This window comes from Oncorhynchus mykiss, chromosome 16 (genome assembly GCF_057628025.1).
Source record: "Oncorhynchus mykiss isolate SJ-2025 chromosome 16, ASM5762802v1, whole genome shotgun sequence".
NCBI lineage: Eukaryota > Metazoa > Chordata > Actinopteri > Salmoniformes > Salmonidae > Oncorhynchus > Oncorhynchus mykiss.
The window spans coordinates 74,516,626-74,650,000 of NC_143037.1; the positions used below are offsets into that span (position 1 = coordinate 74,516,626).

Consider the following 133,375-nt stretch of genomic DNA (forward strand, 5'->3'; position numbering starts at 1 on the left):
CACTCTGACCTTTCCACCAATGTGTTCAATGACATGTTTGAAAAGGCTCTGCTGAGATTCAAACTCAGGATCTCCTGTTTACTAGACAGGCGCTTTAACCAACTAAGCCACAGCGCCTGTTGAGGCCAAGTATGTTCCAGGTAAGAACACCGCCACACGTATTTATATCAAACATGTCTCATTCATTTAACCCATATCTCTGTCTTGCAAAATCACGTCACAAAACAGATGTTATTTACTAATATTGGAATCGATATGGACTCCTTCAATTGTCTAGCAACAGGGTTTCTTAAGTTATGTTTTGGGACCCAAAGTGGGCCTGAGTATGTGAGAGGTGGGCAGCGCGATATCAGTAAACATTTTGAGTCACAAGCTATTTCTTCTTAATTTCGGTCATCCGAGGACAGTACATTTTTCATTTGGGTCTCGAACTGAATAAACTCAAGATACTCTGACCTGGATTCTTAAACTATGGTTTGGGACCCAAAGTGGGAATATCGCGAGATATGAGTAAACATTCAGAATCATACACGATTTCTTCATCATTTTGGTCGTTTCGGGGAAACAACATTTCTCAGTTGGATCTCGAGATTAAAAATGGTAAAAACCTAAGAAAAAGCAGATGAATCAGTTAATGTAAGTAATTAACCTACCATGAGATAGAGACTTTGTCAAATGGAAGAGTTATTGAGTTTCTTAGCTCACACAGGAGGTTTCAACTCATTCAAAATACAACCCTTTTGAAATGGCAATTCTTTGCCGTGACCCGGATTCAGACCGGGGTTCCTGCGGCCACAACGCAGAGTACTAAACACTATACGATCACAGCGAGCTACCAAAGATTGCTTCTAAAGCCTACTCATGCTCTGACAGAGACCTGTACAAGCTGGCTGAACTCTTCATTTAGCGCTCGAAATGAATCAACTGAAGAACCAGCTGAAGTTGAGACAGTTGGTACGTGGTAATTCTTTGAAAAAGTTCCCTTTTTCCGTGAAATTGGAATATCTCAATTGCATCCTCCTCACATCTTTTCTCCTCTCATCACTCCAAATTATCAAGACTCATTGGTTGAGAAAAGCAGAACACTCTCCACTCTGACCTTTCCACCAATGTGTTCAATGACATGTTTGAAAAGGCTCTGCTGAGATTCAAACTCAGGATCTCCTGTTTACTAGACAGGCGCTTTAACCAACTAAGCCACAGCGCCTGTTGAGGCCAAGTATGTTCCAGGTAAGAACACCGCCACACGTATTTATATCAAACATGTCTCATTCATTTAACCCATATCTCTGTCTTGCAAAATCACGTCACAAAACAGATGTTATTTACTAATATTGGAATCGATATGGACTCCTTCAATTGTCTAGCAACAGGGTTTCTTAAGCTATGTTTTGGGACCCAAAGTGGGCCTGAGTATGTGAGAGGTGGGCAGCGCGATATCAGTAAACATTTTGAGTCACAAGCTATTTCTTCTTAATTTCGGTCATCCGAGGACAGTAAATTTTTCATTTGGGTCTCGAACTGAATAAACTCAAGATACTCTGACCTGGATTCTTAAACTATGGTTTGGGACCCAAAGTGGGAATATCGCGAGATATGAGTAAACATTCAGAATCATACACGATTTCTTCATCATTTTGGTCGTTTCGGGGAAACAACATTTCTCAGTTGGATCTCGAGATTAAAAATGGTAAAAACCTAAGAAAAAGCAGATGAATCAGTTAATGTAAGTAATTAACCTACCATGAGATAGAGACTTTGTCAAATGGAAGAGTTATTGAGTTTCTTAGCTCACACAGGAGGTTTCAACTCATTCAAAATACAACCCTTTTGAAATGGCAATTCTTTGCCGTGACCCGGATTCAGACCGGGGTTCCTGCGGCCACAACGCAGAGTACTAAACACTATACGATCACAGCGAGCTACCAAAGATTGCTTGTAAAGCCTACTCATGCTCTGACAGAGACCTGTACAAGCTGGCTGAACTCTTCATTTAGCGCTCGAAATGAATCAACTGAAGAACCAGCTGAAGTTGAGACAGTTGGTACGTTGTAATTCTTTGAAAAAGTTCCCTTTTTCTGTGAAATTGGAATATCTCAATTGCATCCTCCTCACATCTTTTCTCCTCTCATCACTCCAAATTCTCAAGACTCATTGGTTGAGAAAAGCAGAACACTCTCCACTCTGACCTTTCCACCAATGTGTTCAATGACATGTTTGAGAAGGCTCTGCTGAGATTCGAACTCAGGATCTCCTGTTTACTAGACAGGCGCTTTAACCAACTAAGCCACAGCGCCTGTAGATGCCAATTATGTTCCAGGTAAGAACACCGCCACACGTATTTATATCAAACATGTCTCATTCATTTAACCCATATCTCTGTCTTGCAAAATCACGTCACCAAACAGATGTTATTTACTAATATTGGAATCGATATGGACTCCTTCAATTGTCTAGCAACAGGGCTTCTTAAGCTATGTTTTGGGACCCAAAGTGGGCCTGAGTATGTGAGAGGTGGGCAGCGCGATATCAGTAAACATTTTGAGTCACAAGCTATTTCTTCTTAATTTCGGTCATCCGAGGACAGTACATTTTTCATTTGGGTCTCGAACTGAATAAACTCAAGATACTCTGACCTGGATTCTTAAACTATGGTTTGGGACCCAAAGTGGGAATATCGCGAGATATGAGTAAACATTCAGAATCATACACGATTTCTTCATCATTTTGGTCGTTTCGGGGAAACAACATTTCTCAGTTGGATCTCGAGATTAAAAATGGTAAAAACCTAAGAAAAAGCAGATGAATCAGTTATTGTAAGTAATTAACCTACCATGAGATAGAGACTTTGTCAAATGGAAGAGTTATTGAGTTTCTTAGCTCACACAGGAGGTTTCAACTCATTCAAAATACAACCCTTTTGAAATGGCAATTCTTTGCAGTGACCCGGATTCAGACCGGGGTTCCTGCGGCCACAACGCAGAGTACTAAACACTATACGATCACAGCGAGCTACCAAAGATTGCTTGTAAAGCCTACTCATGCTCTGACAGTGACCTGTACAAGCTGGCTGAACTCTTCATTTAGCGCTCGAAATGAATCAACTGAAGAACCAGCTGAAGTTGAGACAGTTGGTACGTTGTAATTCTTTGAAAAAGTTCCCTTTTTCCGTGAAATTGGAATATCTCAATTGCATCCTCCTCACATCTTTTCTCCTCACTCCAAATTCTCAAGACTCATTGGTTGAGAAAAGCAGAACACTCTCCACTCTGACCTTTCCACCAATGTGTTCAATGACATGTTTGAAAAGGCTCTGCTGAGATTCAAACTCAGGATCTCCTGTTTACTAGACAGGCGCTTTAACCAACTAAGCCACAGCGCCTGTTGAGGCCAAGTATGTTCCAGGTAAGAACACCGCCACACGTATTTATATCAAACATGTCTCATTCATTTAACCCATATCTCTGTCTTGCAAAATCACGTCACAAAACAGATGTTATTTACTAATATTGGAATCGATATGGACTCCTTCAATTGTCTAGCAACAGGGTTTCTTAAGTTATGTTTTGGGACCCAAAGTGGGCCTGAGTATGTGAGAGGTGGGCAGCGCGATATCAGTAAACATTTTGAGTCACAAGCTATTTCTTCTTAATTTCGGTCATCCGAGGACAGTACATTTTTCATTTGGGTCTCGAACTGAATAAACTCAAGATACTCTGACCTGGATTCTTAAACTATGGTTTGGGACCCAAAGTGGGAATATCGCGAGATATGAGTAAACATTCAGAATCATACACGATTTCTTCATCATTTTGGTCGTTTCGGGGAAACAACATTTCTCAGTTGGATCTCGAGATTAAAAATGGTAAAAACCTAAGAAAAAGCAGATGAATCAGTTAATGTAAGTAATTAACCTACCATGAGATAGAGACTTTGTCAAATGGAAGAGTTATTGAGTTTCTTAGCTCACACAGGAGGTTTCAACTCATTCAAAATACAACCCTTTTGAAATGGCAATTCTTTGCCGTGACCCGGATTCAGACCGGGGTTCCTGCGGCCACAACGCAGAGTACTAAACACTATACGATCACAGCGAGCTACCAAAGATTGCTTCTAAAGCCTACTCATGCTCTGACAGAGACCTGTACAAGCTGGCTGAACTCTTCATTTAGCGCTCGAAATGAATCAACTGAAGAACCAGCTGAAGTTGAGACAGTTGGTACGTGGTAATTCTTTGAAAAAGTTCCCTTTTTCCGTGAAATTGGAATATCTCAATTGCATCCTCCTCACATCTTTTCTCCTCTCATCACTCCAAATTATCAAGACTCATTGGTTGAGAAAAGCAGAACACTCTCCACTCTGACCTTTCCACCAATGTGTTCAATGACATGTTTGAAAAGGCTCTGCTGAGATTCAAACTCAGGATCTCCTGTTTACTAGACAGGCGCTTTAACCAACTAAGCCACAGCGCCTGTTGAGGCCAAGTATGTTCCAGGTAAGAACACCGCCACACGTATTTATATCAAACATGTCTCATTCATTTAACCCATATCTCTGTCTTGCAAAATCACGTCACAAAACAGATGTTATTTACTAATATTGGAATCGATATGGACTCCTTCAATTGTCTAGCAACAGGGTTTCTTAAGCTATGTTTTGGGACCCAAAGTGGGCCTGAGTATGTGAGAGGTGGGCAGCGCGATATCAGTAAACATTTTGAGTCACAAGCTATTTCTTCTTAATTTCGGTCATCCGAGGACAGTAAATTTTTCATTTGGGTCTCGAACTGAATAAACTCAAGATACTCTGACCTGGATTCTTAAACTATGGTTTGGGACCCAAAGTGGGAATATCGCGAGATATGAGTAAACATTCAGAATCATACACGATTTCTTCATCATTTTGGTCGTTTCGGGGAAACAACATTTCTCAGTTGGATCTCGAGATTAAAAATGGTAAAAACCTAAGAAAAAGCAGATGAATCAGTTAATGTAAGTAATTAACCTACCATGAGATAGAGACTTTGTCAAATGGAAGAGTTATTGAGTTTCTTAGCTCACACAGGAGGTTTCAACTCATTCAAAATACAACCCTTTTGAAATGGCAATTCTTTGCCGTGACCCGGATTCAGACCGGGGTTCCTGCGGCCACAACGCAGAGTACTAAACACTATACGATCACAGCGAGCTACCAAAGATTGCTTGTAAAGCCTACTCATGCTCTGACAGAGACCTGTACAAGCTGGCTGAACTCTTCATTTAGCGCTCGAAATGAATCAACTGAAGAACCAGCTGAAGTTGAGACAGTTGGTACGTTGTAATTCTTTGAAAAAGTTCCCTTTTTCCGTGAAATTGGAATATCTCAATTGCATCCTCCTCACATCTTTTCTCCTCTCATCACTCCAAATTCTCAAGACTCATTGGTTGAGAAAAGCAGAACACTCTCCACTCTGACCTTTCCACCAATGTGTTCAATGACATGTTTGAGAAGGCTCTGCTGAGATTCGAACTCAGGATCTCCTGTTTACTAGACAGGCGCTTTAACCAACTAAGCCACAGCGCCTGTAGATGCCAATTATGTTCCAGGTAAGAACACCGCCACACGTATTTATATCAAACATGTCTCATTCATTTAACCCATATCTCTGTCTTGCAAAATCACGTCACCAAACAGATGTTATTTACTAATATTGGAATCGATATGGACTCCTTCAATTGTCTAGCAACAGGGCTTCTTAAGCTATGTTTTGGGACCCAAAGTGGGCCTGAGTATGTGAGAGGTGGGCAGCGCGATATCAGTAAACATTTTGAGTCACAAGCTATTTCTTCTTAATTTCGGTCATCCGAGGACAGTACATTTTTCATTTGGGTCTCGAACTGAATAAACTCAAGATACTCTGACCTGGATTCTTAAACTATGGTTTGGGACCCAAAGTGGGAATATCGCGAGATATGAGTAAACATTCAGAATCATACACGATTTCTTCATCATTTTGGTCGTTTCGGGGAAACAACATTTCTCAGTTGGATCTCGAGATTAAAAATGGTAAAAACCTAAGAAAAAGCAGATGAATCAGTTAATGTAAGTAATTAACCTACCATGAGATAGAGACTTTGTCAAATGGAAGAGTTATTGAGTTTCTTAGCTCACACAGGAGGTTTCAACTCATTCAAAATACAACCCTTTTGAAATGGCAATTCTTTGCAGTGACCCGGATTCAGACCGGGGTTCCTGCGGCCACAACGCAGAGTACTAAACACTATACGATCACAGCGAGCTACCAAAGATTGCTTGTAAAGCCTACTCATGCTCTGACAGTGACCTGTACAAGCTGGCTGAACTCTTCATTTAGCGCTCGAAATGAATCAACTGAAGAACCAGCTGAAGTTGAGACAGTTGGTACGTTGTAATTCTTTGAAAAAGTTCCCTTTTTCCGTGAAATTGGAATATCTCAATTGCATCCTCCTCACATCTTTTCTCCTCACTCCAAATTCTCAAGACTCATTGGTTGAGAAAAGCAGAACACTCTCCACTCTGACCTTTCCACCAATGTGTTCAATGACATGTTTGAGAAGGCTCTGCTGAGATTCGAACTCAGGATCTCCTGTTTACTAGACAGGCGCTTTAACCAACTAAGCCACAGCGCCTGTAGATGCCAAGTATGTTCCAGGTAAGAACACCGCCACACGTATTTATATCAAACATGTCTCATTCATTTAACCCATATCTCTGTCTTGCAAAATCACGTCACAAAACAGATGTTATTTACTAATATTGGAATCGATATGGACTCCTTCAATTGTCTAGCAACAGGGCTTCTTAAGCTATGTTTTGGGACCCAAAGTGGGCCTGAGTATGTGAGAGGTGGGCAGCGCGATATCAGTAAACATTTTGAGTCACAAGCTATTTCTTCTTAATTTCGGTCATCCGAGGACAGTACATTTTTCATTTGGGTCTCGAACTGAATAAACTCAAGATACTCTGACCTGGATTCTTAAACTATGGTTTGGGACCCAAAGTGGGAATATCGCGAGATATGAGTAAACATTCAGAATCATACACGATTTCTTCATCATTTTGGTCGTTTCGGGGAAACAACATTTCTCAGTTGGATCTCGAGATTAAAAATGGTAAAAACCTAAGAAAAAGCAGATGAATCAGTTAATGTAAGTAATTAACCTACCATGAGATAGAGACTTTGTCAAATGGAAGAGTTATTGAGTTTCTTAGCTCACACAGGAGGTTTCAACTCATTCAAAATACAACCCTTTTGAAATGGCAATTCTTTGCAGTGACCCGGATTCAGACCGGGGTTCCTGCGGCCACAACGCAGAGTACTAAACACTATACGATCACAGCGAGCTACCAAAGATTGCTTCTAAAGCCTACTCATGCTCTGACAGAGACCTGTACAAGCTGGCTGAACTCTTCATTTAGCGCTCGAAATGAATCAACTGAAGAACCAGCTGAAGTTGAGACAGTTGGTACGTTGTAATTCTTTGAAAAAGTTCCCTTTTTCCGTGAAATTGGAATATCTCAATTGCATCCTCCTCACATCTTTTCTCCTCACTCCAAATTCTCAAGACTCATTGGTTGAGAAAAGCAGAACACTCTCCACTCTGACCTTTCCACCAATGTGTTCAATGACATGTTTGAGAAGGCTCTGCTGAGATTCGAACTCAGGATCTCCTGTTTACTAGACAGGCGCTTTAACCAACTAAGCCACAGCGCCTGTAGATGCCAAGTATGTTCCAGGTAAGAACACCGCCACACGTATTTATATCAAACATGTCTCATTCATTTAACCCATATCTCTGTCTTGCAAAATCACGTCACAAAACAGATGTTATTTACTAATATTGGAATCGATATGGACTCCTTCAATTGTCTAGCAACAGGGCTTCTTAAGCTATGTTTTGGGACCCAAAGTGGGCCTGAGTATGTGAGAGGTGGGCAGCGCGATATCAGTAAACATTTTGAGTCACAAGCTATTTCTTCTTAATTTCGGTCATCCGAGGACAGTACATTTTTCATTTGGGTCTCGAACTGAATAAACTCAAGATACTCTGACCTGGATTCTTAAACTATGGTTTGGGACCCAAAGTGGGAATATCGCGAGATATGAGTAAACATTCAGAATCATACACGATTTCTTCATCATTTTGGTCGTTTCGGGGAAACAACATTTCTCAGTTGGATCTCGAGATTAAAAATGGTAAAAACCTAAGAAAAAGCAGATGAATCAGTTAATGTAAGTAATTAACCTACCATGAGATAGAGACTTTGTCAAATGGAAGAGTTATTGAGTTTCTTAGCTCACACAGGAGGTTTCAACTCATTCAAAATACAACCCTTTTGAAATGGCAATTCTTTGCAGTGACCCGGATTCAGACCGGGGTTCCTGCGGCCACAACGCAGAGTACTAAACACTATACGATCACAGCGAGCTACCAAAGATTGCTTCTAAGATTGCTTCATGCTCTGACAGAGACCTGTACAAGCTGGCTGAACTCTTCATTTAGCGCTCAAAATGAATCAACTGAAGAACCAGCTGAAGTTGAGACAGTTGGTACGTGGTAATTCTTTGAAAAAGTTCCCTTTTTCCGTGAAATTGGAATATCTCAATTGCATCCTCCTCACATATTTTCTCCTCTCATCACTCCAAATTATCAAGACTCATTGGTTGAGAAAAGCAGAACACTCTCCACTCTGACCTTTCCACCAATGTGTTCAATGACATGTTTGAAAAGGCTCTGCTGAGATTCAAACTCAGGATATCCTGTTTACTAGACAGGCGCTTTAACCAACTAAGCCACAGCGCCTGTAGAGGCCAAGTATGTTCCAGGTAAGAACACCGCCACACGTATTTATATCAAACATGTCTCATTCATTTAACCCATATCTCTGTCTTGCAAAATCACGTCACAAAACAGATGTTATTTACTAATATTGGAATCGATATGGACTCCTTCAATTGTCTAGCAACAGGGTTTCTTAAGCTATGTTTTGGGACCCAAAGTGGGCCTGAGTATGTGAGAGGTGGGCAGCGCGATATCAGTAAACATTTTGAGTCACAAGCTATTTCTTCTTAATTTCGGTCATCCGAGGACAGTAAATTTTTCATTTGGGTCTCGAACTGAATAAACTCAAGATACTCTGACCTGGATTCTTAAACTATGGTTTGGGACCCAAAGTGGGAATATCGCGAGATATGAGTAAACATTCAGAATCATACACGATTTCTTCATCATTTTGGTCGTTTCGGGGAAACAACATTTCTCAGTTGGATCTCGAGATTAAAAATGGTAAAAACCTAAGAAAAAGCAGATGAATCAGTTAATGTAAGTAATTAACCTACCATGAGATAGAGACTTTGTCAAATGGAAGAGTTATTGAGTTTCTTAGCTCACACAGGAGGTTTCAACTCATTCAAAATACAACCCTTTTGAAATGGCAATTCTTTGCCGTGACCCGGATTCAGACCGGGGTTCCTGCGGCCACAACGCAGAGTACTAAACACTATACGATCACAGCGAGCTACCAAAGATTGCTTGTAAAGCCTACTCATGCTCTGACAGAGACCTGTACAAGCTGGCTGAACTCTTCATTTAGCGCTCAAAATGAATCAACTGAAGAACCAGCTGAAGTTGAGACAGTTGGTACGTGGTAATTCTTTGAAAAAGTTCCCTTTTTCCGTGAAATTGGAATATCTCAATTGCATCCTCCTCACATATTTTCTCCTCTCATCACTCCAAATTCTCAAGACTCATTGGTTGAGAAAAGCAGAACACTCTCCACTCTGACCTTTCCACCAATGTGTTCAATGACATGTTTGAAAAGGCTCTGCTGAGATTCGAACTCAGGATCTCCTGTTTACTAGACAGGCGCTTTAACCAACTAAGCCACAGCGCCTGTATATGCCAAGTATGTTCCAGGTAAGAACACCGCCACACGTATTTATATCAAACATGTCTCATTCATTTAACCCATATCTCTGTCTTGCAAAATCACGTCACAAAACAGATGTTATTTACTAATATTGGAATCGATATGGACTCCTTCAATTGTCTAGCAACAGGGCTTCTTAAGCTATGTTTTGGGACCCAAAGTGGGCCTGAGTCTGTGAGAGGTGGGCAGCGCGATATCAGTAAACATTTTGAGTCACAAGCTATTTCTTCTTAATTTCGGTCATCCGAGGACAGTAAATTTTTCATTTGGGTCTCGAACTGAATAAACTCAAGATACTCTGACCTGGATTCTTAAACTATGGTTTGGGACCCAAACTGGGAATATCGCGAGATATGAGTAAACATTCAGAATCATACACGATTTCTTCATCATTTTGGTCGTTTCGGGGAAACAACATTTCTCAGTTGGATCTCGAGATTAAAAATGGTAAAAACCTAAGAAAAAGCAGATGAATCAGTTAATGTAAGTAATTAACCTACCATGAGATAGAGACTTTGTCAAATGGAAGAGTTATTGAGTTTCTTAGCTCACACAGGAGGTTTCAACTCATTCAAAATACAACCCTTTTGAAATGGCAATTCTTTGCCGTGACCCGGATTCAGACCGGGGTTCCTGCGGCCACAACGCAAAGTACTAAACACTATACGATCACAGCGAGCTACCAAAGATTGCTTGTAAAGCCTACTCATGCTCTGACAGACACCTGTACAAGCTGGCTGAACTCTTCATTTAGCGCTCGAAATGAATCAACTGAAGAACCAGCTGAAGTTGAGACAGTTGGTACGTGGTAATTCTTTGAAAAAGTTCCCTTTTTCCGTGAAATTGGAATATCTCAATTGCATCCTCCTCACATCTTTTCTCCTCTCATCACTCCAAATTCTCAAGACTCATTGGTTGAGAAAAGCAGAACACTCTCCACTCTGACCTTTCCACCAATGTGTTCAATGACATGTTTGAAAAGGCTCTGCTGAGATTCGAACTCAGGATCTCCTGTTTACTAGACAGGCGCTTTAACCAACTAAGCCACAGCGCCTGTAGATGCCAAGTATGTTCCAGGTAAGAACTCCGCCACACGTATTTATATCAAACATGTCTCATTCATTTAACCCATATCTCTGTCTTGCAAAATCACGTCACAAAACAGATGTTATTTACTAATATTGGAATCGATATGGACTCCTTCAATTGTCTAGCAACAGGGCTTCTTAAGCTATGTTTTGGGACCCAAAGTGGGCCTGAGTATGTGAGAGGTGGGCAGCGCGATATCAGTAAACATTTTGAGTCACAAGCTATTTCTTCTTAATTTCGGTCATCCGAGGACAGTAAATTTTTCATTTGGGTCTCGAACTGAATAAACTCAAGATACTCTGACCTGGATTCTTAAACTATGGTTTGGGACCCAAAGTGGGAATATCGCGAGATATGAGTAAACATTCAGAATCATACACGATTTCTTCATCATTTTGGTCGTTTCGGGGAAACAACATTTCTCAGTTGGATCTCGAGATTAAAAATGGTAAAAACCTAAGAAAAAGCAGATGAATCAGTTAATGTAAGTAATTAACCTACCATGAGATAGAGACTTTGTCAAATGGAAGAGTTATTGAGTTTCTTAGCTCACACAGGAGGTTTCAACTCATTCAAAATACAACCCTTTTGAAATGGCAATTCTTTGCCGTGACCCGGATTCAGACCGGGTTCCTGCGGCCACAACGCAGAGTACTAAACACTATACGATCACAGCGAGCTACCAAAGATTGCTTGTAAAGCCTACTCATGCTCTGACAGAGACCTGTACAAGCTGGCTGAACTCTTCATTTAGCGCTCGAAATGAATCAACTGAAGAACCAGCTGAAGTTGAGACAGTTGGTACGTTGTAATTCTTTGAAAAAGTTCCCTTTTTCCGTGAAATTGGAATATCTCAATTGCATCCTCCTCACATCTTTTCTCCTCTCATCAATCCAAATTCTCATGACTCATTGGTTGAAAAAAGCAGAACACTCTCCACTCTGACCTTTCCACCAATGTGTTCAATGACATGTTTGAAAAGGCTCTGCTGAGATTCGAACTCAGGATCTCCTGTTTACTAGACAGGCGCTTTAACCAACTAAGCCACAGCGCCTGTAGAGGCCAAGTATGTTCCAGGTAAGAACACCGCCACACGTATTTATATCAAACATGTCTCATTCATTTAACCCATATCTCTGTCTTGCAAAATCACGTCACAAAACAGATGTTATTTACTAATTTTGGAATCGATATGGACTCCTTCAATTGTCCAGCAACAGGGTTTCTTAAGCTATGTTTTGGGACCCAAAGTGGGCCTGAGTATGTAAGAGGTGGGCAGCGCGATATCAGTAAACATTTTGAGTCACAAGCTATTTCTTCTTAATTTCGGTCATCCGAGGACAGTAAATTTTTCATTTGGGTCTCGAACTGAATAAACTCAAGATACTCTGACCTGGATTCTTAAACTATGGTTTGGGACCCAAAGTGGGAATATCGCGAGATATGAGTAAACATTCAGAATCATACACGATTTCTTCATCATTTTGGTCGTTTCGGGGAAACAACATTTCTCAGTTGGATCTCGAGATTAAAAATTGTAAAAACCTAAGAAAAAGCAGATGAATCAGTTAATGTAAGTAATTAACCTACCATGAGATAGAGACTTTGTCAAATGGAAGAGTTATTGAGTTTCTTAGCTCACACAGGAGGTTTCAACTCATTCAAAATACAACCCTTTTGAAATGGCAATTCTTTGCCGTGACCCGGATTCAGACCGGGGTTCCTGCGGCCACAACGCAGAGTACTAAACACTATACGATCACAGCGAGCTACCAAAGATTGCTTGTAAAGCCTACTCATGCTCTGACAGAGACCTGTACAAGCTGGCTGAACTCTTCATTTAGCGCTCGAAATGAATCAACTGAAGAACCAGCTGAAGTTGAGACAGTTGGTACGTTGTAATTCTTTGAAAAAGTTTCCTTTTTCCGTGAAATTGGAATATCTCAATTTCATCCTCCTCACATCTTTTCTCCTCTCATCACTCCAAATTCTCAAGACTCATTGGTTGAGAAAAGCAGAACACTCTCCACTCTGACCTTTCCACCAATGTGTTCAATGACATGTTTGAAAAGGCTCTGCTGAGATTCGAACTCAGGATCTCCTGTTTACTAGACAGGCGCTTTAACCAACTAAGCCACAGCGCCTGTAGAGGCCAAGTATGTTCCAGGTAAGAACACCGCCACACGTATTTATATCAAACATGTCTCATTCATTTAACCCATATCTCTGTCTTGCAAAATCACGTCACAAAACAGATGTTATTTACTAATATTGGAATCGATATGGACTCCTTCAATTGTCTAGCAACAGGGTTTCTTAAGTTATGTTTTGGGACCCAAAGTGGGCCTGAGTATGTGAGAGGTGGGCAGCGCGATATCAGTAAACATTTTGAGTCACAAGCTATTTCTTCTTAATTTCGGTCATCCGAGGACAGTACATTTTTCATTTGGGTCTCGAACTGAATAAACTCAAGATACTCTGACCTGGATTCTTAAACTATGGTTTGGGACCCAAAGTGGGAATATCGCGAGATATGAGTAAACATTCAGAATCATACACGATTTCTTCATCATTTTGGTCGTTTCGGGGAAACAACATTTCTCAGTTGGATCTCGAGATTAAAAATGGTAAAAACCTAAGAAAAAGCAGATGAATCAGTTAATGTAAGTAATTAACCTACCATGAGATAGAGACTTTGTCAAATGGAAGAGTTATTGAGTTTCTTAGCTCACACAGGAGGTTTCAACTCATTCAAAATACAACCCTTTTGAAATGGCAATTCTTTGCCGTGACCCGGATTCAGACCGGGGTTCCTGCGGCCACAACGCAGAGTACTAAACACTATACGATCACAGCGAGCTACCAAAGATTGCTTCTAAAGCCTACTCATGCTCTGACAGAGACCTGTACAAGCTGGCTGAACTCTTCATTTAGCGCTCGAAATGAATTAACTGAAGAACCAGCTGAAGTTGAGACAGTTGGTACGTGGTAATTCTTTGAAAAAGTTCCCTTTTTCCGTGAAATTGGAATATCTCAATTGCATCCTCCTCACATCTTTTCTCCTCTCATCACTCCAAATTCTCAAGACTCATTGGTTGAGAAAAGCAGAACACTCTCCACTCTGACCTTTCCACCAATGTGTTCAATGACATGTTTGAAAAGGCTCTGCTGAGATTCAAACTCAGGATCTCCTGTTTACTAGACAGGCGCTTTAACCAACTAAGCCACAGCGCCTGTAGAGGCCAAGTATGTTCCAGGTAAGAACACCGCCACACGTATTTATATCAAACATGTCTCATTCATTTAACCCATATCTCTGTCTTGCAAAATCACGTCACAAAACAGATGTTATTTACTAATATTGGAATCGATATGGACTCCTTCAATTGTCTAGCAACAGGGTTTCTTAAGCTATGTTTTGGGACCCAAAGTGGGCCTGAGTATGTGAGAGGTGGGCAGCGCGATATCAGTAAACATTTTGAGTCACAAGCTATTTCTTCTTAATTTCGGTCATCCGAGGACAGTACATTTTTCATTTGGGTCTCGAACTGAATAAACTCAAGATACTCTGACCTGGATTCTTAAACTATGGTTTGGGACCCAAAGTGGGAATATCGCGAGATATGAGTAAACATTCAAAATCATACACGATTTCTTCATCATTTTGGTCGTTTCGGGGAAACAACATTTCTCAGTTGGATCTCGAGATTAAAAATGGTAAAAACCTAAGAAAAAGCAGATGAATCAGTTAATGTAAGTAATTAACCTACCATGAGATAGAGACTTTGTCAAATGGAAGAGTTATTGAGTTTCTTAGCTCACACAGGAGGTTTCAACTCATTCAAAATACAACCCTTTTGAAATGGCAATTCTTTGCCGTGACCCGGATTCAGACCGGGGTTCCTGCGGCCAGAACGCAGAGTACTAAACACTATACGATCACAGCGAGCTACCAAAGATTGCTTGTAAAGCCTACTCATGCTCTGACAGAGACCTGTACAAGCTGGCTGAACTCTTCATTTAGCGCTCGAAATGAATCAACTGAAGAACCAGCTGAAGTTGAGACAGTTGGTACGTTGTAATTCTTTGAAAAAGTTCCCTTTTTCCGTGAAATTGGAATATCTCAATTGCATCCTCCTCACATCTTTTCTCCTCACTCCAAATTCTCAAGACTCATTGGTTGAGAAAAGCAGAACACTCTCCACTCTGACCTTTCCACCAATGTGTTCAATGACATGTTTGAGAAGGCTCTGCTGAGATTCGAACTCAGGATCTCCTGTTTACTAGACAGGCGCTTTAACCAACTAAGCCACAGCGCCTGTAGATGCCAAGTATGTTCCAGGTAAGAACACCGCCACACGTATTTATATCAAACATGTCTCATTCATTTAACCCATATCTCTGTCTTGCAAAATCACGTCACAAAACAGATGTTATTTACTAATATTGGAATCGATATGGACTCCTTCAATTGTCTAGCAACAGGGCTTCTTAAGCTATGTTTTGGGACCCAAAGTGGGCCTGAGTATGTGAGAGGTGGGCAGCGCGATATCAGTAAACATTTTGAGTCACAAGCTATTTCTTCTTAATTTCGGTCATCCGAGGACAGTACATTTTTCATTTGGGTCTCGAACTGAATAAACTCAAGATACTCTGACCTGGATTCTTAAACTATGGTTTGGGACCCAAAGTGGGAATATCGCGAGATATGAGTAAACATTCAGAATCATACACGATTTCTTCATCATTTTGGTCGTTTCGGGGAAACAACATTTCTCAGTTGGATCTCGAGATTAAAAATGGTAAAAACCTAAGAAAAAGCAGATGAATCAGTTAATGTAAGTAATTAACCTACCATGAGATAGAGACTTTGTCAAATGGAAGAGTTATTGAGTTTCTTAGCTCACACAGGAGGTTTCAACTCATTCAAAATACAACCCTTTTGAAATGGCAATTCTTTGCAGTGACCCGGATTCAGACCGGGGTTCCTGCGGCCACAACGCAGAGTACTAAACACTATACGATCACAGCGAGCTACCAAAGATTGCTTCTAAGATTGCTTCATGCTCTGACAGAGACCTGTACAAGCTGGCTGAACTCTTCATTTAGCGCTCAAAATGAATCAACTGAAGAACCAGCTGAAGTTGAGACAGTTGGTACGTGGTAATTCTTTGAAAAAGTTCCCTTTTTCCGTGAAATTGGAATATCTCAATTGCATCCTCCTCACATATTTTCTCCTCTCATCACTCCAAATTATCAAGACTCATTGGTTGAGAAAAGCAGAACACTCTCCACTCTGACCTTTCCACCAATGTGTTCAATGACATGTTTGAAAAGGCTCTGCTGAGATTCAAACTCAGGATATCCTGTTTACTAGACAGGCGCTTTAACCAACTAAGCCACAGCGCCTGTAGAGGCCAAGTATGTTCCAGGTAAGAACACCGCCACACGTATTTATATCAAACATGTCTCATTCATTTAACCCATATCTCTGTCTTGCAAAATCACGTCACAAAACAGATGTTATTTACTAATATTGGAATCGATATGGACTCCTTCAATTGTCTAGCAACAGGGTTTCTTAAGCTATGTTTTGGGACCCAAAGTGGGCCTGAGTATGTGAGAGGTGGGCAGCGCGATATCAGTAAACATTTTGAGTCACAAGCTATTTCTTCTTAATTTCGGTCATCCGAGGACAGTAAATTTTTCATTTGGGTCTCGAACTGAATAAACTCAAGATACTCTGACCTGGATTCTTAAACTATGGTTTGGGACCCAAAGTGGGAATATCGCGAGATATGAGTAAACATTCAGAATCATACACGATTTCTTCATCATTTTGGTCGTTTCGGGGAAACAACATTTCTCAGTTGGATCTCGAGATTAAAAATGGTAAAAACCTAAGAAAAAGCAGATGAATCAGTTAATGTAAGTAATTAACCTACCATGAGATAGAGACTTTGTCAAATGGAAGAGTTATTGAGTTTCTTAGCTCACACAGGAGGTTTCAACTCATTCAAAATACAACCCTTTTGAAATGGCAATTCTTTGCCGTGACCCGGATTCAGACCGGGGTTCCTGCGGCCACAACGCAGAGTACTAAACACTATACGATCACAGCGAGCTACCAAAGATTGCTTGTAAAGCCTACTCATGCTCTGACAGAGACCTGTACAAGCTGGCTGAACTCTTCATTTAGCGCTCAAAATGAATCAACTGAAGAACCAGCTGAAGTTGAGACAGTTGGTACGTGGTAATTCTTTGAAAAAGTTCCCTTTTTCCGTGAAATTGGAATATCTCAATTGCATCCTCCTCACATATTTTCTCCTCTCATCACTCCAAATTCTCAAGACTCATTGGTTGAGAAAAGCAGAACACTCTCCACTCTGACCTTTCCACCAATGTGTTCAATGACATGTTTGAAAAGGCTCTGCTGAGATTCGAACTCAGGATCTCCTGTTTACTAGACAGGCGCTTTAACCAACTAAGCCACAGCGCCTGTATATGCCAAGTATGTTCCAGGTAAGAACACCGCCACACGTATTTATATCAAACATGTCTCATTCATTTAACCCATATCTCTGTCTTGCAAAATCACGTCACAAAACAGATGTTATTTACTAATATTGGAATCGATATGGACTCCTTCAATTGTCTAGCAACAGGGCTTCTTAAGCTATGTTTTGGGACCCAAAGTGGGCCTGAGTCTGTGAGAGGTGGGCAGCGCGATATCAGTAAACATTTTGAGTCACAAGCTATTTCTTCTTAATTTCGGTCATCCGAGGACAGTAAATTTTTCATTTGGGTCTCGAACTGAATAAACTCAAGATACTCTGACCTGGATTCTTAAACTATGGTTTGGGACCCAAACTGGGAATATCGCGAGATATGAGTAAACATTCAGAATCATACACGATTTCTTCATCATTTTGGTCGTTTCGGGGAAACAACATTTCTCAGTTGGATCTCGAGATTAAAAATGGTAAAAACCTAAGAAAAAGCAGATGAATCAGTTAATGTAAGTAATTAACCTACCATGAGATAGAGACTTTGTCAAATGGAAGAGTTATTGAGTTTCTTAGCTCACACAGGAGGTTTCAACTCATTCAAAATACAACCCTTTTGAAATGGCAATTCTTTGCCGTGACCCGGATTCAGACCGGGGTTCCTGCGGCCACAACGCAGAGTACTAAACACTATACGATCACAGCGAGCTACCAAAGATTGCTTGTAAAGCCTACTCATGCTCTGACAGACACCTGTACAAGCTGGCTGAACTCTTCATTTAGCGCTCGAAATGAATCAACTGAAGAACCAGCTGAAGTTGAGACAGTTGGTACGTGGTAATTCTTTGAAAAAGTTCCCTTTTTCCGTGAAATTGGAATATCTCAATTGCATCCTCCTCACATCTTTTCTCCTCTCATCACTCCAAATTCTCAAGACTCATTGGTTGAGAAAAGCAGAACACTCTCCACTCTGACCTTTCCACCAATGTGTTCAATGACATGTTTGAAAAGGCTCTGCTGAGATTCGAACTCAGGATCTCCTGTTTACTAGACAGGCGCTTTAACCAACTAAGCCACAGCGCCTGTAGATGCCAAGTATGTTCCAGGTAAGAACACCGCCACACGTATTTATATCAAACATGTCTCATTCATTTAACCCATATCTCTGTCTTGCAAAATCACGTCACAAAACAGATGTTATTTACTAATATTGGAATCGATATGGACTCCTTCAATTGTCTAGCAACAGGGCTTCTTAAGCTATGTTTTGGGACCCAAAGTGGGCCTGAGTATGTGAGAGGTGGGCAGCGCGATATCAGTAAACATTTTGAGTCACAAGCTATTTCTTCTTAATTTCGGTCATCCGAGGACAGTAAATTTTTCATTTGGGTCTCGAACTGAATAAACTCAAGATACTCTGACCTGGATTCTTAAACTATGGTTTGGGACCCAAAGTGGGAATATCGCGAGATATGAGTAAACATTCAGAATCATACACGATTTCTTCATCATTTTGGTCGTTTCGGGGAAACAACATTTCTCAGTTGGATCTCGAGATTAAAAATGGTAAAAACCTAAGAAAAAGCAGATGAATCAGTTAATGTAAGTAATTAACCTACCATGAGATAGAGACTTTGTCAAATGGAAGAGTTATTGAGTTTCTTAGCTCACACAGGAGGTTTCAACTCATTCAAAATACAACCCTTTTGAAATGGCAATTCTTTGCCGTGACCCGGATTCAGACCGGGTTCCTGCGGCCACAACGCAGAGTACTAAACACTATACGATCACAGCGAGCTACCAAAGATTGCTTGTAAAGCCTACTCATGCTCTGACAGAGACCTGTACAAGCTGGCTGAACTCTTCATTTAGCGCTCGAAATGAATCAACTGAAGAACCAGCTGAAGTTGAGACAGTTGGTACGTTGTAATTCTTTGAAAAAGTTCCCTTTTTCCGTGAAATTGGAATATCTCAATTGCATCCTCCTCACATCTTTTCTCCTCTCATCAATCCAAATTCTCAAGACTCATTGGTTGAAAAAAGCAGAACACTCTCCACTCTGACCTTTCCACCAATGTGTTCAATGACATGTTTGAAAAGGCTCTGCTGAGATTCGAACTCAGGATCTCCTGTTTACTAGACAGGCGCTTTAACCAACTAAGCCACAGCGCCTGTAGAGGCCAAGTATGTTCCAGGTAAGAACACCGCCACACGTATTTATATCAAACATGTCTCATTCATTTAACCCATATCTCTGTCTTGCAAAATCACGTCACAAAACAGATGTTATTTACTAATTTTGGAATCGATATGGACTCCTTCAATTGTCCAGCAACAGGGTTTCTTAAGCTATGTTTTGGGACCCAAAGTGGGCCTGAGTATGTAAGAGGTGGGCAGCGCGATATCAGTAAACATTTTGAGTCACAAGCTATTTCTTCTTAATTTCGGTCATCCGAGGACAGTAAATTTTTCATTTGGGTCTCGAACTGAATAAACTCAAGATACTCTGACCTGGATTCTTAAACTATGGTTTGGGACCCAAAGTGGGAATATCGCGAGATATGAGTAAACATTCAGAATCATACACGATTTCTTCATCATTTTGGTCGTTTCGGGGAAACAACATTTCTCAGTTGGATCTCGAGATTAAAAATTGTAAAAACCTAAGAAAAAGCAGATGAATCAGTTAATGTAAGTAATTAACCTACCATGAGATAGAGACTTTGTCAAATGGAAGAGTTATTGAGTTTCTTAGCTCACACAGGAGGTTTCAACTCATTCAAAATACAACCCTTTTGAAATGGCAATTCTTTGCCGTGACCCGGATTCAGACCGGGGTTCCTGCGGCCACAACGCAGAGTACTAAACACTATACGATCACAGCGAGCTACCAAAGATTGCTTGTAAAGCCTACTCATGCTCTGACAGAGACCTGTACAAGCTGGCTGAACTCTTCATTTAGCGCTCGAAATGAATCAACTGAAGAACCAGCTGAAGTTGAGACAGTTGGTACGTTGTAATTCTTTGAAAAAGTTCCCTTTTTCCGTGAAATTGGAATATCTCAATTTCATCCTCCTCACATCTTTTCTCCTCTCATCACTCCAAATTCTCAAGACTCATTGGTTGAGAAAAGCAGAACACTCTCCACTCTGACCTTTCCACCAATGTGTTCAATGACATGTTTGAAAAGGCTCTGCTGAGATTCGAACTCAGGATCTCCTGTTTACTAGACAGGCGCTTTAACCAACTAAGCCACAGCGCCTGTAGAGGCCAAGTATGTTCCAGGTAAGAACACCGCCACACGTATTTATATCAAACATGTCTCATTCATTTAACCCATATCTCTGTCTTGCAAAATCACGTCACAAAACAGATGTTATTTACTAATATTGGAATCGATATGGACTCCTTCAATTGTCTAGCAACAGGGTTTCTTAAGTTATGTTTTGGGACCCAAAGTGGGCCTGAGTATGTGAGAGGTGGGCAGCGCGATATCAGTAAACATTTTGAGTCACAAGCTATTTCTTCTTAATTTCGGTCATCCGAGGACAGTACATTTTTCATTTGGGTCTCGAACTGAATAAACTCAAGATACTCTGACCTGGATTCTTAAACTATGGTTTGGGACCCAAAGTGGGAATATCGCGAGATATGAGTAAACATTCAGAATCATACACGATTTCTTCATCATTTTGGTCGTTTCGGGGAAACAACATTTCTCAGTTGGATCTCGAGATTAAAAATGGTAAAAACCTAAGAAAAAGCAGATGAATCAGTTAATGTAAGTAATTAACCTACCATGAGATAGAGACTTTGTCAAATGGAAGAGTTATTGAGTTTCTTAGCTCACACAGGAGGTTTCAACTCATTCAAAATACAACCCTTTTGAAATGGCAATTCTTTGCCGTGACCCGGATTCAGACCGGGGTTCCTGCGGCCACAACGCAGAGTACTAAACACTATACGATCACAGCGAGCTACCAAAGATTGCTTCTAAAGCCTACTCATGCTCTGACAGAGACCTGTACAAGCTGGCTGAACTCTTCATTTAGCGCTCGAAATGAATTAACTGAAGAACCAGCTGAAGTTGAGACAGTTGGTACGTGGTAATTCTTTGAAAAAGTTCCCTTTTTCCGTGAAATTGGAATATCTCAATTGCATCCTCCTCACATCTTTTCTCCTCTCATCACTCCAAATTCTCAAGACTCATTGGTTGAGAAAAGCGGAACACTCTCCACTCTGACCTTTCCACCAATGTGTTCAATGACATGTTTGAAAAGGCTCTGCTGAGATTCAAACTCAGGATCTCCTGTTTACTAGACAGGCGCTTTAACCAACTAAGCCACAGCGCCTGTAGAGGCCAAGTATGTTCCAGGTAAGAACACCGCCACACGTATTTATATCAAACATGTCTCATTCATTTAACCCATATCTCTGTCTTGCAAAATCACGTCACAAAACAGATGTTATTTACTAATATTGGAATCGATATGGACTCCTTCAATTGTCTAGCAACAGGGTTTCTTAAGCTATGTTTTGGGACCCAAAGTGGGCCTGAGTATGTGAGAGGTGGGCAGCGCGATATCAGTAAACATTTTGAGTCACAAGCTATTTCTTCTTAATTTCGGTCATCCGAGGACAGTACATTTTTCATTTGGGTCTCGAACTGAATAAACTCAAGATACTCTGACCTGGATTCTTAAACTATGGTTTGGGACCCAAAGTGGGAATATCGCGAGATATGAGTAAACATTCAAAATCATACACGATTTCTTCATCATTTTGGTCGTTTCGGGGAAACAACATTTCTCAGTTGGATCTCGAGATTAAAAATGGTAAAAACCTAAGAAAAAGCAGATGAATCAGTTAATGTAAGTAATTAACCTACCATGAGATAGAGACTTTGTCAAATGGAAGAGTTATTGAGTTTCTTAGCTCACACAGGAGGTTTCAACTCATTCAAAATACAACCCTTTTGAAATGGCAATTCTTTGCCGTGACCCGGATTCAGACCGGGGTTCCTGCGGCCAGAACGCAGAGTACTAAACACTATACGATCACAGCGAGCTACCAAAGATTGCTTGTAAAGCCTACTCATGCTCTGACAGAGACCTGTACAAGCTGGCTGAACTCTTCATTTAGCGCTCGAAATGAATCAACTGAAGAACCAGCTGAAGTTGAGACAGTTGGTACGTTGTAATTCTTTGAAAAAGTTCCCTTTTTCCGTGAAATTGGAATATCTCAATTGCATCCTCCTCACATCTTTTCTCCTCTCATCAATCCAAATTCTCAAGACTCATTGGTTGAGAAAAGCAGAACACTCTCCACCAATGTGTTCAATGACATGTTTGAAAAGGCTCTGCTGAGATTCGAACTCAGGATCTCCTGTTTACTAGACAGGCGCTTTAACCAACTAAGCCACAGCGCCTGTAGAGGCCAAGTATGTTCCAGGTAAGAACACCGCCACACGTATTTATATCAAACATGTCTCATTCATTTAACCCATATCTCTGTCTTGCAAAATCACGTCACAAAACAGATGTTATTTACTAATATTGGAATCGATATGGACTCCTTCAATTGTCTAGTAACAGGGTTTCTTAAGCTATGTTTTGGGACCCAAAGTGGGCCTGAGTATGTGAGAGGTGGGCAGCGCGATATCAGTAAACATTTTGAGTCACAAGCTATTTCTTCTTAATTTCGGTCATCCGAGGACAGTACATTTTTCATTTGGGTCTCGAACTGAATATACTCAAGATACTCTGACCTGGATTCTTAAACTATGGTTTGGGACCCAAAGTGGGAATATCGCGAGATATGAGTAAACATTCAGAATCATACACGATTTCTTCATCATTTTGGTCGTTTCGGGGAAACAACATTTCTCAGTTGGATCTCGAGATTAAAAATGGTAAAAACCTAAGAAAAAGCAGATGAATCAGTTAATGTAAGTAATTAACCTACCATGAGATAGAGACTTTGTCAAATGGAAGAGTTATTGAGTTTCTTAGCTCACACAGGAGGTTTCAACTCATTCAAAATACAACCCTTTTGAAATGGCAATTCTTTGCCGTGACCCGGATTCAGACCGGGGTTCCTGCGGCCACAACGCAGAGTACTAAACACTATACGATCACAGCGAGCTACCAAAGATTGCTTGTAAAGCCTACTCATGCTCTGACAGAGACCTGTACAAGCTGGCTGAACTCTTCATTTAGCGCTCGAAATGAATCAACTGAAGAACCAGCTGAAGTTGAGACAGTTGGTACGTTGTAATTCTTTGAAAAAGTTCCCCTTTTCCGTGAAATTGGAATATCTCAATTGCATCCTCCTCACATCTTTTCTCCTCTCATCAATCCAAATTCTCAAGACTCATTGGTTGAGAAAAGCAGAACACTCTCCACTCTGACCTTTCCACCAATGTGTTCAATGACATGTTTGAAAAGGCTCTTCTGAGATTCGAACTCAGGATCTCCTGTTTACTAGACAGGCGCTTTAACCAACTAAGCCACAGCGCCTGTAGAGGCCAAGTATGTTCCAGGTAAGAACACCGCCACACGTATTTATATCAAACATGTCTCATTCATTTAACCCATATCTCTGTCTTGCAAAATCACGTCACAAAACAGATGTTATTTACTAATATTGGAATCGATATGGACTCCTTCAATTGTCTAGCAACAGGGTTTCTTAAGCTATGTTTTGGGACCCAAAGTGGGCCTGAGTATGTGAGAGGTGGGCAGCGCGATATCAGTAAACATTTTGAGTCACAAGCTATTTCTTCTTAATTTCGGTCATCCGAGGACAGTACATTTTTCATTTGGGTCTCGAACTGAATAAACTCAAGATACTCTGACCTGGATTCTTAAACTATGGTTTGGGACCCAAAGTGGGAATATCGCGAGATATGAGTAAACATTCAGAATCATACACGATTTCTTCATCATCGTGGTCGTTTCGGGGAAACAACATTTCTCAGTTGGATCTCGAGATTAAAAATGGTAAAAACCTAAGAAAAAGCAGATGAATCAGTTAATGTAAGTAATTAACCTACCATGAGATAGAGACTTTGTCAAATGGAAGAGTTATTGAGTTTCTTAGCTCACACAGGAGGTTTCAACTCATTCAAAATACAACCCTTTTGAAATGGCAATTCTTTGCCGTGACCCGGATTCACACCGGGGTTCCTGCGGCCACAACGCAGAGTACTAAACACTATACGATCACAGCGAGCTACCAAAGATTGCTTGTAAAGCCTACTCATGCTCTGACAGAGACCTGTACAAGCTGGCTGAACTCTTCATTTAGCGCTCGAAATGAATCAACTGAAGAACCAGCTGAAGTTGAGACAGTTGGTACGTTGTAATTCTTTGAAAAAGTTCCCTTTTTCCATGAAATTGGAATATCTCAATTGCATCCTCCTCACATCTTTTCTCCTCTCATCAATCCAAATTCTCAAGACTCATTGGTTGAGAAAAGCAGAACACTCTCCACTCTGACCTTTCCACCAATATGTTCAATGACATGTTTGAAGAGGCTCTGCTGAGATTCGAACTCAGGATCTCCTGTTTACTAGACAGGCTCTTTAACCAACTAAGCCACAGCGCCTGTAGAGGCCAAGTATGTTCCAGGTAAGAACACCGCCACACGTATTTATATCAAACATGTCTCATTCATTTAACCCATATCTCTGTCTTGCAAAATCACGTCACAAAACAGATGTTATTTACTAATTTTGGAATCGATATGGACTCCTTCAATTGTCCAGCAACAGGGTTTCTTAAGCTATGTTTTGGGACCCAAAGTGGGCCTGAGTATGTAAGAGGTGGGCAGCGCGATATCAGTAAACATTTTGAGTCACAAGCTATTTCTTCTTAATTTCGGTCATCCGAGGACAGTAAATTTTTCATTTGGGTCTCGAACTGAATAAACTCAAGATACTCTGACCTGGATTCTTAAACTATGGTTTGGGACCCAAAGTGGGAATATCGCGAGATATGAGTAAACATTCAGAATCATACACGATTTCTTCATCATTTTGGTCGTTTCGGGGAAACAACATTTCTCAGTTGGATCTCGAGATTAAAAATTGTAAAAACCTAAGAAAAAGCAGATGAATCAGTTAATGTAAGTAATTAACCTACCATGAGATAGAGACTTTGTCAAATGGAAGAGTTATTGAGTTTCTTAGCTCACACAGGAGGTTTCAACTCATTCAAAATACAACCCTTTTGAAATGGCAATTCTTTGCCGTGACCCGGATTCAGACCGGGGTTCCTGCGGCCACAACGCAGAGTACTAAACACTATACGATCACAGCGAGCTACCAAAGATTGCTTGTAAAGCCTACTCATGCTCTGACAGAGACCTGTACAAGCTGGCTGAACTCTTCATTTAGCGCTCGAAATGAATCAACTGAAGAACCAGCTGAAGTTGAGACAGTTGGTACGTTGTAATTCTTTGAAAAAGTTCCCTTTTTCCGTGAAATTGGAATATCTCAATTTCATCCTCCTCACATCTTTTCTCCTCTCATCACTCCAAATTCTCAAGACTCATTGGTTGAGAAAAGCAGAACACTCTCCACTCTGACCTTTCCACCAATGTGTTCAATGACATGTTTGAAAAGGCTCTGCTGAGATTCGAACTCAGGATCTCCTGTTTACTAGACAGGCGCTTTAACCAACTAAGCCACAGCGCCTGTAGAGGCCAAGTATGTTCCAGGTAAGAACACCGCCACACGTATTTATATCAAACATGTCTCATTCATTTAACCCATATCTCTGTCTTGCAAAATCACGTCACAAAACAGATGTTATTTACTAATATTGGAATCGATATGGACTCCTTCAATTGTCTAGCAACAGGGTTTCTTAAGTTATGTTTTGGGACCCAAAGTGGGCCTGAGTATGTGAGAGGTGGGCAGCGCGATATCAGTAAACATTTTGAGTCACAAGCTATTTCTTCTTAATTTCGGTCATCCGAGGACAGTACATTTTTCATTTGGGTCTCGAACTGAATAAACTCAAGATACTCTGACCTGGATTCTTAAACTATGGTTTGGGACCCAAAGTGGGAATATCGCGAGATATGAGTAAACATTCAGAATCATACACGATTTCTTCATCATTTTGGTCGTTTCGGGGAAACAACATTTCTCAGTTGGATCTCGAGATTAAAAATGGTAAAAACCTAAGAAAAAGCAGATGAATCAGTTAATGTAAGTAATTAACCTACCATGAGATAGAGACTTTGTCAAATGGAAGAGTTATTGAGTTTCTTAGCTCACACAGGAGGTTTCAACTCATTCAAAATACAACCCTTTTGAAATGGCAATTCTTTGCCGTGACCCGGATTCAGACCGGGGTTCCTGCGGCCACAACGCAGAGTACTAAACACTATACGATCACAGCGAGCTACCAAAGATTGCTTGTAAAGCCTACTCATGCTCTGACAGAGACCTGTACAAGCTGGCTGAACTCTTCATTTAGCGCTCGAAATGAATCAACTGAAGAACCAGCTGAAGTTGAGACAGTTGGTACGTGGTAATTCTTTGAAAAAGTTCCCTTTTTCCGTGAAATTGGAATATCTCAATTGCATCCTCCTCACATCTTTTCTCCTCTCATCACTCCAAATTCTCAAGACTCATTGGTTGAGAAAAGCAGAACACTCGCCACTCTGACCTTTCCACCAATGTGTTCAATGACATGTTTGAAAAGGCTCTGCTGAGATTCAAACTCAGGATCTCCTGTTTACTAGACAGGCGCTTTAACCAACTAAGCCACAGCGCCTGTAGAGGCCAAGTATGTTCCAGGTAAGAACACCGCCACACGTATTTATATCAAACATGTCTCATTCATTTAACCCATATCTCTGTCTTGCAAAATCACGTCACAAAACAGATGTTATTTACTAATATTGGAATCGATATGGACTCCTTCAATTGTCTAGCAACAGGGTTTCTTAAGCTATGTTTTGGGACCCAAAGTGGGCCTGAGTATGTGAGAGGTGGGCAGCGCGATATCAGTAAACATTTTGAGTCACAAGCTATTTCTTCTTAATTTCGGTCATCCGAGGACAGTACATTTTTCATTTGGGTCTCGAACTGAATAAACTCAAGATACTCTGACCTGGATTCTTAAACTATGGTTTGGGACCCAAAGTGGGAATATCGCGAGATATGAGTAAACATTCAAAATCATACACGATTTCTTCATCATTTTGGTCGTTTCGGGGAAACAACATTTCTCAGTTGGATCTCGAGATTAAAAATGGTAAAAACCTAAGAAAAAGCAGATGAATCAGTTAATGTAAGTAATTAACCTACCATGAGATAGAGACTTTGTCAAATGGAAGAGTTATTGAGTTTCTTAGCTCACACAGGAGGTTTCAACTCATTCAAAATACAACCCTTTTGAAATGGCAATTCTTTGCCGTGACCCGGATTCAGACCGGGGTTCCTGCGGCCAGAACGCAGAGTACTAAACACTATACGATCACAGCGAGCTACCAAAGATTGCTTGTAAAGCCTACTCATGCTCTGACAGAGACCTGTACAAGCTGGCTGAACTCTTCATTTAGCGCTCGAAATGAATCAACTGAAGAACCAGCTGAAGTTGAGACAGTTGGTACGTTGTAATTCTTTGAAAAAGTTCCCTTTTTCCGTGAAATTGGAATATCTCAATTGCATCCTCCTCACATCTTTTCTCCTCTCATCAATCCAAATTCTCAAGACTCATTGGTTGAGAAAAGCAGAACACTCTCCACTCTGACCTTTCCACCAATATGTTCAATGACATGTTTGAAAAGGCTCTGCTGAGATTCGAACTCAGGATCTCCTGTTTACTAGACAGGCGCTTTAACCAACTAAGCCACAGCGCCTGTAGATGCCAAGTATGTTCCAGGTAAGAACACCGCCACACGTATTTATATCAAACATGTCTCATTCATTTAACCCATATCTCTGTCTTGCAAAATCACGTCACAAAACAGATGTTATTTACTAATATTGGAATCGATATGGACTCCTTCAATTGTCTAGCAACAGGGTTTTTTAAGCTATGTTTTGGGACCCAAAGTGGGCCTGAGTATGTGAGAGGTGGGCAGCGCGATATCAGTAAACATTTTGAGTCACAAGCTATTTCTTCTTAATTTCGGTCATCCGAGGACAGTACATTTTTCATTTGGGTCTTGAACTGAATAAACTCAAGATACTCTGACCTGGATTCTTAAACTATGGTTTGGGCCCCAAAGTGGGAATATCGCGAGATATGAGTAAACATTCAGAATCATACACGATTTCTTCATCATTTTGGTCGTTTCGGGGAAACAACATTTCTCAGTTGGATCTCGAGATTAAAAATGGTAAAAACCTAAGAAAAAGCAGATGAATCAGTTAATGTAAGTAATTAACCTACCATGAGATAGAGACTTTGTCAAATGGAAGAGTTATTGAGTTTCTTAGCTCACACAGGAGGTTTCAACTCATTCAAAATACAACCCTTTTGAAATGGCAATTCTTTGCCGTGACCCGGATTCAGACCGGGGTTCCTGCGGCCACAACGCAGAGTACTAAACACTATACGATCACAGCGAGCTACCAAAGATTGCTTGTAAAGCCTACTCATGCTCTGACAGAGACCTGTACAAGCTGGCTGAACTCTTCATTTAGCACTCGAAATGAATCAACTGAAGAACCAGCTGAAGTTGAGACAGTTGGTACGTTGTAATTCTTTGAAAAAGTTCCCTTTTTCCGTGAAATTGGAATATCTCAATTGCATCCTCCTCACATCTTTTCTCCTCTCATCACTCCAAATTCTCAAGACTCATTGGTTGAGAAAAGTGGAACGCTGTCCACTCTGACCTTTCCACCAATGTGTTCAATGACATGTTTGAAAAGGCTCTGCTGAGATTCGAACTCAGGATCTCCTGTTTACTAGACAGGCGCTTTAACCAACGCCTGTAGATGCCAAGTATGTTCCAGGTAAGAACACCGCCACACGTATTTATGTCAAACATGTCTCATTCATTTAACCCATATCTCTGTCTTGCAAAATCACGTCACAAAACAGATGTTATTTACTAATATTGGAATCGATATGGACTCCTTCAATTGTCTAGCAACAGGGTTTCTTAAGTTAGGTTTTGGGACCCAAAGTGGGCCTGAGTATGTGAGAGGTGGGCAGCGCGATATCAGTAAACATTTTGAGTCACAAGCTATTTCTTCTTAATTTCGGTCATCCGAGGACAGTACATTTTTCATTTGGGTCTCGAACTGAATAAACTCAAGATACTCTGACCTGGATTCTTAAACTATGGTTTGGGCCCCAAAGTGGGAATATCGCGAGATATGAGTAAACATTCAGAATCATACACGATTTCTTCATCATTTTGGTCGTTTCGGGGAAACAACATTTCTCAGTTGGATCTCGAGATTAAAAATGGTAAAAACCTAAGAAAAAGCAGATGAATCAGTTAATGTAAGTAATTAACCTACCATGAGATAGAGACTTTGTCAAATGGAAGAGTTATTGAGTTTCTTAGCTCACACAGGAGGTTTCAACTCATTCAAAATACAACCCTTTTGAAATGGCAATTCTTTGCCGTGACCCGGATTCAGACCGGGGTTCCTGCGGCCACAACGCAGAGTACTAAACACTATACGATCACAGCGAGCTACCAAAGATTGCTTGTAAAGCCTACTCATGCTCTGACAGAGACCTGTACAAGCTGGCTGAACTCTTCATTTAGCACTCGAAATGAATCAACTGAAGAACCAGCTGAAGTTGAGACAGTTGGTACGTTGTAATTCTTTGAAAAATTTCCTTTTTCCGTGAAATTGGAATATCTCAATTGCATCCTCCTTTCATCTTTTCTCCTCTCATCACTCCAAATTCTCAAGACTCATTGGTTTAGAAAAGCGGAACGCTGTCCACTCTGACCTTTCCACCAATTTGTTCAATGACATGTTTGAAAAGGCTCTGCTGAGATTCGAACTCAGGATCTCCTGTTTACTAGACAGGCGCTTTAACCAACTAAGCCACAGCGCCTGTAGATGCCAAGTATGTTCCAGGTAAGAACACCGCCACACGTATTTATGTCAAACATGTCTCATTCATTTAACCCATATCTCTGTCTTGCAAAATCACGTCACAAAACAGATGTTATTTACTAATATTGGAATCGATATGGACTCCTTCAATTGTCTAGCAACAGGGTTTCTTAAGCTATGTTTTGGGACCCAAAGTGGGCCTGAGTATGTGAGAGGTGGGCAGCGCGATATCAGTAAACGTTTTGAGTCACAAGCTATTTCTTCTTAATTTCGGTCATCCGAGGACAGTACATTTTTCATTTGGGTCTTGAACTGAATAAACTCAAGATACTCTGACCTGGATTCTTAAACTATGGTTTGGGACCCAAAGTGGGAATATCGCGAGATATGAGTAAACATTCAGAATCATACACGATTTCTTCATCATTTTGGTCGTTTCGGGGAAACAACATTTCTCAGTTGGATCTCGAGATTAAAAATGGTAAAAACCTAAGAAAAAGCAGATGAATCAGTTAATGTAAGTAATTAACCTACCATGAGATAGAGACTTTGTCAAATGGAAGAGTTATTGAGTTTCTTAGCTCACACAGGAGGTTTCAACTCATTCAAAATACAACCCTTTTGAAATGGCAATTCTTTGCCGTGACCCGGATTCAGACCGGGGTTCCTGCGGCCACAACGCAGAGTACTAAACACTATACGATCACAGCGAGCTACCAAAGATTGCTTGTAAAGCCTACTCATGCTCTGACAGAGACCTGTACAAGCTGGCTGAACTCTTCATTTAGCACTCGAAATGAATCAACTGAAGAACCAGCTGAAGTTGAGACAGTTGGTACGTTGTAATTCTTTGAAAAAGTTCCCTTTTTCCGTGAAATTGGAATATCTCAATTGCATCCTCCTCACATCTTTTCTCCTCTCATCACTCCAAATTCTCAAGACTCATTGGTTGAGAAAAGTGGAACGCTGTCCACTCTGACCTTTCCACAAATGTGTTCAATGACATGTTTGAAAAGGCTCTGCTGAGATTCGAACTCAGGATCTCCTGTTTACTAGACAGGCGCTTTAACCAACGCCTGTAGATGCCAAGTATGTTCCAGGTAAGAACACCGCCACACGTATTTATGTCAAACATGTCTCATTCATTTAACCCATATCTCTGTCTTGCAAAATCACGTCACAAAACAGATGTTATTTACTAATATTGGAATCGATATGGACTCCTTCAATTGTCTAGCAACAGGGTTTCTTAAGTTAGGTTTTGGGACCCAAAGTGGGCCTGAGTATGTGAGAGGTGGGCAGCGCGATATCAGTAAACATTTTGAGTCACAAGCTATTTCTTCTTAATTTCGGTCATCCGAGGACAGTACATTTTTCATTTGGGTCTTGAACTGAATAAACTCAAGATACTCTGACCTGGATTCTTAAACTATGGTTTGGGACCCAAAGTGGGAATATCGCGAGATATGAGTAAACATTCAGAATCATACACGATTTCTTCATAATTTTGGTCGTTTCGGGGAAACAACATTTCTCAGTTGGATCTCGAGATTAAAAATGGTAAAAACCTAAGAAAAAGCAGATGAATCAGTTAATGTAAGTAATTAACCTACCATGAGATAGAGACTTTGTCAAATGGAAGAGTTATTGAGTTTCTTAGCTCACACAGGAGGTTTCAACTCATTCAAAATACAACCCTTTTGAAATGGCAATTCTTTGCCGTGACCCGGATTCAGACCGGGGTTCCTGCGGCCACAACGCAGAGTACTAAACACTATACGATCACAGCGAGCTACCAAAGATTGCTTGTAAAGCCTACTCATGCTCTGACAGAGACCTGTACAAGCTGGCTGAACTCTTCATTTAGCACTCGAAATGAATCAACTGAAGAACCAGCTGAAGTTGAGACAGTTGGTACGTTGTAATTCTTTGAAAAAGTTCCCTTTTTCCGTGAAATTGGAATATCTCAATTGCATCCTCCTCACATCTTTTCTCCTCTCATCACTCCAAATTCTCAAGACTCATTGGTTGAGAAAAGTGGAACGCTGTCCACTCTGACCTTTCCACCAATGTGTTCAATGAAATGTTTGAAAAGGCTCTGCTGAGATTCGAACTCAGGATCTCCTGTTTACTAGACAGGCGCTTTAACCAACGCCTGTAGATGCCAAGTATGTTCCAGGTAAGAACACCGCCACACGTATTTATGTCAAACATGTCTCATTCATTTAACCCATATCTCTGTCTTGCAAAATCACGTCACAAAACAGATGTTATTTACTAATATTGGAATCGATATGGACTCCTTCAATTGTCTAGCAACAGGGTTTCTTAAGCTATGTTTTGGGACCCAAAGTGGGCCTGAGTATGTGAGAGGTGGGCAGCGCGATATCAGTAAACGTTTTGAGTCACAAGCTATTTCTTCTTAATTTCGGTCATCCGAGGACAGTACATTTTTCATTTGGGTCTTGAACTGAATAAACTCAAGATACTCTGACCTGGATTCTTAAACTATGGTTTGGGACCCAAAGTGGGAATATCGCGAGATATGAGTAAACATTCAGAATCATACACGATTTCTTCATAATTTTGGTCGTTTCGGGGAAACAACATTTCTCAGTTGGATCTCGAGATTAAAAATGGTAAAAACCTAAGAAAAAGCAGATGAATCAGTTAATGTAAGTAATTAACCTACCATGAGATAGAGACTTTGTCAAATGGAAGAGTTATTGAGTTTCTTAGCTCACACAGGAGGTTTCAACTCATTCAAAATACAACCCTTTTGAAATGGCAATTCTTTGCCGTGACCCGGATTCAGACCGGGGTTCCTGCGGCCACAACGCAGAGTACTAAACACTATACGATCACAGCGAGCTACCAAAGATTGCTTGTAAAGCCTACTCATGCTCTGACAGAGACCTGTACAAGCTGGCTGAACTCTTCATTTAGCACTCGAAATGAATCAACTGAAGAACCAGCTGAAGTTGAGACAGTTGGTACGTTGTAATTCTTTGAAAAAGTTCCCTTTTTCCGTGAAATTGGAATATCTCAATTGCATCCTCCTCACATCTTTTCTCCTCTCATCACTCCAAATTCTCAAGACTCATTGGTTGAGAAAAGTGGAACGCTGTCCACTCTGACCTTTCCACCAATGTGTTCAATGAAATGTTTGAAAAGGCTCTGCTGAGATTCGAACTCAGGATCTCCTGTTTACTAGACAGGCGCTTTAACCAACGCCTGTAGATGCCAAGTATGTTCCAGGTAAGAACACCGCCACACGTATTTATGTCAAACATGTCTCATTCATTTAACCCATATCTCTGTCTTGCAAAATCACGTCACAAAACAGATGTTATTTACTAATATTGGAATCGATATGGACTCCTTCAATTGTCTAGCAACAGGGTTTCTTAAGCTATGTTTTGGGACCCAAAGTGGGCCTGAGTATGTGAGAGGTGGGCAGCGCGATATCAGTAAACGTTTTGAGTCACAAGCTATTTCTTCTTAATTTCGGTCATCCGAGGACAGTACATTTTTCATTTGGGTCTTGAACTGAATAAACTCAAGATACTCTGACCTGGATTCTTAAACTATGGTTTGGGACCCAAAGTGGGAATATCGCGAGATATGAGTAAACATTCAGAATCATACACGATTTCTTCATAATTTTGGTCGTTTCGGGGAAACAACATTTCTCAGTTGGATCTCGAGATTAAAAATGGTAAAAACCTAAGAAAAAGCAGATGAATCAGTTAATGTAAGTAATTAACCTACCATGAGATAGAGACTTTGTCAAATGGAAGAGTTATTGAGTTTCTTAGCTCACACAGGAGGTTTCAACTCATTCAAAATACAACCCTTTTGAAATGGCAATTCTTTGCCGTGACCCGGATTCAGACCGGGGTTCCTGCGGCCACAACGCAGAGTACTAAACACTATACGATCACAGCGAGCTACCAAAGATTGCTTGTAAAGCCTACTCATGCTCTGACAGAGACCTGTACAAGCTGGCTGAACTCTTCATTTAGCACTCGAAATGAATCAACTGAAGAACCAGCTGAAGTTGAGACAGTTGGTACGTTGTAATTCTTTGAAAAAGTTCCCTTTTTCCGTGAAATTGGAATATCTCAATTGCATCCTCCTTTCATCTTTTCTCCTCTCATCACTCCAAATTCTCAAGACTCATTGGTTTAGAAAAGCGGAACGCTGTCCACTCTGACCTTTCCACCAATTTGTTCAATGACATGTTTGAAAAGGCTCTGCTGAGATTCGAACTCAGGATCTCCTGTTTACTAGACAGGCGCTTTAACCAACTAAGCCACAGCGCCTGTAGATGCCAAGTATGTTCCAGGTAAGAACACCGCCACACGTATTTATGTCAAACATGTCTCATTCATTTAACCCATATCTCTGTCTTGCAAAATCACGTCACAAAACAGATGTTATTTACTAATATTGGAATCGATATGGACTCCTTCAATTGTCTAGCAACAGGGTTTCTTAAGCTATGTTTTGGGACCCAAAGTGGGCCTGAGTATGTGAGAGGTGGGCAGCGCGATATCAGTAAACGTTTTGAGTCACAAGCTATTTCTTCTTAATTTCGGTCATCCGAGGACAGTACATTTTTCATTTGGGTCTTGAACTGAATAAACTCAAGATACTCTGACCTGGATTCTTAAACTATGGTTTGGGACCCAAAGTGGGAATATCGCGAGATATGAGTAAACATTCAGAATCATACACGATTTCTTCATAATTTTGGTCGTTTCGGGGAAACAACATTTCTCAGTTGGATCTCGAGATTAAAAATGGTAAAAACCTAAGAAAAAGCAGATGAATCAGTTAATGTAAGTAATTAACCTACCATGAGATAGAGACTTTGTCAAATGGAAGAGTTATTGAGTTTCTTAGCTCACACAGGAGGTTTCAACTCATTCAAAATACAACCCTTTTGAAATGGCAATTCTTTGCCGTGACCCGGATTCAGACCGGGGTTCCTGCGGCCACAACGCAGAGTACTAAACACTATACGATCACAGCGAGCTACCAAAGATTGCTTGTAAAGCCTACTCATGCTCTGACAGAGACCTGTACAAGCTGGCTGAACTCTTCATTTAGCACTCGAAATGAATCAACTGAAGAACCAGCTGAAGTTGAGACAGTTGGTACGTTGTAATTCTTTGAAAAAGTTCCCTTTTTCCGTGAAATTGGAATATCTCAATTGCATCCTCCTCACATCTTTTCTCCTCTCATCACTCCAAATTCTCAAGACTCATTGGTTGAGAAAAGTTGAACGCTGTCCACTCTGACCTTTCCACCAATGTGTTCAATGACATGTTTGAAAAGGCTCTGCTGAGATTCGAACTCAGGATCTCCTGTTTACTAGACAGGCGCTTTAACCAACGCCTGTAGATGCCAAGTATGTTCCAGGTAAGAACACCGCCACACGTATTTATGTCAAACATGTCTCATTCATTTAACCCATATCTCTGTCTTGCAAAATCACGTCACAAAACAGATGTTATTTACTAATATTGGAATCGATATGGACTCCTTCAATTGTCTAGCAACAGGGTTTCTTAAGTTAGGTTTTGGGACCCAAAGTGGGCCTGAGTATGTGAGAGGTGGGCAGCGCGATATCAGTAAACATTTTGAGTCACAAGCTATTTCTTCTTAATTTCGGTCATCCGAGGACAGTACATTTTTCATTTGGGTCTTGAACTGAATAAACTCAAGATACTCTGACCTGGATTCTTAAACTATGGTTTGGGACCCAAAGTGGGAATATCGCGAGATATGAGTAAACATTCAGAATCATACACGATTTCTTCATAATTTTGGTCGTTTCGGGGAAACAACATTTCTCAGTTGGATCTCGAGATTAAAAATGGTAAAAACCTAAGAAAAAGCAGATGAATCAGTTAATGTAAGTAATTAACCTACCATGAGATAGAGACTTTGTCAAATGGAAGAGTTATTGAGTTTCTTAGCTCACACAGGAGGTTTCAACTCATTCAAAATACAACCCTTTTGAAATGGCAATTCTTTGCCGTGACCCGGATTCAGACCGGGGTTCCTGCGGCCACAACGCAGAGTACTAAACACTATACGATCACAGTGAGCTACCAAAGATTGCTTGTAAAGCCTACTCATGCTCTGACAGAGACCTGTACAAGCTGGCTGAACTCTTCATTTAGCACTCGAAATGAATCAACTGAAGAACCAGCTGAAGTTGAGACAGTTGGTACGTTGTAATTCTTTGAAAAAGTTCCCTTTTTCCGTGAAATTGGAATATCTCAATTGCATCCTCCTCACATCTTTTCTCCTCTCATCACTCCAAATTCTCAAGACTCATTGGTTGAGAAAAGTGGAACGCTGTCCACTCTGACCTTTCCACCAATGTGTTCAATGACATGTTTGAAAAGGCTCTGCTGAGATTCGAACTCAGGATCTCCTGTTTACTAGACAGGCGCTTTAACCAACGCCTGTAGATGCCAAGTATGTTCCAGGTAAGAACACCGCCACACGTATTTATGTCAAACATGTCTCATTCATTTAACCCATATCTCTGTCTTGCAAAATCACGTCACAAAACAGATGTTATTTACTAATATTGGAATCGATATGGACTCCTTCAATTGTCTAGCAACAGGGTTTCTTAAGTTAGGTTTTGGGACCCAAAGTGGGCCTGAGTATGTGAGAGGTGGGCAGCGCGATATCAGTAAACATTTTGAGTCACAAGCTATTTCTTCTTAATTTCGGTCATCCGAGGACAGTACATTTTTCATTTGGGTCTCGAACTGAATAAACTCAAGATACTCTGACCTGGATTCTTAAACTATGGTTTGGGCCCCAAAGTGGGAATATCGCGAGATATGAGTAAACATTCAGAATCATACACGATTTCTTCATCATTTTGGTCGTTTCGGGGAAACAACATTTCTCAGTTGGATCTTGAGATTAAAAATGGTAAAAACCTAAGAAAAAGCAGATGAATCAGTTAATGTAAGTAATTAACCTACCATGAGATAGAGACTTTGTCAAATGGAAGAGTTATTGAGTTTCTTAGCTCACACAGGAGGTTTCAACTCATTCAAAATACAACCCTTTTGAAATGGCAATTCTTTGCCGTGACCCGGATTCAGACCGGGGTTCCTGCGGCCACAACGCAGAGTACTAAACACTATACGATCACAGCGAGCTACCAAAGATTGCTTGTAAAGCCTACTCATGCTCTGACAGAGACCTGTACAAGCTGGCTGAACTCTTCATTTAGCACTCGAAATGAATCAACTAAAGAACCAGCTGAAGTTGAGACAGTTGGTACGTTGTAATTCTTTGAAAAAGTTCCCTTTTTCCGTGAAATTGGAATATCTCAATTGCATCCTCCTTTCATCTTTTCTCCTCTCATCACTCCAAATTCTCAAGACTCATTGGTTTAGAAAAGCGGAACGCTGTCCACTCTGACCTTTCCACCAATTTGCTCAATGACATGTTTGAAAAGGCTCTGCTGAGATTCGAACTCAGGATCTCCTGTTTACTAGACAGGCGCTTTAACCAACTAAGCCACAGCGCCTGTAGATGCCAAGTATGTTCCAGGTAAGAACACCGCCACACGTATTTATGTCAAACATGTCTCATTCATTTAACCCATATCTCTGTCTTGCAAAATCACGTCACAAAACAGATGTTATTTACTAATATTGGAATCGATATGGACTCCTTCAATTGTCTAGCAACAGGGTTTCTTAAGCTATGTTTTGGGACCCAAAGTGGGCCTGAGTATGTGAGAGGTGGGCAGCGCGATATCAGTAAACGTTTTGAGTCACAAGCTATTTCTTCTTAATTTCGGTCATCCGAGGACAGTACATTTTTCATTTGGGTCTTGAACTGAATAAACTCAAGATACTCTGACCTGGATTCTTAAACTATGGTTTGGGACCCAAAGTGGGAATATCGCGAGATATGAGTAAACATTCAGAATCATACACGATTTCTTCATAATTTTGGTCGTTTCGGGGAAACAACATTTCTCAGTTGGATCTCGAGATTAAAAATGGTAAAAACCTAAGAAAAAGCAGATGAATCAGTTAATGTAAGTAATTAACCTACCATGAGATAGAGACTTTGTCAAATGGAAGAGTTATTGAGTTTCTTAGCTCACACAGGAGGTTTCAACTCATTCAAAATACAACCCTTTTGAAATGGCAATTCTTTGCCGTGACCCGGATTCAGACCGGGGTTCCTGCGGCCACAACGCAGAGTACTAAACACTATACGATCACAGCGAGCTACCAAAGATTGCTTGTAAAGCCTACTCATGCTCTGACAGAGACCTGTACAAGCTGGCTGAACTCTTCATTTAGCACTCGAAATGAATCAACTGAAGAACCAGCTGAAGTTGAGACAGTTGGTACGTTGTAATTCTTTGAAAAAGTTCCCTTTTTCCGTGAAATTGGAATATCTCAATTGCATCCTCCTCACATCTTTTCTCCTCTCATCACTCCAAATTCTCAAGACTCATTGGTTGAGAAAAGCAGAACACTCTCCACTCTCACCTTTCCACCAATGTGTTCAATGACATGTTTGAAAAGGCTCTGCTGAGATTCGAACTCAGGATCTCCTGTTTACTAGACAGGCGCTTTAACCAACTAAGCCACAGCGCCTGTAGATGCCAAGTATGTTCCAGGTAAGAACACCGCCACACGTATTTATATCAAACATGTCTCATTCATTTAACCCATATCTCTGTCTTGCAAAATCACGTCACAAAACAGATGTTATTTACTAATATTGGAATCGATATGGACTCCTTCAATTGTCTAGCAACAGGGTTTCTTAAGCTATGTTTTGGGACCCAAAGTGGGCCTGAGTATGTGAGAGGTGGGCAGAGCGATATCAGTAAACATTTTGAGTCACAAGCTATTTCTTCTTTATTTCGGTCATCCGAGGACAGTACATTTTTCATTTGGGTCTCGAACTGAATAAACTCAAGATACTCTGACCTGGATTCTTAAACTATGGTTTGGGACCCAAAGTGGGAATATCGCGAGATATGAGTAAACATTCAGAATCATACACGATTTCTTCATAATTTTGGTCGTTTCGGGGAAACAACATTTCTCAGTTGGATCTCGAGATTAAAAATGGTAAAAACCTAAGAAAAAGCAGATGAATCAGTTAATGTAAGTAATTAACCTACCATGAGATAGAGACTTTGTCAAATGGAAGAGTTATTGAGTTTCTTAGCTCACACAGGAGGTTTCAACTCATTCAAAATACAACCCTTTTGAAATGGCAATTCTTTGCCGTGACCCGGATTCAGACCGGGGTTCCTGCGGCCACAACGCAGAGTACTAAACACTATACGATCACAGCGAGCTACCAAAGATTGCTTGTAAAGCCTACTCATGCTCTGACAGAGACCTGTACAAGCTGGCTGAACTCTTCATTTAGCACTCGAAATGAATCAACTGAAGAACCAGCTGAAGTTGAGACAGTTGGTACGTTGTAATTCTTTGAAAAAGTTCCCTTTTTCCGTGAAATTGGAATATCTCAATTGCATCCTCCTCACATCTTTTCTCCTCTCATCACTCCAAATTCTCAAGACTCATTGGTTGAGAAAAGCAGAACACTCTCCACTCTGACCTTTCCACCAATGTGTTCAATGACATGTTTGAAAAGGCTCTGCTGAGATTCGAACTCAGGATCTCCTGTTTACTAGACAGGCGCTTTAACCAACTAAGCCACAGCGCCTGTAGATGCCAAGTATGTTCCAGGTAAGAACACCGCCACACGTATTTATATCAAACATGTCTCATTCATTTAACCCATATCTCTGTCTTGCAAAATCACGTCACAAAACAGATGTTATTTACTAATATTGGAATCGATATGGACTCCTTCAATTGTCTAGCAACAGGGTTTCTTAAGCTATGTTTTGGGACCCAAAGTGGGCCTGAGTATGTGAGAGGTGGGCAGAGCGATATCAGTAAACATTTTGAGTCACAAGCTATTTCTTCTTTATTTCGGTCATCCGAGGACAGTACATTTTTCATTTGGGTCTCGAACTGAATAAACTCAAGATACTCTGACCTGGATTCTTAAACTATGGTTTGGGACCCAAAGTGGGAATATCGCGAGATATGAGTAAACATTCAGAATCATACACGATTTCTTCATAATTTTGGTCGTTTCGGGGAAACAACATTTCTCAGTTGGATCTCGAGATTAAAAATGGTAAAAACCTAAGAAAAAGCAGATGAATCAGTTAATGTAAGTAATTAACCTACCATGAGATAGAGACTTTGTCAAATGGAAGAGTTATTGAGTTTCTTAGCTCACACAGGAGGTTTCAACTCATTCAAAATACAACCCTTTTGAAATGGCAATTCTTTGCCGTGACCCGGATTCAGACCGGGGTTCCTGCGGCCACAACGCAGAGTACTAAACACTATACGATCACAGCGAGCTACCAAAGATTGCTTGTAAAGCCTACTCATGCTCTGACAGAGACCTGTACAAGCTGGCTGAACTCTTCATTTAGCACTCGAAATGAATCAACTGAAGAACCAGCTGAAGTTGAGACAGTTGGTACGTTGTAATTCTTTGAAAAAGTTCCCTTTTTCCGTGAAATTGGAATATCTCAATTGCATCCTCCTCACATCTTTTCTCCTCTCATCACTCCAAATTCTCAAGACTCATTGGTTGAGAAAAGCAGAACACTCTCCACTCTGACCTTTCCACCAATGTGTTCAATGACATGTTTGAAAAGGCTCTGCTGAGATTCGAACTCAGGATCTCCTGTTTACTAGACAGGCGCTTTAACCAACTAAGCCACAGCGCCTGTAGATGCCAAGTATATTCCAGGTAAGAACACCGCCACACGTATTTATATCAAACATGTCTCATTCATTTAACCCATATCTCTGTCTTGCAAAATCACGTCACAAAACAGATGTTATTTACTAATATTGGAATCGATATGGACTCCTTCAATTGTCTAGCAACAGGGTTTCTTAAGCTATGTTTTGGGACCCAAAGTGGGCCTGAGTATGTGAGAGGTGGGCAGAGCGATAACAGTAAACATTTTGAGTCACAAGCTATTTCTTCTTAATTTCGGTCATCCGAGGACAGTACATTTTTCATTTGGGTCTCGAACTGAATAAACTCAAGATACTCTGACCTGGACTCTTAAACTATGGTTTGGGACCCAAAGTGGGAATATCGCGAGATATGAGTAAACATTCAGAATCATACACGATTTCTTCATAATTTTGGTCGTTTCGGGGAAACAACATTTCTCAGTTGGATCTCGAGATTAAAAATGGTAAAAACCTAAGAAAAAGCAGATGAATCAGTTAATGTAAGTAATTAACCTACCATGAGATAGAGACTTTGTCAAATGGAAGAGTTATTGAGTTTCTTAGCTCACACAGGAGGTTTCAACTCATTCAAAATACAACCCTTTTGAAATGGCAATTCTTTGCCGTGACCCGGATTCAGACCGGGGTTCCTGCGGCCACAACGCAGAGTACTAAACACTATACGATCACAGCGAGCTACCAAAGATTGCTTGTGAAGCCTACTCATGCTCTGACAGAGACCTGTACAAGCTGGCTGAACTCTTCATTTAGCACTCGAAATGAATCAACTGAAGAACCAGCTGAAGTTGAGACAGTTGGTACGTTGTAATTCTTTGAAAAAGTTCCCTTTTTCCGTGAAATTGGAATATCTCAATTGCATCCTCCTCACATCTTTTCTCCTCTCATCACTCCAAATTCTCAAGACTCATTGGTTGAGAAAAGCAGAACACTCTCCACTCTCACCTTTCCACCAATGTGTTCAATGACATGTTTGAAAAGGCTCTGCTGAGATTCGAACTCAGGATCTCCTGTTTACTAGACAGGCGCTTTAACCAACTAAGCCACAGCGCCTGTAGATGCCAAGTATGTTCCAGGTAAGAACACCGCCACACGTATTTATATCAAACATGTCTCATTCATTTAACCCATATCTCTGTCTTGCAAAATCACGTCACAAAACAGATGTTATTTACTAATATTGGAATCGATATGGACTCCTTCAATTGTCTAGCAACAGGGTTTCTTAAGCTATGTTTTGGGACCCAAAGTGGGCCTGAGTATGTGAGAGGTGGGCAGAGCGATATCAGTAAACATTTTGAGTCACAAGCTATTTCTTCTTTATTTCGGTCATCCGAGGACAGTACATTTTTCATTTGGGTCTCGAACTGAATAAACTCAAGATACTCTGACCTGGATTCTTAAACTATGGTTTGGGACCCAAAGTGGGAATATCGCGAGATATGAGTAAACATTCAGAATCATACACGATTTCTTCATAATTTTGGTCGTTTCGGGGAAACAACATTTCTCAGTTGGATCTCGAGATTAAAAATGGTAAAAACCTAAGAAAAAGCAGATGAATCAGTTAATGTAAGTAATTAACCTACCATGAGATAGAGACTTTGTCAAATGGAAGAGTTATTGAGTTTCTTAGCTCACACAGGAGGTTTCAACTCATTCAAAATACAACCCTTTTGAAATGGCAATTCTTTGCCGTGACCCGGATTCAGACCGGGGTTCCTGCGGCCACAACGCAGAGTACTAAACACTATACGATCACAGCGAGCTACCAAAGATTGCTTGTAAAGCCTACTCATGCTCTGACAGAGACCTGTACAAGCTGGCTGAACTCTTCATTTAGCACTCGAAATGAATCAACTGAAGAACCAGCTGAAGTTGAGACAGTTGGTACGTTGTAATTCTTTGAAAAAGTTCCCTTTTTCCGTGAAATTGGAATATCTCAATTGCATCCTCCTCACATCTTTTCTCCTCTCATCACTCCAAATTCTCAAGACTCATTGGTTGAGAAAAGCAGAACACTCTCCACTCTGACCTTTCCACCAATGTGTTCAATGACATGTTTGAAAAGGCTCTGCTGAGATTCGAACTCAGGATCTCCTGTTTACTAGACAGGCGCTTTAACCAACTAAGCCACAGCGCCTGTAGATGCCAAGTATGTTCCAGGTAAGAACACCGCCACACGTATTTATATCAAACATGTCTCATTCATTTAACCCATATCTCTGTCTTGCAAAATCACGTCACAAAACAGATGTTATTTACTAATATTGGAATCGATATGGACTCCTTCAATTGTCTAGCAACAGGGTTTCTTAAGCTATGTTTTGGGACCCAAAGTGGGCCTGAGTATGTGAGAGGTGGGCAGAGCGATATCAGTAAACATTTTGAGTCACAAGCTATTTCTACTTTATTTCGGTCATCCGAGGACAGTACATTTTTCATTTGGGTCTCGAACTGAATAAACTCAAGATACTCTGACCTGGATTCTTAAACTATGGTTTGGGACCCAAAGTGGGAATATCGCGAGATATGAGTAAACATTCAGAATCATACACGATTTCTTCATAATTTTGGTCGTTTCGGGGAAACAACATTTCTCAGTTGGATCTCGAGATTAAAAATGGTAAAAACCTAAGAAAAAGCAGATGAATCAGTTAATGTAAGTAATTAACCTACCATGAGATAGAGACTTTGTCAAATGGAAGAGTTATTGAGTTTCTTAGCTCACACAGGAGGTTTCAACTCATTCAAAATACAACCCTTTTGAAATGGCAATTCTTTGCCGTGACCCGGATTCAGACCGGGGTTCCTGCGGCCACAACGCAGAGTACTAAACACTATACGATCACAGCGAGCTACCAAAGATTGCTTGTAAAGCCTACTCATGCTCTGACAGAGACCTGTACAAGCTGGCTGAACTCTTCATTTAGCACTCGAAATGAATCAACTGAAGAACCAGCTGAAGTTGAGACAGTTGGTACGTTGTAATTCTTTGAAAAAGTTCCCTTTTTCCGTGAAATTGGAATATCTCAATTGCATCCTCCTCACATCTTTTCTCCTCTCATCACTCCAAATTCTCAAGACTCATTGGTTGAGAAAAGCAGAACACTCTCCACTCTGACCTTTCCACCAATGTGTTCAATGACATGTTTGAAAAGGCTCTGCTGAGATTCGAACTCAGGATCTCCTGTTTACTAGACAGGCGCTTTAACCAACTAAGCCACAGCGCCTGTAGATGCCAAGTATATTCCAGGTAAGAACACCGCCACACGTATTTATATCAAACATGTCTCATTCATTTAACCCATATCTCTGTCTTGCAAAATCACGTCACAAAACAGATGTTATTTACTAATATTGGAATCGATATGGACTCCTTCAATTGTCTAGCAACAGGGTTTCTTAAGCTATGTTTTGGGACCCAAAGTGGGCCTGAGTATGTGAGAGGTGGGCAGAGCGATATCAGTAAACATTTTGAGTCACAAGCTATTTCTTCTTAATTTCGGTCATCCGAGGACAGTACATTTTTCATTTGGGTCTCGAACTGAATAAACTCAAGATACTCTGACCTGGACTCTTAAACTATGGTTTGGGACCCAAAGTGGGAATATCGCGAGATATGAGTAAACATTCAGAATCATACACGATTTCTTCATAATTTTGGTCGTTTCGGGGAAACAACATTTCTCAGTTGGATCTCGAGATTAAAAATGGTAAAAACCTAAGAAAAAGCAGATGAATCAGTTAATGTAAGTAATTAACCTACCATGAGATAGAGACTTTGTCAAATGGAAGAGTTATTGAGTTTCTTAGCTCACACAGGAGGTTTCAACTCATTCAAAATACAACCCTTTTGAAATGGCAATTCTTTGCCGTGACCCGGATTCAGACCGGGGTTCCTGCGGCCACAACGCAGAGTACTAAACACTATACGATCACAGCGAGCTACCAAAGATTGCTTGTAAAGCCTACTCATGCTCTGACAGAGACCTGTACAAGCTGGCTGAACTCTTCATTTAGTGCTCGAAATGAATCAACTGAAGAACCAGCTGAAGTTGAGACAGTTGGTACGTTGTAATTCTTTGAAAAAGTTCCCTTTTTCCGTGAAATTGGAATATCTCAATTGCATCCTCCTCACATCTTTTCTCCTCTCATCACTCCAAATTCTCAAGACTCATTGGTTGAGAAAAGCAGAACACTCTCCACTCTGACCTTTCCACCAATGTGTTCAATGACATGTTTGAAAAGGCTCTGCTGAGATTCGAACTCAGGATCTCCTGTTTACTAGACAGGCGCTTTAACCAACTAAGCCACAGCGCCTGTAGATGCCAAGTATGTTCCAGGTAAGAACACCGCCACACGTATTTATATCAAACATGTCTCATTCATTTAACCCATATCTCTGTCTTGCAAAATCACGTCACAAAACAGATGTTATTTACTAATATTGGAATCGATATGGACTCCTTCAATTGTCTAGCAACAGGGTTTCTTAAGCTATGTTTTGGGACCCAAAGTGGGCCTGAGTATGTGAGAGGTGGGCAGAGCGATATCAGTAAACATTTTGAGTCACAAGCTATTTCTTCTTAATTTCGGTCATCCGAGGACAGTACATTTTTCATTTGGGTCTCGAACTGAATAAACTCAAGATACTCTGACCTGGATTCTTAAACTATGGTTTGGGACCCAAAGTGGGAATATCGCGAGATATGAGTAAACATTCAGAATCATACACTATTTCTTCATAATGTTGGTCGTTTGAGGACTCTGCATTTCTCATTTGGCTCTCGAGCTTAAAAATGGTAAAAACCTCTGAAACAGCAGATGAATCAGTTCATGTAAGTAATTAACCTACGATATGCTGGGGAACTTTGTCAAAAGGCAGAGTTGCTGAGTTTCTTAGCTTTCAGAGTAAGTCTTAACCTGTTCAAAAAACATCCCTTCTGAAATACATTGCTGTGCCGTGACCCGGTTTCGAACCGGGGATGCTGCGGCCACAACGCAGAGTACTAACCACTATATGACCACAGCTGGCTACAAGAAGTGGCTTTGTAAAGCCTACATAGGCTGTGAAAGTGATGTGCACAAGCTGGCTAAACACTTTTCATATTGGTCTCGATAATGAATAAAGTGAAGAAACAGTCGAGCTTTACACATTCAAAAAGTGCCCTTTTTCGGTGACATTGGAATATCTCAATTGCATCCTCCTCACATTATCTCTAATTCTCTAAACCGATTGGTGAGAAAACCTGAGTGCCTTCCCTTCTGAACTTCTCCACCAATGTGTACAATAAAATGCTTGAAAAGGTACTGCTGAGATTTGAACTCAGGATCTCCTGTTTAGGGGACAGGCTCTTTAACCAACTAAGCCACAGCACCAATGAAAGAGATATATTTTGCAGATGTGAACACCCACACCTATTTGAATCAAACCAGTATCATTAATTTAACCTACATCTCTGTCTAGCAAAATCACATCACAAAAGAGATGTCTTTTACTAATATTGGCCATTCGAGGACAGTACATTTTTCATTTGGGTCTCGAGATGAATAAACTCAAGAACCTGTGACATGGATTCTTAAACTATGATTTGGGACACAAAGCAGTTATTAACATGTCATAGGTGGGTCGCGAGATGTGAGTAAACATTCAGAATCATACACTATTTCTTCATAATGTTGGTCGTTCGAGGACACTGCATTTCTCATTTGGGTCTCGAGATGAATAAACTCAAGAACCTCTGCCATGGATACTTAAACTATGATTTGGGACCCAAAGCAGTTATTAACATGGGTGGGTCGCGAGATATGAGTAAACATTCAGAATCATACACCATTTCTTCATAATGTTGGTCGTTCGAGGACACTGCATTTCTCATTTGGCTCTCGAGCTTAAAAATGGTAAAAACCTCGGAAACAGCAGATGAATCAGTTCGTGTAAGTAATTAACCTACGATATGCTGGGGAACTTTGTCAAAAGGGAGAGTTGCTGAGTTTCTTAGCTTTCAGAGTAAGTCTTAACCTGTTCAAAAAACAACCCTTCTGAAAGTACATTGCAGTGCCGTGACCCGGATTCGAACCGGGGTTGCTGCGGCCACAACGCAGAGTACTAACCACTATACGATCACGGCTGGCTACAAGAGGTGGCTTTGTAAAGCCTACATAGGCTGTGAAAGTGATGTGCACAAACTGGCTAAACACTTTTCATATTGGTCTCGATAATGAATAAAGTGAAGAAACAGTTGAGCTTTACACATTCAAAAAGTGCCCTTTTTCCGTGACATTGGAATATCTCAATTGCATCCTCCTCACATCATCTCTAATTCTCTAAACCGATTGGTGAGAAAACCTGAGTGCCCTCCCCTCTGACCTTCTCCACCAATGTGTACAATAAAATGCTTGAAAAGGTACTGCTGAGATTTGAACTCAGGATCTCCTGTTTACGAGACAGGCACTTTAACCAACTAAGCCACAGCACAGAGATATTTTTCCAGATGTGAACACCCACACCTATTTGAATCAAACCATTCTCATTAATTTAACCCACATCTCTGTCTAGCAAAATCACATCACAAAAGAGATGTCTTTTACTAATATTGGTCATTCGAGGACAGTACATTTTTCATTTGGGTCTCGAGATGAATAAACTCAAGAACCTCTGCCATGGATACTTAAACTATGATTTGGGACCCAAAGCAGTTATTAACATGGGTGGGTCGCGAGATATGAGTAAACATTCAGAATCATACACCATTTCTTCATAATGTTGGTCGTTCGAGGACACTGCATTTCTCATTTCCAATGAGATCCAAGATGGCGTAGCAGTAGGACGTGTTGTCGTGTCGTGTCCCTTGTATATATCGTTTGTTTTCGTTTTTTTTTTCTTCACATATCTTTAAAACCTTTTGCTGAACCTCAACCTCTTCTAAATACTCTCCTGCAACCCGCCTCACCCAACGTAGCTATTTTTCCTAAAGTATTTATATTTACTTCGGATCTGGAACCCCTCAACTGAAGCTAGCCAACTAGCCAACTAACTACCAGCTTCAGCAAAACATTGCTAGCGGTCTTCAGCTAACCGGTCATCAGCTAACCTTTAGCTCGGAAAGCTCTCGCCAGTTCGAACAACGCGACTCTAACCAGAGCATAACGGACCTATTTATTATTTTATTTTTATTTTTCATCCCCGGATTCCCATCACAAATGGAACATTTTGAGCTCCTGGGCTACAATATCCAGACCCACGACCGGTCCATCGATGTCACCGCATGAAGAGGAATAAACAGACTCCCCCCATCGCGACGTCCCCAAAGGCTAACTCTCTAGCCCTTGCTATCTCCTTGCTTGCAAATTCGGCCTGCTAACTGCTAGCTTGTTTAGCCCGGTCCGCTAACTGCTACCGTGTTTAGCACCGTCTACTAACTGTTAGCTTGTTAGCACAGGCCTGCTAACCGTCTGAATCGCCGCGTCCCAAACACTCACTGAACCCATATTTACTTTCTATCCCTTTTCAATGTTTTATTTGTTTATACCTTCCGGTAACCTGCCTCACCCAATGTGATACGGAACCGCTATTATCTTTACATTTTTAGAACACACTCAAGAACCTCCAGAAGCTAACCAGCTAACTGGCTACAAGCTATTTAGTCATTGTTAGTTTTCTAACCTGGATAACACTCGCCAGTCCAGCTTCCCTGCCCACTCCACCGCTGCCCCTTGGACACTGATCACTTGGCTACATAGCTGATGCATGCTGGACTGTCCATTAATCACGGTAATCCATTCTGCTTGTTTATGTTTTATCTGTCGGCCCCAGCCGCACTTAGGCTCTGTGTGTAGTTAATCCGACCCTCTCTGCCTAATCAATCGCCATTCTACCTGCTGTTGTTGTGCTAGCTGATTAGCTGTTGTTGTCTCACCTACTGTTTTAGCTAGCTCTCCCAATTCAACACCTGTGATTACTGTATGCCTCGCTGTATGTCTCTCTCAAATGTCAATATGCCTTGTATACTGTTGTGCAGGTTAGTTATCATTGTTTTAGTTTACAATGGAGCCCCTAGTTCCACTCTTTATACCCCTGATACCTCCTTTGTCCCACCCCCCACACATGCGGTGACCTCACCCATTACAACCAGCATGTCCAGAGATACAACCTCTCTCATCATCACCCAGTGCCTGGGCTTACCTCCGCTGTACCCGCACCCCACCATACCCCTGTTTGCGCATTATGCCCTGAATATATTCTACCATGCCCAGAAACCTGCTCCTCTTATTCTCTGTCCCCAACGCCCTAGGCGACCAGTTTTGATAGCCTTCAGCCGCACCCTCATACTACTCCTTCTCTGTTCCGCGGGTGATGTGGAGGTAAACCCAGGCCCTGCATGTCCCCAGGCACCCTCATTTGTTGACTTCTGTGATCGAAAAAGCCTTGGTTTCATGCATGTCAACATCAGAAGCCTCCTCCCTAAGTGTGTCTTACTCACTGCTCTAGCACACTCTGCTAACCCTGATGTCCTTGCCGTGTCTGAATCCTGGCTCAGGAAGGCCTCCAAAAATTCTGAGATTTCCATACCCAACTATAACATCTTCCGTCAAGATAGAACTGCCAAAGGGGGAGGAGTTGCAGTCTACTGCAGAGATAGCCTGCAAAGTAATGTCATACTTTCCAGGTCCATACCCAAACAGTTCGAACTACTAATTTTGAAAATTACTCGCTCCAGAAATAAGTCTCTCACTGTTGCCGTCTGCTACCGACCCCCCTCAGCTCCCAGCTGTGCCCTGGACACCATTTGTGAATTGATCGCCCCCCATCTAGCTTCAGAGTTTGTTCTGTTAGGTGACCTAAACTGGGATATGCTTAACACCCCGGCAGTCCTACAATCTAAGCTAGATGCCCTCAATCTCACTCAAATCGTCAAGGAACCCACCAGGTACAACCCTAACTCTGTAAACAAGGGCACCCTCATTGACGTCATCCTGACCAACTGGCCCTCCAAATACACTTCCGCTGTCTACAACCAGGATCTCAGCGATCACTGCCTCATTGCCTGTATCCGCTACGGAGCCGCAGTCAAACGACCACCCCTCATCACTGTCAAACGCTCCCTAAAACACTTCTGTGAGCAGGCCTTTCTAATCGACCTGGCCCGGGTATCCTGGAAGGACATTGACCTCATCCCGTCAGTTGAGGATGCCTGGTCTTTCTTTAAAAGTAACTTCCTCACCATTTTAGATAAGCATGCTCCGTTCAAAAAATGCAGAACTAAGAACAGATACAGCCCCTGGTTCACTCCAGACCTGACTGCCCTCGACCAGCACAAAAACATCCTGTGGCGGACTGCACTAACATCGAATAGTCCCCGCGATATGCAACTGTTCAGGGAAGTCAGGAACCAATACACACAGTCAGTCAGGAAAGCTAAAGCCAACTTCTTCTGGCAGAAGTTTGCATCCTGTAGCTCCAACTCCAAAAAGTTCTGGGACACTGTGAAGTCCATGGAGAACAAGAGCACCTCCTCCCAGCTGCCCACTGCACTGAGGCTAGGTAACACGGTCACCACCGATAAATCCATGATTATCGAAAACTTCAACAAGCATTTCTCAACGGCTGGCCATGCCTTCCGCCTGGCTACTCCAACCTCGGCCAACAGCTCCCCCCCCCCCCGCAGCTACTCGCCCAAGCCTCTCCAGGTTCTCCTTTACCCAAATCCAGATAGCAGATGTTCTGAAAGAGCTGCAAAACCTGGACCCGTACAAATCAGCTGGGCTTGACAATCTGGACCCTCTATTCCTGAAACTATCCGCCGCCATTGTCGCAACCCCTATTACCAGCCTGTTCAACCTCTCTTTCATATCGTCTGAGATCCCCAAGGATTGGAAAGCTGCCGCAGTCATCCCCCTCTTCAAAGGGGGCGACACCCTGGACCCAAACTGTTACAGACCTATATCCATCCTGCCCTGCCTATCTAAGGTCTTCGAAAGCCAAGTCAACAAACAGGTCACTGACCATCTTGAATCCCACCGTACCTTCTCCGCTGTGCAATCTGGTTTCCGAGCCGGTCACGGGTGTACCTCAGCCACGCTCAAGGTACTAAACGATATCATAACCGCCATCGATAAAAGACAGTACTGTGCAGCCGTCTTCATAGACCTTGCCAAGGCTTTCGACTCTGTCAATCACCGTATTCTTATCGGCAGACTCAGTAGCCTCGGTTTTTCGGATGACTGCCTTGCCTGGTTCACCAATTACTTTGCAGACAGAGTTCAGTGTGTCAAATCAGAGGGCATGCTGTCCGGTCCTCTGGCAGTCTCTATGGGGGTGCCACAGGGTTCAATTCTCGGGCCGACTCTTTTCTCTGTATATATCAATGATGTTTCTCATGCTGCGGGCGATTCCCTGATCCACCTCTACGCAGACGACACCATTCTATATACTTCTGGCCCGTCCTTGGACACTGTGCTATCTAACCTCCAAACGAGCTTCAATGCCATACAGCACTCCTTCCGTGGCCTCCAACTGCTCTTAAACGCTAGTAAAACCAAATGCATGCTTTTCAACCGTTCGCTGCCTGCACCCGCACGCCTGACCAGCATCACCACCCTGGATGGTTCCGACCTTGAATATGTGGACATCTATAAGTACCTAGGTGTCTGGCTAGACTCTAAACTCTCCTTCCAGACCCATATCAAACATCTGCAATCGAAAATCAAATCAAGAGTCGGCTTTCTATTCCGCAACAAAGCCTCCTTCACTCACGCCGCCAAACTTACCCTAGTAAAACTGACTATCCTACCGATCCTCGACTTCGGCGATGTCATCTACAAAATTGCTTCCAACACTCTACTCAGCAAACTGGATGCAGTTTATCACAGTGCCATCCGTTTTGTCACTAAAGCACCTTATACCACCCACCACTGCGACTTGTATGCTCTAGTCGGCTGGCCCTCGCTACATATTCGTCGCCAGACCCACTGGCTCCAGGTCATCTACAAGTCCATGCTAGGTAAAGCTCCGCCTTATCTCAGTTCACTGGTTACGATGGCAACACCCATCCGTAGCACGCGCTCCAGCAGGTGTATCTCACTGATCATCCCTAAAGCCAACACCTCATTTGGCCGCCTTTCGTTCCAGTTCTCTGCTGCCTGTGACTGGAACGAATTGCAAAAATCGCTGAAGTTGGAGACTTTTATCTCCCTCACCAACTTCAAACATCTGCTATCTGAGCAGCTAACCGATCGCTGCAGCTGTACATAGTCTATTGGTAAATAGCCCACCCATTTTCACCTACCTCATCCCCATACTGTTTTTATTTATTTATTTTTCTGCTCTTTTGCACACCAATATCTCTACCTGTACATAACCATCTGATCATTTATCACTCCAGTGTTAATCTGCATAATTGTAATTATTTGCCTACCTTCTCATGCCTTTTGCACACAATGTATATATAGACTCCCCTTTTTTCTACTGTGTTATTGACTTGTTAATTGTTTACTCCATGTGTAACTCTGTGTTGTCTGTTCACACTGCTATGCCTTATCTTGGCCAGGTCGCAGTTGCAAATGAGAACTTGTTCTCAACTAGCCTACCTGGTTAAATAAAGGTGAAATAAAAAAATAAAAAAATATTTAAAAAATTTGGCTCTCGAGCTTAAAAATGGTAAAAACCTCTGAAACAGCAGATGAATCCGTTTGTGTAAGTAATTAACCTACGATATGCTGGGGAACTTTGTCAAAAGGGAGAGTTGCTGAGTTTCTTAGCTTTCAGAGTAAGTCCTGTTCAAAAAACAACCCTTCTGAAAGTACATTGCAGTGCCGTGACCCGGATTCGAACCGGGGTTGCTGCGGCCACAACGCAGAGTACTAACCACTATACGATCAGGGCTGGCTACAAGAGGTGGCTTTGTAAAGCCTACATAGGCTGTGAAAGTGATGTGCACAAACTCGCTAAACACTTTTCATATTGGTCTCGATAATGAATAAAGTGAAGAAACAGTTGAGCTTTACACATTCCGAAAGTGCCCTTTTTCCGTGACATTGGAATATCTCAATTGCATCCTCCTCACATTATCTCTAATTCTCTAAACCGATTGGTGAGAAAACCTGAGTGCCCTCCCTTCTGAACTTCTCCACCAATGTGTACAATAAAACGCTTGAAAAGGTACTGCTGAGATTTGAACTCAGGATCTCCTGTTTACTAGACAGGTACTTTAACCAACTATGCCACAGCACCCATCAAAGAGATACATTTTGCAGATGTGAACACCCACACCTATTTGAATCAAACCAGTACCATTAATTTAACCTACATCTCTGTCTAGCAAAATCACATCACAAAAGAGATGTCTTTTACTAATATTGGTCATTCGAGGACAGTACATTTTTCATTTGGGTCTCGAGATGAATAAACTCAAGAACCTCTGCCATGGATACTTAAACTATGATTTGGGACCCAAAGCAGTTATTAACATGGGTGGGTCGCGAGATATGAGTAAACATTCAGAATCATACACCATTTCTTCATAATGTTGGTCGTTCGAGGACACTGCATTTCTCATTTGGCGCTCGAGCTTAAAAATGGTAAAAACCTCTGAAACAGCAGATGAATCAGTTCGTGTAAGTAATTAACCTACGATGTGCTGGGGAACTTTGTCAAAAGGGAGAGTTGCTGAGTTTCTTAGCTTTCAGAGTAAGTCTTAACCTGTTCAAAAAACAACCCTTCTGAAAGTACATTGCAGTGCCGTGACCCGGATTCAAACCGGGGTTGCTGCGGCCACAACGCAGAGTACTAACCACTATATGATCACGGCTGGCTACAAGAGGTGGCTTTGTAAAGCCTACATAGGCTGTGAAAGTGATGTGCACAAACTGGCTAAACACTTTTCATATTGGTCTCGATAATGAATAAAGTGAAGAAACAGTTGAGCTTTACACATTCAAAAAGTGCCCTTTTTCCGTGACATTGGAATATCTCAATTGCATCCTCCTCACATTATCTCTAATTCTCTAAACCGATTGGTGAGAAAACCTGAGTGCCCTCCCTTCTGAACTTCTCCACCAATGTGTACAATAAAATGCTTGAAAAGGTACTGCTGAGATTTGAACTCAGGATCTCCTGTTTACGAGACAGGCACTTTAACCAACTAAGCCACAGCACCCATGAAAGAGATATTTTTCCAGATGTGAACACCCACACCTATTTGAATCAAACCATTCTCATTAATTTAACCCACATCTCTGTCTAGCAAAATCACATCACAAAAGAGATGTATTTTACTAATATTGGTCATTCGAGGACAGTACATTTTTCATTTGGGTCTCGAGATGAATAAACTCAAGAACCTCTGCCATGGATACTTAAACTATGATTTGGGACCCAAAGCAGTTATTAACATGGGTGGGTCGCGAGATATGAGTAAACATTCAGAATCATACACCATTTCTTCATAATGTTGGTCGTTTGAGGACTCTGCATTTCTCATTTGGCTCTCGAGCTTAAAAATGGTAAATACCTCTGGAAGAGCAGTTGAATCAGTTCGTGTAAGTAATTAACCTACGATATGCTTGGGAACTTTGTCAAAAGGCAGAGTTGCTGAGTTTCTTAGCTTTCAGAGTAAGTCTTAACCTGTTCAAAAAACAACCCTTCTGAAAGTACATTGCAGTGCCGTGACCCGGATTCGAACCGGGGTTGCTGCGGCCACAACGCAGAGTACTAACCACTATACGATCACGGCTGGCTACAAGAGGTGGATTTGTAAAGCCTACATAGGCTGTGAAAGTGATGTGCACAAACTGGCTAAACACTTTTCATATTGGTCTCGATAATGAATAAAGTGAAGAAACAGTTGAGCTTTACACATTCAAAAAGCGCCCTTTTTCCGTGACATTGGAATATCTCAATTGCATCCTCCTCACATCATCTCTAATTCTCTAAACCGATTGGTGAGAAAACCTGAGTGCCCTCCCCTCTGACCTTCTCCACCAATGTGTACAATGATTGAAAAGGTACTGCTAAGATTTGAACTCAGGATCTCCTGTTTACTAGACAGGCACTTTAACCAACAGCAGCCATGAAAGAGATATATTTTGCAGATGTGAACACCCACACCTATTTGAATCAAACCAGTATCATTAATTTAACCTACATCTCTGTCTAGCAAAATCACATCACAAAAGAGATGTCTTTTACTAATATTGGTCATTCGAGGACAGTACATTTTTCATTTGGGTCTTGAGATGAATAAACTCAAGAACCTCTGCCATGGATACTTAAACTATGATTTGGGACCCAAAGCAGTTATTAACATGGGTGGGTCGCGAGATATGAGTAAACATTCAGAATCATACACCATTTCTTCATAATGTTGGTCGTTCGAGGACACTGCATTTCTCATTTGGCGCTCGAGCTTAAAAATGGTAAAAACCTCTGAAACAGCAGATGAATCAGTTCGTGTAAGTAATTAACCTACGATGTGCTGGGGAACTTTGTCAAAAGGGAGAGTTGCTGAGTTTCTTAGCTTTCAGAGTAAGTCTTAACCTGTTCAAAAAACAACCCTTCTGAAAGTACATTGCAGTGCCGTGACCCGGATTCAAATCGGGGTTGCTGCGGCCACAACGCAGAGTACTAACCACTATATGATCACGGCTGGCTACAAGAGGTGGCTTTGTAAAGCCTACATAGGCTGTGAAAGTGATGTGCACAAACTGGCTAAACACTTTTCATATTGGTCTCGATAATGAATAAAGTGAAGAAACAGTTGAGCTTTACACATTCAAAAAGTGCCCTTTTTCCGTGACATTGGAATATCTCAATTGCATCCTCCTCACATTATCTCTAATTCTCTAAACCGATTGGTGAGAAAACCTGAGTGCCCTCCCCTCTGACCTTCTCCACCAATGTGTACAATAAAATGCTTGAAAAGGTACTGCTGAGATTTGAACTCAGGATCTCCTGTTTACTAGACAGGCACTTTAACCAACTAAGCCACAGCACCCATGAAAGAGTTATATGTTGCAGATGTGAACACCCACACCTATTTGAATCAAACCAGTCTCATTAATTTATTCCACATCTCTGACTAGCAAAATCACATCACAAAAGAGATGTCTTTTACTAATATTGGTCATTCGAGGACAGTACATTTTTCACTTGGGTCTCGAGATGAATAAACTCAAGAACCTATGCCATGGATTCTTAATCTATGATTTGGGACCCAAAGCAGTTATTAACATAGGTGGGTCGCGAGATATGAGTAAACATTCAGAATCATACACTATTTCTTCATCATGTTGGTCGTTTGAGGACACTGCATTTCTCATTTGGCTCTCGAGCTTAAAAATGGTAAAAACCTCTGAAACAGCAGATGAATCAGTTCATGTAAGTAATGAACCTACGATATGCTGGGGAACTTTGTCAAAAGGGAGAGTTGCTGAGTTTCTTAGCTTTCAGAGCAAGTCTTAACCTGTTCAAAAAACAACCCTTCTGAAAGTACATTGCAGTGCCGTGACCCGGATTCAAACCGGGGTTGCTGCAGCCACAACGCAGAGTACTAACCACTATACGATCACGCCTGGCTACAAGAGGTGGCTTTGTAAAGCCTACATAGGCTGTGAAAGTGATGTGCACAAACCGGCTAAACACTTTTCATATTGGTCTCGATAATGAATAAAGTGAAGAAACAGTTGAGCTTTACACATTCAAAAAGTGCCCTTTTTCCGTGACATTGGAATATCTCAATTGCATCCTCCTCACATTATCTCTAATTCTCTAAACCGATTGGTGAGAAAACCTGAGTGCCCTCCCTTCTGACCTTCTCCACCAATGTGTACAATAAAATGCTTGAAAAGGTACAGCTGAGATTTGAACTCAGGATCTCCTGTTTACGAGACAGGCACTTTAACCAACTAAGCCACAGCACCCATGAAAGAGATACATTTTGCAGATGTGAACACCCACACCTATTTGAATCAAACCAGTATCATTCATTTAACCTACATCTCTGTCTAGCAAAATCACATCACAAAAGAGATGTCTTTAACTAATATTGGTCATTCGAGGACAGTACATTTTTCATTTGGGTCTCGAGATGAATAAACTCAAGAACCTCTGCCATGGATACTTAAACTATGATTTGGGACCCAAAGCAGTTATTAACATGGGTGGGTCGCGAGATATGAGTAAACATTCAGAATCATACACCATTTCTTCATAATGTTGGTCGTTCGAGGACACTGCATTTCTCATTTGGCTCTCGAGCTTAAAAATGGTAAAAACCTCTGAAACAGCAGATGAATCAGTTCGTGTAAGTAATTAACCTACGATATGCTGGGGAACTTTGTCAAAAGGGAGAGTTGCTGAGTTTCTTAGCTTTCAGAGTAAGTCTTAACCTGTTCAAAAAACAACCCTTCTGAAAGTACATTGCAGTGCCGTGACCCGGATTCGAACCGGGGTTGCTGCAGCCACAACGCAGAGTACTAACCACTATACGATCACGGCTGGCTACAAGAGGTGGCTTTGTAAAGCCTACATAGGCTGTGAAAGTGATGTGCACAAACCGGCTAAACACTTTTCATATTGGTCTCGATACTGAATAAAGTGAAGAAACAGTAGAGCTTTACACATTCAAAAAGTGCCCTTTTTCCGTGACATTGGAATATCTCAATTGCATCCTCCTCACATTATCTCTAATTCTCTAAACCGATTGGTGAGAAAACCTGAGTGCCCTCCCTTCTGAACTTCTCCACCAATGTGTACAATAAAATGCTTGAAAAGGTACTGCTGAGATTTGAACTCAGGATCTCCTGTTTACGAGACAGGTACTTTAACCAACTAAGCCACAGCACCCATGAAAGAGATATATTTTGCAGATGTGAACACCCACACCTATTTGAATCAAACCAGTATCATTAATTTAACCTACATCTCTGTCTAGCAAAATCACATCATAAAAGAGATGTCTTTTACTAATATTGGTCATTCGAGGACAGTACATTTTTCATTTGGGTCTCGAGATGAATAAACTCAAGAACCTCTGCCATGGATACTTAAACTATGATTTGGGACCCAAAGTAGTTATTAACATGGGTGGGTCGCGAGATATGAGTAAACATTCAGAATCATACACCATTTCTTCATAATGTTGGTCGTTTGAGGACTCTGCATTTCTCATTTGGCTCTCGAGCTTAAAAATGGTAAAAACCTCTGAAACAGCAGATGAATCAGTTCATGTAAGTAATGAACATACGATATGCTGGGTAACTTTGTCAAAAGGGAGAGTTGCTGAGTTTCTTAGCTTTCAGAGTAAGTCTTAACCTGTTCAAAAAACAACCCTTCTGAAAGTACATTGCAGTGCCGTGACCCGGATTCGAACCGGGGTTGCTGCGGCCACAACGCAGAGTACTAACCACTATACGATCACGGCTGGCTACAAGAGGTGGCTTTGTAAAGCCTACATAGGCTGTGAAAGTGATGTGCACAAACTGGCTAAACACTTTTCATATTGGTCTCGATAATGAATGAAGTGAAGAAACAGTTGAGCTTTACACATTCAAAAAGTGCCCTTTTTCCGTGACATTGGAATATCTCAATTGCATCCTCCTCAAATTATCTCTAATTCTCTAAACCGATTGGTGAGAAAACCTGAGTGCCCTCCCTTCTGAACTTCTCCACCAATGTGTACAATAAAATGCTTGAAAAGGTACTGCTGAGATTTGAACTCAGGATCTCCTGTTTACGAGACAGGTACTTTAACCAACTAAGCCACAGCACCCATGACAGAGATATATTTTGCAGATGTGAACACCCACACCTATTTGAATCAAACCAGTATCATTAATTTAACCTACATCTCTGTCTAGCAAAATCACATCACAAAAGAGATGTCTTTTACTAATATTGGTCATTCGAGGACAGTACATTTTTCATTTGGGTCTTGAGATGAATAAACTCAAGAACCTCTGCCATGGATACTTAAACTATGATTTGGGACCCAAAGCAGTTATTAACATGGGTGGGTCGCGAGATATGAGTAAACATTCAGAATCATACACCATTTCTTCATAATGTTGGTCGTTTGAGGACTCTGCATTTCTCATTTGGCTCTCGAGCTTAAAAATGGTAAAAACCTCTGAAACAGCAGATGAATCAGTTCATGTAAGTAATGAACATACGATATGCTGGGTAACTTTGTCAAAAGGGAGAGTTGCTTTCAGAGTAAGTCTTAACCTGTTCAAAAAACAACCCTTATGAAATTACATTGCAGTGCCGTGACCCGGATTCGAACCGGGGTTGCTGCGGCCACAACGCAGAGTACTAACCACTATACGATCACGGCTGGCTACAAGAGGTGGCTTTGTAAAGCCTACATAGGCTGTGAAAGTGATGTGCACAAACTGGCTAAACACTTTTCATATTGGTCTCGATAATGAATGAAGTGAAGAAACAGTTGAGCTTTACACATTCAAAAAGTGCCCTTTTTCCGTGACATTGGAATATCTCAATTGCATCCTCCTCAAATTATCTCTAATTCTCTAAACCGATTGGTGAGAAAACCTGAGTGCCCTCCCTTCTGAACTTCTCCACCAATGTGTACAATAAAATGCTTGAAAAGGTACTGCTGAGATTTGAACTCAGGATCTCCTGTTTACGAGACAGGTACTTTAACCAACTAAGCCACAGCACCCATGACAGAGATATATTTTGCAGATGTGAACACCCACACCTATTTGAATCAAACCAGTATCATTAATTTAACCTACATCTCTGTCTAGCAAAATCACATCACAAAAGAGATGTCTTTTACTAATATTGGTCATTCGAGGACAGTACATTTTTCATTTGGGTCTTGAGATGAATAAACTCAAGAACCTCTGCCATGGATACTTAAACTATGATTTGGGACCCAAAGCAGTTATTAACATGGGTGGGTCGCGAGATATGAGTAAACATTCAGAATCATACACCATTTCTTCATAATGTTGGTCGTTTGAGGACTCTGCATTTCTCATTTGGCTCTCGAGCTTAAAAATGGTAAAAACCTCTGAAACAGCAGATGAATCAGTTCATGTAAGTAATGAACCTACGATATGCTGGGGAACTTTGTCAAAAGGCATAGTTTCTGAGTTTCTTAGCTTTCAGAGTAAGTCTTAACCTGTTCAAAAAACAACCCTTCTGAAAGTACATTGCAGTGCCGTGACCCGGATTCAAACCGGGGTTGCTGCAGCCATAACGCAGAGTACTAACCACTATACGATCACGCCTGGCTACAAGAGGTGGCTTTGTAAAGCCTACATAGGCTGTGAAAGTGATGTGCACAAACCGGCTAAACACTTTTCATATTGGTCTCGATACTGAATAAAGTGAAGAAACAGTAGAGCTTTACACATTCAAAAAGTGCCCTTTTTCCGTGACATTGGAATATCTCAATTGCATCCTCCTCACATTATCTCTAATTCTCTAAACCGATTGGTGAGAAAACCTGAGTGCCCTCCCTTCTGAACTTCTCCACCAATGTGTACAATAAAATGCTTGAAAAGGTACTGCTGAGATTTGAACTCAGGATCTCCTGTTTACGAGACAGGTACTTTAACCAACTAAGCCACAGCACCCATGACAGAGATATATTTTGCAGATGTGAACACCCACACCTATTTGAATCAAACCAGTATCATTAATTTAACCTACATCTCTGTCTAGCAAAATCACATCATAAAAGAGATGTCTTTTACTAATATTGGTCATTCGAGGACAGTACATTTTTCATTTGGGTCTCGAGATGAATAAACTCAAGAACCTCTGCCATGGATACTTAAACTATGATTTGGGACCCAAAGTAGTTATTAACATGGGTGGGTCGCGAGATATGAGTAAACATTCAGAATCATACACCATTTCTTCATAATGTTGGTCGTTTGAGGACTCTGCATTTCTCATTTGGCTCTCGAGCTTAAAAATGGTAAAAACCTCTGAAACAGCAGATGAATCAGTTCATGTAAGTAATGAACATACGATATGCTGGGTAACTTTGTCAAAAGGGAGAGTTGCTGAGTTTCTTAGCTTTCAGAGTAAGTCTTAACCTGTTCAAAAAACAACCCTTATGAAATTACATTGCAGTGCCGTGACCCGGATTCGAACCGGGGTTGCTGCGGCCACAACGCAGAGTACTAACCACTATACGATCACGGCTGGCTACAAGAGGTGGCTTTGTAAAGCCTACATAGGCTGTGAAAGTGATGTGCACAAACTGGCTAAACACTTTTCATATTGGTCTCGATAATGAATGAAGTGAAGAAACAGTTGAGCTTTACACATTCAAAAAGTGCCCTTTTTCCGTGACATTGGAATATCTCAATTGCATCCTCCTCAAATTATCTCTAATTCTCTAAACCGATTGGTGAGAAAACCTGAGTGCCCTCCCTTCTGAACTTCTCCACCAATGTGTACAATAAAATGCTTGAAAAGGTACTGCTGAGATTTGAACTCAGGATCTCCTGTTTACGAGACAGGTACTTTAACCAACTAAGCCACAGCACCCATGACAGAGATATATTTTGCAGATGTGAACACCCACACCTATTTGAATCAAACCAGTATCATTAATTTAACCTACATCTCTGTCTAGCAAAATCACATCACAAAAGAGATGTCTTTTACTAATATTGGTCATTCGAGGACAGTACATTTTTCATTTGGGTCTTGAGATGAATAAACTCAAGAACCTCTGCCATGGATACTTAAACTATGATTTGGGACCCAAAGCAGTTATTAACATGGGTGGGTCGCGAGATATGAGTAAACATTCAGAATCATACACCATTTCTTCATAATGTTGGTCGTTTGAGGACTCTGCATTTCTCATTTGGCTCTCGAGCTTAAAAATGGTAAAAACCTCTGAAACAGCAGATGAATCAGTTCATGTAAGTAATGAACCTACGATATGCTGGGGAACTTTGTCAAAAGGCATAGTTTCTGAGTTTCTTAGCTTTCAGAGTAAGTCTTAACCTGTTCAAAAAACAACCCTTCTGAAAGTACATTGCAGTGCCGTGACCCGGATTCAAACCGGGGTTGCTGCAGCCATAACGCAGAGTACTAACCACTATACGATCACGCCTGGCTACAAGAGGTGGCTTTGTAAAGCCTACATAGGCTGTGAAAGTGATGTGCACAAACCGGCTAAACACTTTTCATATTGGTCTCGATACTGAATAAAGTGAAGAAACAGTAGAGCTTTACACATTCAAAAAGTGCCCTTTTTCCGTGACATTGGAATATCTCAATTGCATCCTCCTCACATTATCTCTAATTCTCTAAACCGATTGGTGAGAAAACCTGAGTGCCCTCCCTTCTGAACTTCTCCACCAATGTGTACAATAAAATGCTTGAAAAGGTACTGCTGAGATTTGAACTCAGGATCTCCTGTTTACGAGACAGGTACTTTAACCAACTAAGCCACAGCACCCATGACAGAGATATATTTTGCAGATGTGAACACCCACACCTATTTGAATCAAACCAGTATCATTAATTTAACCTACATCTCTGTCTAGCAAAATCACATCATAAAAGAGATGTCTTTTACTAATATTGGTCATTCGAGGACAGTACATTTTTCATTTGGGTCTCGAGATGAATAAACTCAAGAACCTCTGCCATGGATACTTAAACTATGATTTGGGACCCAAAGTAGTTATTAACATGGGTGGGTCGCGAGATATGAGTAAACATTCAGAATCATACACCATTTCTTCATAATGTTGGTCGTTTGAGGACTCTGCATTTCTCATTTGGCTCTCGAGCTTAAAAATGGTAAAAACCTCTGAAACAGCAGATGAATCAGTTCATGTAAGTAATGAACATACGATATGCTGGGTAACTTTGTCAAAAGGGAGAGTTGCTGAGTTTCTTAGCTTTCAGAGTAAGTCTTAACCTGTTCAAAAAACAACCCTTATGAAATTACATTGCAGTGCCGTGACCCGGATTCGAACCGGGGTTGCTGCGGCCACAACGCAGAGTACTAACCACTATACGATCACGGCTGGCTACAAGAGGTGGCTTTGTAAAGCCTACATAGGCTGTGAAAGTGATGTGCACAAACTGGCTAAACACTTTTCATATTGGTCTCGATAATGAATGAAGTGAAGAAACAGTTGAGCTTTACACATTCAAAAAGTGCCCTTTTTCCGTGACATTGGAATATCTCAATTGCATCCTCCTCACATCATCTCTAATTCTCTAAACCGATTGGTGAGAAAACCTGAGTGCCCTCCCCTCTGACCTTCTCCACCAATGTGTACAATAAAATGCTTGAAAAGGTACTGCTGAGATTTGAACTCAGGATCTCCTGTTTACGAGACAGGCACTTTAACCAACTAAGCCACAGCACCCATGACAGAGATATATTTTGCAGATGTGAACACCCACACCTATTTGAATCAAACCAGTATCATTAATTTAACCTACATCTCTGTCTAGCAAAATCACATCACAAAAGAGATGTCTTTTACTAATATTGGTCATTCGAGGACAGTACATTTTTCATTTGGGTCTTGAGATGAATAAACTCAAGAACCTCTGCCATGGATACTTAAACTATGATTTGGGACCCAAAGCAGTTATTAACATGGGTGGGTCGCGAGATATGAGTAAACATTCAGAATCATACACCATTTCTTCATAATGTTGGTCGTTTGAGGACTCTGCATTTCTCATTTGGCTCTCGAGCTTAAAAATGGTAAAAACCTCTGAAACAGCAGATGAATCAGTTCATGTAAGTAATGAACATACGATATGCTGGGTAACTTTGTCAAAAGGGAGAGTTGCTGAGTTTCTTAGCTTTCAGAGTAAGTCTTAACCTGTTCAAAAAACAACCCTTATGAAATTACATTGCAGTGCCGTGACCCGGATTCGAACCGGGGTTGCTGCGGCCACAACGCAGAGTACTAACCACTATACGATCACGGCTGGCTACAAGAGGTGGCTTTGTAAAGCCTACATAGGCTGTGAAAGTGATGTGCACAAACTGGCTAAACACTTTTCATATTGGTCTCGATAATGAATGAAGTGAAGAAACAGTTGAGCTTTACACATTCAAAAAGTGCCCTTTTTCCGTGACATTGGAATATCTCAATTGCATCCTCCTCACATCATCTCTAATTCTCTAAACCGATTGGTGAGAAAACCTGAGTGCCCTCCCCTCTGACCTTCTCCACCAATGTGTACAATAAAATGCTTGAAAAGGTACTGCTGAGATTTGAACTCAGGATCTCCTGTTTACGAGACAGGCACTTTAACCAACTAAGCCACAGCACCCATGACAGAGATATATTTTGCAGATGTGAACACCCACACCTATTTGAATCAAACCAGTATCATTAATTTAACCTACATCTCTGTCTAGCAAAATCACATCATAAAAGAGATGTCTTTTACTAATATTGGTCATTCGAGGACAGTACATTTTTCATTTGGGTCTCGAGATGAATAAACTCAAGAACCTCTGCCATGGATACTTAAACTATGATTTGGGACCCAAAGTAGTTATTAACATGGGTGGGTCGCGAGATATGAGTAAACATTCAGAATCATACACCATTTCTTCATAATGTTGGTCGTTTGAGGACTCTGCATTTCTCATTTGGCTCTCGAGCTTAAAAATGGTAAAAACCTCTGAAACAGCAGATGAATCAGTTCATGTAAGTAATGAACATACGATATGCTGGGTAACTTTGTCAAAAGGGAGAGTTGCTGAGTTTCTTAGCTTTCAGAGTAAGTCTTAACCTGTTCAAAAAACAACCCTTATGAAATTACATTGCAGTGCCGTGACCCGGATTCGAACCGGGGTTGCTGCGGCCACAACGCAGAGTACTAACCACTATACGATCACGGCTGGCTACAAGAGGTGGCTTTGTAAAGCCTACATAGGCTGTGAAAGTGATGTGCACAAACTGGCTAAACACTTTTCATATTGGTCTCGATAATGAATGAAGTGAAGAAACAGTTGAGCTTTACACATTCAAAAAGTGCCCTTTTTCCGTGACATTGGAATATCTCAATTGCATCCTCCTCACATCATCTCTAATTCTCTAAACCGATTGGTGAGAAAACCTGAGTGCCCTCCCCTCTGACCTTCTCCACCAATGTGTACAATAAAATGCTTGAAAAGGTACTGCTGAGATTTGAACTCAGGATCTCCTGTTTACTAGACAGGCATTTTAACCAACGAAGCCACAGCACCCATGAAGTCGATATATTTTGCAGATGTGAACACCCACACCTATTTGAATCAAACCAGTCTCATTAATTTAACCCACATCTCTGTCTAGCAAAATTACATCACAAAAGAGATGTCTTTTACTAATATTGGTCATTCAAGGACAGTACATTTTTCATTTGGGTCTCGAGATGAATTAACTCAAGAACCTCTGCCATGGATACTTAAACTATGATTTGGGACCCAAAGCAGTTATTAACATGGGTGGGTCGCGAGATATGAGTAAACATTCAGAATCATACACCATTTCTTCATAATGTTGGTCGTTCGAGGACACTGCATTTCTCATTTGGCTCTCGAGCTTAAAAATGGTAAAAACCTCTGAAACAGCAGATGAATCAGTTCGTGTAAGTAATTAACCTACGATGTGCTGGGGAACTTTGTCAAAAGAGAGAGTTGCTGAGTTTCTTAGCTTTCAGAGTAAGTCTTAACCTGTTCAAAAAACAACCCTTCTGAAAGTACATTGCAGTGCCGTGACCCGGATTCAAACCGGGGTTGCTGCAGCCATAACGCAGAGTACTAACCACTATACGATCACGCCTGGCTACAAGAGGTGGCTTTGTAAAGCCTACATAGGCTGTGAAAGTGATGTGCACAAACCGGCTAAACACTTTTCATATTGGTCTCGATACTGAATAAAGTGAAGAAACAGTAGAGCTTTACACATTCAAAAAGTGCCCTTTTTCCGTGACATTGGAATATCTCAATTGCATCCTCCTCACATGATCTCTAATTCTCTAAACCGATTGGTGAGAAAACCTGAGTGCCCTCCCCTCTGACCTTCTCCACCAATGTGTACAATAAAATGCTTGAAAAGGTACTGCTGAGATTTGAACTCAGGATCTCCTGTTTACGAGACAGGCACTTTAACCAACTAAGCCACAGCACCCATGAAAGAGATATATTTTGCAGATGTGAACACCCACACCTATTTGAATCAAACCAGTATCATTAATTTAACCTACATCTCTGTCTAGCAAAATCACATCACAAAAGAGATGTCTTTTACTAATATTGGTCATTCGAGGACAGTACATTTTTCATTTGGGTCTCGAGATGAATAAACTCAAGAACCTCTGCCATGGATACTTAAACTATGATTTGGGACCCAAAGCAGTTATTAACATGGGTGGGTCGCGAGATATGAGTAAACATTCAGAATCATACACCATTTCTTCATAATGTTGGTCATTTGAGGACTGCATTTCTCATTTGGCTCTCGAGCTTAAAAATGGTAAAAACCTCTGAAACAGCAGATGAATCAGTTCGTGTAAGTAATTAACCTACAATATGCTGGGGAACTTTGTCAAAAGGGAGAGTTGCTGAGTTTCTTAGCTTTCAGAGTAAGTCTTAACCTGTTCAAAAAACAACCCTTCTGAAAGTACATTGCAGTGCCGTGACCCGGATTCGAACCGGGGTTGCTGCTGCCACAACGCAGAGTACTAACCACTATACGATCACGGCTGGCTACAAGAGGTGGCTTTGTAAAGCCTACATAGGCTGTGAAAGTGATGTGCACAAACTGGCTAAACACTTTTCATATTGGTCTCGATAATGAATAAAGTGAAGAAACAGTTGAGCTTTACACATTCAAAAAGTGCCCTTTTTACGTGACATTGGAATATCTCAATTGCATCCTCCTCACATCATCTCTAATTCTCTAAACCGATTGGTGAGAAAACCTGAGTGCCCTCCCTTCTGAACTTCTCCACCAATGTGTACAATAAAATGCTTGAAAAGGTACTGCTGAGATTTGAACTCAGGATCTCCTGTTTACGAGACAGGCACTTTAACCAACTAAGCCACAGCACCCATGAAAGAGATATATTTTGCAGATGTGAACACCCACACCTATTTGAATCAAACCAGTATCATTAATTTAACCTACATCTCTGTCTAGCAAAATCACATCACAAAAGAGATGTCTTTTACTAATATTGGTCATTCGAGGACAGTACATTTTTCATTTGGGTCTCGAGATGAATAAACTCAAGAACCTCTGCCATGGATACTTAAACTATGATTTGGGACCCAAAGCAGTTATTAACATGGGTGGGTCGCGAGATATGAGTAAACATTCAGAATCATACACCATTTCTTCATAATGTTGGTCGTTTGAGGACTCTGCATTTCTCATTTGGCTCTCGAGCTTAAAAATGGTAAAAACCTCTGAAACAGCAGATGAATCAGTTCATGTAAGTAATTAACCTACGATATGCTGGGGAACTTTGTCAAAAGGGAGAGTTGCTGAGTTTCTTAGCTTTCAGAGTAAGTCTTAACCTGTTCAAAAAACAACCCTTCTGAAAGTACATTGCAGTGCCGTGACCCGGATTCGAACCGGGGTTGCTGCGGCCACAACGCAGAGTACTAACCACTATACGATCACGGCTGGCTACAAGAGGTGGTTTTGTAAAGCCTACATAGGCTGTGAAAGTGATGTGCACAAACTGGCTAAACACTTTTCATATTGGTCTCGATAATGAATAAAGTGAAGAAACAGTTGAGCTTTACACATTCAAAAAGTGCCCTTTTTCCGTGACATTGGAATATCTCAATTGCATCCTCCTCACATTATCTCTAATTCTCTAAACCGATTGGTGAGAAAACCTGAGTGCCCTCCCTTCTGAACTTCTCCACCAATGTGTACAATAAAATGCTTGAAAAGGTACTGCTGAGATTTGAACTCAGGATCTCCTGTTTACGAGACAGGCACTTTAACCAACTAAGCCACAGCACCCATGACAGAGATATATTTTGCAGATGTGAACACCCACACCTATTTGAATCAAACCAGTATCATTAATTTAACCTACATCTCTGTCTAGCAAAATCACATCATAAAAGAGATGTCTTTTACTAATATTGGTCATTCGAGGACAGTACATTTTTCATTTGGGTCTCGAGATGAATAAACTCAAGAACCTCTGCCATGGATACTTAAACTATGATTTGGGACCCAAAGTAGTTATTAACATGGGTGGGTCGCGAGATATGAGTAAACATTCAGAATCATACACCATTTCTTCATAATGTTGGTCGTTTGAGGACTCTGCATTTCTCATTTGGCTCTCGAGCTTAAAAATGGTAAAAACCTCTGAAACAGCAGATGAATCAGTTCATGTAAGTAATGAACCTACGATATGCTGGGTAACTTTGTCAAAAGGGAGAGTTGCTGAGTTTCTTAGCTTTCAGAGTAAGTCTTAACCTGTTCAAAAAACAACCCTTATGAAATTACATTGCAGTGCCGTGACCCGGATTCGAACCGGGGTTGCTGCGGCCACAACGCAGAGTACTAACCACTATACGATCACGGCTGGCTACAAGAGGTGGCTTTGTAAAGCCTACATAGGCTGTGAAAGTGATGTGCACAAACTGGCTAAACACTTTTCATATTGGTCTCGATAATGAATGAAGTGAAGAAACAGTTGAGCTTTACACATTCAAAAAGTGCCCTTTTTCCGTGACATTGGCATATCTCAATTGCATCCTCCTCACATTATCTCTAATTCTCTAAACCGATTGGTGAGAAAGCCTGAGTGCCCTCCCTTCTGACCTTCTCCACCAATGTGTACAATAAAATGCTTGAAAAGGTACTGCTGAGATTTGAACTCAGGATCTCCTGTTTACGAGACAGGCACTTTAACCAACTAAGCCACAGCACCCATGAAAGAGATATTTTTCCAGATGTGAACACCCACACCTATTTGAATCAAACCATTCTCATTAATTTAACCCACATCTCTGTCTAGCAAAATCACATCACAAAAGAGATGTCTTTTACTAATATTGGTCATTCGAGGACAGTACATTTTTCATTTGGGTCTCGAGATGCATAAACTCAAGAACCTCTGCCATGGATACTTAAACTATGATTTGGGACCCAAAGCAGTTATTAACATGGGTGGGTCGCGAGATATGAGTAAACATTCAGAATCATACACCATTTCTTCATAATGTTGGTCGTTCGAGGACACTGCATTTCTCATTTGGCTCTCGAGCTTAAAAATGGTAAAAACCTCTGAAACAGCAGATGAATCAGTTCGTGTAAGTAATTAACCTACGATGTGCTGGGGAACTTTGTCAAAAGGGAGAGTTGCTGAGTTTCTTAGCTTTCAGAGTAAGTCTTAACCTGTTCAAAAAACAACCCTTTTGAAAGTACATTGCAGTGCCGTGACCCGGATTCGAACCAGGGTTGCTACAGCCACAACGCAGAGTACTAACCACTATACGATCACGGCTGGCTACAAGAGGTGGCTTTGTAAAGCCTACATAGGCTGTGAAAGTGATGTGCACAAACTGGCTAAACACTTTTCATATTGGTCTCGATAATGAATGAAGTGAAGAAACAGTTGAGCTTTACACATTCAAAAAGTGCCCTTTTTCCGTGACATTGGAATATCTCAATTGCATCCTCCTCACATCATCTCTAATTCTCTAAACCGATTGGTGAGAAAGCCTGAGTGCCCTCCCCTCTGACCTTCTCCACCAATGTGTACAATAAAATGCTTGAAAAGGTACTGCTGAGATTTGAACTCAGGATCTCCTGTTTACGAGACAGGCACTTTAACCAACTAAGCCACAGCACCCATGTAACTGATATATTTTTCAGATGTGAACACCCACACCTATTTGAATCAAACCATTCTCATTAATTTAACCCACATCTCTGTCTAGCAAAATCACATCACAAAAGAGATGTCTTTTACTAATATTGGTCATTCGAGGACAGTACATTTTTCATTTGGGTCTCGAGATGCATAAACTCAAGAACCTCTGCCATGGATACTTAAACTATGATTTGGGACCCAAAGCAGTTATTAACATGGGTGGGTCGCGAGATATGAGTAAACATTCAGAATCATACACCATTTCTTCATAATGTTGGTCGTTCGAGGACACTGCATTTCTCATTTGGCTCTCGAGCTTAAAAATGGTAAAAACCTCTGAAACAGCAGATGAATCAGTTCGTGTAAGTAATTAACCTACGATGTGCTGGGGAACTTTGTCAAAAGGGAGAGTTGCTGAGTTTCTTAGCTTTCAGAGTAAGTCTTAACCTGTTCAAAAAACAACCCTTCTGAAAGTACATTGCAGTGCCGTGACCCGGATTCGAACCAGGGTTGCTGCAGCCACAACGCAGAGTACTAACCACTATACGATCACGGCTGGCTACAAGAGGTGGCTTTGTAAAGCCTACATAGGCTGTGAAAGTGATGTGCACAAACTGGCTAAACACTTTTCATATTGGTCTCGATAATGAATAAAGTGAAGAAACAGTTGAGCTTTACACATTCAAAAAGTGCCCTTTTTCCGTGACATTGGAATATCTCAATTGCATCCTCCTCACATCATCTCTAATTCTCTAAACCGATTGGTGAGAAAACCTGAGTGCCCTCCCCTCTGACCTTCTCCACCAATGTGTACAATATAATGCTTGAAAAGGTACTGCTGAGATTTGAACTCAGGATCTCCTGTTTACGAGACAGGCACTTTAACCAACTAAGTCACAGCACCCATGAAAGAGATATTTTTCCAGATGTGAACACCCACACCTATTTGAATCAAACCATTCTCATTAATTTAACCCACATCTCTGTCTAGCAAAATCACATCACAAAAAAGATGTCTTTTACTAATATTGGTCATTCGAGGACAGTACATTTTTCATTTGGGTCTCGAGATGAATAAACTCAAGAACCTCTGCCATGGATACTTAAACTATGATTTGGGACCCAAAGCAGTTATTAACATGGGTGGGTCGCGAGATATGAGTAAACATTCAGAATCATACACCATTTCTTCATAATGTTGGTCGTTCGAGGACACTGCATTTCTCATTTGGCTCTCGAGCTTAAAAATGGTAAAAACCTCTGAAACAGCAGATGAATCAGTTCATGTAAGTAATTAACCTACGATATGCTGGGGAACTTTGTCAAAAGGGAGAGTTGCTGAGTTTCTTAGCTTTCAGAGTAAGTCTTAACCTGTTCAAAAAACAACCCTTCTGAAAGTACATTGCAGTGCCGTGACCCGGATTCGAACCAGGGTTGCTGCGGCCACAACGCAGAGTACTAACCACTATACGATCACGGCTGGCTACAAGAGGTGGTTTTGTAAAGCCTACATAGGCTGTGAAAGTGATGTGCACAAACTGGCTAAACACTTTTCATATTGGTCTCGATAATGAATAAAGTGAAGAAACAGTTGAGCTTTACACATTCAAAAAGTGCCCTTTTTCCGTGACATTGGAATATCTCAATTGCATCCTCCTCACATCATCTCTAATTCTCTAAACCGATTGGTGAGAAAACCTGAGTGCCCTCCCCTCTGACCTTCTCCACCAATGTGTACAATAAAATGCTTGAAAAGGTACTGCTGAGATTTGAACTCAGGATCTCCTGTTTACGAGACAGGCACTTTAACCAACTAAGCCACAGCACCCATGAAAGAGATATTTTTCCAGATGTGAACACCCACACCTATTTGAATCAAACCATTCTCATTAATTTAACCCACATCTCTGTCTAGCAAAATCACATCACAAAAAAGATGTCTTTTACTAATATTGGTCATTCGAGGACAGTACATTTTTCATTTGGGTCTCGAGATGAATAAACTCAAGAACCTCTGCCATGGATACTTAAACTATGATTTGGGACCCAAAGCAGTTATTAACATGGGTGGGTCGCGAGATATGAGTAAACATTCAGAATCATACACCATTTCTTCATAATGTTGGTCGTTCGAGGACACTGCATTTCTCATTTGGCTCTCGAGCTTAAAAATGGTAAAAACCTCTGAAACAGCAGATGAATCAGTTCATGTAAGTAATTAACCTACGATATGCTGGGGAACTTTGTCAAAAGGGAGAGTTGCTGAGTTTCTTAGCTTTCAGAGTAAGTCTTAACCTGTTCAAAAAACAACCCTTCTGAAAGTACATTGCAGTGCCGTGACCCGGATTCGAACCAGGGTTGCTGCGGCCACAACGCAGAGTACTAACCACTATACGATCACGGCTGGCTACAAGAGGTGGTTTTGTAAAGCCTACATAGGCTGTGAAAGTGATGTGCACAAACTGGCTAAACACTTTTCATATTGGTCTCGATAATGAATAAAGTGAAGAAACAGTTGAGCTTTACACATTCAAAAAGTGCCCTTTTTCCGTGACATTGGAATATCTCAATTGCATCCTCCTCACATTATCTCTAATTCTCTAAACCGATTGGTGAGAAAACCTGAGTGCCCTCCCCTCTGACCTTCTCCACCAATGTGTACAATAAAATGCTTGAAAAGGTACTGCTGAGATTTGAACTCAGGATCTCCTGTTTACGAGACAGGCACTTTAACCAACTAAGCCACAGCACCCATGACAGAGATATATTTTGCAGATGTGAACACCCACACCTATTTGAATCAAACCAGTATCATTAATTTAACCTACATCTCTGTCTAGCAAAATCACATCATAAAAGAGATGTCTTTTACTAATATTGGTCATTCGAAGACAGTACATTTTTCATTTGGGTCTCGAGATGAATAAACTCAAGAACCTCTGCCATGGATACTTAAACTATGATTTGGGACCCAAAGCAGTTATTAACATGGGTGGGTCGCGAGATATGAGTAAACATTCAGAATCATACACCATTTCTTCATAATGTTGGTCGTTCGAGGACACTGCATTTCTCATTTGGCTCTCGAGCTTAAAAATGGTAAAAACCTCTGAAACAGCAGATGAATCAGTTCGTGTAAGTAATTAACCTACGATGTGCTGGGGAACTTTGTCAAAAGGGAGAGTTGCTGAGTTTCTTAGCTTTCAGAGTAAGTCTTAACCTGTTCAAAAAACAACCCTTCTGAAAGTACATTGCAGTGCCGTGACCAGGATTCGAACCGGGGTTGCTGCAGCCACAACGCAGAGTACTAACCACTATACGATCACGGCTGGCTACAAGAGGTGGCTTTGTAAAGCCTACATAGGCTGTGAAAGTGATGTGCACAAACTGGCTAAACACTTTTCATATTGGTCTCGATAATGAATAAAGTGAAGAAACAGTTGAGCTTTACACATTCAAAAAGTGCCCTTTTTCCGTGACATTGGAATATCTCAATTGCATCCTCCTCACATCATCTCTAATTCTCTAAACCGATTGGTGAGAAAACCTGAGTGCCCTCCCCTCTGACCTTCTCCACCAATGTGTACAATAAAATGCTTGAAAAGGTACTGCTGAGATTTGAACTCAGGATCTCCTGTTTACGAGACAGGCACTTTAACCAACTAAGCCACAGCACCCATGAAAGAGATATTTTTCCAGATGTGAACACCCACACCTATTTGAATCAAACCATTCTCATTAATTTAACCCACATCTCTGTCTAGCAAAATCACATCACAAAAGAGATGTCTTTTACTAATATTGGTCATTCGAGGACAGTACATTTTTCATTTGGGTCTCGAGATGAATAAACTCAAGAACCTCTGCCATGGATACTTAAACTATGATTTGGGACCCAAAGCAGTTATTAACATGGGTGGGTCGCGAGATATGAGTAAACATTCAGAATCATACACCATTTCTTCATAATGTTGGTCGTTCGAGGACACTGCATTTCTCATTTGGATCTCGAGCTTAAAAATGGTAAAAACCTCTGAAACAGCAGATGAATCAGTTCATGTAAGTAATTAACCTACGATATGCTGGGGAACTTTGTCAAAAGGGAGAGTTGCTGAGTTTCTTAGCTTTCAGAGTAAGTCTTAACCTGTTCAAAAAACAACCCTTCTGAAAGTACATTGCAGTGCCGTGACCCGGATTCGAACCGGGGTTGCTGCGGCCACAACGCAGAGTACTAACCACTATACGATCACGGCTGGCTACAAGAGGTGGTTTTGTAAAGCCTACATAGGCTGTGAAAGTGATGTGCACAAACTGGCTAAACACTTTTCATATTGGTCTCGATAATGAATAAAGTGAAGAAACAGTTGAGCTTTACACATTCAAAAAGTGCCCTTTTTCCGTGACATTGGAATATCTCAATTGCATCCTCCTCACATTATCTCTAATTCTCTAAATCGATTGGTGAGAAAACCTGAGTGCCCTCCCTTCTGAACTTCTCCACCAATGTGTACAATAAAATGCTTGAAAAGGTACTGCTGAGATTTGAACTCAGGATCTCCTGTTTACGAGACAGGCACTTTAACCAACTAAGCACCAGCACCCATGAAAGAGATATATTTTGCAGATGTGAACACCCACACCTATTTGAATCAAACCAGTATCATTAATTTAACCTACATCTCTGTCTAGCAAAATCACATCACAAAAGAGATGTCTTTTACTAATATTGGTCATTCGAGGACAGTACATTTTTCATTTGGGTCTCGAGATGAATAAACTCAAGAACCTCTGCCATGGATACTTAAACTATGATTTGGGACCCAAAGCAGTTATTAACATGGGTGGGTCGCGAGATATGAGTAAACATTCAGAATCATACACCATTTCTTCATAATGTTGGTCGTTCGAGGACACTGCATTTCTCATTTGGCTCTCGAGCTTAAAAATGGTAAAAACCTCTGAAACAGCAGATGAATCAGTTCGTGTAAGTAATTAACCTACGATATGCTGGGGAACTTTGTCAAAAGGGAGAGTTGCTGAGTTTCTTAGCTTTCAGAGTAAGTCTTAACCTGTTCAAAAAACAACCCTTCTGAAAGTATATTGCAGTGCCATGACCCGGATTCGAACCGGGGTTGCTGCGGCCACAACGCAGAGTACTAACCACTATACGATCACGGCTGGCTACAAGAGGTGGTTTTGTAAAGCCTACATAGGCTGTGAAAGTGATGTGCACAAACTGGCTAAACACTTTTCATATTGGTCTCGATAATGAATAAAGTGAAGAAACAGTTGAGCTTTACACATTCAAAAAGTGCCCTTTTTCCGTGACATTGGAATATCTCAATTGCATCCTCCTCACATTATCTCTAATTCTCTAAACCGATTGGTGAGAAAACCTGAGTGCCCTCCCTTCTGAACTTCTCCACCAATGTGTACAATAAAATGCTTGAAAAGGTACTGCTGAGATTTGAACTCAGGATCTCCTGTTTACGAGACAGGCACTTTAACCAACTAAGCCACAGCACCCATGTAACCGATATATTTTTCAGATGTGAACACCCACACCTATTTGAATCAAACCATTCTCATTAATTTAACCTACATCTCTGTCTAGCAAAATCACATCACAAAAGAGATGTCTTTTACTAATATTGGTCATTCGAGGACAGTACATTTTTCATTTGGGTCTCGAGATGAATAAACTCAAGAACCTCTGCCATGGATACTTAAACTATGATTTGGGACCCAAAGCAGTTATTAACATGGGTGGGTCGCGAGATATGAGTAAACATTCAGAATCATACACCATTTCTTCATAATGTTGGTCGTTCGAGGACACTGCATTTCTCATTTGGCTCTCGAGCTTAAAAATGGTAAAAACCTCTGAAACAGCAGATGAATCAGTTCGTGTAAGTAATTAACCTACGATATGCTGGGGAACTTTGTCAAAAGGGAGAGTTGCTGAGTTTCTTATCTTTCAGAGTAAGTCTTAACCTGTTCAAAAAACAACCCTTATGAAATTACATTGCAGTGCCCTGACCCGGATTCGAACCGGGGTTGCTGCGGCCACAACGCAGAGTACTAACCACTATACGATCACGGCTGGCTACAAGAGGTGGCTTTGTAAAGCCTACATAGGCTGTGAAAGTGATGTGCACAAGCTGGCTAAACACTTTTCATATTGGTCTCGTTAATGAATAAAGTGAAGATACAGTCGAGCTTTACACATTCAAAAAGTGCCCTTTTTCCGTGACATTGGTATATCTCAATTGCATCCTCCTCACATCATCTCTAATTCTCTAAACCGATTGGTGAGAAAACCTGAGTGCCCTCCCTTCTGAACTTCTCCACCAATGTGTACAATAAAATGCTTGAAAAGGTGCTGCTGAGATTTGAACTCAGGATCTCCTGTTTACGAGACAGGTACTTTAACCAACTAAGCCACAGCACCCATGAAAGAGATATATTTTGCAGATGTGAACACCCACACCTATTTGAATCAAACCAGTATCATTAATTTAACCTACATCTCTGTCTAGCAAAATCACATCACAAAAGAGATGTCTTTTACTAATATTGGTCATTCGAGGACAGTACATTTTTCATTTGGGTCTCGAGATGAATAAACTCAAGAACCTCTGACATGGATTCTTAAACTATGATTTGGGACACAAAGCAGTTATTAACATGTCATAGGTGGGTCGCGAGATGTGAGTAAACATTCAGAATCATACACCATTTCTTCATAATGTTGTTTGTTCGAGGACACTGCATTTCTCATTTGGCTCTCGAGCTTAAAAATGGTAAAACCTCTGAAACAGCAGATGAATCAGTTCGTGTAAGTAATTAACCTACGATATGCTGGGGAACTTTGTCAAAAGGGAGAGTTGCTGAGTTTCTTATCTTTCAGAGTAAGTCTTAACCTGTTCAAAAAACACCCCTTATGAAATTACATTGCAGTGCCCTGACCCGGATTCGAACCGGGTTTGCTGCGGCCACAACGCAGAGTACTAACCACTAAACGATCACGGCTGGCTACAAGAGGTGGCTTTGTAAAGCCTACATAGGCTGTGAAAGTGATGTGCACAAACTGGCTAAACACTTTTCATATTGGTCTCAATAATGAATAAAGTGAAGAAACAGTTGAGCTTTACACATTCAAAAAGTGCCCTTTTTCCGTGACATTGGAATATCTCAATTGCATCCTCCTCACATCATCTCTAATTCTCTAAACCGATTGGTGAGAAAACCTGAGTGCCCTCCCCTCTGACCTTCTCCACCAATGTGTACAATAAAATGCTTGAAAAGGTGCTGCTGAGATTTGAACTCAGGATCTCCTGTTCACTAGACAGGCACTTTAACCAACTAAGCCACAGCACCCATGAAAGAGATATATTTTGCAGATGTGAACACCCACACCTATTTGAATCAAACCAGTATCATTAATTTAACCTACATCTCTGTCTAGCAAAATCACATCACAAAAGAGATGTCTTTTACTAATATTGGTCATTCGAGGACAGTACATTTTTCATTTGGGTCTCGAGATGAATAAACTCAAGAACCTCTGACATGGATTCTTAAACTATGATTTGGGACACAAAGCAGTTATTAACATGTCATAGGTGGGTCGCGAGATGTGAGTAAACATTCAGAATCATACACCATTTCTTCATAATGTTGGTCGTTCGAGGACACTGCATTTCTCATTTGGCTCTCGAGCTTAAAAATGGTAAAAACCTCTGAAACAGCAGATGAATCAGTTCGTGTAAGTAATTAACCTACGATATGCTGGGGAACTTTGTCAAAAGGGAGAGTTGCTGAGTTTCTTATCTTTCAGAGTAAGTCTTAACCTGTTCAAAAAACAACCCTTATGAAATTACATTGCAGTGCCCTGACCCGGATTCGAACCGGGGTTGCTGCGGCCACAACGCAGAGTACTAACCACTATACGATCACGGCTGGCTACAAGAGGTGGCTTTGTAAAGCCTACATAGACTGTGAAAGTGATGTGCACAAGCTGGCTAAACACTTTTCATATTGGTCTCGATAATGAATAAAGTGAAGAAACAGTTGAGCTTTACACATTCAAAAAGTGCCCTTTTTCCGTGACATTGGAATATCTCAATTGCATCCTCCTCACATCATCTCTAATTCTCTAAACCGATTGGTGAGAAAACCTGAGTGCCCTCCCCTCTGACCTTCTCCACCAATGTGTACAATAAAATGCTTGAAAAGGTACTGCTGAGATTTGAACTCAGGATCTCCTGTTTACGAGACAGGCACTTTAACCAACTAAGCCACAGCACCCATGAAAGAGATATATTTTGCAGATGTGAACACCCACACCTATTTGAATCAAACCATTCTCATTAATTTAACCCACATCTCTGTCTAGCAAAATCACATCACAAAAGAAATGTCTTTTACTAATATTGGTCATTCGAGGACAGTACATTTTTCATTTGGGTCTCGAGATGAATAAACTCAAGAACCTCTGCCATGGATACTTAAACTATGATTTGGGACCCAAAGCAGTTATTAACATGGGTGGGTCGCGAGATATGAGTAAACATTCAGAATCATACACCATTTCTTCATAATGTTGGTCGTTCGAGGACACTGCATTTCTCATTTGGCTCTCGAGCTTAAAAATGGTAAAAACCTCTGAAACAGCAGATGAATCAGTTCGTGTAAGTAATTAACCTACGATATGCTGGGGAACTTTGTCAAAAGGGAGAGTTGCTGAGTTTCTTAGCTTTCAGAGTAAGTCTTAACCTGTTCAAAAAACAACCCTTCTGAAAGTATATTGCAGTGCCGTGACCCGGATTCGAACCGGGGTTGCTGCAGCCACAACGCAGAGTACTAACCACTATACGATCACGGCTGGCTACAAGAGGTGGCTTTGTAAAGCCTTCATAGGCTGTGAAAGTGATGTGCACAAACTGGCTAAACACTTTTCATATTGGTCTCAATAATGAATAAAGTGAAGAAACAGTTGAGCTTTACACATTCAAAAAGTGCCCTTTTTCCGTGACATTGGAATATCTCAATTGCATCCTCCTCACATCATCTCTAATTCTCTAAACCGATTGGTGAGAAAACCTGAGTGCCCTCCCCTCTGACCTTCTCCACCAATGTGTACAATAAAATGCTTGAAAAGGTGCTGCTGAGATTTGAACTCAGGATCTCCTGTTCACTAGACAGGCACTTTAACCAACTAAGCCACAGCACCCATGAAAGAGATATATTTTGCAGATGTGAACACCCACACCTATTTGAATCAAACCAGTATCATTAATTTAACCTACATCTCTGTCTAGCAAAATCACATCACAAAAGAGATGTCTTTTACTAATATTGGTCATTCGAGGACAGTACATTTTTCATTTGGGTCTCGAGATGAATAAACTCAAGAACCTCTGCCATGGATACTTAAACTATGATTTGGGACCCAAAGCAGTTATTAACATGGGTGGGTCGCGAGATATGAGTAAACATTCAGAATCATACACCATTTCTTCATAATGTTGGTCGTTCGAGGACACTGCATTTCTCATTTGGCTCTCGAGCTTAAAAATGGTAAAAACCTCTGAAACAGCAGATGAATCAGTTCGTGTAAGTAATTAACCTACGATATGCTGGGGAACTTTGTCAAAAGGGAGAGTTGCTGAGTTTCTTAGCTTTCAGAGTAAGTCTTAACCTGTTCAAAAAACAACCCTTCTGAAAGTATATTGCAGTGCCGTGACCCGGATTCGAACCGGGGTTGCTGCAGCCACAACGCAGAGTACTAACCACTATACGATCACGGCTGGCTACAAGAGGTGGCTTTGTAAAGCCTTCATAGGCTGTGAAAGTGATGTGCACAAACTGGCTAAACACTTTTCATATTGGTCTCGATAATGAATAAAGTGAAGAAACAGTAGAGCTTTACACATTCAAAAAGTGCCCTTTTTCCGTGACATTGGAATATCTCAATTGCATCCTCCTCACATTATCTCTAATTCTCTAAACCGATTGGTGAGAAAACCTGAGTGCCCTCCCTTCTGAACTTCTCCACCAATGTGTACAATAAAATGCTTGAAAAGGTGCTGCTGAGATTTGAACTCAGGATCTCCTGTTCACTAGACAGGCACTTTAACCAACTAAGCCACAGCACCCATGAAAGAGATATATTTTGCAGATGTGAACACCCACACCTATTTGAATCAAACCAGTATCATTAATTTAACCTACATCTCTGTCTAGCAAAATCACATCACAAAAGAGATGTCTTTTACTAATATTGGTCATTCGAGGACAGTACATTTTTCATTTGGGTCTCGAGATGAATAAACTCAAGAACCTCTGACATGGATTCTTAAACTATGATTTGGGACACAAAGCAGTTATTAACATGTCATAGGTGGGTCGCGAGATGTGAGTAAACATTCAGAATCATACACCATTTCTTCATAATGTTGTTTGTTCGAGGACACTGCATTTCTCATTTGGCTCTCGAGCTTAAAAATGGTAAAACCTCTGAAACAGCAGATGAATCAGTTCGTGTAAGTAATTAACCTACGATATGCTGGGGAACTTTGTCAAAAGGGAGAGTTGCTGAGTTTCTTATCTTTCAGAGTAAGTCTTAACCTGTTCAAAAAACAACCCTTATGAAATTACATTGCAGTGCCCTGACCCGGATTCGAACCGGGGTTGCTGCGGCCACAACGCAGAGTACTAACCACTATACGATCACGGCTGGCTACAAGAGGTGGCTTTGTAAAGCCTACATAGGCTGTGAAAGTGATGTGCACAAACTGGCTAAACACTTTTCATATTGGTCTCGATAATGAATAAAGTGAAGAAACAGTTGAGCTTTACACATTCAAAAAGTGCCCTTTTTCCGTGACATTGGAATATCTCAATTGCATCCTCCTCACATTATCTCTAATTCTCTAAACCGATTGGTGAGAAAACCTGAGTGCCCTCCCTTCTGAACTTCTCCACCAATGTGTACAATAAAATGCTTGAAAAGGTGCTGCTGAGATTTGAACTCAGGATCTCCTGTTTACGAGACAGGCACTTTAACCAACTAAGCCACAGCACCCATGTAACCGATATATTTTTCAGATGTGAACACCCACACCTATTTGAATCAAACCATTCTCATTAATTTAACCTACATCTCTGTCTAGCAAAATCACATCACAAAAGAGATGTCTTTTACTAATATTGGTCATTCGAGGACAGTACATTTTTCATTTGGGTCTCGAGATGAATAAACTCAAGAACCTCTGCCATGGATACTTAAACTATGATTTGGGACCCAAAGCAGTTATTAACATGGGTGGGTCGCGAGATATGAGTAAACATTCAGAATCATACACCATTTCTTCATAATGTTGGTCGTTCGAGGACACTGCATTTCTCATTTGGCTCTCGAGCTTAAAAATGGTAAAAACCTCTGAAACAGCAGATGAATCAGTTCGTGTAAGTAATTAACCTACAATATACTGGGGAACTTTGTCAAAAGGGAGAGTTGCTGAGTTTCTTATCTTTCAGAGTAAGTCTTAACCTGTTCAAAAAACAACCCTTATGAAATTACATTGCAGTGCCCTGACCCGGATTCGAACCGGGGTTGCTGCGGCCACAACGCAGAGTACTAACCACTATAAGATCACGGCTGGCTACAAGAGGTGGCTTTGTAAAGCCTACATAGGCTGTAAAAGTGATGTGCACAAGCTGGCTAAACACTTTTCATATTGGTCTCGATAATGAATAAAGTGAAGATACAGTCGAGCTTTACACATTCAAAAAGTGCCCTTTTTCCGTGACATTGGAATATCTCAATTGCATCCTCCTCACATTATCTCTAATTCTCTAAACCAATTGGTGAGAAAACCTGAGTGCCCTCCCCTCTGACCTTCTCCACCAATGTGTACAATAAAATGCTTGAAAAGGTACTGCTGAGATTTGAACTCAGGATCTCCTGTTTACTAGACAGGCACTTTAACCAACTAAGCCACAGCACCCATGAAAGAGTTATATTTTGCAGATGTGAACACCCACACCTATTTGAATCAAACCAGTATCATTAATTTAACCTACATCTCTGTCTAGCAAAATCACATCACAAAAGAGATGTCTTTTACTAATATTGGTCATTCGAGGACAGTACATTTTTCATTTGGGTCTCGAGATGAATAAACTCAAGAACCTCTGCCATGGATACTTAAACTATGATTTGGGACCCAATGCAGTTATTAACATGGGTGGGTCGCGAGATATGAGTAAACATTCAGAATCATACACCATTTCTTCATAATGTTGGTCGTTCGAGGACACTGCATTTCTCATTTGGCTCTCGAGCTTAAAAATGGTAAAAACCTCTGAAACAGCAGATGAATCAGTTCGTGTAAGTAATTAACCTACGATATGCTGGGGAACTTTGTCAAAAGGGAGAGTTGCTGAGTTTCTTAGCTTTCAGAGTAAGTCTTAACCTGTTCAAAAAACAACCCTTCTGAAAGTATATTGCAGTGCCGTGACCCGGATTTGAACCGGGGTTGCTGCAGCCACAACGCAGAGTACTAACCACTATACGATCACGGCTGGCTACAAGAGGTGGTTTTGTAAAGCCTACATAGGCTGTGAAAGTGATGTGCTCAAACTGGATAAACACTTTTCATATTGGTCTCGATAATGAATGAAGTGAAGAAACAGTTGAGCTTTACACATTCAAAAAGTGCCCTTTTTCCGTGACATTGGAATATCTCAATTGCATCCTCCTCACATTATCTCTAATTCTCTAAACCGATTGGTGAGAAAACCTGAGTGCCCTCCCTTCTGAACTTCTCCACCAATGTGTACAATAAAATGCTTGAAAAGGTACTGCTGAGATTTGAACTCAGGATCTCCTGTTTACGAGACAGGCACTTTAACCAACTAAGCCACAGCAGCCATGAAAGAGATATATTTTGCAGATGTGAACACCCACACCTATTTGAATCAAACCAGTATCATTAATTTAACCTACATCTCTGTCTAGCAAAATCACATCACAAAAGAGATGTCTTTTACTAATATTGGTCATTCGAGGACAGTACATTTTTCATTTGGGTCTCGAGATGAATAAACTCAAGAACCTCTGCCATGGATACTTAAACTATGATTTGGGACCCAAAGCAGTTATTAACATGGGTGGGTCGCGAGATATGAGTAAACATTCAGAATCATACACCATTTCTTCATAATGTTGGTCGTTCGAGGACACTGCATTTCTCATTTGGCTCTCGAGCTTAAAAATGGTAAAAACCTCTGAAACAGCAGATGAATCAGTTCGTGTAAGTAATTAACCTACGATATGCTGGGGAACTTTGTCAAAAGGGAGAGTTGCTGAGTTTCTTAGCTTTCAGAGTAAGTCTTAACCTGTTCAAAAAACAACCCTTCTGAAAGTACATTGCAGTGCCGTGACCCGGATTCAAACCGGGGTTGCTGCGGCCACAACGCAGAGTACTAACCACTATACGATCACGGCTGGCTACAAGAGGTGGCTTTGTAAAGCCTACATAGGCTGTGAAAGTGATGTGCACAAACTGGCTAAACACTTTTCATATTGGTCTCGATAATGAATAAAGTGAAGAAACAGTTGAGCTTTACACATTCAAAAAGTGCCCTTTTTCCGTGACATTGGAATATCTCAATTGCATCCTCCTCACATGATCTCTAATTCTCTAAACCGATTGGTGAGAAAACCTGAGTGCCCTCCCCTCTGACCTTCTCCACCAATGTGTACAATAAAATGCTTGAAAAGGTACTGCTGAGATTTGAACTCAGGATCTCCTGTTTACGAGACAGGCACTTTAACCAACTAAGCCACAGCACCCATGAAATAGATATATTTTGCAGATGTGAATACCCACACCTATTTGAATCAAACCAGTATCATTAATTTAACCTACATCTCTGTCTAGCAAAATCACATCACAAAAGAGATGTCTTTTACTAATATTGGTCATTCGAGGACAGTACATTTTTCATTTGGGTCTCGAGATGAATAAACTCAAGAACCTCTGCCATGGATACTTAAACTATGATTTGGGACCCAAAGCAGTTATTAACATGGGTGGGTCGCGAGATATGAGTAAACATTCAGAATCATACACCATTTCTTCATAATGTTGGTCGTTCGAGGACACTGCATTTCTCATTTGGCTCTCGAGCTTAAAAATGGTAAAAACCTCTGAAACAGCAGATGAATCAGTTCGTGTAAGTAATTAACCTACGATATGCTGGGGAACTTTGTCAAAAGGGAGAGTTGCTGAGTTTCTTAGCTTTCAGAGTAAGTCTTAACCTGTTCAAAAAACAACCCTTCTGAAAGTACATTGCAGTGCCGTGACCCGGATTCAAACCGGGGTTGCTGCGGCCACAACGCAGAGTACTAACCACTATACGCTCACGGCTGGCTACAAGAGGTGGCTTTGTAAAGCCTACATAGGCTGTGAAAGTGATGTGCACAAACTGGCTAAACACTTTTCATATTGGTCTCGATAATGAATAAAGTGAAGAAACAGTTGAGCTTTACACATTCAAAAAGTGCCCTTTTTCCGTGACATTGGAATATCTCAATTGCATCCTCCTCACATTATCTCTAATTCTCTAAACCGATTGGTGAGAAAACCTGAGTGCCCTCCCTTCTGAACTTCTCCACCAATGTGTACAATAAAATGCTTGAAAAGGTACTGCTGAGATTTGAACTCAGGATCTCCTGTTTACGAGACAGGCACTTTAACCAACTAAGCCACAGCACCCATGAAAGAGATATATTTTGCGGATGTGAACACCCACACCTATTTGAATCAAACCAGTATCATTAATTTAACCTACATCTCTGTCTAGCAAAATCACATCACAAAAGAGATGTCTTTTACTAATATTGGTCATTCGAGGACAGTACATTTTTCATTTGGGTCTCGAGATGAATAAACTCAAGAACCTCTGCCATGGATACTTAAACTATGATTTGGGACCCAAAGCAGTTATTAACATGGGTGGGTCGCGAGATATGAGTAAACATTCAGAATCATACACCATTTCTTCATAATGTTGGTCGTTTGAGGACTCTGCATTTCTCATTTGGCTCTCGAGCTTAAAAATGGTAAAAACCTCTGAAACAGCAGATGAATCAGTTCGTGTAAGTAATTAACCTACGATGTGCTGGGGAACTTTGTCAAAAGGCATAGTTTCTGAGTTTCTTAGCTTTCAGAGCAAGTCTTAACCTGTTCAAAAAACAACCCTTCTGAAAGTACATTGCAGTGCCGTGACCCGGATTCAAACCGGGGTTGCTGCAGCCATAACGCAGAGTACTAACCACTATACGATCACGCCTGGCTACAAGAGGTGGCTTTGTAAAGCTTACATAGGCTGTGAAAGTGATGTGCACAAACCGGCTAAACACTTTTCATATTGGTTTCGATACTGAATAAAGTGAAGAAACAGTAGAGCTTTACACATTCAAAAAGTGCCCTTTTTCCGTGACATTGGAATATCTCAATTGCATCCTCCTCACATGATCTCTAATTCTCTAAACCGATTGGTGAGAAAACCTGAGTGCCCTCCCCTCTGACCTTCTCCACCAATGTGTACAATAAAATGCTTGAAAAGGTACTGCTGAGATTTGAACTCAGGATCTCCTGTTTACAAGACAGGCACTTTAACCAACTAAGCCACAGCACCCATGAAAGAGATATATTTTGCAGATGTGAACACCCACACCTATTTGAATCAAACCAGTATCATTAATTTAACCTACATCTCTGTCTAGCAAAATCACATCACAAAAGAGATGTCTTTTACTAATATTGGTCATTCGAGGACAGTACATTTTTCATTTGGGTCTCGAGATGAATAAACTCAAGAACCTCTGCCATGGATACTTAAACTATGATTTGGGACCCAAAGCAGTTATTAACATGGGTGGGTCGCGAGATATGAGTAAACATTCAGAATCATACACCATTTCTTCATAATGTTGGTCGTTTGAGGACTGCATTTCTCATTTGGCTCTCGAGCTTAAAAATGGTAAAAACCTCTGAAACAGCAGATGAATCAGTTCGTGTAAGTAATTAACCTACGATATGCTGGGGAACTTTGTCAAAAGGGAGAGTTGCTGAGTTTCTTAGCTTTCAGAGTAAGTCTTAACCTGTTCAAAAAACAACCCTTCTGAAAGTACATTGCAGTGCCGTGACCCGGATTCAAACCGGGGTTGCTGCGGCCACAACGCAGAGTACTAACCACTATACGATCACGGCTGGCTACAAGAGGTGGCTTTGTAAAGCTTACATAGGCTGTGAAAGTGATGTGCACAAACCGGCTAAACACTTTTCATATTGGTTTCGATACTGAATAAAGTGAAGAAACAGTAGAGCTTTACACATTCAAAAAGTGCCCTTTTTCCGTGACATTGGAATATCTCAATTGCATCCTCCTCACATGATCTCTAATTCTCTAAACCGATTGGTGAGAAAACCTGAGTGCCCTCCCCTCTGACCTTCTCCACCAATGTGTACAATAAAATGCTTGAAAAGGTACTGCTGAGATTTGAACTCAGGATCTCCTGTTTACAAGACAGGCACTTTAACCAACTAAGCCACAGCACCCATGAAAGAGATATATTTTGCAGATGTGAACACCCACACCTATTTGAATCAAACCAGTATCATTAATTTAACCTACATCTCTGTCTAGCAAAATCACATCACAAAAGAGATGTCTTTTACTAATATTGGTCATTCGAGGACAGTACATTTTTCATTTGGGTCTCGAGATGAATAAACTCAAGAACCTCTGCCATGGATACTTAAACTATGATTTGGGACCCAAAGCAGTTATTAACATGGGTGGGTCGCGAGATATGAGTAAACATTCAGAATCATACACCATTTCTTCATAATGTTGGTCGTTCGAGGACACTGCATTTCTCATTTGGCTCTCGAGCTTAAAAATGGTAAAAACCTCTGAAACAGCAGATGAATCAGTTCGTGTAAGTAATTAACCTACGATGTGCTGGGGAACTTTGTCAAAAGGGAGAGTTGCTGAGTTTCTTAGCTTTCAGAGTAAGTCTTAACCTGTTCAAAAAACAACCCTTCTGAAAGTACATTGCAGTGCCGTGACCCGGATTCGAACCGGGGTTGCTGCGGCCACAACGCAGAGTACTAACCACTATACGATCACGGCTGGCTACAAGAGGTGGCTTTGTAAAGCCTACATAGGCTGTGAAAGTGATGTGCACAAACTGGCTAAACACTTTTCATATTGGTCTCGATAATGAATAAAGTGAAGAAACAGTTGAGCTTTACACATTCAAAAAGTGCCCTTTTTCCGTGACATTGGAATATCTCAATTGCATCCTCCTCACATCATCTCTAATTCTCTAAACCGATTGGTGAGAAAACCTGAGTGCCCTCCCCTCTGACCTTCTCCACCAATGTGTACAATAAAATGCTTGAAAAGGTACTGCTGAGATTTGAACTCAGGATCTCCTGTTTACGAGACAGGCACTTTAACCAACTAAGCCACAGCACCCATGAAAGAGATATTTTTCCAGATGTGAACACCCACACCTATTTGAATCAAAACATTCTCATTAATTTAACCCACATCTCTGTCTAGCAAAATCACATCACAAAAGAGATGTCTTTTACTAATATTGGTCATTCGAGGACAGTACATTTTTCATTTGGGTCTCGAGATGAATAAACTCAAGAACCTCTGCCATGGATACTTAAACTATGATTTGGGACCCAAAGCAGTTATTAACATGGGTGGGTCGCGAGATATGAGTAAACATTCAGAATCATACACCATTTCTTCATAATGTTGGTCGTTCGAGGACACTGCATTTCTCATTTGGCTCTCGAGCTTAAAAATGGTAAAAACCTCTGAAACAGCAGATGAATCAGTTCGTGTAAGTAATTAACCTACGATGTGCTGGGGAACTTTGTCAAAAGGGAGAGTTGCTGAGTTTCTTAGCTTTCAGAGTAAGTCTTAACCTGTTCAAAAAACAACCCTTCTGAAAGTACATTGCAGTGCCGTGACCCGGATTCGAACCGGGGTTGCTGCAGCCACAACGCAGAGTACTAACCACTATACGATCACGGCTGGCTACAAGAAGTGGCTTTGTAAAGCCTACATAGGCTGTGAAAGTGATGTGCACAAACTGGCTAAACACTTTTCGTATTGGTCTCGATAATGAATAAAGTGAAGAAACAGTTGAGCTTTACACATTCAAAAAGTGCCCTTTTTCCGTGACATTGGAATATCTCAATTGCATCCTCCTCACATCATCTCTAATTCTCTAAACCGATTGGTGAGAAAACCTGAGTGCCCTCCCCTCTGACCTTCTCCACCAATGTGTACAATAAAATGCTTGAAAAGGTACTGCTGAGATTTGAACTCAGGATCTCCTGTTTACGAGACAGGCACTTTAACCAACTAAGCCACAGCACCCATGAAAGAGATATTTTTCCAGATGTGAACACCCACACCTATTTGAATCAAAACATTCTCATTAATTTAACCCACATCTCTGTCTAGCAAAATCACATCACAAAAGAGATGTCTTTTACTAATATTGGTCATTCGAGGACAGTACATTTTTCATTTGGGTCTCGAGATGAATAAACTCAAGAACCTCTGCCATGGATACTTAAACTATGATTTGGGACCCAAAGCAGTTATTAACATGGGTGGGTCGCGAGATATGAGTAAACATTCAGAATCATACACCATTTCTTCATAATGTTGGTCGTTCGAGGACACTGCATTTCTCATTTGGCTCTCGAGCTTAAAAATGGTAAAAACCTCTGAAACAGCAGATGAATCAGTTCGTGTAAGTAATTAACCTACGATATGCTGGGGAACTTTGTCAAAAGGGAGAGTTGCTGAGTTTCTTAGCTTTCAGAGTAAGTCTTAACCTGTTCGAAAAACAACCCTTCTGAAAGTACATTGCAGTGCCGTGACCCGGATTCGAACCGGGGTTGCTGCAGCCACAACGCAGAGTACTAACCACTATACGATCACGGCTGGCTACAAGAGGTGGCTTTGTAAAGCCTACATAGGCTGTGAAAGTGATGTGCACAAACTGGCTAAACACTTTTCATATTGGTCTCGATAATGAATAAAGTGAAGAAACAGTTGAGCTTTACACATTCAAAAAGTGCCCTTTTTCCGTGACATTGGAATATCTCAATTGCATCCTCCTCACATCATCTCTAATTCTCTAAACCGATTGGTGAGAAAACCTGAGTGCCCTCCCCTCTGACCTTCTCCACCAATGTGTACAATAAAATGCTTGAAAAGGTACTGCTGAGATTTGAACTCAGGATCTCCTGTTTACGAGACAGGCACTTTAACCAACTAAGCCACAGCACCCATGAAAGAGATATATTTTTCCAGATGTGAACACCCACACCTATTTGAATCAAAACATTCTCATTAATTTAACCCACATCTCTGTCTAGCAAAATCACATCACAAAAGAGATGTCTTTTACTAATATTGGTCATTCGAGGACAGTACATTTTTCATTTGGGTCTCGAGATGAATAAACTCAAGAACCTCTGCCATGGATACTTAAACTATGATTTGGGACCCAAAGCAGTTATTAACATGGGTGGGTCGCGAGATATGAGTAAACATTCAGAATCATACACCATTTCTTCATAATGTTGGTCGTTCGAGGACACTGCATTTCTCATTTGGCTCTCGAGCTTAAAAATTGTAAAAACCTCTGAAACAGCAGATGAATCAGTTCGTGTAAGTAATTAACCTACGATGTGCTGGGGAACTTTGTCAAAAGGGAGAGTTGCTGAGTTTCTTAGCTTTCAGAGTAAGTCTTAACCTGTTCAAAAAACAACCCTTCTGAAAGTACATTGCAGTGCCGTGACCCGGATTCGAACCGGGGTTGCTGCGGCCACAACGCAGAGTACTAACCACTATACGATCACGGCTGGCTACAAGAGGTGGCTTTGTAAAGCCTACATAGGCTGTGAAAGTGATGTGCACAAACTGGCTAAACACTTTTCATATTGGTCTCGATAATGAATAAAGTGAAGAAACAGTTGAGCTTTACACATTCAAAAAGTGCCCTTTTTCCGTGACATTGGAATATCTCAATTGCATCCTCCTCACATCATCTCTAATTCTCTAAACCGATTGGTGAGAAAACCTGAGTGCCCTCCCCTCTGACCTTCTCCACCAATGTGTACAATAAAATGCTTGAAAAGGTACTGCTGAGATTTGAATTCAGGATCTCCTGTTTACGAGACAGGCACTTTAACCAACTAAGCCACAGCACCCATGAAAGAGATATTTTTCCAGATGTGAACACCCACACCTATTTGAATCAAACCAGTATCATTAATTTAACCTACATCTCTGTCTAGCAAAATCACATCACAAAAGAGATGTCTTTTACTAATATTGGTCATTCGAGGACAGTACATTTTTCATTTGGGTCTCGAGATGAATAAACTCACGAACCTCTGCCATGGATACTTAAACTATGATTTGGGACCCAAAGCAGTTATTAACATGGGTGGGTCGCGAGATATGAGTAAACATTCAGAATCATACACCATTTCTTCATAATGTTGGTCGTTCGAGGACACTGCATTTCTCATTTGGCTCTCAAGCTTAAAAATGGTAAAAACCTCCGAAACAGCAGATGAATCAGTTCGTGTAAGTAATTAACCTACGATATGCTGGGGAACTTTGTCAAAAGGGAGAGTTGCTGAGTTTCTTAGCTTTCAGAGTAAGTCTTAACCTGTTCAAAAAACAACCCTTCTGAAAGTACATTGCAGTGCCGTGACCCGGATTCGAACCGGGGTTGCTGCGGCCACAACGCAGAGTACTAACCACTATAAGATCACAGCTGGCTACAAGAGGTGGTTTTCTAAAGCCTACATAGGCTGTGAAAGTTATGTGCACAAACTGGCTAAACACTTTTCATATTGGTCTCGATAATGAATAAAGTGAAGAAACAGTTGAGCTTTACACATTCAAAAAGTGCCATTTTTCCGTGACATTGGAATATCTCAATTGCATCCTCCTCACATTATCTCTAATTCTCTAAACCGATTGGTGAGAAAACCTGAGTGCCCTCCCTTCTGAACTTCTCCACCAATGTGTACAATAAAATGCTTGAAAAGGTACTGCTGAGATTTGAACTCAGGATTTCCTGTTTACGAGACAGGCACTTTAACCAACTAACCCACAGCACCCATGAAAGAGATATATTTTGCAGATGTGAACACCCACACCTATTTGAATCAAACCAGTATCATTAATTTAACCTACATCTCTGTCTAGCAAAATCACATCACAAAAGTGATGTCTTTTACTAATATTGGTCATTCGAGGACAGTACATTTTTCATTTGGGTCTCGAGATGAATAAACTCAAGAACCTCTGCCATGGATACTTAAACTATGATTTGGGACCCAAAGCAGTTATTAACATGGGTGGGTCGCGAGATATGAGTAAACATTCAGAATCATACACCATTTCTTCATAATGTTGGTCGTTCGAGGACACTGCATTTCTCATTTGGCTCTCGAGCTTAAAAATGGTAAATACCTCTGAAACAGCAGATTAATCAGTTCGTGTAAGTAATTAACCTACGATATGCTGGGGAACTTTGTCAAAAGGGAGAGTTGCTGAGTTTCTTAGCTTTCAGAGTAAGTCTTAACCTGTTCAAAAAACAACCCTTCTGAAAGTACATTGCAGTGCCGTGACCCGGATTCGCTGCGGCCACAACGCAGAGTACTAACCACTATACGATCACGGCTGGCTACAAGAGGTGGTTTTGTAAAGCCTACATAGGCTGTGAAAGTGATGTGCACAAACTGGCTAAACACTTTTCATATTGGTCTCGATAATGAATAAAGTGAAGAAACAGTTGAGCTTTACACATTCAAAAAGTGCCCTTTTTCCGTGACATTGGAATATCTCAATTGCATCCTCCTCACATTATCTCAAATTCTCTAAACCGATTGGTGAGAAAACCTGAGTGCCCTCCCTTCTGAACTTCTCCACCAATGTGTACAATAAAATGCTTGAAAAGGTACTGCTGAGATTTGAACTCAGGATCTCCTGTTTACGAGACAGGCACTTTAACCAACTAAGCCACAGCACCCATGAAAGAGATATATTTTGCAGATGTGAACACCCACACCTATTTGAATCAAACCAGTATCATTAATTTAACCTACATCTCTGTCTAGCAAAATCACATCACAAAAGAGATGTCTTTTACTAATATTGGTCATTCGAGGACAGTACATTTTTCATTTGGGTCTCGAGATGAATAAACTCAAGAACCTCTGCCATGGATACTTAAACTATGATTTGGGACCCAAAGCAGTTATTAACATGGGTGGGTCGCGAGATATGAGTAAACATTCAGAATCATACACCATTTCTTCATAATGTTGGTCGTTCGAGGACACTGCATTTCTCATTTGGCTCTCGAGCTTAAAAATGGTAAAAACCTCTGAAACAGCAGATTAATCAGTTCGTGTAAGTAATTAACCTACGATGTGCTGGGGAACTTTGTCAAAAGGGAGAGTTGCTGAGTTTCTTAGCTTTCAGAGTAAGTCTTAACCTGTTCAAAAAACAACCCTTCTGAAAGTACATTGTAGTGCCGTGACCCGGATTCGAACCGGGGTTGCTGCGGCCACAACGCAGAGTACTAACCACTATACGATCACGGCTGGCTACAAGAGGTGGCTTTGTAAAGCCTACATAGGCTGTGAAAGTGATGTGCACAAACTGGCTAAACACTTTTCATATTGGTCTCGATAATGAATAAAGTGAAGAAACAGTTGAGCTTTACACATTCAAAGAGTGCCCTTTTTCCGTGACATTGGAATATCTCAATTGCATCCTCCTCACATTATCTCTAATTCTCTAAACCGATTGGTGAGAAAACCTGAGTGCCCTCCCTTCTGAACTTCTCCACCAATGTGTACAATAAAATGCTTGAAAAGGTACTGCTGAGATTTGAACTCAGGATCTCCTGTTTACGAGACAGGTACTTTAACCAACTAAGCCACAGCACCCATGAAAGAGATATATTTTGCAGATGTGAACACCCACACCTATTTGAATCAAACCAGTATCATTAATTTAACCTACATCTCTGTCTAGCAAAATCACATCACAAAAGAGATGTCTTTTACTAATATTGGTCATTCGAGGACAGTACATTTTTCATTTGGGTCTCGAGATGAATAAACTCAAGAACCTCTGCCATGGATACTTAAACTATGATTTGGGACCCAAAGCAGTTATTAACATGGGTGGGTCGCGAGATATGAGTAAACATTCAGAATCATACACCATTTCTTCATAATGTTGGTCGTTTGAGGACTGCATTTCTCATTTGGCTCTCGAGCTTAAAAATGGTAAAAACCTCTGAAACAGCAGATGAATCAGTTCGTGTAAGTAATTAACCTACGATATGCTGGGGAACTTTGTCAAAAGGGAGAGTTGCTGAGTTTCTTAGCTTTCAGAGTAAGTCTTAACCTGTTCAAAAAACAACCCTTCTGAAAGTACATTGCAGTGCCGTGACCCGGATTCAAACCGGGGTTGCTGCGGCCACAACGCAGAGTACTAACCACTATACGATCACGGCTGGCTACAAGAGGTGGCTTTGTAAAGCCTACATAGGCTGTGAAAGTGATGTGCACAAACTGGCTAAACACTTTTCATATTGGTCTCGATAATGAATAAAGTGAAGAAACAGTTGAGCTTTACACATTCAAAAAGTGCCCTTTTTCCGTGACATTGGAATATCTCAATTGCATCCTCCTCACATTATCTCTAATTCTCTAAACCGATTGGTGAGAAAACCTGAGTGCCCTCCCTTCTGAACTTCTCCACCAATGTGTACAATAAAATGCTTGAAAAGGTACTGTTGAGATTTGAACTCAGGATCTCCTGTTTACGAGAGAGGCACTTTAACCAACTAAGCCACAGCACCAATGAAAGAGATATTTTTCCAGATGTGAACACCCACACCTATTTGAATCAAAACGTTCTCATTAATTTAACCCACATCTCTGTCTAGCAAAATCACATCACAAAAGAGATGTCTTTTACTAATATTGGTCATTCGAGGACAGTACATTTTTCATTTGGGTCTCGAGATGAATAAACTCAAGAACCTCTGCCATGGATACTTAAACTATGATTTGGGACCCAAAGCAGTTATTAACATGGGTGGGTCGCGAGATATGAGTAAACATTCAGAATCATACACCATTTCTTCATAATGTTGGTCGTTCGAGGACACTGCATTTCTCATTTGGCTCTCGAGCTTAAAAATGGTAAAAACCTCTGAAACAGCAGATTAATCAGTTCGTGTAAGTAATTAACCTACGATGTGCTGGGGAACTTTGTCAAAAGGGAGAGTTGCTGAGTTTCTTAGCTTTCAGAGTAAGTCTTAACCTGTTCAAAAAACAACCCTTCTGAAAGTACATTGTAGTGCCGTGACCCGGATTCGAACCGGGGTTGCTGCGGCCACAACGCAGAGTACTAACCACTATACGATCACGGCTGGCTACAAGAGGTGGCTTTGTAAAGCCTACATAGGCTGTGAAAGTGATGTGCACAAACTGGCTAAACACTTTTCATATTGGTCTCGATAATGAATAAAGTGAAGAAACAGTTGAGCTTTACACATTCAAAAAGTGCCCTTTTTCCGTGACATTGGAATATCTCAATTGCATCCTCCTCACATGATCTCTAATTCTCTAAACCGATTGGTGAGAAAACCTGAGTGCCCTCCCCTCTGACCTTCTCCACCAATGTGTACAATAAAATGCTTGAAAAGGTACTGCTGAGATTTGAACTCAGGATCTCCTGTTTACGAGACAGGCACTTTAACCAACTAAGCCACAGCACCCATGAAAGAGATATATTTTGCAGATGTGAATACCCACACCTATTTGAATCAAACCAGTATCATTAATTTAACCTACATCTCTGTCTAGCAAAATCACATCACAAAAGAGATGTCTTTTACTAATATTGGTCATTCGAGGACAGTACATTTTTCATTTGGGTCTCGAGATGAATAAACTCAAGAACCTCTGCCATGGATACTTAAACTATGATTTGGGACCCAAAGCAGTTATTAACATGGGTGGGTCGCGAGATATGAGTAAACATTCAGAATCATACACCATTTCTTCATAATGTTGGTCGTTTGAGGACTGCATTTCTCATTTGGCTCTCGAGCTTAAAAATGGTAAAAACCTCTGAAACAGCAGATGAATCAGTTCGTGTAAGTAATTAACCTACGATATGCTGGGGAACTTTGTCAAAAGGGAGAGTTGCTGAGTTTCTTAGCTTTCAGAGTAAGTCTTAACCTGTTCAAAAAACAACCCTTCTGAAAGTACATTGCAGTGCCGTGACCCGGATTCAAACCGGGGTTGCTGCGGCCACAACGCAGAGTACTAACCACTATACGATCACGGCTGGCTACAAGAGGTGGCTTTGTAAAGCCTACATAGGCTGTGAAAGTGATGTGCACAAACTGGCTAAACACTTTTCATATTGGTCTCGATAATGAATAAAGTGAAGAAACAGTTGAGCTTTACACATTCAAAAAGTGCCCTTTTTCCGTGACATTGGAATATCTCAATTGCATCCTCCTCACATTATCTCTAATTCTCTAAACCGATTGGTGAGAAAACCTGAGTGCCCTCCCTTCTGAACTTCTCCACCAATGTGTACAATAAAATGCTTGAAAAGGTACTGCTGAGATTTGAACTCAGGATCTCCTGTTTACGAGACAGGTACTTTAACCAACTAAGCCACAGCACCCATGAAAGAGATATATTTTGCAGATGTGAACACCCACACCTATTTGAATCAAACCAGTATCATTAATTTAACCTACATCTCTGTCTAGCAAAATCACATCACAAAAGAGATGTCTTTTACTAATATTGGTCATTCGAGGACAGTACATTTTTCATTTGGGTCTCGAGATGAATAAACTCAAGAACCTCTGCCATGGATACTTAAACTATGATTTGGGACCCAAAGCAGTTATTAACATGGGTGGGTCGCGAGATATGAGTAAACATTCAGAATCATACACCATTTCTTCATAATGTTGGTCGTTCGAGGACACTGCATTTCTCATTTGGCTCTCGAGCTTAAAAATGGTAAAAACCTCTGAAACAGCAGATTAATCAGTTCGTGTAAGTAATTAACCTACGATGTGCTGGGGAACTTTGTCAAAAGGGAGAGTTGCTGAGTTTCTTAGCTTTCAGAGTAAGTCTTAACCTGTTCAAAAAACAACCCTTCTGAAAGTACATTGTAGTGCCGTGACCCGGATTCGAACCGGGGTTGCTGCGGCCACAACGCAGAGTACTAACCACTATACGATCACGGCTGGCTACAAGAGGTGGCTTTGTAAAGCCTACATAGGCTGTGAAAGTGATGTGCACAAACTGGCTAAACACTTTTCATATTGGTCTCGATAATGAATAAAGTGAAGAAACAGTTGAGCTTTACACATTCAAAAAGTGCCCTTTTTCCGTGACATTGGAATATCTCAATTGCATCCTCCTCACATGATCTCTAATTCTCTAAACCGATTGGTGAGAAAACCTGAGTGCCCTCCCCTCTGACCTTCTCCACCAATGTGTACAATAAAATGCTTGAAAAGGTACTGCTGAGATTTGAACTCAGGATCTCCTGTTTACGAGACAGGCACTTTAACCAACTAAGCCACAGCACCCATGAAAGAGATATATTTTGCAGATGTGAATACCCACACCTATTTGAATCAAACCAGTATCATTAATTTAACCTACATCTCTGTCTAGCAAAATCACATCACAAAAGAGATGTCTTTTACTAATATTGGTCATTCGAGGACAGTACATTTTTCATTTGGGTCTCGAGATGAATAAACTCAAGAACCTCTGCCATGGATACTTAAACTATGATTTGGGACCCAAAGCAGTTATTAACATGGGTGGGTCGCGAGATATGAGTAAACATTCAGAATCATACACCATTTCTTCATAATGTTGGTCGTTTGAGGACTGCATTTCTCATTTGGCTCTCGAGCTTAAAAATGGTAAAAACCTCTGAAACAGCAGATGAATCAGTTCGTGTAAGTAATTAACCTACGATATGCTGGGGAACTTTGTCAAAAGGGAGAGTTGCTGAGTTTCTTAGCTTTCAGAGTAAGTCTTAACCTGTTCAAAAAACAACCCTTCTGAAAGTACATTGCAGTGCCGTGACCCGGATTCAAACCGGGGTTGCTGCGGCCACAACGCAGAGTACTAACCACTATACGATCACGGCTGGCTACAAGAGGTGGCTTTGTAAAGCCTACATAGGCTGTGAAAGTGATGTGCACAAACTGGCTAAACACTTTTCATATTGGTCTCGATAATGAATAAAGTGAAGAAACAGTTGAGCTTTACACATTCAAAAAGTGCCCTTTTTCCGTGACATTGGAATATCTCAATTGCATCCTCCTCACATTATCTCTAATTCTCTAAACCGATTGGTGAGAAAACCTGAGTGCCCTCCCTTCTGAACTTCTCCACCAACGTGTACAATAAAATGCTTGAAAAGGTACTGCTGAGATTTGAACTCAGGATCTCCTGTTTACGAGAGAGGCACTTTAACCAACTAAGCCACAGCACCAATGAAAGAGATATTTTTCCAGATGTGAACACCCACACCTATTTGAATCAAAACGTTCTCATTAATTTAACCCACATCTCTGTCTAGCAAAATCACATCACAAAAGAGATGTCTTTTACTAATATTGGTCATTCGAGGACAGTACATTTTTCATTTGGGTCTCGAGATGAATAAACTCAAGAACCTCTGCCATGGATACTTAAACTATGATTTGGGACCCAAAGCAGTTATTAACATGGGTGGGTCGCGAGATATGAGTAAACATTCAGAATCATACACCATTTCTTCATAATGTTGGTCGTTCGAGGACACTGCATTTCTCATTTGGATCTCGAGCTTAAAAATGGTAAAAACCTCTGAAACAGCAGATGAATCAGTTCGTGTAAGTAATTAACCTACGATATGCTGGGGAACTTTGTCAAAAGGGAGAGTTGCTGAGTTTCTTAGCTTTCAGAGTAAGTCTTAACCTGTTCAAAAAACAACCCTTCTGAAAGTACATTGCAGTGCCGTGACCCGGATTCGAACCGGGGTTGCTGCGGCCACAACGCAGAGTACTAACCACTATACGATCACGGCTGGCTACAAGAGGTGGCTTTGTAAAGCCTACATAGGCTGTGAAAGTGATGTGCACAAACTGGCTAAACACTTTTCATATTGGTCTCGAGAATGAATAAAGTGAAGAAACAGTTGAGCTTTACACATTCAAAAAGTGCCCTTTTTCCGTGACATTGGAATATCTCAATTGCATCCTCCTCACATCATCTCTAATTCTCTAAACCGATTGGTGAGAAAACCTGAGTGCCCTCCCCTTCTCCACCAATGTGTACAATAAAATGCTTGAAAAGGTACTGCTGAGATTTGAACTCAGGATCTCCTCTTTACGAGACAGGTACTTTAACCAACTAAGCCACAGCACCCATGAAACCGATATATTTTGCAGATGTGAACACCCACACCTATTTGAATCAAACCATTCTCATTAATTTAACCCACATCTCTGTCTAGCAAAATCACATCACAAAAGAGATGTCTTTTACTAATATTGGTCATTCGAGGACAGTACATTTTTCATTTGGGTCTCGAGATGAATAAACTCAAGAACCTCTGACATGGATACTTAAACTATGATTTGGGACCCAAAGCAGTTATTAACATGGGTGGGTCGCGAGATATGAGTAAACATTCAGAATCATACACCATTTCTTCATAATGTTGGTCGTTCGAGGACACTGCATTTCTCATTTGGCTCTCGAGCTTAAAAATGGTAAAAACCTCTGAAACAGCAGATGAATCAGTTCGTGTAAGTAATTAACCTACGATGTGCTGGGGAACTTTGTCAAAAGGGAGAGTTGCTGAGTTTCTTAGCTTTCAGAGTAAGTCTTAACCTGTTCAAAAAACAACCCTTCTGAAAGTACATTGCAGTGCCGTGACCAGGATTCGAACCGGGGTTGCTGCAGCCACAACGCAGAGTACTAACCACTATACGATCACGGCTGGCTACAAGAGGTGGTTTTGTAAAGCCTACATAGGCTGTGAAAGTGATGTGCACAAACTGGCTAAACACTTTTCATATTGGTCTCGATAATGAATAAAGTGAAGAAACAGTTGAGCTTTACACATTCAAAAAGTGCCCTTTTTCCGTGACATTGGAATATCTCAATTGCATCCTCCTCACATTATCTCTAATTCTCTAAACCGATTGGTGAGAAAACCTGAGTGCCCTCCCTTCTGAACTTCTCCACCAATGTGTACAATAAAATGCTTGAAAAGGTACTGCTGAGATTTGAACTCAGGATCTCCTGTTTACGAGACAGGCACTTTAACCAACTAAGCACCAGCACCCATAAAAGAGATATATTTTGCAGATGTGAACACCCACACCTATTTGAATCAAACCAGTATCATTAATTTAACCTACATCTCTGTCTAGCAAAATCACATCACAAAAGAGATGTCTTTTACTAATATTGGTCATTCGAGGACAGTACATTTTTCATTTGGGTCTCGAGATGAATAAACTCACGAACCTCTGCCATGGATACTTAAACTATGATTTGGGACCCAAAGCAGTTATTAACATGGGTGGGTCGCGAGATGAGTAAACATTCAGAATCATACACCATTTCTTCATAATGTTGGTCGTTCGAGGACACTGCATTTCTCATTTGGCTCTCGAGCTTAAAAACGGTAAAAACCTCTGAAACAGCAGATGAATCAGTTCGTGTAAGTAATTAACCTACGATATGCTGGGGAACTTTGTCAAAAGGGAGAGTTGCTGAGTTTCTTAGCTTTCAGAGTAAGTCTTAACCTGTTCAAAAAACAACCCTTCTGAAAGTACATTGCAGTGCCGTGACCCGGATTCGAACCGGGGTTGCTGCGGCCACAACGCAGAGTACTAACCACTATACGATCACAGCTGGCTACAAGAGGTGGTTTTCTAAAGCCTACATAGGCTGTGAAAGTGATGTGCACAAACTGGCTAAACACTTTTCATATTGGTCTCGATAATGAATAAAGTGAAGAAACAGTTGAGCTTTACACATTCAAAAAGTGCCATTTTTCCGTGACATTGGAATATCTCAATTGCATCCTCCTCACATCATCTCTAATTCTCTAAACCGATTGGTGAGAAACCTGAGTGCCCTCCCTTCTGAACTTCTCCACCAATGTGTACAATAAAATGCTTGAAAAGGTGCTGATGAGATTTGAACTCAGGATCTCCTGTTTACGAGACAGGTACTTTAACCAACTAAGCCACAGCACCCATGAAAGAGATATATTTTGCAGATGTGAACACCCACACCTATTTGAATCAAACCAGTATCATTAATTTAACCTACATCTCTGTCTAGCAAAATCACATCACAAAAGAGATGTCTTTTACTAATATTGGTCATTCGAGGACAGTACATTTTTCATTTGGGTCTCGAGATGAATAAACTCAAGAACCTCTGCCATGGATACTTAAACTATGATTTGGGACCCAAAGCAGTTATTAACATGGGTGGGTCGCGAGATATGAGTAAACATTCAGAATCATACACCATTTCTTCATAATGTTGGTCGTTCGAGGACACTGCATTTCTCATTTGGCTCTCGAGCTTAAAAATGGTAAAAACCTCTGAAACAGCAGATGAATCAGTTCGTGTAAGTAATTAACCTACGATGTGCTGGGGAACTTTGTCAAAAGGGAGAGTTGCTGAGTTTCTTAGCTTTCAGAGTAAGTCTTAACCTGTTCAAAAAACAACCCTTCTGAAAGTACATTGTAGTGCCGTGACCCGGATTCGAACCGGGGTTGCTGCGGCCACAACGCAGAGTACTAACCACTATACGATCACGGCTGGCTACAAGAGGTGGCTTTGTAAAGCCTACATAGGCTGTGAAAGTGATGTGCACAAACTGGCTAAACACTTTTCATATTGGTCTCGATAATGAATAAAGTGAAGAAACAGTTGAGCTTTACACATTCAAAAAGTGCCCTTTTTCCGTGACATTGGAATATCTCAATTGCATCCTCCTCACATGATCTCTAATTCTCTAAACCGATTGGTGAGAAAACCTGAGTGCCCTCCCCTCTGACCTTCTCCACCAATGTGTACAATAAAATGCTTGAAAAGGTACTGCTGAGATTTGAACTCAGGATCTCCTGTTTACGAGACAGGCACTTTAACCAACTAAGCCACAGCACCCATGAAATAGATATATTTTGCAGATGTGAATACCCACACCTATTTGAATCAAACCAGTATCATTAATTTAACCTACATCTCTGTCTAGCAAAATCACATCACAAAAGAGATGTCTTTTACTAATATTGGTCATTCGAGGACAGTACATTTTTCATTTGGGTCTCGAGATGAATAAACTCAAGAACCTCTGCCATGGATACTTAAACTATGATTTGGGACCCAAAGCAGTTATTAACATGGGTGGGTCGCGAGATATGAGTAAACATTCAGAATCATACACCATTTCTTCATAATGTTGGTCGTTTGAGGACTGCATTTCTCATTTGGCTCTCGAGCTTAAAAATGGTAAAAACCTCTGAAACAGCAGATGAATCAGTTCGTGTAAGTAATTAACCTACGATATGCTGGGGAACTTTGTCAAAAGGGAGAGTTGCTGAGTTTCTTAGCTTTCAGAGTAAGTCTTAACCTGTTCAAAAAACAACCCTTCTGAAAGTACATTGCAGTGCCGTGACCCGGATTCAAACCGGGGTTGCTGCAGCCACAACGCAGAGTACTAACCACTATACGATCACGCCTGGCTACAAGAGGTGGCTTTGTAAAGCCTACATAGGCTGTGAAAGTGATGTGCACAAACTGGCTAAACACTTTTCATATTGGTCTCGATAATGAATAAAGTGAAGAAACAGTTGAGCTTTACACATTCAAAAAGTGCCCTTTTTCCGTGACATTGGAATATCTCAATTGCATCCTCCTCACATTATCTCTAATTCTCTAAACCGATTGGTGAGAAAGCCTGAGTGCCCTCCCTTCTGAACTTCTCCACCAATATGTACAATAAAATGCTTGAAAAGGTACTGCTGAGATTTGAACTCAGGATCTCCTGTTTACGAGAGAGGCACTTTAACCAACTAAGCCACAGCACCCATGAAAGAGATATATTTTGCAGATGTGAACAGCCACACCTATTTGAATCAAACCAGTATCATTAATTTAACCTACATCTCTGTCTAGCAAAATCACATCACAAAAGAGATGTCTTTTACTAATATTGGTCATTCGAGGACAGTACATTTTTCATTTGGGTCTCGAGATGAATAAACTCAAGAACCTCTGCCATGGATACTTAAACTATGATTTGGGACCCAAAGCAGTTATTAACATGGGTGGGTCGCGAGATATGAGTAAACATTCAGAATCATACACCATTTCTTCATAATGTTGGTCGTTCGAGGACACTGCATTTCTCATTTGGCTCTCGAGCTTAAAAATGGTAAAAACCTCTGAAACAGCAGATGAATCAGTTCGTGTAAGTAATTAACCTACGATGTGCTGGGGAACTTTGTCAAAAGGCATAGTTTCTGAGTTTCTTAGCTTTCAGAGCAAGTCTTAACCTGTTCAAAAAACAACCCTTCTGAAAGTACATTGCAGTGCCGTGACCCGGATTCAAACCGGGGTTGCTGCAGCCATAACGCAGAGTACTAACCACTATACGATCACGCCTGGCTACAAGAGGTGGCTTTGTAAAGCTTACATAGGCTGTGAAAGTGATGTGCACAAACCGGCTAAACACTTTTCATATTGGTTTCGATACTGAATAAAGTGAAGAAACAGTAGAGCTTTACACATTCAAAAAGTGCCCTTTTTCCGTGACATTGGAATATCTCAATTGCATCCTCCTCACATGATCTCTAATTCTCTAAACCGATTGGTGAGAAAACCTGAGTGCCCTCCCCTCTGACCTTCTCCACCAATGTGTACAATAAAATGCTTGAAAAGGTACTGCTGAGATTTGAACTCAGGATCTCCTGTTTACAAGACAGGCACTTTAACCAACTAAGCCACAGCACCCATGAAAGAGATATATTTTGCAGATGTGAACACCCACACCTATTTGAATCAAACCAGTATCATTAATTTAACCTACATCTCTGTCTAGCAAAATCACATCACAAAAGAGATGTATTTTACTAATATTGGTCATTCGAGGACAGTACATTTTTCATTTGGGTCTCGAGATGAATAAACTCAAGAACCTCTGCCATGGATACTTAAACTATGATTTGGGACCCAAAGCAGTTATTAACATGGGTGGGTCGCGAGATATGAGTAAACATTCAGAATCATACACCATTTCTTCATAATGTTGGTCGTTTGAGGACTGCATTTCTCATTTGGCTCTCGAGCTTAAAAATGGTAAAAACCTCTGAAACAGCAGATGAATCTTTTCGTGTAAGTAATTAACCTACGATATGCTGGGGAACTTTGTCAAAAGGGAGAGTTGCTGAGTTTCTTAGCTTTCAGAGTAAGTCTTAACCTGTTCAAAAAACAACCCTTCTGAAAGTACATTGCAGTGCCGTGACCCGGATTCAAACCGGGGTTGCTGCGGCCACAACGCAGAGTACTAACCACTATACGATCACGGCTGGCTACAAGAGGTGGCTTTGTAAAGCCTACATAGGCTGTGAAAGTGATGTGCACAAACTGGCTAAACACTTTTCATATTGGTCTCGATAATGAATAAAGTGAAGAAACAGTTGAGCTTTACACATTCAAAAAGTGCCCTTTTTCCGTGACATTGGAATATCTCAATTGCATCCTCCTCACATGATCTCTAATTCTCTAAACCGATTGGTGAGAAAACCTGAGTGCCCTCCCCTCTGACCTTCTCCACCAATGTGTACAATAAAATGCTTGAAAAGGTACTGCTGAGATTTGAACTCAGGATCTCCTGTTTACAAGACAGGCACTTTAACCAACTAAGCCACAGCACCCATGAAAGAGATATATTTTGCAGATGTGAACACCCACACCTATTTGAATCAAACCAGTATCATTAATTTAACCTACATCTCTGTCTAGCAAAATCACATCACAAAAGAGATGTATTTTACTAATATTGGTCATTCGAGGACAGTACATTTTTCATTTGGGTCTCGAGATGAATAAACTCAAGAACCTCTGCCATGGATACTTAAACTATGATTTGGGACCCAAAGCAGTTATTAACATGGGTGGGTCGCGAGATATGAGTAAACATTCAGAATCATACACCATTTCTTCATAATGTTGGTCGTTTGAGGACTGCATTTCTCATTTGGCTCTCGAGCTTAAAAATGGTAAAAACCTCTGAAACAGCAGATGAATCAGTTCGTGTAAGTAATTAACCTACGATATGCTGGGGAACTTTGTCAAAAGGGAGAGTTGCTGAGTTTCTTAGCTTTCAGAGTAAGTCTTAACCTGTTCAAAAAACAACCCTTATGAAATTAGATTGCAGTGCCGTGACCCGGATTCGAACCGGGGTTGCTTTGGCCACAACGCAGAGTACTAACCACTATACGATCACGGCTGGCTACAAGAGGTGGCTTTGTAAAGCCTACATAGGCTGTGAAAGTGATGTGCACAAACTGGCTAAACACTTTTCATATTGGTCTCGATAATGAATAAAGTGAAGAAACAGTCGAGCTTTACACATTCAAAAAGTGCCCTTTTCCCGTGACATTGGAATATCTCAATTGCATCCTCCTCACATCATCTCTAATTCTCTAAACCGATTGGTGAGAAAGCCTGAGTGCCCTCCCCTCTGACCTTCTCCTCCAATGTGTACAATAAAACGCTTGAAAAGGTACTGCTGAGATTTGAACTCAGGATCTCCTGTTTACGAGACAGGCACTTTAACCAACTAAGCCACAGCACCCATGTAACTGATATATTTTTCAGATGTGAACACCCACACCTATTTGAATCAAACCTTTTCTCATTAATTTAACCTACATCTCTGTCTAGCAAAATCACATCACAAAAGAGATGTCTTTTACTAATATTGGTCATTCGAGGACAGTACATTTTTCAGTTGGGTCTCGAGATGAATAAACTCAAGAACCTCTGCCATGGATACTTAAACTATGATTTGGGACCCAAAGCAGTTATTAACATGGGTGGGTCGCGAGATATGAGTAAACATTCAGAATCATACACCATTTCTTCATAATGTTGGTCGTTTGAGGACTGCATTTCTCATTTGGCTCTCGAGCTTAAAAATGGTAAAAACCTCTGAAACAGCAGATGAATCAGTTCGTGTAAGTAATTAACCTACGATATGCTGGGGAACTTTGTCAAAAGGGAGAGTTGCTGAGTTTCTTAGCTTTCAGAGTAAGTCTTAACCTGTTCAAAAAACAACCCTTCTGAAAGTACATTGCAGTGCCGTGACCCGGATTCAAACCGGGGTTGCTGCGGCCACAACGCAGAGTACTAACCACTATACGATCACGGCTGGCTACAAGAGGTGGCTTTGTAAAGCCTACATAGGCTGTGAAAGTGATGTGCACAAACTGGCTAAACACTTTTCATATTGGTCTCGATAATGAATAAAGTGAAGAAACAGTTGAGCTTTACACATTCAAAAAGTGCCCTTTTTCCGTGACATTGGAATATCTCAATTGCATCCTCCTCACATTATCTCTAATTCTCTAAACCGATTGGTGAGAAAACCTGAGTGCCCTCCCCTCTGACCTTCTCCACCAATGTGTACAATAAAATGCTTGAAAAGGTACTGCTGAGATTTGAACTCAGGATCTCCTGTTTACAAGACAGGCACTTTAACCAACTAAGCCACAGCACCCACGAAAGAGATATATTTTGCAGATGTGAACACCCACACCTATTTGAATCAAACCAGTATCATTAATTTAACCTACATCTCTGTCTAGCAAAATCACATCACAAAAGAGATGTATTTTACTAATATTGGTCATTCGAGGACAGTACATTTTTCATTTGGGTCTCGAGATGAATAAACTCAAGAACCTCTGCCATGGATACTTAAACTATGATTTGGGACCCAAAGCAGTTATTAACATGGGTGGGTCGCGAGATATGAGTAAACATTCAGAATCATACACCATTTCTTCATAATGTTGGTCGTTTGAGGACTGCATTTCTCATTTTGCTCTCGAGCTTAAAAATGGTAAAAACCTCTGAAACAGCAGATAAATCAGTACGTGTAAGTAATTAACCTACGATATGCTGGGGAACTTTGTCAAAAGGGAGAGTTGCTGAGTTTCTTAGCTTTCAGAGTAAGTCTTAACCTGTTCAAAAAACAACCCTTATGAAATTACATTGCAGTGCCGTGACCCGGATTCGAACCGGGGTTGCTTTGGCCACAACGCAGAGTACTAACCACTATACGATCACGGCTGGCTACAAGAGGTGGCTTTGTAAAGCCTACATAGGCTGTGAAAGTGATGTGCACAAACTGGCTAAACACTTTTCATATTGGTCTCGATAATGAATAAAGTGAAGAAACAGTCGAGCTTTACACATTCAAAAAGTGCCCTTTTCCCGTGACATTGGAATATCTCAATTGCATCCTCCTCACATCATCTCTAATTCTCTAAACCGATTGGTGAGAAAGCCTGAGTGCCCTCCCCTCTGACCTTCTCCACCAATGTGTACAATAAAACGCTTGAAAAGGTACTGCTGAGATTTGAACTCAGGATCTCCTGTTTACGAGACAGGCACTTTAACCAACTAAGCCACAGCACCCATGTAACTGATATATTTTTCAGATGTGAACACCCACACCTATTTGAATCAAACCTTTTCTCATTAATTTAACCTACATCTCTGTCTAGCAAAATCACATCACAAAAGAGATGTCTTCTACTAATATTGGTCATTCGAGGACAGTACATTTTTCAGTTGGGTCTCGAGATGAATAAACTCAAGAACCTCTGCCATGGATACTTAAACTATGATTTGGGACCCAAAGCAGTTATTAACATGGGTGGGTCGCGAGATATGAGTAAACATTCAGAATCATACACCATTTCTTCATAATGTTGGTCGTTCGAGGACACTGCATTTCTCATTTGGCTCTCGAGCTTAAAAATGGTAAAAACCTCTGAAACAGCAGATGAATCAGTTCGTGTAAGTAATTAACCTACGATATGCTGGGGAACTTTGTCAAAAGGAATAGTTTCTGAGTTTCTTAGCTTTCAGAGCAAGTCTTAACCTGTTCAAAAAACAACCCTTCTGAAAGTACATTGCCGTGACCCGGATTCAAACCGGGGTTGCTGCAGCCATAACGCAGAGTACTAACCACTATACGATCACGCCTGGCTACAAGAGGTGGTTTTGTAAAGCCTACATAGGCTGTGAAAATGATGTGCACAAACTGGCTAAACACTTTTCATATTGGTCTCGATAATGAATAAAGTGAAGAAACAGTCGAGCTTTACACATTCAAAAAGTGCCCTTTTCCCGTGACATTGGAATATCTCAATTGCATCCTCCTCACATCATCTCTAATTCTCTAAACCGATTGGTGAGAAAGCCTGAGTGCCCTCCCCTCTGACCTTCTCCACCAATGTGTACAATAAAACGCTTGAAAAGGTACTGCTGAGATTTGAACTCAGGATCTCCTGTTTACGCGACAGGCACTTTAACCAACTAAGCCACAGCACCCATGAACGAGACATATTTTGCAGATGTGAACACCCACACCTATTTGAATCAAACCAGTATCATTAATTTAACCTACATCTCTGTCTAGCAAAATCACATCACAAAAGAGATGTCTTTTACTAATATTGGTCATTCGAGGACAGTACATTTTTCATTTGGGTCTCGAGATGAATAAACTCAAGAACCTCTGACATGGATTCTTAAACTATGATTTGGGACACAAAGCAGTTATTAACATGTCATAGGTGGGTCGCGAGATGTGAGTAAACATTCAGAATCATACACCATTTCTTCATAATGTTGTTTGTTCGAGGACACTGCATTTCTCATTTGGCTCTCGAGCTTAAAAATGGTAAAAACCTCTGAAACAGCAGATGAATCAGTTCGTGTAAGTAATTAACCTACGATATGCCGGGGAACTTTGTCAAAAGGGAGAGTTGCTGAGTTTCTTAGCTTTCAGAGTAAGTCTTAACCTGTTCAAAAAACAACCCTTCTGAAATTACATTGCAGTGCCGTGACCCGGATTCGAACCGGGGTTGCTGCGGCCACAACGCAGAGTACTAACCACTATACGATCACGGCTGGCTACAAGAGGTGGCTTTGTAAAGCCTACATAGGCTGTGAAAGTGATGTGCACAAACTGGCTAAACACTTTTCATATTGGTCTCGATAATGAATAAAGTGAAGAAACAGTTGAGCTTTACACATTCAAAAAGTGCCCTTTTTCCGTGACATTGGAATATCTCAATTGCATCCTCCTCACATTATCTCTAATTCTCTAAACCGATTGGTGAGAAAACCTGAGTGCCCTCCCTTCTGAACTTCTCCACCAATATGTACAATAAAATGCTTGAAAAGGTACTGCTGAGATTTGAACTCAGGATCTCCTGTTTACGAGACAGGCACTTTAACCAACTAAGCCACAGCACCCATGAAAGAGATATATTTTGCAGATGTGAACACCCACACCTATTTGAATCAAACCAGTATCATTAATTCAACCTACATCTCTGTCTAGCAAAATCACATCACAAAAGAGATGTCTTTTACTAATATTGGTCATTCGAGGACAGTACATTTTTCATTTGGGTCTTGAGATGAATAAACTCAAGAACCTCTGCCATGGATACTTAAACTATGATTTGGGACCCAAAGCAGTTATTAACATGGGTGGGTCGCGAGATATGAGTAAACATTCAGAATCATACACCATTTCTTCATAATGTTGGTCGTTTGAGGACTCTGCATTTCTCATTTGGCTCTCGAGCTTAAAAATGGTAAAAACCTCTGAAACAGCAGATGAATCAGTTCATGTAAGTAATGAACCTACGATATGCTGGGGAACTTTGTCAAAAGGCATAGTTTCTGAGTTTCTTAGCTTTCAGAGCAAGTCTTAACCTGTTCAAAAAACAACCCTTCTGAAAGTACATTGCAGTGCCGTGACCCGGATTCGAACCGGGGTTGCTGCGGCCACAACGCAGAGTACTAACCACTATACGATCACGGCTGGCTACAAGAGGTAGCTTTGTAAAGCCTACATAGGCTGTGAAAGTGATGTGCACAAGCTGGCTAAACACTTTTCATATTGGTCTCGATAATGAATAAAGTGAAGATACAGTCGAGCTTTACACATTCAAAAAGTGCCCTTTTTCCGTGACATTGGAATATCTCAATTGCATCCTCCTCACATTATCTCTAATTCTCTAAACAGATTGGTGAGAAAACCTGAGTGCCCTCCCTTCTGAACTTCTCCACCAATGTGTACAATAAAATGCTTGAAAAGGTACTGCTGAGATTTGAACTCAGGATCTCCTGTTTACGAGACAGGCACTTTAACCAACTAAGCACCAGCACCCATGAACGAGACATATTTTGCAGATGTGAACACCCACACCTATTTGAATCAAACCAGTATCATTAATTTAACCTACATCTCTGTCTAGCAAAATCACATCACAAAAGAGATGTCTTTTACTAATATTGGTCATTCGAGGACAGTACATTTTTCATTTGGGTCTCGAGATGAATAAACTCAAGAACCTCTGACATGGATTCTTAAACTATGATTTGGGACACAAAGCAGTTATTAACATGTCATAGGTGGGTCGCGAGATGTGAGTAAACATTCAGAATCATACACCATTTCTTCATAATGTTGTTTGTTCGAGGACACTGCATTTCTCATTTGGCTCTCGAGCTTAAAAATGGTAAAAACCTCTGAAACAGCAGATGAATCAGTTCGTGTAAGTAATTAACCTACGATATGCCGGGGAACTTTGTCAAAAGGGAGAGTTGCTGAGTTTCTTAGCTTTCAGAGTAAGTCTTAACCTGTTCAAAAAACAACCCTTCTGAAAGTACATTGCAGTGCCGTGACCCGGATTCGAACCGGGGTTGCTGCGGCCACAACGCAGAGTACTAACCACTACACGATCACGGCTGGCTACAAGAGGTGGCTTTGTAAAGCCTACATCGGCTGTGAAAGTGATGTGCACAAACTGGCTAAACACTTTTCATATTGGTCTCGATAATGAATAAAGTGAAGAAACAGTCGAGCTTTACACATTCAAAAAGTGCCCTTTTTCCGTGACATCGGAATATCTCAATTGCATCCTCCTCACATCATCTCTAATTCTCTAAACCGATTGGTGAGAAAGCCTGAGTGCCCTCCCCTCTGACCTTCTCCACCAATGTGTACAATAAAACGATTGAAAAGGTACTGCTGAGATTTGAACTCAGGATCTCCTGTTTACTAGACAGGCACTTTAACCAACTAAGCCACAGCACCCATGAAAGAGATATATTTTGCAGATGTGAACACCCACACCTATTTGAATCAAACCATTCTCATTAATTTAACCCACATCTCTGTCTAGCAAAATCACATCACAAAAGAGATGTCTTTTACTAATATTTGTCATTCGAGGACAGTACATTTTTCATTTGGGTCTCGAGATGAATAAACTCAAGAACCTCTGACATGGATTCTTAAACTATGATTTGGGACCCAAAGCAGTTATTAACATGGGTGGGTCGCGAGATATGAGTAAACATTCAGAATCATACACTATTTCTTCATAATGTTGGTCGTTCGAGGACACTGCATTTCTCATTTGGCTCTCGAGCTTAAAAATGGTAAAAACCTCTGAAACAGCAGATGAATCAGTTCATGTAAGTAATGAACCTACGATATGCTGGGGAACTTTGTCAAAAGGGAGAGTTGCTGAGTTTCTTAGCTTTCAGAGTAAGTCTTAACCTGTTCAAAAAACAACCCTTCTGAAAGTACATTGCAGTGCCGTGACCCGGATTCGAACCGGGGTTGCTGCGGCCACAACGCAGAGTACTAACCACTACACGATCACGGCTGGCTACAAGAGGTGGCTTTGTAAAGCCTACATAGGCTGTGAAAGTGATGTGCACAAACTGGCTAAACACTTTTCATATTGGTCTCGATAATGAATAAAGTGAAGAAACAGTCGAGCTTTACACATTCAAAAAGTGCCCTTTTTCCGTGACATTGGAATATCTCAATTGCATCCTCCTCACATCATCTCTAATTCTCTAAACCGATTGGTGAGAAAGCCTGAGTGCCCTCCCCTCTGACCTTCTCCACCAATGTGTACAATAAAACGATTGAAAAGGTACTGCTGAGATTTGAACTCAGGATCTCCTGTTTACTAGACAGGCACTTTAACCAACTAAGCCACAGCACCCATGAAAGAGATATATTTTGCAGATGTGAACACCCACACCTATTTGAATCAAAACATTCTCATTAATTTAACCCACATCTCTGTCTAGCAAAATCACATCACAAAAGAGATGTCTTTTACTAATATTTGTCATTCGAGGACAGTACATTTTTCATTTGGGTCTCGAGATGAATAAACTCAAGAACCTCTGACATGGATTCTTAAACTATGATTTGGGACCCAAAGCAGTTATTAACATGGGTGGGTCGCGAGATATGAGTAAACATTCAGAATCATACACTATTTCTTCATAATGTTGGTCGTTCGAGGACACTGCATTTCTCATTTGGCTCTCGAGCTTAAAAATGGTAAAAACCTCTGAAACAGCAGATGAATCAGTTCATGTAAGTAATGAACCTACGATATGCTGGGGAACTTTGTCAAAAGGGAGAGTTGCTGAGTTTCTTAGCTTTCAGAGTAAGTCTTAACCTGTTCAAAAAACAACCCTTCTGAAAGTACATTGCAGTGCCGTGACCCGGATCCGAACCGGGGTTGCTGCGGCCACAACTCAGAGTACTAACCACTATACGATCGCGGCTGGCTACAAGAGGTGGCTTTGTAAAGCCTACATAGGCTGTGAAAGTGATGTGCACAAACTGGCTAAACACTTTTCATATTGGTCTCGATAATGAATAAAGTGAAGAAACAGTTGAGCTTTACACATTCAAAAAGTGCCCTTTTTCCGTGACATTGGAATATCTCAATTGCATCCTCCTCAAATGATCTCTAATTCTCTAAACCGATTGGTGAGAAAACCTGAGTGCCCTCCCTTCTGATCTTCTCCACCAATGTGTACAATAAAATGCTTGAAAAGGTACTGCTGAGATTTGAACTCAGGATCTCCTGTTTACTAGACAGGTACTTTAACCAACTAAGCCACAGCACCCATGAAAGAGATGTATTTTGCAGATGTGAACACCCACACCTATTTGAATAAACCAGTCTCATTAATTTAACCCACATCTCTGTCTAGCAAAATCACATCACAAAAGAGATGTCTTTTACTAATATTGGTCATTCGAGGACAGTACATTTTTCACTTGGGTCTCGAGATGAATAAACTCAAGAACCTCTGACATGGATTCTTAAACTATGATTTGGGACCCAAAGCAGTTATTAACATGTCATAGGTGAGTCGCGAGATATGAGTAAACATTCAGAATCATACACTATTTCTTCATAATGTTGGTCGTTCGAGGACACTGCATTTCTCATTTGTCTCTCGAGCTTAAAAATGGTAAAAACCTCTGAAACAGCAGATGAATCAGTTCATGTAAGTAATTAACCTACGATATGCTGGGGAACTTTGTCAAAAGGCAGAGTTGCTGAGTTTCTTAGCTTTCAGAGTAAGTCTTAACCTGTTCAAAAAACAACCCTTCTGAAAGTACATTGCAGTGCCGTGACCCAGATTCGAACCGGGGTTGCTGCAGGCACAACGCAGAGTACTAACCACTATACGATCACGGCTGGCTACAAGAGGTGGCTTTGTAAAGCCTACATAGGCTGTGAAAGTGATGTGCACAAACCGGCTAAACACTTTTCATATTGGTCTCGATAATGAATAAAGTGAAGAAACAGTTGAGCTTTACACATTCAAAAAGTGCCCTTTTTCCGTGACATTGGAATATCTCAATTGCATCCTCCTCACATGATCTCTAATTCTCTAAACCGATTGGTGAGAAAACCTGAGTGCCCTCCCCTCTGACCTTCTTCACCAACGTGTTCAATGAAATGCTTGAAAAGGTACTGCTGAGATTCAAACTCAGGATCTTCCTTTGACTAGACAGGAGCTTCAACCAACTAAGCCACAGCTATAGCTGGAATTTTGATATATAGCATTAGCATGTGCGAGGTGTGTCGCAAGATATGAGTAAACGTTTGAGGACAATACATTTTTTATTTGTGTAGATTAATCAGTTAATGTAAATCATTAGAAAGGGAGAGAGATAGAGACAGCAAGAGAGAAGAAAGAGAATGGGAGTCAGATGTGAGTGAGCATAAAGTAGTCCTTCATTAAAACTATTTCAAACACTCAGTCTCTCCCAATCTCCTCTCTCTCTCTCTCTGAGAGACATTGATGTTGACAATCTGAAAGGGTCCAGCTATATTTACATATTGCAGATGGAAATTATATTTACACTATTCTGCTGAGTATTATTCTGATTGAGTGCAAGCGGGGGATTGTACTGCATTCACAGGACAGCAAACCCAATTTCCCTTTAATTTGACATGAAACAAGCTACAGCCAGGGAAATAAGAGATATCTGCTATTTCATGCGATCATTTTTCATGCTTGTGGGTTTCATGTTTTCATTGAAACCGAGGAGGGGAGGTCAATAATATGAATGCCAGGGTATCAAGGGTAAGTGCAACTCTGAAATAGCAATGATACTATGAAATATACAACACACTTTCAATGTCAATGAAGGAAAAGTAATCCATTTCCTATGGTCTGTATGACTGGAGGAGTAGGTGCTAGGCCTTTCTGTTCTGATTCTGTTCTCCTGTACTTCTTGCTGCCCTACAATATTAAAGGCTGCCATTCTCTGTAATGATTCTGCTTTTTTAATCAAAACAACAAAATAACATAACTACAACTCACATTCCCCAACAATCTCACACACACACACACACACACACACACACACACACACACACACACACACACACACACAATATAACGTAACTATAACACCTAGTACCAAGGATCACCAGCCTACACAACATTAAATACAACTTTTGAAATATGACTCAAAGTAGCACAACATCCCTTCTACAGTGTACCAGCAGAAACAACATGTTTGACCTAGATTTCTCTCTCTCGCACGCACACGCACACACACATGCACACACACACACACACACACACACACATGTATGCACGCAAACACATGCACACACACTCATACAAAAACACACACTTGTCAAAATCCCTGCTTTGTAAAGCATCTTTTGAAAGAGGAATCGGGTAGCCAAGTTGCACCCGGTTTTAGAACTCTGACATTCAGCTGAAAAGATGTGACCGCTGTCAGAAATACTACAAGGTTGGTTTTCATTTTGGCAGAAATATTCACGTGAGACAGTTGAATTGAAAATAATTAATTTTAAAACTGCTTTGCCTACAAACTTCCTCAGTCCCAATGAATCTGAAGTCTAATTGTCACCTCATGGATGCAGCCTGGTTTTAATCCGAAGTCTAGGTTCGGGCAAAATTCTGATGACCCTAATGTCAATGACCCTGTCAAAAATAGGGTGTAGATGATCTCAGTAATGGCCAGAAGCATCATGAGGAGAGGCAGGGAGTGTGTTTGTAACGCCGGGTGAGTGATGAGTGAGGAGTCAAATGCAGAGAGCGAAGTGAACGGGAAAAACGCTTTAATGTCCTTCAAAACGTAACAGGTCCAAACATGGGTGAAAAAAACACCCTAAAAACACTGGCGCTAAACAAACCCAAAACCTAGTTACAAACACTGGACAGCGAAAACCCCAAAACAAACACGATACATCACCAAACGTAACAAACCAACAAGCCCGCACAAACACCAGCGGGCAAAACAAACTTAAATAACACCCATCCCAAAACCCCAACAAGGAACAGGTGAAAACAAAAACAAACAAAAAGGAAAAAGGGATCGGTGGCAACGACGACCGCCGAGCGCCACCCGAACAGGAAGAGGAGCCACCTTCAGTGGCAGCTGGTAGACCGGCGACGACGACCGCCGAGCGCCACCCGAACAGGAAGAGGAGCCACCTTCAGTGGCAGCTGGTAGACCGGCGACGACGACCGCCGAGCGCCACCCGAACAGGAAGAGGAGCCACCTTCAGTGGCAGCTAGTAGACCGGCGACGACGACCGCCGAGCGCCACCCGAACAGGAAGAGGAGCCACCTCCAGTGGCAGCTAGTAGACCGGCGACGACGACCGCCGAGCGCCACCCGAACAGGAAGAGGAGCCACCTTCAGTGGCAGCTAGTAGACCGGCGACGACGACCGCCGAGCGCCACCCGAACAGGAAGAGGAGCCACCTTCAGTGGCAGCTGGTAGACCGGCGACGACGACCGCCGAGCGCCACCCGAACAGGAAGGGGAGCCACCTTCAGTGGCAGCTAGTAGACCGGCGACGACGACCGCCGAGCGCCACCCGAACAGGAAGAGGAGCCACCTTCAGTGGCAGCTAGTAGACCGGCGACGACGACCGCCGAGCGCCACCCGAACAGGAAGAGGAACCACCTTCAGTGGCAGCTAGTAGACCGGCGACGACGACCGCCGAGCGCCACTCGAACAGGAAGAGGAGCCACCTTCAGTGGCAGCTAGTAGACCGGCGACGACGACCGCCGAGCGCCACCCGAACAGGAAGGGGAGCCACATTCGTTGGTATTCATGACAGTGTTGTGATCCTCCAATCATTGGTGTGATATTGTCTTAAATACTGCATATGAATTATACTGAGATTTGAGTTTAACATTGAGCTTCTTACAATACATACATTTGACAGGGTTTTCACCATCCATAGGGACAGAAGTTTTTCTAAACCATATCACCTGATTAGAAAAACTGTCCTCATAATTTTTTAACTATGCAAATCAGTTTAGAACAAATTCTTACTTACAATGACAGCCTAGGAACAGGGGGTTGATTGCCTTGTTCAGGTGCAAAACAACAGATTTTTTACTTGGTCAGCTTAGGGATTTGATCAAGCAACCATTCAGTTACTGGCCCAAGGCTCTTACCACTAGGCTACCTGCCACCCAGCAACCCCTCAGAGCCCATACAAAACCTTAGAACAACTAATTAATCTGTCATAACCTCTGTCATACCCGAAAGGGTCTGGATTTAAACCTGGTTAGGTTACCAAATCACGAAAAAACTCAGAGCCCAAGCAAAAAAAAAACATTTTACCCCAACAATCTGGGACATGTGGTGCCACCTCCAGATCTAACTACATGACTACAGAGTTTTTTAATTTAAAATTACTTTAAAATGACATTATTATAAAAATATACTATGAAGCTATAAGATTAGATATTCGATTATGAAATTATTTTCTAAGAAAGTTGGTGAAAAATCACATTTTTTTTTTTTTTAAAGCTAGCTGTCCATTTTGTTAACTGTAGCAAATGGTAGTATTATTAAAGGAAATGAGATTAAGGGTTATTTATGTGTCATATATTTTGCCATTAAGATGTGGCCTGTGTTGCTTCTATGGAACTAAATAATGGAACTAAATAATCAAAGTCATAATTTCTCTGTGACCTCGGTTGCAGGGATTTGTTTTTGGGAGGTGCCTGTTTGAGCTCATGCCCCCTAAAATGTCTGTGCACGACCCTGCTGCGTGGGTCAAACATGAAATGTCAATGTGTCATGTATGATCAAGCCATTAACCTTGATATTTACAAAAAGCTGAAAAATGGTTAGTATTGCTATATCCCTCCCTCCCTCCCTCCCTCCCTGTCTTTGCCTCCCTCCCGCTCTCTCTGTTTCTAGTTGGAATCCATGAGCTGTGTGTTCTACAGCTTAGAAGTGTTTGCACACGGATCTAATTTGTGAATGGTGTTTCATGAAGCTTAGGCTTTCCCTGGGGAACTGCGCCAGGAGGCCCATGGCAGGGTACAGAGAAAGAGCTGCGTCATGAGGCCCATGGTAGGGTTCAGAGAAAGAGCTGCGTCATGAGGCCCATGGCAGGGTTCAGAGAAAGAGCTGCGCCATGAGGCCCATGGCAGGGTTCAGAGAAAGAGCTGCGTCAGGGGATCTAACATTACTCTAACATGAACTGGCCCTCCTCCAACTGTCTCAATCTCTCACACACGCATGCATGTACCAACAGAAACACATTTTAAATACTATATTTGAATCTACAAATCGCATTACAATCGAGAAGGATTTAAACATTTCATAGCTCATGGATAAGGTATATGAACACGTATGGATACAGAAAGCACCTTCTTCCCCATGTTGCTAAGCTGCCCAGGACAGCTGACATGGAGCAGTACCTTGCCAGATCCTATGCAGGCCTGCAATCTGAAGGTTACATACTGTCAGCCTATGTACATGGCAGAGACTCCCAAATATCAGCACTACAAGATTGCACTGATAAGGAAGACTGTTTAGGCGTGACACGAGGGGCTGGTATTTCAAAGACTTGTCAGCAAAGGCCTGCTCCATGTAAGAGTCAAAATAACAAACCACTTTCAAAATGAGCACCACACATACACACACAGGCCTCCCTCCTCTACCCAACCGCCATGGGAACCACACAATCCCAGAGAATAAGGAGGATTAATCTTAACTAGAGGGGTACAACGGACCATAATCCACCTGACTCCTGTCAACTAGCTAGTGGGGTACAACGGACCATAATCCACCTGAATCCTGTCAACTAGGTAGTGGGGTACAACGGACCATAATCCTCCTGAATCCTGTCAACTAGGTAGTGAGGTACAACGGACCATAATCCACCTGACTCCTGTCAACTAGCTAGTGGGGTACAACGGACCATAATCCACCTGACTCCTGTCAACTAGGTAGTGGGGTACAACAGACCATAATCCACCTGACTCCTGTCAACTAGGTAGTGGGGTACAACAGACCATAATCCACCTGACTCCTGTCAACTAGGTAGTGGGGTACAACGGACCATAATCCTCCTGAATCCTGTCAACTAGGTAGTTGGGTACAACGGACCATAATCCACCTGAATCCTGTCAACTAGGTAGTGGGGTACAACAGACCATAATCCACCTGACTCCTGTCAACTAGGTAGTGGGGTACAACAGACCATAATCCACCTGACTCCTGTCAACTAGGTAGTGGGGTACAACGGACCATAATCCACCTGAATCCTGTCAACTAGGTAGTGGGGTACAACGGACCATAATCCTCCTGAATCCTGTCAACTAGGTAGTGGGGTACAACGGACCATAATCCACCTGAATCCTGTCAACTAGGTAGTGGGGTACAACGGACAATAATCCACTAGAATCCTGTCAACTAGCTAGTGGGGTACAACGGACCATAATCCACCTGAATCCTGTCAACTAGGTAGTGAGGTACAACGGACCATAATCCTCCTGAAACCAGTCAACCATGTTGTGGGGGACAACGGACCATAATCCACCTGACTCCTGTCAACTAGGTAGTGGGGTACAACAGAACATAATCCACCTGACTCCTGTCAACTAGGTAGTGGGGTACAACGGACCATAATCCACCTGAATCCTGTCAACTAGGTAGTGGGGTACAACGGACCATAATCAACCTGAATCCTGTCAACCATGTTGTGGGGGACAACGGACCATAATCCACCTGACTCCTGTCAACTAGGTAGTGGGGTACAACAAAACATAATCCACCTGACTCCTGTCAACTAGGTAGTGGGGTACAACGGACCATAATCCACCTGAATCCTGTCAACTAGGTAGTGGGGTACAACGGACCATAATCCACCTGACTCCTGTCAACTAGGTAGTGGGGTACAACAGAACATAATCCTCCTGAATCCTGTCAACTAGGTAGTGGGGTACAACGGACCATAATCCTCCTGAATCCAGTCAACTAGCTAGTGGGGTACAACGGACCATAATCCACGTGACTCCTGTCAACTAGGTAGTGGGGTACAACGGACCATAATCCACCTGAATCCTGTCAACTAGCTAGTGGGGTACAACGGACCATAATCCTCCTGAATCCTGTCAACTAGCTAGTGGGGTACAACGGACCATAATCCACCTGAATCCTGTCAACTAGGTAGTGGGGTACAACGGACCATAATCCACCTGACTCCTGTCAACTAGCTAGTGGGGTACAACGGACCATAATCCACCTGACTCCTGTCAACTAGGTAGTGGGGTACAACGGACCATAATTCTCCTGAATCCAGTCAACTAGCTAGTGGGGTACAACGGACCATAATCCACCTGACTCCTGTCAACTAGGTAGTGGGGTACAACGGACCATAATCCACCTGAATCCTGTCAACTAGCTAGTGGGGTACAACAGACCATAATCCACCTGAATCCTGTCAACTAGGTAGTGGGGTACAACGGACCATAATCCACCTGAATCCTGTCAACTAGGTAGTGGGGTACAACGGACCATAATCCACCTGAATCCTGTCAACTAGCTAGTGGGGTACAACGGACCATAATCCACCTGAATCCTGTCAACTAGGTAGTGGGGTACAACGGACCATAATCCTCCTGAATCCTGTCAACTAGCTAGTGGGGTACAACGGACCATAATCCACCTGAATCCTGTCAACTAGGTAGTGGGGTACAACGGACCATAATCCACCTGAATCCTGTCAACTAGCTAGTGGGGTACAACGGACCATAATCCACCTGAATCCTGTCAACTAGCTAGAGGGGTACAACGGACCATAATCCACCTGAATCCTGTCAACTAGCTAGTGAGGTACAACGGACCATAATCCACCTGAATCCTGTCAACTAGGTAGTGGGGTACAACGGACCATAATCCTCCTGAATCCTGTCAACTAGGTAGTGGGGTACAACGGACCATAATCCACCTGAATCCTGTCAACTAGGTAGTGGGGTACAACGGACCATAATCCACCTGAATCCTGTCAACTAGGTAGTGGGGTACAACGGACCATAATCCACCTGACTCCTGTCAACTAGGTAGTGGGGTACAACAGAACATAATCCTCCTGAATCCTGTCAACTAGGTAGTGGGGTACAACGGACCATAATCCTCCTGAATCCAGTCAACTAGCTAGTGGGGTACAACGGACCATAATCCACCTGACTCCTGTCAACTAGGTAGTGGGGTACAACGGACCATAATCCACCTGACTCCTGTCAACTAGGTAGTGGGGTACAACAGAACATAATCCTCCTGAATCCTGTCAACTAGGCGGTGGGGTACAACGGACCATAATCCTCCTGAATCCAGTCAACTAGCTAGTGGGGTACAACGGACCATAATCCACCTGACTCCTGTCAACTAGGTAGTGGGGTACAACGGACCATAATCCACCTGAATCCTGTCAACTAGCTAGTGGGGTACAACGGACCATAATCCTCCTGAATCCTGTCAACTAGCTAGTGGGGTACAACGGACCATAATCCACCTGAATCCTGTCAACTAGGTAGTGGGGTACAACGGACCATAATCCACCTGAATCCTGTCAACTAGGTAGTGGGGTACAACGGACCATAATCCACCTGAATCCTGTCAACTAGCTAGTGGGGTACAACGGACCATAATCCTCCTGAATCCTGTCAACTAGGTAGTGGGGTACAACGGACCATAATCCACCTGAATCCTGTCAACTAGCTAGTGGGGTACAATGGACCATAATCCTCCTGAATCCTGTCAACTAGGTAGTGAGGTACAACGGACCATAATCCACCTGAATCCTGTCAACTAGGTAGTGGGGTACAACGGACCATAATCCACCTGAATCCTGTCAACCATGTTGTGGGGGACAACGGACCATAATCCACCTGACTCCTGTCAACTAGGTAGTGGGGTACAACAGAACATAATCCACCTGACTCCTGTCAACTAGGTAGTGGGGTACAACGGACCATAATCCACCTGAATCCTGTCAACTAGGTAGTGGGGTACAACGGACCATAATCCACCTGACTCCTGTCAACTAGGTAGTGGGGTACAAAATAACATAATCCTCCTGAATCCTGTCAACTAGGTAGTGGGGTACAACGGACCATAATCCTCCTGAATCCAGTCAACTAGCTAGTGGGGTACAACGGACCATAATCCACCTGACTCCTGTCAACTAGGTAGTGGGGTACAACGGACCATAATCCACCTGAATCCTGTCAACTAGCTAGTGGGGTACAACGGACCATAATCCTCCTGAATCCTGTCAACTAGCTAGTGGGGTACAACGGACCATAATCCACCTGAATCCTGTCAACTAGGTAGTGGGGTACAACGGACCATAATCCACCTGACTCCTGTCAACTAGCTAGTGGGGTACAACGGACCATAATCCACCTGACTCCTGTCAACTAGGTAGTGGGGTACAACGGACCATAATCCTCCTGAATCCAGTCAACTAGCTAGTGGGGTACAACGGACCATAATCCACCTGACTCCTGTCAACTAGGTAGTGGGGTACAACGGACCATAATCCACCTGAATCCTGTCAACTAGCTAGTGGGGTACAACGGACCATAATCCTCCTGAATCCTGTCAACTAGCTAGTGGGGTACAACGGACCATAATCCACCTGAATCCTGTCAACTAGGTAGTGGGGTACAACAGACCATAATCCACCTGAATCCTGTCAACTAGGTAGTGGGGTACAACGGACCATAATCCACCTGAATCCTGTCAACTAGCTAGTGGGGTACAACAGACCATAATCCACCTGAATCCTGTCAACTAGGTAGTGGGGTACAACGGACCATAATCCACCTGAATCCTGTCAACTAGGTAGTGGGGTACAACGGACCATAATCCACCTGAATCCTGTCAACTAGCTAGTGGGGTACAACGGACCATAATCCACCTGAATCCTGTCAACTAGGTAGTGGGGTACAACGGACCATAATCCTCCTGAATCCTGTCAACTAGCTAGTGGGGTACAACGGACCATAATCCACCTGAATCCTGTCAACTAGGTAGTGGGGTACAACGGACCATAATCCACCTGAATCCTGTCAACTAGGTAGTGGGGTACAACGGACCATAATCCACCTGAATCCTGTCAACTAGCTAGAGGGGTACAACGGACCATAATCCACCTGAATCCTGTCAACTAGCTAGTGAGGTACAACGGACCATAATCCACCTGAATCCTGTCAACTAGGTAGTGGGGTACAACGGACCATAATCCTCCTGAATCCTGTCAACTAGGTAGTGGGGTACAACGGACCATAATCCACCTGAATCCTGTCAACTAGGTAGTGGGGTACAACGGACCATAATCCACCTGAATCCTGTCAACTAGGTAGTGGGGTACAACGGACCATAATCCTCCTGAATCCTGTCAACTAGGTAGTGAGGTACAACGGACCATAATCCACCTGAATCCTGTCAACTAGGTAGTGGGGTACAACGGACCATAATCCACCTGACTCCTGTCAACTAGCTAGTGGGGTACAACGGACCATAATCCACCTGACTCCTGTCAACTAGCTAGTGGGGTACAACGGACCATAATCCACCTGAATCCTGTCAACTAGGTAGTGGGGTACAACGGACCATAATCCACCTGAATCCTGTCAACTAGGTAGTGGGGTACAACGGACCATAATCCACCTGAATCCTGTCAACTAGGTAGTGGGGTACAACGGACCATAATCCACCTGAATCCTGTCAACTAGGTAGTGGGGTACAACGGACCATAATCCTCCTGAATCCTGTCAACTAGGTAGTGGGGTACAACGGACCATAATCCACCTGAATCCTGTCAACTAGGTAGTGGGGTACAACGGACCATAATCCACCTGAATCCTGTCAACTAGGTAGTGGGGTACAACGGACCATAATCCACCTGAATCCTGTCAACTAGGTAGTGGGGTACAACGGACCATAATCCTCCTGAATCCTGTCAACTAGGTAGTGGGGTACAACGGACCATAATCCACCTGAATCCTGTCAACTAGCTAGTGGGGTACAACGGACCATAATCCACCTGAATCCTGTCAACTAGGTAGTGGGGTACAACGGACCATAATCCACCTGACTCCTGTCAACTAGGTAGTGGGGTACAACAGAACATAATCCTCCTGAATCCTGTCAACTAGGTAGTGGGGTACAACGGACCATAATCCTCCTGAATCCAGTCAACTAGCTAGTGGGGTACAACGGACCATAATCCACCTGACTCCTGTCAACTAGGTAGTGGGGTACAACGGACCATAATCCACCTGAATCCTGTCAACTAGCTAGTGGGGTACAACGGACCATAATCCTCCTGAATCCTGTCAACTAGCTAGTGGGGTACAACGGACCATAATCCACCTGAATCCTGTCAACTAGGTAGTGGGGTACAACGGACCATAATCCACCTGACTCCTGTCAACTAGCTAGTGGGGTACAACGGACCATAATCCACCTGACTCTTGTCAACTAGGTAATGGGGTACAACGGACCATAATCCTCCTGAATCCAGTCAACTAGCTAGTGGGGTACAACGGACCATAATCCACCTGACTCCTGTCAACTAGGTAGTGGGGTACAACGGACCATAATCCACCTGAATCCTGTCAACTAGCTAGTGGGGTACAACGGACCATAATCCTCCTGAATCCTGTCAACTAGCTAGTGGGGTACAACGGACCATAATCCACCTGAATCCTGTCAACTAGCTAGTGGGGTACAACGGACCATAATCCACCTGAATCCTGTCAACTAGCTAGTGGGGTACAACGGACCATAATCCACCTGAATCCTGTCAACTAGCTAGTGAGGTACAACGGACCATAATCCACCTGAATCCTGTCAACTAGGTAGTGGGGTACAACGGACCATAATCCACCTGAATCCTGTCAACTAGGTAGTGGGGTACAACGGACCATAATCCTCCTGAATCCAGTCAACTAGCTAGTGGGGTACAACGGACCATAATCCACCTGAATCCTGTCAACTAGGTAGTGGGGTACAACAGACCATAATCCACCTGAATCCTGTCAACTAGGTAGTGGGGTACAACGGACCATAATCCACCTGAATCCTGTCAACTAGCTAGTGGGGTACAACAGACCATAATCCACCTGAATCCTGTCAACTAGGTAGTGGGGTACAACGGACCATAATCCACCTGAATCCTGTCAACTAGGTAGTGGGGTACAACGGACCATAATCCACCTGAATCCTGTCAACTAGCTAGTGGGGTACAACGGACCATAATCCACCTGAATCCTGTCAACTAGGTAGTGGGGTACAACGGACCATAATCCTCCTGAATCCTGTCAACTAGCTAGTGGGGTACAACGGACCATAATCCACCTGAATCCTGTCAACTAGGTAGTGGGGTACAACGGACCATAATCCACCTGAATCCTGTCAACTAGGTAGTGGGGTACAACGGACCATAATCCTCCTGAATCCTGTCAACTAGGTAGTGGGGTACAACGGACCATAATCCTCCTGAATCCAGTCAACTAGCTAGTGGGGTACAACGGACCATAATCCACCTGACTCCTGTCAACTAGGTAGTGGGGTACAACGGACCATAATCCACCTGAATCCTGTCAACTAGCTAGTGGGGTACAACGGACCATAATCCTCCTGAATCCTGTCAACTAGCTAGTGGGGTACAACGGACCATAATCCACCTGAATCCTGTCAACTAGGTAGTGGGGTACAACGGACCATAATCCACCTGACTCCTGTCAACTAGCTAGTGGGGTACAACGGACCATAATCCACCTGACTCTTGTCAACTAGGTAATGGGGTACAACGGACCATAATCCTCCTGAATCCAGTCAACTAGCTAGTGGGGTACAACGGACCATAATCCACCTGACTCCTGTCAACTAGGTAGTGGGGTACAACGGACCATAATCCACCTGAATCCTGTCAACTAGCTAGTGGGGTACAACGGACCATAATCCTCCTGAATCCTGTCAACTAGCTAGTGGGGTACAACGGACCATAATCCACCTGAATCCTGTCAACTAGCTAGTGGGGTACAACGGACCATAATCCACCTGAATCCTGTCAACTAGCTAGTGGGGTACAACGGACCATAATCCACCTGAATCCTGTCAACTAGCTAGTGAGGTACAACGGACCATAATCCACCTGAATCCTGTCAACTAGGTAGTGGGGTACAACGGACCATAATCCACCTGAATCCTGTCAACTAGGTAGTGGGGTACAACGGACCATAATCCTCCTGAATCCAGTCAACTAGCTAGTGGGGTACAACGGACCATAATCCACCTGAATCCTGTCAACTAGGTAGTGGGGTACAACAGACCATAATCCACCTGAATCCTGTCAACTAGGTAGTGGGGTACAACGGACCATAATCCACCTGAATCCTGTCAACTAGCTAGTGGGGTACAACAGACCATAATCCACCTGAATCCTGTCAACTAGGTAGTGGGGTACAACGGACCATAATCCACCTGAATCCTGTCAACTAGGTAGTGGGGTACAACGGACCATAATCCACCTGAATCCTGTCAACTAGCTAGTGGGGTACAACGGACCATAATCCACCTGAATCCTGTCAACTAGGTAGTGGGGTACAACGGACCATAATCCTCCTGAATCCTGTCAACTAGCTAGTGGGGTACAACGGACCATAATCCACCTGAATCCTGTCAACTAGGTAGTGGGGTACAACGGACCATAATCCACCTGAATCCTGTCAACTAGGTAGTGGGGTACAACGGACCATAATCCTCCTGAATCCTGTCAACTAGCTAGTGGGGTACAACGGACCATAATCCACCTGAATCCTGTCAACTAGCTAGTGGGGTACAACGGACCATAATCCACCTGAATCTTGTCAACTAGCTAGTGGGGTACAACGGACCATAATCCACCTGAATCCTGTCAACTAGCTAGTGAGGTACAACGGACCATAATCCACCTGAATCCTGTCAACTAGGTAGTGGGGTACAACGGACCATAATCCACCTGAATCCTGTCAACTAGGTAGTGGGGTACAACGGACCATAATCCTCCTGAATCCAGTCAACTAGCTAGTGGGGTACAACGGACCATAATCCACCTGAATCCTGTCAACTAGGTAGTGGGGTACAACAGACCATAATCCACCTGAATCCTGTCAACTAGGTAGTGGGGTACAACGGACCATAATCCACCTGAATCCTGTCAACTAGCTAGTGGGGTACAACAGACCATAATCCACCTGAATCCTGTCAACTAGGTAGTGGGGTACAACGGACCATAATCCACCTGAATCCTGTCAACTAGGTAGTGGGGTACAACGGACCATAATCCACCTGAATCCTGTCAACTAGGTAGTGGGGTACAACGGACCATAATCCTCCTGAATCCTGTCAACTAGGTAGTGGGGTACAACGGACCATAATCCACCTGAATCCTGTCAACTAGGTAGTGGGATACAACGGACCATAATCCACCTGAATCCTGTCAACTAGGTAGTGGGGTACAACGGACCATAATCCTCCTGAATCCTGTCAACTAGGTAGTGAGGTACAACGGACCATAATCCACCTGAATCCTGTCAACTAGGTAGTGGGGTACAACGGACCATAATCCACCTGACTCCTGTCAACTAGCTAGTGGGGTACAACGGACCATAATCCACCTGACTCCTGTCAACTAGCTAGTGGGGTACAACGGACCATAATCCACCTGAATCCTGTCAACTAGCTAGTGGGGTACAACGGACCATAATCCACCTGAATCCTGTCAACTAGCTAGTGAGGTACAACGGACCATAATCCACCTGAATCCTGTCAACTAGGTAGTGGGGTACAACGGACCATAATCCACCTGAATCCTGTCAACTAGGTAGTGGGGTACAACGGACCATAATCCTCCTGAATCCAGTCAACTAGCTAGTGGGGTACAACGGACCATAATCCACCTGAATCCTGTCAACTAGGTAGTGGGGTACAACAGACCATAATCCACCTGAATCCTGTCAACTAGGTAGTGGGGTACAACGGACCATAATCCACCTGAATCCTGTCAACTAGGTAGTGGGGTACAACGGACCATAATCCACCTGAATCCTGTCAACTTGGTAGTGGGGTACAACGGACCATAATCCTCCTGAATCCTGTCAACTAGGTAGTGAGGTACAACGGACCATAATCCACCTGAATCCTGTCAACTAGGTAGTGGGGTACAACGGACCATAATCCACCTGAATCCTGTCAACTAGGTAGTGGGGTACAACGGACCATAATCCACCTGAATCCTGTCAACTAGCTAGTGGGGTACAACGGACCATAATCCACCTGAATCCTGTCAACTAGGTAGTGGGGTACAACGGACCATAATCCACCTGAATCCTGTCAACTAGCTAGTGGGGTACAACGGACCATAATCCACCTGAATCCTGTCAACTAGGTAGTGGGGTACAACGGACCATAATCCTCCTGAATCCAGTCAACTAGCTAGTGGGGTACAACGGACCATAATCCACCTGAATCCTGTCAACTAGGTAGTGGGGTACAACAGACCATAATCCACCTGAATCCTGTCAACTAGGTAGTGGGGTACAACGGAACATAATTCATTGGAAAGATCATAAAGGGAATGACCAATGAGCCAAATGATCGATGAAGGAACTCAATGATAAACAACAACTACGCCTGTGTCACTGGAAAATATCTAGTGAGTGGACAAAGTCTTGTGTCCGAAATGGCCCCCTATTTCCTATGGAGTGCACTACTTTTCACAAGGGCCTGGAGGGAATAGGGAATTGTGATTGCGCTGTAGATAAACAACATACACACAGTAACAGATTCAGTGAAGCATCTGTGTGATAACCAGGAAGCCATAACTACATGATGCCAACTGGCTTGCTGAGAGACCAGCTGTTGATACTCCATTTTCACATTGTCAGCACCAGCCCAGCGCCAGATATCTCTGTGATTAGTGGTTGATACCCACACAATTGTGGCTATGCTCACTGAGTCTGTACATAGTCAAAGCTTTCCTTAAGTTTGGGCCAGTCACAGTTGTCTGGTTTTCTGCCACTGTGTACTCTCTGTTTAGGGCCAAATAGCATTCTAGGTTGCTCAGTATTTTTGTTGAATCTTTCCAATGTGTCAAGTAATTATCTATTTCTTTCTCATTATTTTGTTGGGTCTAATTGTGTTGCTGTCCTGGGGCTCTGTGGGGTCTGTTTGTGTTTGTGAACAGAGCCCCAGGACCAGCTTGCTTAAGGGACTCTTCTCCAGGTTCCTCTCTCTGTGGGTGATTGCTTTGCTATGGAAGGTTTGGGAATCGCTTCCTTTTAGGTGGTTGTAGAATTTAACGTCTCTTTTCTCTCTCTGTCTAGCTCTCTCTAACTCTCTCTATTTATCTCTCTCAAGAGGCGTCCCTCTACCAGAAGTCTACAGGCTACAGATAACAGCTCTGTATAAAGACCTCTCACCAGGCTGACAATATGTCCCACAGCACATTAGACTCTGAAGTCTCCACAGTGTTGTAAAGCTAATGTTGATTCATAACAAAGTATGCCAGCCTGACTGTTTTCACAAATTGCCATATGGGCCCTGGTCAATAGTAGCGCGTTATGAAGGGCCTAGGGTACCATTGGATCACACCGCTGTCTCTACAAGCAAAAATGATGCTGCAATAGATAGCTGCCGTTTTACGGGCTCCGGGCCAATTCTGTGTTTTTGTTTGGTTTTCTTTCTTCTTCTTTTTTGTACATAATGTTTCCGCCATCATTTCATATGTCCGATATATTCTATCAAGAACTGTCATTTCCTACGTTTCTCTGAGTCGTGGCTGAACAAGGACAATATACATGTAGTTGGTTTTTCTATGCGTTGACAGGATCAAACAGTAGCCTCGGGTAAGGGGGAGGTTTGTGTCTCTTTGATAACAACAGCTGCCAACCCGAGAGACTATAATCCATCAGTTATGACAGACACTTCAAACATACTTCCCTTTGAAATCTGTTTTCCCATGTATGAATCTGTTATTCACTGAGTTTCTATGGGCTAATAGCATCAAATCAGTTTGTTCTATATTTGTTTTTATATCGAAATGATCCTTGGTATGACCATGATCCTTGGTATGACAGTACAATAATAAACTATGAGCTACACCTTTAAGTTAATACAACTACTGACAGGAGCCGTGTGACAGATAGGGGGCCTGTCAAATCCAATACAATTTTATCTGTCACATGCTTGGTAAACAACAGGTGTAGACTAACAGTGACATGCTTACTTCACGGCCCCTTCCCAACAATTGAAGAGAGAAAGAAAATAGAGACATAATAGAAAAGTAATTACACATAATAATAATAATAATAATAATAATAATAATAATAATAATAATAATAAAAGTAAAAATAAATACGCGATGAGTAACAATAACTTGGCTATATACAGTAAACAGGGTACCTGTACCGAGTCAATGTGCAGGGATACAAGGTAATTGACGGAGATAGTGGATGTACAATGCCCTCACACTGTACATCCAAGTATTCACACTTTTCCACATTATGTTGCGTTACAGCCTGAATTAATTCGCACGGACTAATTTTCCTCTGTGCAATAATAGTGTTTAACATGGTTTTCGAATGACTACCTCATCTCTGTACCCCACACATACAAATTATCTGTAAGGTCCCTCAGTCGAGCAGTGAATTTCAAGCACAGATTCAACCACAAGACTAGGGATGTTTTCCAATGCCTTGAAAAGAAGGGCACCTATTGGTTGATGTGTAAAACAAAATAGACATTGAATATCCCTTTGAGCATGGTGAAGTTATTAATTACCCTATAGATGGTGTATCAATTCACCCCGTCGACTACAAAGACACAGGCGTCCTTCTTAACTCGATATCCGGAGAGGATGGAAACCGCTCAGGGAGTTCATCATGAGGACAATGGTGACTCTAAAAATAATTACATAGTTTAATGGCTGTGATAGGAGAAAACTGAGGATGGATCAACAACAATGTAGTTACTCAACAATACTAACCTAATTGATAGAAAAGAAGGAAGCCTCAACAGAATAAAAAATATTCCAAAACATGCATCCTGTTTTCAATAAGGCACTAAAGTAATACTGCTAAAAATGTGGCAAGCAGTTAACTTTCTGTCCTTTATGCAAAGTGTTATGTTTGGGGAAAGTCCAATACAACACATTACTGAGTACCTCTCTTCAAATGTTCAAGCATAGTGGTGGCTGCATCATGTTATGGGTATGCTTGTAATTGTTAAGGACTGGGGAGTTTTTCAGGATAAAAAATAAACTGAACGGAGCTAAACACAGGTAAAATCCTAGAGGATTTTTAAATTCTGGCTGTAACACAACAAAATACGAATAAATCAAGGGGTATGAATGCTTTCTGGAGGCACTGTACATTTAACTAGGAATAAAATGATTATGCAACAGGATAGACATCAAACAGTAACAGCAGCAAATGTGATGACCAAAAAAAGATCAACGCATATAGTCCAGGTAGCTATGGTTAACTATTTAACAAACTTTTTAGCAGTCTTATGGCTTGGGAGTAGATGCGGTTCAGTGTCCTGATGTTTCCAAACTTGGTGCATTGCTACAACTTAACGTGCAGTAGCGCAAAGAACAACCTATGACTTGGGTGGCTGGAGTCTTTGAAAAGTAGTAGGGCCTTCCTCTCACACTGCCTGGTATAGAGGTCCTGGATGATCTACTTGTCCGTACGCACTACCCTCTGTAGCGCCTTGCGGTCGGATGCCATGCAGTTGCCATACCAAACAGTGATGCAGCCAGTCAATATGCTCTCAATGGTGTAGCTGTAGAAAATGATCTGGGAATCTGGGGGCCCATGCCAAATCTTTTCAGCCTCCTGAGGGGGAAGAGGCGCTGTCGTGCCCTCTTCACTACTGTGTTGGTGTGTGAGGACCATGATAGATACTTACTGATGTGGACACCGAGGACCTTGAAGCTCTCGAACTGCTCCACTGCAGCCCCGTCGATGTGAATGGGGGCGTGCCCGGCCCTCTGTTTCCTGTAGTCCACGATCAGCTCCTTTGTCTTGCTGACGTTGAGGGAGAGATTGTTATCCTGGCACCACACTGCCAGGTCACTGACCTCCTCTCTATAGGCTGCCTCATCATTGTCGGTGATCAGGCCTTACACTGTCGTGGCGTCAACAAACTTAATGATGGTTTTTGGTGTCGTATGTGGCCACGCAGCTGTTGGTGAACAGGGAGGGGACTAAGAACACACCCCTGAGGGTCCTTAGATTTAAGGGTCAGCGTGGCGGATATGTTATTGTTTACCCTCACCACCTGGGAGTGGCCCGTCAGGATGTCCAGGACCCAGTTGAAGAGGGAGGTGTTCAGTCCCAGGGAACTTAGCTTAGTGACGAGCTTAAGAGGGCAATAGGGTTTTGAACGGTGAGCTGTAGTCAAAGAACAACATTCTCACGTAGGTTTTCCTTTTGTCCAGGTGAGAGAGGGCAGTGTGAAGTGCAATAGAGATTGCGTCATCTGTAAATCTGTTGGGGCGGTATGTGAATTGGAGTGGGCCCAGGGTGTCTGGGATGATGGTGTTGATGTGAGCCATGACCAGCCTTTCAAAACATTTCATGGCTACAGACTTGAGTGCTATGGGTCGGTAGTCATTTAGGCAGGTTACCTTAGTGTTCGTGGGCACAGGGACTATGGTGGTCTGCTTGAAACACGTTGGTATTACAGAATCAGACAGGGAGAGGTTGAAGACAGTTGGTCAGTGAAGACAGTAGGTCAGCGCATATTTGGAGTACACGTCCTGATAATCTGTCTGGCCCTGCGGGCTTGTGAATGTTGACTTGTTTAAAGGTCTTACTCACATCGGCTGCGGAGAGCGTGATCTCACAGTCATCCGGAACAGCTGATACTCCCATGCATGTTTCATTGTTACTTGCCTCAAAGCGAGCAATTTAGCTCGTCTGGTAGGCTTGTGTCACTAGGAAGCTTTCGGATGTGCTTCCCTTTGTATTCTGTAATGGTTTGCAAGCCCTGCCACATCCGACGAGTGTTGGAGCCAGTTTAGTACAATTTGATCTCAGTCCTCTATTTTGCCTGTTTGATGGTTTGTCGGAGGGCATAGAAGGATTTCTTATAAGCTTCCGGGTTAGAGTCCCACTCCTTGAAAGCGGCAGCTCTACCCTTTAACTCAGTGCGAATGCTGCCTGTAATCCATGGCTTCTGGTTGGGGTATGTACATACAGTCACTGTGGGGACGACGTCATCGATGCACTTATTGATGAAGCCAGTGACTAATGCGGTGTACTCCTCAATGCCACCGGAAGAATCCCAGAACATATTCCAGTCTGTACTGGATTATGGAATCTGGGTCAACAGTGAACACAATGTCCTCAACAAATGTCAAATTGGCTTTCAAACCAAAATACAGTACAACAGACCACGTGTACACATCCTTATTGACAAACAAACCAAATCCAAAGAAAAGTCTTCCTATACTTTGTTGATTTCAATAAGCTTTTGACTCAATTTGGCATGAGGGTCTACGATACAAATTGATGGAAAATTATGTCTAGAGGAAAACTTATGACATTATAAAATCAATGCACACAAACAACAACTGTGCAGTTAAAATTGGTAATAAAGACACAGATATATTGTAACGAACCTCATCCTCCTCTTCTGAGGAGGAGAAGCGAGAAGGACTGGAAGACCAAAACGCAGCGTGGTAAGTGTCCATAATGTTTATTTTAAAACATAAACTGAACACTATGAAATACAAAACAATAAACGTGAAATGAACGAAACAGTCCCGTGTGGCGACAA

At 41.7% G+C, this 133,375-nt stretch overlaps 79 non-coding genes across 79 annotated transcripts; all 79 read right to left on the reverse strand.

The window, feature by feature from the left end:
- Positions 1-46,779: 46,779 nt before the first annotated feature.
- On the reverse strand, positions 46,780-46,853 carry trnar-ccu (transfer RNA arginine (anticodon CCU)). The gene has a single exon. It is a non-coding gene; the product is annotated as a tRNA-Arg (tRNA).
- A 680-nt stretch (positions 46,854-47,533) lies between these two features.
- Positions 47,534-47,605, reverse strand: trnah-gug (transfer RNA histidin (anticodon GUG)). The gene has a single exon. It is a non-coding gene; the product is annotated as a tRNA-His (tRNA).
- Positions 47,606-47,879: 274 nt separating this feature from the next.
- On the reverse strand, positions 47,880-47,953 carry trnat-cgu (transfer RNA threonine (anticodon CGU)). The gene has a single exon. It is a non-coding gene; the product is annotated as a tRNA-Thr (tRNA).
- Positions 47,954-54,557: 6,604 nt separating this feature from the next.
- Positions 54,558-54,631, reverse strand: trnat-cgu (transfer RNA threonine (anticodon CGU)). Its single transcript has one exon. It is a non-coding gene; the product is annotated as a tRNA-Thr (tRNA).
- Positions 54,632-55,135: 504 nt separating this feature from the next.
- trnah-gug (transfer RNA histidin (anticodon GUG)) lies at positions 55,136-55,207 on the reverse strand. The gene has a single exon. It is a non-coding gene; the product is annotated as a tRNA-His (tRNA).
- A 2,111-nt stretch (positions 55,208-57,318) lies between these two features.
- Positions 57,319-57,392, reverse strand: trnat-cgu (transfer RNA threonine (anticodon CGU)). The gene has a single exon. It is a non-coding gene; the product is annotated as a tRNA-Thr (tRNA).
- An 851-nt stretch (positions 57,393-58,243) lies between these two features.
- trnat-cgu (transfer RNA threonine (anticodon CGU)) lies at positions 58,244-58,317 on the reverse strand. The gene has a single exon. It is a non-coding gene; the product is annotated as a tRNA-Thr (tRNA).
- A 505-nt stretch (positions 58,318-58,822) lies between these two features.
- trnah-gug (transfer RNA histidin (anticodon GUG)) lies at positions 58,823-58,894 on the reverse strand. Its single transcript has one exon. It is a non-coding gene; the product is annotated as a tRNA-His (tRNA).
- Positions 58,895-59,168: 274 nt separating this feature from the next.
- trnat-cgu (transfer RNA threonine (anticodon CGU)) lies at positions 59,169-59,242 on the reverse strand. Its single transcript has one exon. It is a non-coding gene; the product is annotated as a tRNA-Thr (tRNA).
- A 492-nt stretch (positions 59,243-59,734) lies between these two features.
- Positions 59,735-59,806, reverse strand: trnah-gug (transfer RNA histidin (anticodon GUG)). The gene has a single exon. It is a non-coding gene; the product is annotated as a tRNA-His (tRNA).
- A 274-nt stretch (positions 59,807-60,080) lies between these two features.
- Positions 60,081-60,154, reverse strand: trnat-cgu (transfer RNA threonine (anticodon CGU)). Its single transcript has one exon. It is a non-coding gene; the product is annotated as a tRNA-Thr (tRNA).
- Positions 60,155-61,005: 851 nt separating this feature from the next.
- On the reverse strand, positions 61,006-61,079 carry trnat-cgu (transfer RNA threonine (anticodon CGU)). Its single transcript has one exon. It is a non-coding gene; the product is annotated as a tRNA-Thr (tRNA).
- Positions 61,080-61,584: 505 nt separating this feature from the next.
- Positions 61,585-61,656, reverse strand: trnah-gug (transfer RNA histidin (anticodon GUG)). The gene has a single exon. It is a non-coding gene; the product is annotated as a tRNA-His (tRNA).
- Positions 61,657-61,930: 274 nt separating this feature from the next.
- trnat-cgu (transfer RNA threonine (anticodon CGU)) lies at positions 61,931-62,004 on the reverse strand. The gene has a single exon. It is a non-coding gene; the product is annotated as a tRNA-Thr (tRNA).
- An 851-nt stretch (positions 62,005-62,855) lies between these two features.
- trnat-cgu (transfer RNA threonine (anticodon CGU)) lies at positions 62,856-62,929 on the reverse strand. Its single transcript has one exon. It is a non-coding gene; the product is annotated as a tRNA-Thr (tRNA).
- Positions 62,930-63,434: 505 nt separating this feature from the next.
- trnah-gug (transfer RNA histidin (anticodon GUG)) lies at positions 63,435-63,506 on the reverse strand. Its single transcript has one exon. It is a non-coding gene; the product is annotated as a tRNA-His (tRNA).
- Positions 63,507-63,780: 274 nt separating this feature from the next.
- On the reverse strand, positions 63,781-63,854 carry trnat-cgu (transfer RNA threonine (anticodon CGU)). Its single transcript has one exon. It is a non-coding gene; the product is annotated as a tRNA-Thr (tRNA).
- Positions 63,855-64,359: 505 nt separating this feature from the next.
- Positions 64,360-64,431, reverse strand: trnah-gug (transfer RNA histidin (anticodon GUG)). The gene has a single exon. It is a non-coding gene; the product is annotated as a tRNA-His (tRNA).
- A 274-nt stretch (positions 64,432-64,705) lies between these two features.
- Positions 64,706-64,779, reverse strand: trnat-cgu (transfer RNA threonine (anticodon CGU)). The gene has a single exon. It is a non-coding gene; the product is annotated as a tRNA-Thr (tRNA).
- A 505-nt stretch (positions 64,780-65,284) lies between these two features.
- trnah-gug (transfer RNA histidin (anticodon GUG)) lies at positions 65,285-65,356 on the reverse strand. Its single transcript has one exon. It is a non-coding gene; the product is annotated as a tRNA-His (tRNA).
- A 1,199-nt stretch (positions 65,357-66,555) lies between these two features.
- trnat-cgu (transfer RNA threonine (anticodon CGU)) lies at positions 66,556-66,629 on the reverse strand. The gene has a single exon. It is a non-coding gene; the product is annotated as a tRNA-Thr (tRNA).
- Positions 66,630-67,478: 849 nt separating this feature from the next.
- On the reverse strand, positions 67,479-67,552 carry trnat-cgu (transfer RNA threonine (anticodon CGU)). The gene has a single exon. It is a non-coding gene; the product is annotated as a tRNA-Thr (tRNA).
- Positions 67,553-68,057: 505 nt separating this feature from the next.
- On the reverse strand, positions 68,058-68,129 carry trnah-gug (transfer RNA histidin (anticodon GUG)). Its single transcript has one exon. It is a non-coding gene; the product is annotated as a tRNA-His (tRNA).
- Positions 68,130-68,403: 274 nt separating this feature from the next.
- trnat-cgu (transfer RNA threonine (anticodon CGU)) lies at positions 68,404-68,477 on the reverse strand. Its single transcript has one exon. It is a non-coding gene; the product is annotated as a tRNA-Thr (tRNA).
- A 505-nt stretch (positions 68,478-68,982) lies between these two features.
- On the reverse strand, positions 68,983-69,054 carry trnah-gug (transfer RNA histidin (anticodon GUG)). Its single transcript has one exon. It is a non-coding gene; the product is annotated as a tRNA-His (tRNA).
- A 274-nt stretch (positions 69,055-69,328) lies between these two features.
- Positions 69,329-69,402, reverse strand: trnat-cgu (transfer RNA threonine (anticodon CGU)). The gene has a single exon. It is a non-coding gene; the product is annotated as a tRNA-Thr (tRNA).
- Positions 69,403-70,252: 850 nt separating this feature from the next.
- On the reverse strand, positions 70,253-70,326 carry trnat-cgu (transfer RNA threonine (anticodon CGU)). The gene has a single exon. It is a non-coding gene; the product is annotated as a tRNA-Thr (tRNA).
- An 851-nt stretch (positions 70,327-71,177) lies between these two features.
- Positions 71,178-71,251, reverse strand: trnat-cgu (transfer RNA threonine (anticodon CGU)). The gene has a single exon. It is a non-coding gene; the product is annotated as a tRNA-Thr (tRNA).
- Positions 71,252-72,101: 850 nt separating this feature from the next.
- On the reverse strand, positions 72,102-72,175 carry trnat-cgu (transfer RNA threonine (anticodon CGU)). The gene has a single exon. It is a non-coding gene; the product is annotated as a tRNA-Thr (tRNA).
- An 850-nt stretch (positions 72,176-73,025) lies between these two features.
- Positions 73,026-73,099, reverse strand: trnat-cgu (transfer RNA threonine (anticodon CGU)). The gene has a single exon. It is a non-coding gene; the product is annotated as a tRNA-Thr (tRNA).
- Positions 73,100-73,950: 851 nt separating this feature from the next.
- Positions 73,951-74,024, reverse strand: trnat-cgu (transfer RNA threonine (anticodon CGU)). Its single transcript has one exon. It is a non-coding gene; the product is annotated as a tRNA-Thr (tRNA).
- Positions 74,025-74,528: 504 nt separating this feature from the next.
- On the reverse strand, positions 74,529-74,600 carry trnah-gug (transfer RNA histidin (anticodon GUG)). Its single transcript has one exon. It is a non-coding gene; the product is annotated as a tRNA-His (tRNA).
- A 274-nt stretch (positions 74,601-74,874) lies between these two features.
- On the reverse strand, positions 74,875-74,948 carry trnat-cgu (transfer RNA threonine (anticodon CGU)). The gene has a single exon. It is a non-coding gene; the product is annotated as a tRNA-Thr (tRNA).
- An 851-nt stretch (positions 74,949-75,799) lies between these two features.
- On the reverse strand, positions 75,800-75,873 carry trnat-cgu (transfer RNA threonine (anticodon CGU)). The gene has a single exon. It is a non-coding gene; the product is annotated as a tRNA-Thr (tRNA).
- An 851-nt stretch (positions 75,874-76,724) lies between these two features.
- trnat-cgu (transfer RNA threonine (anticodon CGU)) lies at positions 76,725-76,798 on the reverse strand. Its single transcript has one exon. It is a non-coding gene; the product is annotated as a tRNA-Thr (tRNA).
- An 855-nt stretch (positions 76,799-77,653) lies between these two features.
- trnat-cgu (transfer RNA threonine (anticodon CGU)) lies at positions 77,654-77,727 on the reverse strand. Its single transcript has one exon. It is a non-coding gene; the product is annotated as a tRNA-Thr (tRNA).
- Positions 77,728-78,583: 856 nt separating this feature from the next.
- On the reverse strand, positions 78,584-78,657 carry trnat-cgu (transfer RNA threonine (anticodon CGU)). Its single transcript has one exon. It is a non-coding gene; the product is annotated as a tRNA-Thr (tRNA).
- An 851-nt stretch (positions 78,658-79,508) lies between these two features.
- trnat-cgu (transfer RNA threonine (anticodon CGU)) lies at positions 79,509-79,582 on the reverse strand. Its single transcript has one exon. It is a non-coding gene; the product is annotated as a tRNA-Thr (tRNA).
- Positions 79,583-80,433: 851 nt separating this feature from the next.
- On the reverse strand, positions 80,434-80,507 carry trnat-cgu (transfer RNA threonine (anticodon CGU)). Its single transcript has one exon. It is a non-coding gene; the product is annotated as a tRNA-Thr (tRNA).
- An 855-nt stretch (positions 80,508-81,362) lies between these two features.
- On the reverse strand, positions 81,363-81,436 carry trnat-cgu (transfer RNA threonine (anticodon CGU)). The gene has a single exon. It is a non-coding gene; the product is annotated as a tRNA-Thr (tRNA).
- Positions 81,437-83,212: 1,776 nt separating this feature from the next.
- trnat-cgu (transfer RNA threonine (anticodon CGU)) lies at positions 83,213-83,287 on the reverse strand. The gene has a single exon. It is a non-coding gene; the product is annotated as a tRNA-Thr (tRNA).
- Positions 83,288-84,137: 850 nt separating this feature from the next.
- Positions 84,138-84,211, reverse strand: trnat-cgu (transfer RNA threonine (anticodon CGU)). Its single transcript has one exon. It is a non-coding gene; the product is annotated as a tRNA-Thr (tRNA).
- Positions 84,212-85,062: 851 nt separating this feature from the next.
- On the reverse strand, positions 85,063-85,136 carry trnat-cgu (transfer RNA threonine (anticodon CGU)). The gene has a single exon. It is a non-coding gene; the product is annotated as a tRNA-Thr (tRNA).
- An 851-nt stretch (positions 85,137-85,987) lies between these two features.
- Positions 85,988-86,061, reverse strand: trnat-cgu (transfer RNA threonine (anticodon CGU)). Its single transcript has one exon. It is a non-coding gene; the product is annotated as a tRNA-Thr (tRNA).
- An 849-nt stretch (positions 86,062-86,910) lies between these two features.
- On the reverse strand, positions 86,911-86,984 carry trnat-cgu (transfer RNA threonine (anticodon CGU)). The gene has a single exon. It is a non-coding gene; the product is annotated as a tRNA-Thr (tRNA).
- Positions 86,985-87,489: 505 nt separating this feature from the next.
- Positions 87,490-87,561, reverse strand: trnah-gug (transfer RNA histidin (anticodon GUG)). The gene has a single exon. It is a non-coding gene; the product is annotated as a tRNA-His (tRNA).
- A 274-nt stretch (positions 87,562-87,835) lies between these two features.
- trnat-cgu (transfer RNA threonine (anticodon CGU)) lies at positions 87,836-87,909 on the reverse strand. Its single transcript has one exon. It is a non-coding gene; the product is annotated as a tRNA-Thr (tRNA).
- Positions 87,910-88,759: 850 nt separating this feature from the next.
- Positions 88,760-88,833, reverse strand: trnat-cgu (transfer RNA threonine (anticodon CGU)). The gene has a single exon. It is a non-coding gene; the product is annotated as a tRNA-Thr (tRNA).
- Positions 88,834-89,683: 850 nt separating this feature from the next.
- trnat-cgu (transfer RNA threonine (anticodon CGU)) lies at positions 89,684-89,757 on the reverse strand. Its single transcript has one exon. It is a non-coding gene; the product is annotated as a tRNA-Thr (tRNA).
- A 506-nt stretch (positions 89,758-90,263) lies between these two features.
- Positions 90,264-90,335, reverse strand: trnah-gug (transfer RNA histidin (anticodon GUG)). Its single transcript has one exon. It is a non-coding gene; the product is annotated as a tRNA-His (tRNA).
- A 274-nt stretch (positions 90,336-90,609) lies between these two features.
- On the reverse strand, positions 90,610-90,683 carry trnat-cgu (transfer RNA threonine (anticodon CGU)). Its single transcript has one exon. It is a non-coding gene; the product is annotated as a tRNA-Thr (tRNA).
- An 850-nt stretch (positions 90,684-91,533) lies between these two features.
- trnat-cgu (transfer RNA threonine (anticodon CGU)) lies at positions 91,534-91,607 on the reverse strand. The gene has a single exon. It is a non-coding gene; the product is annotated as a tRNA-Thr (tRNA).
- Positions 91,608-92,447: 840 nt separating this feature from the next.
- trnat-cgu (transfer RNA threonine (anticodon CGU)) lies at positions 92,448-92,521 on the reverse strand. Its single transcript has one exon. It is a non-coding gene; the product is annotated as a tRNA-Thr (tRNA).
- A 505-nt stretch (positions 92,522-93,026) lies between these two features.
- Positions 93,027-93,098, reverse strand: trnah-gug (transfer RNA histidin (anticodon GUG)). The gene has a single exon. It is a non-coding gene; the product is annotated as a tRNA-His (tRNA).
- A 274-nt stretch (positions 93,099-93,372) lies between these two features.
- Positions 93,373-93,446, reverse strand: trnat-cgu (transfer RNA threonine (anticodon CGU)). Its single transcript has one exon. It is a non-coding gene; the product is annotated as a tRNA-Thr (tRNA).
- An 849-nt stretch (positions 93,447-94,295) lies between these two features.
- trnat-cgu (transfer RNA threonine (anticodon CGU)) lies at positions 94,296-94,369 on the reverse strand. The gene has a single exon. It is a non-coding gene; the product is annotated as a tRNA-Thr (tRNA).
- Positions 94,370-94,873: 504 nt separating this feature from the next.
- Positions 94,874-94,945, reverse strand: trnah-gug (transfer RNA histidin (anticodon GUG)). The gene has a single exon. It is a non-coding gene; the product is annotated as a tRNA-His (tRNA).
- A 274-nt stretch (positions 94,946-95,219) lies between these two features.
- Positions 95,220-95,293, reverse strand: trnat-cgu (transfer RNA threonine (anticodon CGU)). Its single transcript has one exon. It is a non-coding gene; the product is annotated as a tRNA-Thr (tRNA).
- An 849-nt stretch (positions 95,294-96,142) lies between these two features.
- On the reverse strand, positions 96,143-96,216 carry trnat-cgu (transfer RNA threonine (anticodon CGU)). The gene has a single exon. It is a non-coding gene; the product is annotated as a tRNA-Thr (tRNA).
- A 505-nt stretch (positions 96,217-96,721) lies between these two features.
- On the reverse strand, positions 96,722-96,793 carry trnah-gug (transfer RNA histidin (anticodon GUG)). The gene has a single exon. It is a non-coding gene; the product is annotated as a tRNA-His (tRNA).
- A 274-nt stretch (positions 96,794-97,067) lies between these two features.
- trnat-cgu (transfer RNA threonine (anticodon CGU)) lies at positions 97,068-97,141 on the reverse strand. The gene has a single exon. It is a non-coding gene; the product is annotated as a tRNA-Thr (tRNA).
- An 849-nt stretch (positions 97,142-97,990) lies between these two features.
- trnat-cgu (transfer RNA threonine (anticodon CGU)) lies at positions 97,991-98,064 on the reverse strand. The gene has a single exon. It is a non-coding gene; the product is annotated as a tRNA-Thr (tRNA).
- Positions 98,065-98,568: 504 nt separating this feature from the next.
- Positions 98,569-98,640, reverse strand: trnah-gug (transfer RNA histidin (anticodon GUG)). Its single transcript has one exon. It is a non-coding gene; the product is annotated as a tRNA-His (tRNA).
- Positions 98,641-98,907: 267 nt separating this feature from the next.
- On the reverse strand, positions 98,908-98,981 carry trnat-cgu (transfer RNA threonine (anticodon CGU)). The gene has a single exon. It is a non-coding gene; the product is annotated as a tRNA-Thr (tRNA).
- Positions 98,982-99,832: 851 nt separating this feature from the next.
- trnat-cgu (transfer RNA threonine (anticodon CGU)) lies at positions 99,833-99,906 on the reverse strand. Its single transcript has one exon. It is a non-coding gene; the product is annotated as a tRNA-Thr (tRNA).
- Positions 99,907-100,754: 848 nt separating this feature from the next.
- Positions 100,755-100,828, reverse strand: trnat-cgu (transfer RNA threonine (anticodon CGU)). The gene has a single exon. It is a non-coding gene; the product is annotated as a tRNA-Thr (tRNA).
- Positions 100,829-101,333: 505 nt separating this feature from the next.
- On the reverse strand, positions 101,334-101,405 carry trnah-gug (transfer RNA histidin (anticodon GUG)). Its single transcript has one exon. It is a non-coding gene; the product is annotated as a tRNA-His (tRNA).
- Positions 101,406-101,679: 274 nt separating this feature from the next.
- Positions 101,680-101,753, reverse strand: trnat-cgu (transfer RNA threonine (anticodon CGU)). The gene has a single exon. It is a non-coding gene; the product is annotated as a tRNA-Thr (tRNA).
- Positions 101,754-102,602: 849 nt separating this feature from the next.
- Positions 102,603-102,676, reverse strand: trnat-cgu (transfer RNA threonine (anticodon CGU)). Its single transcript has one exon. It is a non-coding gene; the product is annotated as a tRNA-Thr (tRNA).
- Positions 102,677-103,527: 851 nt separating this feature from the next.
- trnat-cgu (transfer RNA threonine (anticodon CGU)) lies at positions 103,528-103,601 on the reverse strand. The gene has a single exon. It is a non-coding gene; the product is annotated as a tRNA-Thr (tRNA).
- An 849-nt stretch (positions 103,602-104,450) lies between these two features.
- Positions 104,451-104,524, reverse strand: trnat-cgu (transfer RNA threonine (anticodon CGU)). The gene has a single exon. It is a non-coding gene; the product is annotated as a tRNA-Thr (tRNA).
- An 849-nt stretch (positions 104,525-105,373) lies between these two features.
- trnat-cgu (transfer RNA threonine (anticodon CGU)) lies at positions 105,374-105,447 on the reverse strand. Its single transcript has one exon. It is a non-coding gene; the product is annotated as a tRNA-Thr (tRNA).
- Positions 105,448-106,297: 850 nt separating this feature from the next.
- Positions 106,298-106,371, reverse strand: trnat-cgu (transfer RNA threonine (anticodon CGU)). Its single transcript has one exon. It is a non-coding gene; the product is annotated as a tRNA-Thr (tRNA).
- Positions 106,372-107,220: 849 nt separating this feature from the next.
- Positions 107,221-107,294, reverse strand: trnat-cgu (transfer RNA threonine (anticodon CGU)). The gene has a single exon. It is a non-coding gene; the product is annotated as a tRNA-Thr (tRNA).
- An 847-nt stretch (positions 107,295-108,141) lies between these two features.
- Positions 108,142-108,215, reverse strand: trnat-cgu (transfer RNA threonine (anticodon CGU)). Its single transcript has one exon. It is a non-coding gene; the product is annotated as a tRNA-Thr (tRNA).
- Positions 108,216-108,725: 510 nt separating this feature from the next.
- trnah-gug (transfer RNA histidin (anticodon GUG)) lies at positions 108,726-108,797 on the reverse strand. The gene has a single exon. It is a non-coding gene; the product is annotated as a tRNA-His (tRNA).
- A 274-nt stretch (positions 108,798-109,071) lies between these two features.
- trnat-cgu (transfer RNA threonine (anticodon CGU)) lies at positions 109,072-109,145 on the reverse strand. Its single transcript has one exon. It is a non-coding gene; the product is annotated as a tRNA-Thr (tRNA).
- Positions 109,146-109,650: 505 nt separating this feature from the next.
- trnah-gug (transfer RNA histidin (anticodon GUG)) lies at positions 109,651-109,722 on the reverse strand. Its single transcript has one exon. It is a non-coding gene; the product is annotated as a tRNA-His (tRNA).
- Positions 109,723-109,996: 274 nt separating this feature from the next.
- On the reverse strand, positions 109,997-110,070 carry trnat-cgu (transfer RNA threonine (anticodon CGU)). Its single transcript has one exon. It is a non-coding gene; the product is annotated as a tRNA-Thr (tRNA).
- Between the last annotated feature and the right edge of the window lie 23,305 nt (positions 110,071-133,375).